Here is a 128,320-nt window from a genome sequence, read left to right as displayed (position 1 = left end):
TTGCTTTGCCGGCTATGGTGAGGAACAAAATTTTGGCATATTGGGATCAAGAAATCCATACGCGCTGTTCTGGTAGACAAAACATTCACAGAGAGTGCCAGTTTGGGGAGAATTTTGGCGTGTTGGTTATGTAGGTTCATTTTTTTGTCGTGAGTAAAATGCTGCTGGAGATGTCATCTCGGTCAACGGTAAGCTCTACCGAGCCATGACTGCGGACTTTTTATCGAGAATTATTGAGGATATAACATTGGACGATATTTGCTTTCAGCAAAATGACTCATCATGTCACCCAACGCAACAAAAATTCGCAAATTTTGGCATACTAAGTTGAACAATCAGGTATTTAACTCTGTTAATAATGCCCGGAGGTGGCCAGACTAGAGATTCAAACCCTTTAAAAATTTTTTCTGAGGTATTATTACATATTCGCGCTATGTAAGTAATGCAGAAGCGGTCCCGATGCTTAAGGGGGGAGCCTGCTTTAGAGGCCTCAAAAAATCGATTTTTTTTTTTTTGCATAAATGTCTTTTCAAACTATCCAAGAATGTGTCCTCAAAATTTCAGAAGCCAATTCAAAATGTTTTCGGAGTTACAGAAGAAATTCTGAGCAAGCGTCGAGCAGGTATACGAGCGGATTTTTTATATACAAAAACTTCGACGCGCGATTTCTTGGTCTTTTATTTTTACGATTTTTCCTAATTGGCGGGAAATATAGGGGAAAAATTGAATGTTCTATCGAAACGAGATAACATTGATTGTATTCGGAATTAAATTCTTTTGTAGTTCAACCTAAAAAACCTTAAGAAAGTTATGATTAACCCACTTATTAACCAATCTAAAGTGAATTTGTTTTTCCAAAAAAATGAATTTCTTTTTTACCTAGCGAAAAATTGTTGAATTTCTCACTTTTTGTTTAATTTTCTTGGTTAACTTGGTTTTCTTGGTTTAAGCTATACTATACTAAAATAAATTTTCTTTCCCGCCGCACGACACACGCACATTCTAGGCGCCTCGGAAAAATGCTTGCACCAGGCATAATATGACATATATTTTAATGAAAAAATTTCAGAAGACTGTTGAAATATATAACAATAAAACCTAAAAGTTTCGTTTCAATCGAATAATTCTTTCCTTCCCAAAAAAAATCCACGAAAAAGTCGATTTTTGAAGCCTCTAAAGCAGGCTCCCACCTTAAATGCATATTGTCTGAACAGTTCGTGAGCCAGTAGCAGAAACTTTCAATGGGTTGGCAGGATACGAAACGGCGAGGTTAGGTCAGGCTCAATGAAATCAAATGCAAAATTATTATAAAGGCATTACATACTGACACGTCTCGGCAGAAAAAATTATCAAAAATCAACAAAAATTTTGAGCGACTTCAAACTTTTACTTTGTTAGACTATAATTTATTGAGCTAAAAAACTGCGTACCTAAATTTGAAAAAAAAAAATTAAAAAAAAAATTGGAATATATTTTTATTTTATTTTATAAAGGTTTACATAACAATAAAATTATTATACAAACTGAAATTTTTTAATTTTGATGAAAAATTGTCAAATTTCTATTAATCGTGTGGAAAGTGTGAAACTGCGAATATTATAGGTTTTGTTATAGAATGAACTATATTTTCATTAAAAATAATTTAAATCAAAAACTAAACAATTAAATAGTGAAAACCTACCAAAATGTGGTGCCTTTATAATAAATTTGAGCGGATTTATATGAAAACTTGAGTTTTCCCCATTTTAATTATTTAAAAAAAAAATATACTTCTATATGTACTACCCTGTATATGCATGTTTTTCATATATTTATGCAAAAATGCTCACAGCTACAACACTAAAAATCTCAAAGCATTTGAGGAATGAGAAATGAGTGGATCACAGAGTGATGCGATCAGGCTTTATGGTGAATAGGAATATCTTTACGTTCCAGCATGTCTTGCCATGCACTTTTGATTTATTCGATTCAAATACTAAATGAAATTTAAATCGTTGGAAAAATTTATAGTTTCATCATTCTAGCAGGGCGCTTTTTCGCGCACGAAGCACTAAATGCATTGCAGGTAAAACAGTGCCCGATGATTTAACTTTCTTCATCCCTTCCAAAGCGTCGTAGGTTAGAGAATTCGTCATTAAGATCAGTGATCACCATATAACGAATGAGAGGTTGCTTATCCAGTCATCCTCCGCAGAGAAAAGCAATCCCTTTGAACGCAGGGAACTACACAGCCTTTGTTTGCAGCGAAATGGCTCACGTTAGTCAGGTTTTCTACTAAGAGAACTACCCGGATATACGGCTGGCCATTCTAACCAGTCACTTTGACAGCATGCACCAAGATTTTAATTTATTTTTTAATGTTTTCTGCTGTTATCTACGATCAAAAAATCGACTAAAAATTGGTTTCTCGGCAGCTAAGATTTGATGCCGCTAGACGCTTGCCGTAACCAATTGAATGCGTGCAGTCCACTGTGGACATGAAACAACGGATGACAGAAGAAATACTTGAGCAGCGAGCCAGTAGGCTGTCCTTGCCAGATAATATAAAATTTAAAAAAATATTTATTTCAGCAAGCATATTTATTTAAACATATTTTGAAAAAAAAAATATAAAAATTTTTTTTCAATTCGACAAAAAATTCCGCCTTTACCTTCTGTACCCCTCATCTCTCGAACTGCTGTTCATATGAAAATGAATCTGACAAAAGAGCTATACTCAATTCACAATGCAATAAATAGTTATTTCGGCGTATTCACTGCGCTGCATAATGGCAAGTTTGTGTGTGACTTATGGAATGTTACGTATACGCACTGGCGGCTCATCTGCGCTCTATAGATGAAGTGAGATAGATAGATGGGCGTGTGCGATTGTGTGGCTGAATTGCATAATTAAAATATCGAAATGAATTAATTCGTAGGGCAAGCAAACACACACGCACACGCACACACCTCTTCACACACACACGTACGAGCGCAGTGCTCGCAGCGAATACAAAGTGAGTTACTATAATCCCCCATTCCCTTTCCCTATGAAATGCCATAGTTCCATGCCGTTTATGCCGTAATTGCCGTTAGCGTAGTTGTTGCTTTTGTTGTCGTATAATTTATTTGCAATTATTATGTTAATTTGCGTAAATGAAATTGTAACTTTGGTTTTACAGGCAAGCAGACAATCATTTGTGCACTTTTTTATGCTTTTTTTGTTTTTGCTTTGGGTTTTTTTTTTTTGGTTTTCGCAGAATATCTACTACCGTGCAACCCACATACCCTCCGTCGGCAATTTGTTGTCTATTTCCCTGGTGCTTGAACCTTTCCCTTCATATACACAAAATTTCTGTATTTGTATGCGTTTGTAATTAAATTGAAAGCTCTTGCCTGTTGACCACTCGCTAGCGTACCTCCCTTCGTGCCCGCTTGACATTCAAAACCCCTACCTCTACGCTCACACAACTTGGTAATCTCTAGTGTGTATTCGCTGCGGTTGACCAGCGTAATACTAGAACTGTGTACACGCAAATGTTGTTGTTGCTGCTGTTGCTGTTGTTGTTTGTGGAACAGTAGTAGCCAAATTTCAATTAACTAAAAACTTGTATGCGTTTACATTGATTTTGTGGTCTGATACAATCAATCATATTATTGCAAATGGGAATGTATGTGTGTGCTTGGGCAGATATTTGGCATACTTTTGGGAGCGGCTTAAATAAATTTCAATATTACGTGGAATTGTGGGCGCACAAAGCATGAAATGGGATGTGTTTATAGGGATTTTTATTTTTATTTTTTTATTTAATGTTTTGTGCTTTAAATAAAATGGAGATTTTTGTGTGTATTGCAAAGCGAATTGGAGGGAAATTAAATTAATTAATTTTAACTAATGGCTATACTGTGTGCGAATTTGTTGTGAATGAAATAGAGCTACGAAAACATGAATTAATATAATATTGAGATGATTTGGTACACTCCGAGACACACTCAGTCGCGTTGAGCCACATGGAGCAATAATGAGTTAAGGTGTTTTAGGGGGCATCTAATTGGAGGTTAAACACATTTCAAGCGATTTTGAGTAATTTTGAATCGCTTTGAGTCGCAATAATCAGCTGGCATATTTGAAAGACACATTGAAATAAAGCTAGGGAGATATCAACCATTGAGACGTTTTAAGACTCTCTGAGCCACTATGAATCGTATGTAGCAATAACCAGCTAAGGTGTTTTGTGCTAACATTGAAACAGAGCTAAAGATATTTCAAACAACTAAGATCCAGGTCGAGTCGCCTAGACTCACTTTGAGCCACACTGGGCCGCATTGAGGCACATGAATATTATTCAGCTAAGATGTTCTAAAGGGACATTCAAATACAGCTTAAGAGATTTCAAACGGCATTGAATAATTTTGAGTCTATTTGAGCCACACTGAAAATATATAAACCACTGAGATGTTCTAAGAGTCTTAGAGCCACTGTAAGCCGCATGGAGTAACGTCTAGGTGTTTTTACTTCTACTTGAGATACTTAGAGCCACACTAAGCCTACGCGTAAATAATCAGCCAAGGTGTTCTAAAGGGGCATTCAATTAGAGCTGAAGTGATCTCAAGCGGCTTTGAATAATTTTGAGTGCATTTGAGACACTTTGAGCTACATTGAGTAATTATAAGATAAATAGTACTGAGCTTAAATAAAGATGGGCGTGATTTTTTAAATTTTATTCTCGTTTTCTATATTTTATTAGATTTATTAGAGATTCAACAAAATTTGAGTGAATTAACGTAGCTTAGATCTCCGGTCGGTGAAGTGGGCTCAAAACGTCCGAAACAATTTTAAATGTATCTGAAACATTCCCTTATAGTAGCATGTTAGCAACAGAGAGAAGCTTCAATAAAATTCGTATCAGTATTTAAATCAGAAAATCCTTTGTTTCCAAACCTTCGAAGTATTTTATTTCGAAGCTTTTTCAGCTATTTTTGATGAAGCTTGAGCGAAATTTTTTGCTTAAAAATCAGATATTTGAGCGATATTTTTTGCTTAAAAATCAGATATTTTTAACTTAGAAAGTTGAACGCTTCATACGCTTCAACGCTATTTGCAAATATTTTACTACTTAGCTGCAATTTTAGAAGTAGAAGAGTCCTTTTCAGCTGCAATGAGCCACTTAAAGGTGCGATGAGCTGATTCGACTCTCATTTTGAAATAAGTTATTAGGGTCTTGGAGACCCAAATTGCAAATATTCTACTATTTAGCTGAAGTTTTAGAACAATGAGTTCTTTTCAGCTGCAATCAGCCACTTAAAAGTGCAATGAGCTGATTTTAGAGTCATTTAGAAATAAGTTATTAGGGTCTTGAAGACCCAATTTGCAAATATTTTACTACTTAGCTGCAATTTTAGAAGCAATGAGTCATTTTCAACTGCAATAAGTCACTTAGAGCTACAATTAACAAATTCAATTCTCATTTAGAAATAAGTTATTAGGGTCTTGAAGACCCAATTTGCAAATATTTTACTATTTAGCTGCAATTTTCGAAGTAGAAGAGTCCTTTTCAGCTGCAATGAGCCACTTAAAGGTGCGATGAGCTGATTCGACTCTCATTTTGAAATAAGTCATTAGGGTCTTGAAGACCCAACTTGCAAATATTTTACTATTTAGCTGCAATTTTCGAAGTAGAAGAGTCCTTTTCAGCTGCCATGAGCCACTTAGAGGTTCAACGAGCTGATTTTACTCCCATTTTGAAATAAGTTATTAGGGTCTTGAAGACCCAATTTACACATATTTTACTATTTAGCAGCAATTTGAGAAGCAATTAGTCCTTTTCAGCTACAATGAGCCACTTAGAGATGCAATGAGCTGCTTTTAATCTCATTTAAAAATAAGCTATTAGGGTCTTGAAGACCCAACTTTCAAATATTTTTTTATTTAGCTGCAATTTTAGAAGCAATGAGTGATTTTTAACTGCAGTAAGTCACTTAGAGCCACCATGAGCTATTTTATTCTCATATATTTCATCAATTAGTCTTTTAAAGTTTAATGCAGTTTATTGCTTTTGTTTTTTTTTTTTTTGAAACTATGGAGATGAAGATCACAAAGGATACCAGTGAGCGTTTTAAGCCCCATTTATGAGCGGGGTAAGCGTGACTTACCCATTACTTATAGGCACTATTTGAGTGACTCACAGGACACTCCTATCAGAGTCAAGGGAATTTGTGCAACCCTACTACACCCTGACTCACTTTGAGCTACATAGAGACACTAGTATAGAAATTAAATAATCGTGCTTTATAAGTCCATTGAAACACTTTCAGCTACAGCAAACTGTACTAACTCTCACTCCAACTTGGCGCTCTAGGAACTGATGTTGATGAAACTGAAGTCAATTGTTTGTTTTTTTGCTTTCTTTGCCCTCAATAGCCTATCTTCATCTATTTTTTTTTTGGTTTAAATTTGCATCTACTGCCCTCATAAACATGCCATAATTAGCAACAACAACGACAACATCGACTACAATGCCAGAATAATCTAATTTGCTTGCAAAATGAAATAATTCACGCCTCTCAGTCAACCATACAGCCATAAGATATGCATATTAATACACACACAAAGACCACACACACACACGCACACGCACACATGCATGTCAGCAAGTTTATTATGACAAACAGTTGAGCGCACTTGTGACAGGCAGCTGACAACTGAAAAGCTGTCTACCTTGAGCTAGAAAGAAAAAAGTGTAAAAATTTGCGCCTTTTAACTCATTAGACTTAGGCAAATAAACACCTACAGAAAGGTGGACGTACACGTGTGCATATGCGCTGGTGTGTGTATATAGGCTGCCACATGCGACACTTGAGTATCGCACAAGTTGCCACAAATTTAAATTTGCCACCTTTTTCTTGTGGGTGGCAAACAAAAAAAAAAAACAAACAGAAATTAAATAAAAAACAGAAAAAAAATCGAGGCAGTCTTTCTTGAGCACTGCCACTTGTGTGTTAATGCATGCGCATGTATGGGTATGCGCATGTATGCATTCACACACTTGCGGCAATTCCTACGCTGCTTTCTTCTGCCATTTCTGCTACCTTTTTCCCGCTGCCTCACTCACCCCTTTGCTGCAGCCGCGTTTGCATTGCTACTTTTATTGCTTCTTATTATCTGTTTGCTTGTCTGCCTTTTGTTGTTGTCTCCTGTCTGTTGGCAACACAAATGCGCTCATCCTCACATATGTGTGAGCATTTAATCCTTTAATCCAAACATTCAAGTTGTTTACTTTATTCTTTCCTCTTTGTACTTTTACTTCGTTATTTCTTTATCTTTTTTTTATCTTTGCGCGCAGATTTTACTCACTCAAGTGTTTGTGCAACATTTCAAGTTTGGTGCCACAGTCACATTCGCAAATGTCTTTGTCGTTGTTTTTGTTGTTGTTGCATGTGGTTTTTTGCATAATTAATGTGGCTGTTGACTTGAAGAGAAGTGGAGAATTCTTATCCCTTCGTTAACATTTTTTTTTTGTTTTCAATTATCTTTTGCTCCTAAGAAAACGGGATCAGCAGGAAATTTAGAAGGTGTCAGAGCGTAGGATTTAATAGTAAAAAACTCCAGGCTTGATTTGTAGTCCATGAAATTCGTTTAAGCTTGTTTTACTCCGAGTTGAGTCTTAGCGCTCAAGATTTAGTTGCTAAAAGCCTCGCTGCGTTAAAAAACTGGCACTAGCACTTAGTGACCATTTTTGGCAATTTGTTTGTTTCTTATTTAATTTTAATAATTTTTAATAAACATTTATTTTATTTTCCTATAAAATTCATGTCAATCAAAGTTTCAATCTTAGCCGAAATTAAAACAAAAAAAAAAAAAAAAAAGTACCATAAAAATTTCAAAATTTTTAGATAAATTTGTTTCTTATTTAATTTTAATAATTTTTAGTAAAATTTTCTTTTATTTTCTTATAAAATGAATATTGATCGAAAAATTTAGCATCTTAGCGCAAAACAAAAAAAAAAATTAGAAAAGTTCCCTAAAATTTCCAAAATTTGTATTTAAGTTCTAGAAAAATTTCAAATATGCAGTTTTGTGATCCATTAAATTTTAGTACAATAAAACGCAAGTTTCAAGTGTTTAAAAAAGGGCGTTGATTTTTAACAATTTTTTTTGTTGCCGATGTTCTGCATTTTCTCGTTCAATAAATACTCGACAACACTTGGCCGATTGAGCTATCTTTAATCAGGATGCGAGGCTGGGGTCATAAAATCACTTCATATAGACAGCAACAGTAACTTTCATAGCTTTGACTCATCAGAAATAATTAGTTTTTATTTACGCTTGAGTAAACTTATATCACCAGGCAGAACTTTAAAGGCAACGTAATAACTTTTGAGACACTTCCAGCCGCTAGGGGGTGCTGAGCTCTCTCTAAAGTAACTTCGGAAGCTAAAAACTCATCAAATAAGAGAAAAATGTTAAATTTAAAAAAATAATTCAATCTAAAGATTAATTTCGAATTTATTTTTAACAAATTCATTGTAGAGATTTTAAGGGGTTATACGCAGTTATGACTTTCAAAAAATCGTTTTTTTATCGCATTTTTGTAATGGACATATATTCAAAAGTATACGCACGAAATTTGAAGTAGATCTAAGCAAAACTTTCGGAGTTATACCTAAATATGTAGAGATGCCTCGGCACGTTTTAAGGTAGGTATTGAAACTTTAAACGTGTTTTTTTTTCAAAACGGCATTTTTCAAGGCGGTGTACACGATATCTCGAAAACGCCTTGTTTGATCGGTCAACCGTTTTAACTCAATCTTTAAAGATACATTTTCTAGTAATTAATCGTTCCTTTTGTAAATCTGATACTTATTTTCCATTTTATAATCAATTTACGGCCAAATTTTAACGTAAAAATCGAAATCATTTCTTTTAAAAGCTGCCATTTTGTGAAAATTCACTATTTTGATTAGCCGAACGATTAATTACTAGATAATCTAATATATTAACAAAATTTGTTTGGTTTTTTGATTTCAGATAATCCAATCCTGAGTTACGATGTACACCGTAAATCGTCTTTTTTTAAAGGAGGTTCCAGAAATCGCCTGCAGCGCGCTCTATAATCAACATTTTCATAAATAAAAAATTTTGTTACGTTCTTGAAGGATGCTTTTATAACCGCCAAAAATTTTCAAATTAAAATATTCTGAAGTTTCTTCAGGATAAATCCTTGACAACCCGTCTTTTATTTGCTTCATAACTGCGTATAACCCCTTAAAAGACTTGAAATAGCTTCGAGCCAAGGCCATAGTTATTGGAGGCCACTATTTTTGTTAACAAAAACATCTAAGTACGACGGTAGCAATTCTGAGACTCCCTTTATTGAAGGTCAACTTTATGGAACTCTTTCTTAAAGACACATTGTTAGAAAAGGCATACGTTCAAAAGTCAATTATGATGCAGGGCATATTGAGTGCGATTGAAACTCTCTGATCTAATTTGAGTTGTTTTGAGCGAGTTAAGGAAGCCGCGTTGAGCCATATTGAGCTCGTTTGAGTTACCAAACGAGCGATGAAAATCATATTGAAACGCGTTGAGCCACTATGAGTTGTTTTGAGTCACTCAAAAGCAGACTAAAATCCTGTTGAGCTACATTGACCGCCATTAAGCCAAAATAAGCTCGTGTTAGTTATCAAAGAATGACTGAAGTCATGTTGAGCCCCGTTAAGTCAAATTGAGCTGTTTTGAGTCACTGAAGGTGGACTAAAACCATGTTGGACCGCACTGGGCCAATTTCAGCTGTTTTGAGTCACTCAAAACCAGACTAAAATCATGTTGAACCACATTGACCCCATCAAGCCAAAATAAGCTCCTTTGAGTTAACAGAGAACGACTGACGTCATGTTGAGCCGCGTTGATCCAATTTGAGCTGTTTCGAGCCACTGAAGGTAGACTAAAATCATGTTGAGCCGCACTGAGCCAATTTCAGCTGTTTTGAGTCACTCAAAAGTAGACTAGAATCATATTGCACCACTTTGACCCCCATCAAGCCAAAATAAGCTCGTTTGAGTTACCAGAGAACGACTGAAGTCATGTTGAGCCGCGTTATGTCAATTTGAGCTGCTTTGAGTCACTGAAGGTAGACTAAAATCAAGTTCAGGCGCGTTAAGCCAATTTGAGCTGTTTTGAGTCACTGAAGGTAGAGTAAAAACCATGTTGAGCCGCGTTGAGCCAATTTGAGCTGTTTTGAGTCACTGAAGGTAGACTAAAAACAATCTTGAGCCGCGTTAAGCCGCGTTGCCACTTTGACCCCCATCAAGCCAAAATAAGCTCGTTTTAGTTATCAAAGAACGACTGAAGTCATGTTCAGGTGCATTAAGCCAATTTGAGCTGTTTTGAGTCCCTCAAAAGCAGACTAAAATCATGTTGAGCCACATTGACCCTCATCAAGCCAAAATAAGCTCGTTTGAGTTACCAGAGAACGACTGAAGTCATGTTGAGCCGCGTTATGTCAATTTGAGCTGTTTTGAGTCACTGAAGGTAGACTAAAATCAAGTTCAGGCGCGTTAAGCCAAATTTGAGCTGTTTTGAGTCACTGAAGGTAGAGTAAAAACCATGTTGAGCCGCGTTGAGCCAATTTGAGCTGTTTTGAGTCACTGAAGGTAGACTAAAAACAATCTTGAGCCGCGTTAAGCCGCGTTGACCCAATGTGAGCTGTTTTGAGCTACTTAAGGTTGACTAAAATCATGTTGAAGCGCGTTAAGCCAATTTGAGCTGCTTTGAGTCACTGAAGGTAGACTGAAAACCATATTGAGCCGCGTTGAGCTACATTGAGCCACGTTGAGACATATCAAGCTGATTTGAGTCCCCAAATGGCGCATAAAACTACCGCAATATATATACCAACCTTTAACGAGTCTGAGTTATTCTAAGTTATTTCGATATCTATACAATACAAAAAAGTTATTTAGGAAGACTTCAAAGTCAGCTAAAGCATCTTTGAGCCACTTGATCTGCTTAGAAATCCTCCAACATCAACTGAACCAGTCTTAAGTCGTTTTACACCAGCAGCGTAAACAAATTAGCCTCTTTTTAAGTTTTGTAGAACCTTCGAAAAGGTTGAATGTATCCACACAATCCTTTAATGTTAGCTCCGTAATAGACTTTGCATCGTTTAGAGTGCATTTGAGTCACAAAAACCCGGCAATTGCAGTAATGAGTAAATGAAAAGACTTACGGTAGATTTTGTAAACTCAAAAGTTACGCAGTTTGAAAACAAACCAAAAAAAAAAAAAAAACAGGTAAATAAGAACTTCAACCGCAAGCGAAACAATGTGGTAAGATAAAAAATACAAAACTCAGCTCTCTAAAAAATGCCAAAGCACTCATAAGGTATTGCTACAAACTTCAGTATATCTACTCATTCCCATGCCGCATAAAGTTTGCTATTCTGCCATAAAATTGTGTCATTATTTTGCCAGGTGAATGCGTTTTGTTGACAAATTCGTTGTGACACATCAATGTGGCAAAAGGTGACGCTGAAGCGAGGTCAGAGGCAGAAACCAGGTGAAAATGTTTTGCCAACGCAACTAAAAGAATTTCCTTTCTTCCACTGCACTCATTCACTCAAGGGTTACACAACAATTTGTGAGCTTGTATGTGTGAAAAACTTTTTGTACAATAAAATTTTCAGCTTGCCAAGAAAAGGTATTAAACAATAACAAAAATAACAATGAAAGTAGTGAAAATTGTGGAAAAAGGTATAAATGAAGGGAAAATTCTACTTTGTTCTACTACTACAAGTACTACTACGAATGGAGAGAGTGTAAGGGGCTGTGTGGGCGAGATTGTGTGTAGGCAAATAAATGAGTGTTACAAAATTAAGCCTACCCAGCTGTCCAACTCCCCTTTGAATTTCTTCATTTTGTAGGCATGCATTGCCCCTCGCGCATAGCAGTGAGAGTGCGAGTGAGAGTGAGAGTCTGGTAGTGAAATGGCGGTTGAAAGACAACAATTATGTGACAAAGCAAGGAGCCGACGACATTGTTTGTAACAGCAAAACTTTTTCAGCTCTTCGCTTGCCAACAAAGACAATTAAGCGACATTTGTTCTCGCATTAGCGGCATGAAAAACAAAAGCAACAAAGAACAATAAAAAAAGAAAAAAAATACCAATGAATGTGGCAACCAAAATGACAGCAAAAGCGGCAAAAGGTGTGACAGTTAATTTTTTTTCTCCCTCCTCCTTGTTTCTATTATGTAACAACAATAACAATAATATATGTGCACAAATGCTCGAATGCAATGCAAGCGAAAATGAAATGAGCATTTGAGCAGCTGAGAAGAGCACTACAGTCATGATTTTTTGTTGCTTTTCACAGCATTGTTGGCAAGTCCCGCTAGTGCCTTGGGAGTGTAAATAGGCAATTCAGTGTGTTCGTATGAATATACGGGGAAAGGCGGCAAGTGTTAGTGACATGATGCTGTAAAGCAATTCATTTTTGTGGCTTATCACTTTGGCTGATTGCGCCCTTCGAAGTGTAATTTATTCTTATTACTTTATAATTTTTACTCGCATTACAATTTAAATATACAGATGTAATTTTATTTTAGAAATATTGCGTGTGTTTAGCGCGTTTTGAGCCTTTATGAGTCTTACAGGTTCACTGGGGACTGGTTTTCTTAGGTCAACTGTCTACAAGTGCAGCTAAAAACGCTTTTAGTATAACATAAATTCTTTAAATGCTGAATATTTTATTAATTTTGAGCTTTGTGAGCCATTAGATGTCATTAGCATAGAGACAAAAAACTTTCAGTGCTGCTTTTATGATATTAGATATCTACAGTCAATTCCTAATAGGAAGTTTTAATTCGCCAAAAAATATTTGAAAGTTTGTTACTTCACTTTGAGCCAATTTGAGGATCTCTTAACGTTTATTACTGGGTAGCTTTAGAACAACCGTTTGAGGATGAGCTCATGTGAGAGGGCGAGACAGCCCAGGATATTTCGTTGTGCGCTGGATTTCGGACTCGCCTCGTAAAAATCCCCCCCCCCCCCCCCCCCCCCCACTGAAAAATAAAGCAAAGCCTCAGTTCGAACGAACTAAGGATTGTGATTTGAGGGCATGCGCCTGGAATGTCCGGTACCTTAATGGGAGAAAGTGCTTCTGGCCGACGGTTTGATGCTCTCGTAAGAGCAAAGGCTGGCATCACTGCCATTCAAGAGATGCAATAAACGGGGCAGGGCAAGAAGAGCATTGAACTCGCGCTCGTCTACAACAACCGCCATGTAAAGGAGCGCGAATTCGGTGTTGGATTTATAGTGGGAGAGAGACTTTGTCGTCAGGTACATACTTTCGTTCCCTACGGTGTACGAGCGAATCGCAATAATCCGCATCAAAGCCAGATTGTTCTACATCTCGCTCATTTGCGCCCACACCCCGATGAAAGAGAAGGACGATGCGACCAAAGATTTCTTCTATGAGCGCCTGGAACGTTCCTATTAGCGCTGTCCACGTCACGACATAAAAATTTTGCTTGGTGACTGTAATATCAGGGTGGGCAAGAAGGGAATTTTTGGTGCTACAGTCGGAAAATTAACGAACAGAGGCTGATCGACTTCGCCGGGGCCTGAAACATGGTAGTTTGCAGCACCAGATTCCAGCATAAAAAATACACCAAGCTACGTGGCTGCCTCCTGATCGAAAAACGCGAAGCCAGATCGATCGTGTTGCGATGGATGGAAGCACGCTTCTAGTGTTTTAGATGTACGTACAAACAGAGGACTCAACAACGACGCGGTGCAGCAAAAAACCATACATCCTACTACGCAAGGAATGTACCAGATCGGAAGGCTGCAATTGCAACAGACGGCCAAAAGATGCGCCAATCGACTTCTCTGCTCTCTGAGAGTACAGCCCACCAATCAGGCATGCAGGAGCATTTATCGTTCTTTACGTACCACCACCGCAGAAGAAATTGGACTTTGGCGAGTCCAAACATTGCGATCTGGCGTAACGCGAGCCGTGGGATTGCTGCCGGAAGTTGAAAAAGGAAGAGAGACGTATTATCCGAAAGAAGAAACGAGAGGCCGAAATACGTGAGTGCGAGGAGCGTAAGATGCTGGCCAACAGGAACAACGCCCAAAAAGTCTACCAGAAAAATCGACGGCTTACAGAAAATTTAAGACCGACACGTTTTCTTGTCAGAACAAAGACGGCGATCTGGTGACTCACATCAAGAACGCACTTAAATTATGGAAAGAATACTTTTTGTGCTTGTTAAATAGTTAAAGCTGCGCATGTCGCAGAGAATGTGAAGATCCCGATAGCCCAATCGTTAACGACGGAACTGGCGTTCCGCTACCCGAGCATGACAAGGTGAGAATAGCGATAACGCGGCTAAAGAACAACAAAGCCGCGTGCGCCGACGGGCTGCCGACTGAGCTATTCAAACAGGGCGGCTTCTGTGCAAAATGTGATCGGAAAGCATTCCTGCCGATTGGAATTTAAGTGAGCTCTACCCAATCCCTAAGAAGCGTGACTCCGAAAATTACCTAAATCTTTTCGAAAATTACCCAAATCATATTTTGCGTCAAATGGAGATCATCTCAGCATGCTTTGAGCAGTTTTGAGTCAAGCTAGGAGCAAATATGTAATCTTTGAACACTTGAAGCAATTTCATATATTTTGAAACATCACAATTTTAGAAATCAAGAAGTACAACGTGGTTTTAAGGACTACTTGAGCGACTTTGAGTCACACTAAGCGCAAGCTCCAGTGCTTTGAGAAGCTCTATGGAGCCGTAAAATACTTTTAAAGTACATTTTTAAGCATCTTCAATACCCATTGAGTTCCTTTTCCGCAATAAATAAAACAAAAATTCAGAAATCTCAATTTTCAGCTTAGTAAAGTCTGCCTCAAAGTGTTCGCTAAAAATAATGAAGACGCAGCTAATTAGGAAGGCTTAGATTCAACCCGCACCGTCACGCCAAACAATGATGATGATGATGAATGAAGGCGCTACCTCTCTCTCACCCAATAATAACTTTGTGTGCTTTGAAAATTAGTTAATTGATTTTTCTTCAATTTTTCGACCTAATCGATGACCGTTTCTTCACCTTTGTGCTCATTTTCATAGGCATAAAATTCATACAATTGTGTGTGTATGTGCCTGCTAGACCTAAAACGGCATCTGCCTCATTATTAATGAACACGTAGACTGTTCTATGAAATGTTCGCACTTGAGCAATTTTGCTCGCCGTCAATTGGCTCATGGCCAGAGAAATGAATTTTTCAAAACTATAATTGCGAGAATGTTTGTATATTAATTTTTTGGCTTCAATAAGTGTCGGCCTCCGCACACACGCGCCATACTTACAGGCCGCAGCAATGTATAGGAACGCACTAACACTCATGCATACGAGCACATGCATACATACATACATTTACATAGTGCCAGATTTTTTGAGAAACTTTGCTAATTTCCCACTCGTAGCAGCCACAAGCTTATTTTGTAGCACAGTTTTGCGTATTTTTAGCAAAAATTGCATAAACAATTTTTCACAGTTGTGGATTTCGCATTCTATTTACTGTTAATTTTGTATGTGAGTGCACACACACACACACAGAAATTTCATCAAATGCACGACGACGAAAAATATTATTATGAAACGCAATAAATTATGAAAATTCTATAGAGGCGTAAATTTTAAGTTGAATAAGAAAAAAATTGAATTTTCAGATTTCAGTATTTCCATTCTTCCCGTTTCATTCTCGTCCGATTTGAGTTTAACGGATTTGTGTCTTAAAAATAAACTTACGTATGCTCTTTTTGAAAATTTGTTTTTGCTTCTGTTATTTGTCCAATTTATTTACGAACACATACCTGCAATGAGAGGATAAATAAGTAGAATTTTCAATTAGTGAGATATATAATATTTGAAAGATAAAAAGCAAATTTTTCAATTAAAAAGATTTGCTTAAATTAATTACGTTGCAATAAAATTTAAATGTTGCATGCTGCGTACGAGCCGTTGGCTATGGCATTCATATAAAGTAAGAAAATTTGTACCTAATTGGCACTTGAGTGCATATTGAGCCACTTTGAGCGGCATTGAGCCAAAAGCAGATTAATTGTGTAGTCAATTAATTCCAAGGAAATACATTTTTTGTTTATTTTATGAGCACTCAAAATAATTAGTTTACCCAGAAGTTACTGATTTCGAAATGGATTTAGCACAAAGGCTTAGTTTTTGACACAGTGATAGCCATTAAGAAATAAGAGTAGAAGAAGCGCACGCGTCTGTTGGTGATCCTCTTCTTTGGTTATGCTAGTGACGAAATTCTGCAAAACTAAAGGATGCATGATGGATGGATGAAAAATATATAGTAATATAGAACATCTTCTTCAAGCTAATATGCTTGAGAAAAGCTCACCAGCTTTCCATCTTGATCCAGCATTTTATAGTATTTGGCACTCACAAATTTTATAGATCACTTAAAGATGCGTTCCAGACCAAAATCGAGGAGAGCTCACAAACCTCCCATCTTCATCCAGCAACTCTTTGTATATGGCACTCACAAATTTTATAGATCACTTGAAGATGTTTTCGAGACCAAAATAGAGAAAAGCCCACAAGCCTCCCATCTTCATCCAGCATTTTTTTAATATTTGGCACTCACAAACTTTATAGATCAATTGAAGATGCGTTCCAGACCAAAATCAAGGCATATAACATGGCTGTGAAGCTGAATCTTTAGAATTGTACTTTACAAAGCATCAAATTCAATTCAGAATAGTCAATTGTGTTTCAGCATACCACAAACTGTGTTTTAGAGTAGTCAAATGTTCGTCCGGAACTGTAAAATGTCCTTCAGAATACCGTGAAATGTGTTTCAGAATAGTAAATTTCACTTCAAAATAGTTAATTCTATTTTAGAAACCGTAAAATGTATTTTAGAATCTGTAAACTGTACTTCAGAAACTGTAAAATGTACTTCAGAATACTCTAAAATATGTTTCAGAATAATCAATTCCACTTCTGAAACTGTAGAATATGCTTTAAAATAGTTAAATGTATTTCAGAAACAGTAAACTGTATTTCAGAGTAGCCAAACGTTCTTCAGAAACAGTAAAATGTACTTAAAAATACAAAATTTGTATTATAGAATAGTCAATTGCACTTCTGAAACTAATAAAATGCACTTAAAAGTAGTAAATTGAATTGCAGAAACCGTAAACTGTTTTTCAGAGTAGTCAAACGTTCTTCAGAAACAGTAAAATGTACTTATAAATACAAAAAATGTATTACAGAATAGTCAATTGTTCTTCAAAAACTGCAAAATGTACTTCAAGGTAGCAAATTGTATTTCAGAAACTGTAAACTGTATTTCAGAGTAGTCAAACGTTCTTCAGAAACTGCAAAATGTATTTCAGGATACTGTAAACTGTGTTTCAGAGCAATCAATTACACATCGTTCATGTTGAAAAGTCTGGAACGAGTGGTGGAGAAACATATTCGAGTGGGGGTATTGCCGAGAAGTCCACTTAGTAGAAATCAACACGCTTACCAGAGTGGAAAATCATGTGAAACAGCCTTACACGATCTTGTTAGCAAGATTGAAGCCGGGCTGGAAGCTGACGAATACACAATGGGCGTGTTCATGGACATTGAGGGGGCTTTTGGTAATGCCACTTTCGGCTCGGTATATTCTTCTGCCGAACGACACGGAGTTAATCAAGCCATTATAAAATGGATATATTCCATGCTCTCTGAGAGGCTGTTAACTGCTGGTGGGAGCAGTGACGAACAAATCACAGTCAGGGCCAAGCAAGGATGTCCCCAAGGGGGTGTTCTTTCTCTCCGGCTGTGGTGCTTCGTCGTAGACTCTCTATTAGTGGATATGCAGGAACTCGGTTTTCACGTCCAAGCATATGCGGACGACGTCTATGCGCTAACATCGGATAAATCCTTAAGGAGGCTTTGCACGAAAGTGCAGAGGATTCTTGACAAAATCGATGACTGGTGCATGAGACAAGATCTTTCCGTTAATTCGAACAAAACAACCATAGTCTTGTTTACGAGAAAACGATATTGGATGGACTCAGTCTTCCAACACTGAAAGGTGTGACACTTGGTCTTTCCAACGAAGTTAAATATCTAGGAGTAATCTTGGATAAGAAGCTGACTTGGGAGACACACGTTTCACTGAATCGTGAATCGTGCGTTGAAGATTTTTCAGCAACGCCGTGGAGCCTTTGGCAAAACTTGGGGTCTGAAACCTGCTGTGGTCCTATGGATATACACAGCACTTATCAGACCAATCATCACTTACGCTTCTGTGGTCTGGTGGCGACGGAGCACGGTTAAGTCCACAATTCGGGAACTATACAGGCTGCAAAGAAGTGTATGTTTATGCATCACGGGTGCCATGAGTGCAACCTCTGGTGATGCCCTAAATGCTATGCTTGATTTGCTCCCCCTGGATCTTAAGATACAACAGGAAGCAATAAAAGCAATGTGTAGACTCCATAAATATGGTTTCTGGCTCGAAGACGGAACTTCGGAACTTTAAATTTGCTATCTAAGCAGTATCCACTGTTTTTGGCACCAAAAAACGACCTGATACCCATAGTTTCATTTGTAAGGAAATTTCAAGTCAGATTTGCGTGAGCAATGGAGCAATCCAGAATGCATGCAGAGAGGTTTGACGGATATTTTCTTTACCGATAGGTTCAAGAATGAAATAGGGCCTGGAGCCGGATCGTACTTAAACGATAGTAATAATTATCTCTATGCTTTGGGAGAAATGGCAACTGTTTTCCAAACAGAAGTTTTTGCCATCCTAAAAGTAGCCGAATGGATAATCGAGAGGAGATGGAGCGGGAAACAGATTGGAGTTTCCAGTGACAGTCAGGCTGCATTGAAAGTCCTGGAGAACGCGAAGCAAACCTCAAAGATTGTTCAAGAATGTAAGAAGAAGCTCAATTCTGTCGCAAGACAAAACACGTCTGTACTTATATGGGTTCCAGGACACTCCGGTGTTCAAGGAAACAAAATTGCCGACGAATTGGCCAACCGTGGATCAGCGGTGCCCCCACAGGGGCCAGAGCCAATAATCGGAATCAGTTCCGCAGGAATCATGAATTGGATCAGCGATTATACAGGCAATCTGTATAAAGAGCGATGGTCCGGACTAGAACGCTGCAGAACTGCAAAGTGTTTTGTGACAAAAACTGTCAAACTTTCTACTAAAACTTAGAAGGAAAGACGTTCGGTTGATGGTCGCCATCATTATAGGACACAACCCATGGGGTCAGCATATGACCCCCATTGGAATTATCGAGGACCCGGTATGCCTGTCATGCTTGGAGGAGGCGGATAGTATTGAGCACTTTCTCTGTGAGAGTTCTGCCTATGCTAGAGCACGGCTACGAGTATTGGGTTCCGATGTCATGAGAATGAGTAATATTCGTTCTGCCTCTATTCTTTCCTATCTCTTTCTCTGATACTTTTCTCCTTCCCTCCTTGACTATCTACCCCCTTTCCAGAGCTTTAAATACAATGGGCTCTTTAGCCTGAGTGTTTTAGGAGCCACCAAATCTCCTGGTGCTCCTTGGCTGGACCTTTTCAAATTTCTAATTTCAATCAATTAGGCTTCAAAGTAGTTAATTGCATTTCAGAAACCGTAAACTGTATTTCAGAAATAATTGATTAATTTTTTTTAATTATTATATACGTATTATTAAATTTAATTATTTAATTTAAATTATGTTGCAACAGTCGCATCTCATAACGAAAAAACAGCTGGATGAATGCCTCTGCTTCAGTTTACAGTTTCTAAAGTACATTTTACGCTTTCTAAAGAAAGAAGTGCAGAAAGTGAGCCTAACCACAAAGTTCCTGGAATTCTAAGAAAAATAGAAAAGGTTCTTTTCAGAGCCAAATTCCCTTCTAAACTCGTCTTTAACATTGAATCATTATTCACCAAATTTAATTAACCATATCTTTTTAATAAATATTAGAAAATTCTTGCCAACTAGCATACTTACATAAGTGTGTATGTAGTAATAAAAAAAAAATTAAAAAAAAAACAGGAGAAGGGAATCACTCACCCACACACATATATATGTGTACATAAATTGCTTCTTCAAACGTTCGGCTCCCAAAGTTCATCGCTCAGAACAGAGAGCTAAATGAAAGTCATGGCATGTGTAGGGGAATATGTACAGTACAAACTTAAGACCTTCCTGTATGAAGCCAAGTGAAGCTCTAAGGTGAAGAGCAGTATTTGTATAGGGAGGTGGGGCGGTACATGCATTTGCTGCTCCTTTCAGAAGATATCATGTTGTGTGCGTAATTGATGAAACGACGGCAGTGAAGTGATGTTATGTGCGTTGAAAAATGTTAACATGGTTTTTAATTAAATTCTTCGAAGTGCGCATTATTCTAAGCGTTTCACTGGCATCTGCAGCAGGAGCAATGGCAGAAGGTAGTCAGTGTTTTTCAAGTTATTAGGATACACTTGCATGTGCTTGTTTTACAAATCGACATACACATTTGTTGATGCACGTCTTTAGCTTCACATGTTAGTTGAAAATACAATTTTAAAGGCGTTGAATTTTTTGAAAAACAAAAAAAAAATACTAAAAACTAATGATTTCTTTAGCATTCCATTTTTTCTCCTTTTGCTGAGTGCAGCTGCCTCTGTGTGTTTGCTTTGTTCAGTATTTGAAGTATTATGTTTTCTCTTATTTTGAGCCATTTTGAGCTACAGCTTAATACGGAGTTATTTTTTCGGACGTCTTTTTGTGAAATTTTTCAAATGTGATGTTGCTCCTTGAGTTTATTTAGCTGATATTTGTTTAATTTTTGTGTCTTCAAACTTAGTTTTCGCTTATTTTAAGCCATTTTGAGCGGAAGTTTAATATGGAATTATTTTTTCGGACAACTTTTCACACAATTATTGAAATGTGACGTGACTCAACGGCTTTATCTTGTTAAGTTCTTGAAGTTTTGAACTTTTTAATTTGCTTTTTAGCTATCTCGAGGCATTTTGAGCTGAAGCTCAACAAATAATTTTTTTTCCCAAAACTTTTGCTCCAATTTTTGCAAATATCAACAATTGAATGTCGCTGTATGAGTTTACTTTCTTCAGTTTTTACTATTTTGCATCTCTAAGCTAGGTTTTGATATATTTTGAGCCATTTTGAGCGGAAGCTCAACAAGAAATTTTTTTTTGAGGAAAGCTTTTCTTACAATTTCTGCAAACGCCAAACGAGGTGGTGTAGCTGTGTGAGTTCACTTTGCTTAGTGCTTAAGGCTTTGGGAATTAAAACTAGGTTTCTACTTATTTTGAGCCGTTTTGAGCCATTTTGGAATTGTTTTGCAGATTTTGTTCAATTTCCTAGTGATTTTAGAGTCCAATTAAAAATCGGTAGAAGCTCTGAATTAGTGTAATTTAAATGTCTTAATTCTAGTATTTTTGCACTTAAATTGAATTTAGGCACGTTGAGCTTAAAATTCTGAGCCGATAGAGTAGTTCGAGCTTCTGCATATGTAGATAGTTTTTTAGTGCTATTTATAGGCATTCTCGTAGTTTTGTTTTTACTGAAGACGCTTCCTCTGAATGTAGCGTCGCAATTGCTTGAAATTTTTAGCATTTCATTTGTCTTTCGAGTTCTGCTGAGCCATTTTGAGCAATTTTGAGCCACTAGTAAAAATTAATTATAAATCTGAAATTATATCGGACAACTTATCGGCTATCCTATCAGCTTAAAATCTTACTTGAGCAATCATTTCTTACGATGTGCGGTCGCTACTTGCACCTACAAAATAAATTGAGGCATTTTGAGCAATTTTGAGCTATTAGCAATGTAAATAATCAACCTGCTGGTAAAGCATTCCAAAGTAATTTAAGTTACAAATACCGCCTCAAATTAAATCAAAAAAGAGCGTTAATTGGCTTAGGCTGCTCTGGGTAATTAACAAAAAAAAGGAAGAAATTAGGCATTCAGTTTAAAGGCAATATTGCGTCGTTTTGCGCCATTTTAAGAACTTTAAAGCAAATTTCAGCCAACGCGGGAATAATTCTTATATGCAGAAGTGCCAAAAGGTTGCCAAGTCTACAAATTTAGAACAAAATACAATACTGAATCATTTGGAGTGCGCGGATGTTGCTTTCGATACTTTATCAAAACTTCTAAAAAGGGGTTCCGAGTCATTTTGAAAAATTTATTGGGCACCTTTTTACAAACATTTCTTCTTCTTACCTCTTGCTTGTTACCTCTAGTAGCCACTACTTTTACCTAAAACCTTATTTTGAGCCATTTTGAGCCACTTTGAGCTCAGCCTAAGGGCTCCGCAAATATTTACAAGCTTTAATAAAAGTACAAATTTGAAATGTTGCCCTACTTAGTACCTTGTTTTATAAATATTTATTCTTCTTACCACCGGCTGCTATTTTTATGAAACTTTTTTACCACTGCTTTTACCTAAAACCTTATTTTGAGCCACTTTGAGCTCAGCCTAAGGGCTCCGCAAATATTTAAAAGCTTTAATAAAAGTACGAATTTGAAATGTTGCCCTACTTGGTACCTTGTTTTATAAAAAATTCTTCTTCTTACCCGCGGCTGCTATTTTTATGAAACTTTTTTACCACTGCTTTAACCTAAAACCTTCTTTTGAGGCACTTTGAGCTCAGCATAAGGATTCTGCAGTGAAGGCAAATATTCAAAAGCTTGTATAAAAGCACAAGTTACAAATTTCCCCTCTGCAAAGTCCCTCGATTTCAGAAATGTATCTGTTTTACTCGCAACTCGGCACTAATCTTCCGGCCAAGAAGCCAAAATCTGATATCAGTGCCTTGGTTGGCAGTCAATCAAACGCCGTTTATGCCCTACTCAATTTTCATTCAAGTATTTGTTTACGCTTTGTGGCACGCATTCATATGTATGTATGTTTGTTCGTATACACAAAAGTATGCCTACATACATACATATGCAGCCACTATCTTCTTTATCGCCTTATTTGCTTGAAATTTGAGCCACTTAATTTAATAATTTTCACATTCTATAAAGCAACAACCCTGAACAACTCGTGCATACACTTTTGAATACACAAACAAAGCAAACAAGCGTTTATTTACAAAACATAAATGTATTTGTGAGGGATGCTAGGCGTACATGCATGACCCTTATGTGGGTGTGCATGGAAGGGCCTCTGTATTGACTTTGTTTTTTATTTGCATGTCGCTTTGCAGCAGCTGTTGCCTCTTACATTCCTTTCGAATTCTCAACTCCTGTTTGTCCTTTAGCTTAGATGTCATCTACTATCATTTAATTGTTTTTTTTTTTTCATGGTCTCTTTAGATTTATTTTTTATGTATGCAAACATGAGTGAGTATGTGTGTGTGTGTGTGTGAATGCATGGAAGGCAAACACTTTAAAAACTCAAATATTTGCTTTATCAAGCATTTGTGTTTGCGATGCAAAGAATGAAATGCACAACGGCAATATAAAGGAAAAATGCAAACAATACAAAAGAAAGGGATTCCTTGGATATATTAAAATTTGCACAAAACGTGCGAAATATGCGGAGAATGAGTGAGAAAGCGAATGAATGGTGAGCGAGATGAATGGTGAATGGTGAAAATTCCAATGAAAATACGTGAAGTAAATGTATTGCCTATTGTTAACTATATATTATATGGTACATTCTATCTATTCCTGACTGATTCGTAGAATTCCAAGTTGGAGCGAAGGCCCAGAATGAATTTCTTCCATTTGGGTATATTTTGCGCCCAGCTATTAATTCTATTCCAGCTAAGGCGCATGACACGGGTTTCTGCCTGCAGTAGTCACTTCTAGTTGTTCACTGATTTTCCTCGCCTAGGCTTGCTCGGGTGTTCCAGCCAATCGCAGCCCTTCTTATATCATTCCTTTACGTGCGCTGCCTTTTTTGTCCAACTACTATCTATTATCTATTATCTGGCATCAGTCATCTGTCATCTATCATCAATTCATCTGCCATCTATTACCTGTTATCTGTCATCTGTCATCTATGATCTATACATTATATATTACCTGTTATCTGTCATCTACCATCTGTCAGTTGTCATCTGTCATCTATTATCTGTCATCTCTCATCTATTATCTATTATCTATTACCTGTTATCTGTCATATGCCATCTGTCATCTATCATCAATTCATCTCCCATCTATTATCTTTCATCTGTCATCTGTCATCCATTATCTATTATCTGTCATCTATTACCTGTTATCTGTCATCTACCATCTATTATATATCATCTATACATTATCTATTACCTGTTATCTGTCATCTACCATCTATTATTTGTTATCTATTATCTATTATCTATTACCTGTTATCTGTCATCTGTCATCTATCATCTATACATTATCTATTACCAGTTATTTGTCATCTGCCATTTGTCATTTGTCATCTATTATCTATTACCTGTTATCTGTCATCTATCATCTATAATCTATACATTATCTATTACCTGTTATCTGTCATCTACCATCTATTATCTATTATCTATCATCTATACATTATCTATTACCTGTTATCTGTCATCTACCATCTATTATCTATTATTTATTATCTATTATCTATTATCTATTACCTGTTATCTGTCATCTGTCATCTATCATCTATACATTATCTATTACCTGTTATCTGTCATCTACCATCTATTATCTATTATTTATTATCTATTATCTATTACCAGATATTTGTCATCTGCCATTTGTCATCTGTCATCTATTATCTATTATCTATTGTCTATTATCTCTCATATATCATCTCTTACCTGATATCTATTGCTTGTTACCCATCAGTTTTCACTGCAAATATCCCTCAACCCATTATTTAACTCAGTTGCGCCTAAACATACACTTTTTGTTACCTTGCTGCACCATTTTTCCATACTTCTTCCAAATCTTACTAAATATGACCGCAATAATTAAACGCTGAATAGCGGGCAAATTCATTTGGTTTATTTTTTTATGCTTATTCGAAATAATCTAACTCGCACACACACACACACACATACAATACCCAGACGTATTTTATGTGGCTCATTTGCGGTGGGTTATCTAAGTAGGTTAGAGACACATCTGCCTTAATGACCACATCCAAGTGGCTTTTATCCGGAGCAGCTTTAACAAACCACCAAAAACAGCGCATGAAACGCAAGGAATGCTAGTCATTTTATAGACGAAGTGGTTCAGGCGGACTTCAAAACATTCGAGCTTTATTATCCTCACAAAAATAGAAAATATTCCAATTCATATTTGAAAAATTATTGCAGGCAATTTCATTTCCTTTTGCTCCTCTCGTAAAATCTGAAAAAAGCAGTAATAGAATAACAGCGAGATAGGCAATGGGCGGATTTGGTGGTCAAGAGCTGCTTGCACTCCAGCTGTGTAATTATGAAGCAAACAATATTTCGGCATTATGAGTTAAATGCCATGATATTCACTACGCATATAATGGGCTGGATGAGAATGAGGATCGAGTTTGCGGCGTTGTGTTTGCCGCGCGCTGTTGCTTGCACTCTGGTGGAAAGCTTAAAACTAATTACAGACTCATAAAACGCCAGGCGGGCCAAGCCACTGAAGTAGTGAGAGGAGAGATGAACCGAAGTGGCGGAGGTTGGAATTGAAATGTATGGATGTGGCTATGGCTATGGTGGAAAAAGTGGGTTGAGGGAAAATTTTAAATTGTCGAAATAGGCAGGATGAAGGATGCTTGGAGTCTAAAATGATGAGCGCAGAAATATAGAACAATTTTGTGAAAAATCGAAAAAACAAATATTGAGAATGGCTGGCGCATAGGCTTTGGCAATTTGAGGACCATAAACAAGGATTATAATTAAAAACAGCATAATTTCATGCATCAGCAAAAATACTTTGCAGCGTCCAAATTTTACGAAACGGAGGTTAAAGTGAGCTACATTTGTGGCCATTGATTCGCTGATGAGGCGAGGCAGTTTGGAGAAACACCAACCTCATCTTAAGTGAATTGTGTGTTTCGTACAGTTTCGTGTACTAAGCAAAGATTCCCCTCGAGCCGTCAGCTTCGATGCCAAGAAATAAGTATTCTTCAAAAAAAAAGTTATACGCAGAAATTTTATTTGTAACTGCCCGCATACAGGCTAAAATTTACAAGTCTCATACACACACAAACATATACATAGATATTTTCTAATACATACAGTTATTTAACATAACAATTTATTATATGTAACAATGCCATATAAATTTACACAGGAATCAAGTTTGGATAAATTTATATCCAACAAAAAAAAAATAAAACAGTTATAACGACGTAATTCTCCATGCGACTGCTCTTTCCACACAAATACACTTCAAATTTTTGCTAGTAGATAGAGAAAAACTACATAAAAAAAAGCTGAATACACACACATACACACATGCGCCAACAATTCTCAATAGCGTCGTATCGCCGACGACTTTAGCATTTGGCTTGACGCTGATGTCGGCGCTGGCGTCGTTGCACCAGCCGCTAGGCTGCCCCATCTTTACTAGAACGTCGCCAAGAAACCCAGACGAAGTTCATTATATAGAATACAACGGCCGCAAATACCACTACGGGGCTATATGCAGTGGGTGGGTTCAACGTGGACGCTCCGCTGGGCTTTGGTGTTGCGGCTCCTGCATCATCTCCCATCTTTTTTTTGTTGTTGCTGCGACTAAACGGCTAAAATTTGCTACTAGAAATTAAAGCTGCTGATTGGGTGTGTCGATCCTCTTCAATAGTTCACAAGCGCGCACACACACTATTTGGTATATTTATTTTTTTTCGTTAAGCAACGCGTATAAGAAATTATACAATTAAATAATTATTAAATTGGAAATGTTGGCGTCTGTGAAAAAACCGAACGAATGTAAAACTTTTACGTCAATAATATCATAGGTTGTGCTGATGAAATGAATTTTTCGTTACACAATTTTCATTGTCTTTTCGCACAGGTGTAAAATGTTGGCACAGTGGATTTACTGTGCCGAGACGGCAAGTGTGCAATTCGACAAAAAAATTTAGTGAAATAAAAGCGTGGCGAGGCAGAAGAAGCTTCAAGCAGGATATAAGTGCGATTGTATGGTATTTAAAAAGAAGTGGGCATTGCAGAGCACTCAGCTGGGTATTGCACTAAGCAGATTTTTTTAAGGATTGGGGGATAAGTAAAAAAGTGACTTCTCCCACCTTCGAAGCGAGCTTACGAAATCGAATTATGGGCCTTCGAAGTTCGAAAAAGCGATTTTAGTAAAAAATGGGTTAAAATTAATGTGTGTAAATAAATAAAAAAAATATATATCGTCGTATTCGCTTATTCCATGTATTTAAATATCATGGCATTTTTTTCGTAAACAAAATTATTACAGCTGCTTTTGGAAAAAGTTCTACGAAAATTTAAAAAGGAATTGGTATTGTTGTAAAGGTGATTTAACGCTCTTTTATTTTATGTGCATAATTATATACTTTGTATATGACAAAAAAAAACAACAAATGTAATGCAAAAAAAAACATTCTTTAATAAAAATGTGTATAGTTTTTATAAAAAATATATTTAACCACAAAAGCAGAAAAAAAATCGTAATGCCACAAAATTTTTTTTTTTTTTATTAAAAATATATTTAATCAAAAAACAAAAAAGATTTATAAAAATTGTAATGCAAATAAAAAAATTTTTAATAAAAAAAATGTATAATTTTTATAAAAAATATATTTAACCAAAAAAACGAAAAAATATTAAAATCGTAATGTTCAAAAAAATTTATTTTTATGAAAAACATAAATATATAACTTTAATTAAAAATAAATTTAATCAAAAAGCAATTTTAAAAAATTGTAATGCAAAAAAAATTTTTTTAATAAAAAAACGTGTATATATACCTCTTATTAAAAACTTATTTAATAAAAAAAAACACAAAATAATTTAATAATAAATTTTAATGCAAAAATCAATTTTTTTGAATAAAAAATATTGTACATATTATATATAATTTTTATTAAACATATATTTAACAAGCCAAAGATTAAAAAAAAAATTTTAATGCCAAGAAAACTTGTTTGTTTAATAAAAAAACAATAAACAACCCATATATAATTTTTATTAAATATATTTAACAAAAAAAATCATTATTTTGCATGTTCATTAAGCCTCTGTTGATGCCTTTGATCCAAACTATTATACTAAAAAAAACGATGAAAACTATTAAACATAATTTTAATGCAAAAAAAAATTCAAAAACTAAACATATAAAATAAAGATATAGTTAGCGAAAAAAAAGATTAAAAAAATTTTAATGCAAAAAAAAATTTTATGCAAAAAAAAATTTGTATGCAAAAAAAACATTTTTTTTAAATAAAAATATTTAACAAAAAATAAATAAAAAATAAAATTTTAATGCAAAATATTGTTTTTTTTATTAAAAACAATACGTATAATTTGTATAAAAAATATATTACTAAACTATTATACCAAACTATATTATTATACTAAATCAAACTATAAAAACTGTTAAACTAGATTTTAATGCAAAAAAAAATTCATAAAATAAATATATAGTTAGCGAAAAAAAAAGATTAAAAACAATTTTAATGCAAAAAAAATTTTAATGCAAAAAAATTTTAATGCAAAAAAAACATTTTTTTAAAATAAAAATATTTAACAAACAATAAATAGAAAATAAAATTTTTATGAAAAATATTTTTTTTTTTTATTAAAAAAATTACGTATAATTTGTATAAAAAATAGTGTACTGCAAACAAAAAAAAAATAATAATAAAAAACAATATACTAATATATATATAATTGCTATAAAAAATATATTTCATAAAAAAAATATTACAAAATCTTTATTTTACATGTTCATTAAACCTTTGTTGATTCCTTTGATCCAAACTATTATACAAAAACCAACTATAAAAACTACATATTAAACTAAATTTTAATGCAAAAGAAACTCATAAAACTTTTACAAAAAATATAGCTAACGAAAAGAACAATAAAAAAAAATTTTTATGCAAAAAGAAATTTGTATGCAAAAAAAATTTTAATGCAAAAAAAAATGTTTTTTTTTTTAAATAAAAAATATATTGTATAGAATTTTTATAAAAACTATATTTAACAGAAAATAAATAAAAAATAAAATTTTAATGCAAAAATAAAAAATAAAATTTAAATGCAAAAATATTTTTTTTTTAAAAAAATACGAATAATTTGTATAAAAAATATATTTAGCACAACAAAAATTGTACTACAAATAAAACAAAAAATTTAATAAAAAGCCAATATATAAAATGACTAACAAAAATATCTTTAATAAAAAAAAATTATAAAACCGTTATTTTATTATACATGTTCATTAAACCTTTGGTACAAATTATTCTACTAATAAAAACTATTAAACTAAATTTTAATGCCACAACAAAAAATTTTTATAATAAAAAAAAGAAGTATTTTATATAGTTTTTTTAAAACATATATTTAACAAAAAAACAAAATTGTAATGCAAAAAAAAAATTTTTTAATAAAAAATAATATAATATATATAAAATTTATAAGAAATATATTTAACAAAAAAAAAAATTATAAAACCGTTATTTTACATGTTCATTGAACCTTTCTTGTTTACTTTCATTCAAAATATTATACTAAAACAAACTACTAAACTAAAATTTTATGCAAATAAATTTTTTTTTTTTTAAACGAAAAAAAAAGTGCATAAGTATCATTTTTATGAAAGTTATTTAACAAAAAAAAAAATGAAGAAAAAAATTGTAGAGCAAAAAAAAATTCTTTTTTCTTAATATAAAAAAAACTATATTATTATTTTTCTAAAAACTACAGCACACGCTCGACAACGTGAACGATCTGAAGCGTGAACACCCCAAAACGTGAACAGACATTTTTGGGCATTGACTACTCTAAAACGTGAACAAACCCAAAACACTCTATAACATGAACAATAAACGTTACAATTATTTGAATGTAGTTTACATTGATCTCAAGTAATTCTGAAATTGGGGAATCCCCTAATTATAAAATAGGCATTTTATTCGTAATTGCATGTAAGGAGTAAAGTATTTTAGTCGCGGTTTTGGTTTTGCAAAGAGTGTTTCGTCTTATGTTTTCTGGTGAAAATGAGTTCTAAAAAACCCGTGTGCTTGACATTAAAACAAAAGGCTAAAATTCTCGGCTTTTTAAAAAGAGGCTCATCTGTCACGATTTTAGCAAAGAAATATAATGTTGCTAAATCAACAATTTGTAACATTAAAGCGAAAAAGCAAGTGATTTTAAAATGCGTAAACAACACGTGTTGTGGACCTGGAAATAGAAAAACACTGCGCTCTTCAGAGTTGCCCAAAATGGAGAGAGCTCTTTATCGTTGGTTTATCCGAATGCGAGATAAAAACTGGCCCGTAAGTGCTCTAATGTTGAAAGAAAAGGCAAAAACACTGCATGCAAAATTTAAAGAAAATGAAGCAAACTTCTTCACTAGTGATGGATGGCTCCAAGGATTCAAGAAGAGGTACGGTATTCGTCTTCTTGAAATATCAGGCAAAAAACTTTCTTCGCAACCTCAGCTAGTGGATCCGTTTAAAGAAAAACTTAAAGCTAAAATGGCTGGATTAGAGTTGGGCAACAATCAGTTATATCATGCTGATGAGTCGGGGTTATTCTGGAGACTTTGTCAGAGAAAACGTACGCGTCAAGTTTGGAGAAGAGAGCCACAGGGGTAAAATGCGAGGAGCAGCGAATCACGTTTTTATGCTGTTCAAACGCCACTGGATCCCACAAGCTTAAGCTTTTGGTAATTGGAAAGGCGAAGAATCCACGCTGCTTTAAGGGGGGAAGCTGGTCTAGAATTTTGAAAAAATCGAAAAATTTTTGTTTGTCTTAAAAGGTGCTTTAGGGTCTTAGAAATAATATACCAAATGAGGGATGCCAGCAAAAATGTCTAAATGCCCAAATTTTTCATTCGACGGCAGTGCCTCGCAGGTATGCCCCGAACGCTACTTACAACTTTAAACGCGTTTTTCTCGAAATCACTTTTTTTAAACTGGCCGAAGACATAACTCGAACAAATCTTTACCGATTCTTACGAAATTTTGACAATACATTCGAAATACCTTTCTCCGGAGACGTACGTAGGATTTTTTATTTATATTACATAGTTTTTTTTTTAATCAACAATTTTATGTCGTTCTTTATAGTGAAAATTGTAACTTTTTGTTCAAACGTGCACCATTTCGCGAAAAAACAAAATATCGAAAAAATCCTACGTACGTCTCTTTCTGTTGTTATATAGAAACTAAAAAAATTTTACTTTTTGATCCAGGACGAAAATTAAGGAGTTTACGTCTTCGGCAATGGACCCACTAGAAAAAAAGGCGCCTTAGGAGAACTGCTGGACAGCGGCCATTTTGAAATTAATTCAGACGAAAAATTTTGTATTTGTACCATGAAAGCTATATTATTAAACCTATTTCACAGATTTTCGATTGATTCCTTTGTTGAGTCAAAATAAATTCATAAAATATGCCCATTTTTTGCGCTCTAGACCAGCTTCCCCCCTTAAAAACTTTCAGTGCCACACCGACTATAAGAGCTCGAAATCCGTCTGGATGACGTCGTTTATTTTCATGCAATGGTTTCATGAGTCATTTGTTCCGCAGGTGAAGAATATTCCTTCCAAGTTTTGTCCGATCTTTTAGGTTAACTGGTTGTTTTTTAAGGTTACATCGTTTTTAAAGGAGAAAGCCTTACCAATTAAAGCTATCAGCCTTATCGACAACGCTCATTCTCACCCAAATGAAGCTGAACTGATATGATAGCTCAGAAGTTCAATTCATCGCATGGAACAGTTCACAACTGGGAAAATGGTTTCCGCATAGACTTTCCGTCGCCCACCTTCAGCACAGAGTGAATGTGTGTTCTCAGCTGCTACAACGGCTTGAAAATGAAAGTTTTTTGAACCGTATCGTTGCTGGTGATGAAAAATGGGTCCTTTACAATAATCATGTTCGCAAACGCCAATGGTTAGATAAAGATGAAACACCAGAACCGACCCCTAGAGATGGCCTTCACCGCAAGAAGATTCTCCTGTCAATTTGGTGGGTATTGTTTACTGTGAACGCCTGGAACCAAACCAGACGATAACTGCCGATTATTATTCCCATCAGCTATCAAACCTGAATGAGGCACTTAACAAAAATCGACCGTCTTTAGTGAATAGACGCAAAGTTTTGTTTCACCCCGACAACGCAAGATCCCATACCGCAAGGCAAATATTAGGCAAGCTGAACGAGCTCAGATGGGAGATATTGCCGCATCCACCATACTCTCCGGATATTGCACCTAGTGATTATCACCTTTTCCGTGGACTTCAATCCTATATGAGTAACAAGAACTACTACTCAAAAGAAGCTATAAAAAGGGATATCGAAGCGTATTTTGGCTCCAAGAACAAAAAATTTTTTGAGCAGGGAATTAAAAATTTGCACATAAAAACATAAAAAATATAAGAGAGGCGTCTAAATTGTACCTGTACTAGGTTTTGTAAACAGCTCAGCAGTTTTGGAGCTATTTACGTTTTTAAAAAGCGTTAAATTGACTTTCGACTCTTCATTACTCCTCCATTTTCATTCGCGGGAAATAAATTTTAGTGCCGCAAGTTTTAGTAATAAGAATGAAATTAGTTAGCGAATCACGTTTTTAACTTTTTTCTAGCGAGATTCTACATATTCTTGACATTCCCCTGCATTTATATATGCAAAGCAATGGAAATTGAGGTACTTTGAGTCATTTGTAGAAATCTATTAGTCACTTTAAGCGGCAGTGAGGCACTCAGAGTGATATTGATTTACATTGAACTCTCTTGAGCTCTCAGGCGAACTTTTTTCTCCATGATGAAATATATCTAAAGAATGCGCTCCGCTTTGCCTTATAACTTTTTTAACTTCCTTAGCCGAGGAGCTTCATGTTGAGCCACTAAAAGCATTTTAATTTGCTCTCAATGATTAATAGAAATAATAGAAATTCGCTTGATAAGTGAAGCCTATTTTCGAGAGTCAGTGAATATACACATATATAAATGTACAAATACATATGCAAAAGTATGCATGTGTGTACGTCAACAGCGTCTGCTGGTGAAAAGTAGAACACTTTAAATAAAACATTGCGACGAATGGTTTGGTTGCAGAGCAAACTACAATTAAAAAGGAATCGGCTCACACACATACACACATACAAACATGCAAAATTTACAAATGCTTGTAAGTAAATGTAAGGAAGGCCGAAAAATTGTGCGAAAAATGCAGTATCACTGGGAATTAATGCGACCTTGTCGCACTTGCGGGTATGCGCTCGGTACACTGAGAAAAACTGAGCAAATGTGACACCAACTGGCGTTATGGTCACTTTGGAACAATGAAGAATGTCCAACATGTCTTGAGGCAAAAATACAGCAAGGCAGCGTGAATTTGATTTTAGCTACTTGAGCATCCAGATAAAAGCAAAATAACTGGCGAATTGTCAGAGAATTGAACGAAAGTGAAGTCTCAATGGCGTTTCAAAAAATTTGGAAATGTTAAAGCTGCAAAATTGAGTTTTCTTTATTTTATTATCTATTTAATGCTTAGAAATCCAACTCCAAACTATTTAAATTGAAATTAAATTGAGTTTATTGCATTCACTAAAATTTGTGTACATTTTGAGCAACTTTGAGCCATTTCATTAATTTAGAATCAATTTCTAAGTATGAGTAAAGTTTTTCAAGTATGTACTATTGAGCGCCTCTCAGAAGTTTATTTTTAAGAAATTGACCACAATTTCTTCACTCGTATTGTTTTATAGATAGCCCAAATCCGAGAAACTCGCACTTGAAAACTTAGGGAAATTTTTTTTTCTGGTTCAATTTCAGTAGATTTTGGGCCACCAGAACCATACAGACGATCTTTCAGCAAACGAAGGCTAGATATGCAGTTATATTTAAAAAGCATAATTTCATTTTTATTAAAAAAATGTTTCAAATAAAAAGATAGAAATCTGCAGCTAGCAAATGCGCGAAATTTATTCGAATCAGTTCTTGGTAAATAAGTTTTGTGCCACTTTGAGCTACTTAACTTAGCTACAATACATGAACCATTTCCTAGCAGCAAACATGTCACTTCACATTCAATAGCTACTTTTCTTTATTTTTATTTGGGTTTTTGTTTTGTTGGAAACTCTAAAGCGCAAACTATCAGCAGTACTTAATTTAGTTTAAAGTTCTTGTGGCACAGTTTTCGCCACTTTGAGCACTTTGAGCCATGGCGTCTATTTAAATGGCTGTTAGAAAATTTCAGCTGAACCTTTTACGGCTCTTGCTTTACTTTTTTATTAAATAACTCTCATGGCTTCAGACACACATCATTCACTTTCAAATTGAGGCACTTTGTTTGCCTGACTTGCCTCTGAGTACATTTTGAGCCGCTTTATCTATTAAAATTGCAGACAGACAAGTTCAGTTCAACATTTTTGAGTCCTTGCCTTACTTTTTGATTAAAAAATTTGTATTGCTTCAGGCACACGGAATTCACTTACAAATGGAACCACTTTAATTTGACTGTCCTGCCTCTGAGTACATTTTGAGCCGTCTTGAGCCATGTTATCTAGTTTAAATTGCAGACAGAGAAATCCAATTCAGCATTTTTGAGGCTTTGTTTTACTTTTTGATTAAAAAATGGTCATTGCTACAGGCTAACTGAATTCACGTTCAACTGGAACCACTTTGATTTGACTGTCCTGCCCCTGAGTACATTTTGAGACAGACAAGTTTAGTTCAGCATTTTTGAGTCCTTGCCTTACTTTTTGATTAAATAACTCTCATGGCTTCAGACGCACTGTATTCACTTTCAAATTGAGGCACTTTCGTGTGCCTGACTTGCTCCTGAGTACATTTTGAGCCACTTTGAGCCGCAACATCTACTTTAAATTAAAATAGACAAGTTCAGTTCAACATTTTTGAGTCCTTTGCCTTACTTTTTGATTAAAAAATGTTTATTGCTTCAGGCACACTAAATTCATATTCAAATGTAACCACTTTATTTTGACTGTCCTGCCCCTGAGTACATTTTGAGCTGCTTTGAGCCCCATTATCTAGTTTAAATTGAAGACAGACACGTTCAGTTCAGCATTTTTGAGGCTTAATTTCACTTTTTGAGTAAAAAATTTGCAAAGAATTTGAAGTATTTTTTGATTAGAAGCATTTTCGTTTGCCTGAGAGATAATAGAAAAAATTTTCTATATAGTAATATTTAAAAATTTTAAAATTTTCGCTTCGATCAAGTGCATTTTGGACCTTTTTAAATCATGGATAGACAAATTTGACTCAATTTTTTGTAATCTATATATATTTATTTTTTGTTTAAATAACTTTCATGGCTTCCGGCACATTGTATTAGCTTTCAAATGTTACCATTTTCATTTTACTGAGTTATATTGGAGTACACTTTGAGCCACTTTGAGCTGTATGATCTCTTTAAAATCACAGATAGACAAATTGGGTTCAACTTTTTATAATCTATATTGCATTTTTAGATTAAATAGCATTCATGGCTGCAGGCATATTGTATTCGCTTTCAAATGTAACCACTTTCATTTGACTGAGCGATCACTGAATACATTTTGAGCCACTTTGAGCACGATTATCTAAACACGGTAGCCATGACTTTGTACTAAAAAAAAAATTGCTCAAATATTCAGAAATCAGAATCAAAGTAGTTTTAAAGTGGGTCTATAAATGAATCTATTTAATTGGATCTTTTTCTCGTATTAGACTATTTTTAGCGCTCATTAAGCCACTTTGAGCAACACTCATATATAATTAATTCCGAATGAACACTTGTTAAGAAATACAAATTTAGCTGCATTGTTTTCGCAAGTTTCGCCTTGTTCTAGTAAATTCACCTAATTTTTTCCGTATCACTCGTATTTACATGCCGCAATAGGCAACTCAGGCCACTAAATTTCAACCCATAAAACAGTTCTAAATGAAAAAATGGGATTAAAAAATGCAAACAAATGCTCATTTGCATACACACACATACAAACATTGCATTTTTTCACTAACACACATACACAATTTGCTACCTATTTAGGTGCATAGCATACATATTCACACACATATACATATACATATTTAGGTGTGCATTATTGCAGACAGCACATACGCCTAGTAGACCACTCGGCCAGCCACTTTGGGGCCACTTACGGTGCAAATAAAGCAGATGAAAGTAAGTAAATGAAAAGTGTAATGGAGGGATAAGTATTCAGGGAGATTGCATAATGACACAAAAGCGAAGCTTAAAAGAGAGACAGAGCAAGAAGTACCATGAACGAGGGTAGAAGGGCAAACAAAGAAAGAGAACGCATACGAGTGTACACAAATGCCAAGTGCACCTACCTACATTCGGTATTTACACACCTGTCCAAGTGAGCTAGTGAGCCACCACAGCCGGTGTGTGAATGTGTAAGTGAATGTGCAACTGATGTTTACACAAAAAGAACGAATTGTATGAAAACGCTTACTGAATAGTTAATTAATAGGATAATACAATTAATTTGTGGGCAATGAATGTCTGCGTTTATTTGAGCGTACAATGAAAGGGGCGAGTATGGGTTTTGTGCGGAATAGTATGCAGGTGGATGTGTATGGGTGTATGGCTTAAAGAGAGACCTAGTGAAATGGCAAAAACGGCTAGAGAAATAGCATTCATTACTCTACCACAGGACACTGAAAGGGAATGATTGGCTGTATATGAGCAACTGCTTAAGAGGAGGAGAAAGCTAGTTTTTCCTAAGCTTTTTTTTACTTATTTCATTATATTGGCCATAATCGCTACCACTTTCAATGGGCAAAGTATTGATTATGCACTTTTTGTAACTACTCATTGCCGACTAGATAGTTTTGAATAGCTTCAATTCTATTTCGTTTCAAAATAATCAATTTTCAATTAATTGAATCAATGTCAATACTTATTGAGCCATTTTGAGCACCACCATCGTCTAAATATTGACATAACCACGATTGGAGTATAGCTGACAAATCCGCTGTTTAAATTTTAAGATAATTTATAGGCAATAAATCAAAATCTGCATTTTTGGCTTTCAATTGTAGTCCATTAAAGGCAATTTGGTCTCACATAAATTCATATTGAGCTACATTGAGCCACAGTATCCGGTAGTTTTAAAGATAAAAAAATTGCGATATATTTAAAAATTTCTTTTTAGTCAATTTTGAGCTTTTAAAAATACTGCAAGTCTATATTGAGCCACTTTGAGCTAAATCATACAATTTGGAGCTTGTTGAGCATTTTATTCATAGTGATAAAAAAAGCAGTATAAAAAAGGAAATATCAGCTAAAAGTGAAGCTGATGTTTTCAAGAGTATTCCACGTCGATATGGAGCCAAGTTATTGAATTCAAGCCGCATCAGGATTTTATATTTATTGAATAAATGTAACGAAAATTTAATCTCAGGTTGTTTTTAATAATCAACTGGCCAAAGTGAGTTTTAAGCTTTCAAAAGCACTTCAAGTCCATAGTGAATCATGTTGAGCCAAACCATCACTTTTCTACTATACACGGAAATTCGTTTAAATTCATAGCGAAAATAATTAAAAACAAACATTTGTGCGCACAGCACCGCCAGCAAATCCAATTTCAAGCTTTCCAGAGCACTCCAAATGCATATTGAGCCACTGTGAGCCAAGTCATTACAACAACTATTCTTGGCTATTCGCTTATAATTTATTGTAACTATAACACTTTAACCATAACCATTTATTTGTGCTCCCATTTCAATGCCTCATTTCAAAGTTAAAATGCCTTGCGCCACTTTGAGCCATTCGCAGCGTACAAACCCCCCGTCACTTACATTACAATATCCCCTTACATTCAATACCGAAAAAAGCTTGGCCGCTAATTTTTCCCATTCAAACGCAGAAAAGCGATTTATCAACAATTGCAATTACGCCAAATAAAGACCATAAAAGTCTGCAACCACAAAAAGGTGATCGAACAAAGCTTTTTAACTTGTTGAAAGCGTTTTGAGCCACTTTGTGCCATTCGAGCCGTTATCGAGAATATTCGTCAAGAGGAAGGTATGAAAAAAATGTGCAGAAAATGCTGAAGCAAATAAGTATAGAAATCGGTACTTTTGACACATTCACCAAAAATTAAAATAGCCATTCTGTGGCGTCTCTGTTATGTAGACGTCTGTTAGCACGACCGAAGGAGCAGGCAAAATAAACAATAAAAAAGTACTGAATTGCTACACCAGGTGCGGCAGAGCCACACAAAATGCCGCCATTTAAGTAGCTCAATTAAGTGAGTTTTACTTGGCTGTGGTCATAATTTTTAAGTACTAAAGGGGAAAAAAGAAACGTTCAAAAACCCTTTACGAGCAACTGCATGAAGGTGTATCCGTGTAAGGCAGGGTATCGTTGCGGGGAAAACTAAAGCTGGTGTTTTTCTTTAGCCGGTTAGAGAGTTGGTAGAGTTGTTAAATTAACGCTACGAAGGCGCAAACAGAAGCCTACTCAGCAAATACAATGGGCTATACAAAAACGAAGGCAAGGCGCGATGGATGCCCTTGCGCCTTGTGGTAGGCAATAAAATTTGTAAGGGATGTTTGCAAGTGACAGTGGAAATAAGGCAAACGCGAGAAAAAGTGAGAAACTTAAATAGGCATCTTTTGTTTTCGATTTGAGGGGGAAATGAATTCAAATTCATAACTACGACATAGTTTATTTACACATTGAATCCATTGTATTTTATTTATAAGTATTTAACTTGGGAATGAGCAGATCGAAAAAATGCCGTTATTATGCAATTATATTAAAAAAATGTTTCTCCGTAACTCTGATAGTTTATTTTCCTACAAAGAAAAAAGAAAGAAATCGGAATTAATTCCGAAAACGTTCGAGACAAAATAAGGAAATACTTAAGACCTACTTTTGAGAGTGCGTAACTAAAGAAAATGATTTTGGCTGAATTTGGAACTACAAGGGTTTTCGGAGTGAAATTTAAGTTTACATATGTTCACACATTGTATATGCCTGCATATAATTTATTTTCCAATTATTTTACAAGCATACCATAAAAACTGTTTATCCAATACTTTTCTAATACTTCTTTTTCGGAGAGCGCTGTTTTCGGAGATCTCTTCGGAGTTGTTTAAAATATATATTATATACTACACCCTTTTTAGCTGTTTGGCCGAGCTCCTCCTCCTCCTATTTGTGGTGTGCGTCTTGATGATGTTGCACAAATAGAGGGATCTACAGTTTCAAACCGACTCCGAACGGTAGATATTTTTATGAGGAATAAAAAATATATTTTTTTCAAAAAGGTTATTCAAAGATATTCGCTAAATTACTTTGTCAAAGTGTCCTATAATTGTTTAAAACTATTTCGGAGAAACTTCCGAAAATGTTCGGAGTTCTTTAAAATTTTTGTTTTTTAAGGTAACTTAAAAATTCATGTTTGATAATTTTTAAATATTAAAATGGCTTAAAAATATTTCGGAGAAAATTTCGAAAATTTTCGGAGTTATTTAAACAATCTTTTTGAAAAAAATTTTAGTTGAAAATACTTGTCTGATGATTTTGAAACATTATAATTATTTACAAATATTTCGGAGTCAAATCCGAAAATTTTCGGAGTTATTTAAACAATCTTTTTGAAAAAAAGTTTAGTTAAAAATACATGCCTGATGATTTTGAAACATTAAAATGGTTTACAAATATTTCTGTGACAATTCCGAAAATTTCGGGGTATTTAAACAATCTTTTTGAAAAAAAGTTTAGTTAAAATTACATGCCTGAGGATTTTAAAACATTACAATTCTTTAAAAATATTTCGGAGATAACTCCGAAATATATCGAAGTCATTTAATACATTTTTTTAATTAAGTAGAAATATACGTTTGATGGTTTTAAAATTTAAGTTTTGCAAATATTGGGAAGAAAACTACAAACATTTTCGGGTGGAACATTGATGTGTTGAAGTTATGAAAATAATATATACATGCTGATTTTCATTTACATATAAGTAAATATGTGAATACAGAATATAGAGCATTCGAACATCTCAGTTTCTTATTAGTGCTGCTAATAAGTGCTTACCCAAAGTAAATTTGGAAGACAGTAAATTTTCGAATTGTTTTCCCCTGTAATTCTACATAGTTTATAAAAAATAAGTTCAAAATAATTCTTAAAAAAGAAGTTCAAAATAATTCTTAAAAAAGAAGTTCAAAATAATTCTTAAAAAAGAAGTTCAAATATAATTCTCAAACAATTATATAAGTGACCAAAAGTGCTAATTTTAACTACGAAAATTTTCGGAGAAAATTTATATAGTGGTATGTGGTTTCCTAAAAGCTCCCTTGAATTTGATGCTGTTTGGCATAATTTCTTTGAAATACATTTTCAAAAATTTAACGCTTGACAAAGTATTCCAGAAACTAAGAAATTTTCGGAGTATTTTTTTTTTAATTTCTACGCATTTTATAAAATAAAAGTTCAAATATAATGCGTCAAATTAATAATTGCGTAACAGAAATATGTTAATTACAACTCCGAAATTTTTCGGAGTGACTTTGTTTACTGATTTGACTCATTTGAAAGATTTTTAAGTCTTAAAATACGTAGTCAGCTAGTGATTTTTGGAAAAAAAATATTTCAAACTGTTTCAAACGATCGAAAATATTTCTAAAAATATTCGAATTTTGATTTTAAAATCAAACAGAAAATTTGCATCTTACGTCACAATTTATAAATTTAATATTGTACATTAAAGTTGGAAAAAAAAACAAGTGTAATCAGTATATGTTCCATATCTTTCAAGTTGATTATGCCTGCCCACTCGCATTTCAACGCTCTACCTCTTCAAATAAATGTTGTCCTTTCAACGGCTAATTTATTAACGCTTTTTATTTTGCATTTTTCGCTAGTTTACTTGCTTTTTTACTTTGAAATGAGGGTGTTGGACTACACCACCCTTCCTTCAGCCACTTAAACTGGTATTTCTTCTATTTTACTTTTTTCTGTATTTTCTTTCTTCTATTTTTAATTTTTGCTATGGGCAGCCGCCCGCTCGTCGCTTTGTAGCATGAAAACCATCACTTTGTTGACTTTTTTACAAGCTTTTACTACATTTCCGGCTCGTAAAAGGCAGCCAATGTTTAGGACAAGTTTCAGTTTACACAAAGGAAAGGCGTTGATATGGAAAATTGCTGGATTGCACCAAGCTATTTTGTTTCGTAATAAAAAGGAAGAAGAAGATGATGCAAAGTTTTTTTCCTTTTTGCTCTGCGAATTCCGATATAATTTACTTAACAAAGGTATGGGATTTGTTGGGATTGAATGGTTTTATAAAGCGCTGCGTAAGTTTTTTTTGATTTCAATTATCGGAATATGAGAGCTTTAAAGCACATTTTGCTAGGATTATAGCACAAAACGACAGACTTAATCTCATTTAATATTTCCAATTGTGGAATTATGGGCAAAAAAGGTTCTTATAAAGTTAAGCTGAGCAATCAATGAATTTAAAAATTGTGCGTTCGAATTTTGCTCTAGAGCTGTGCCAAAGCTTACAAGTTTTAAAAATTAAACTCAGCTTCGCCCTTCAAAAGTTATGTGAGAAAAAGTTGTAGTTGTTGTTCAAAAGCCCAAGCTTTCGTAGAGTATGAATTAAAAGGCAGCTTCAAAGACTACGAGTTCTAAACGAAAAGAAAGAGAAGCTTTAAATTCCAGCTAAGCAATATTTCTAGTTCCTTGTTGAACGATACTTTAAAGGTTTGATCCACACAAGCTCAGGCTTAAGCGTATATTAAGCTTTTTGGCATTTTGTGTGTGTGTATTTTTAACCAAGAATCCTGTAAGAATCAAATTTTTGCCTTCTAAAGGCGATCTCAGAACATAAACCAACAAAATAACAATTGCTAAAGGTTCTAATATCACGGACAACTTTTCAAACGAAGAAACACGACATAGAAATTTCCATTTCATTGAGCTTTTAAAGCTCAGGATGCAACTAAGAAATTCTGAAAGCTTTGCGCTTAAATCACAGCGCCTGAATCACTTTGCCCTTGTAAGCGAAACATTCCATTTTATGCAATAAGCGACATGGAAATTTCCATTTCATTGAGCTTTAAAGCTCATGGTGTAACTAAGAAATTCTGACAGCTTTCCGTTTAGATCATAGCGCCTGAATCACTTTGCCCTTGTAAGCGAAACATTCCGTTTTATGCAATAAGTGACATGGAAATTTCCATTTCATTGCGCTTTTAAAGCTCAGGATGCAACTAAGAAATTCTGAAAGCTTTGCGCTTAGATCACATCCCCTGAATCACTTTGCCCTTGTAAGCGAAACATTCCGTTTTATGCAATAAACGACATGGAAATTTCCATTTCATTGACCTTTTAAAGCTCAGGATGCAACTAAGAAATTCTGAAAGCTTTGCGCTTAGATCACAGCGCCCGAATCACTTTGCTCTTGTAAGCGAAACATTCAGATTTATGCAATAAACGACAGAAATCTCTATTTCATTGCGCTTTAAAGCTCATGGTGGAACTAAGAAATTCTGAAAGCTTTTCGTTTAGATCAAAGCGCTTGAATCACTTTGCCCTTGTATGCGGAATGTTCTCTCTTATGGAATTAGCGCCATTACCAACGCCATTCGAGCTTAATAACGGGTAAGGTACATAGGCTTGATTTGATTTTTGTACAATATATCCTAATCCTTCTTTAGTAGCTTAATCTTTTAAAAATGGCTTCGAAATTCACAAAGCCTACCACAGCTGCAAAATATGAAATGGCATACAAAAATATTTCGTAAAAATTATAACAAATATTTGTATGTATGTGAACAGAACCCTTGAAGCTTTTAAAAGCATATGAGGCTGCACACGAGTAAACATCGCGTATTCATACGTGAATCCTTTCAGCTTCAGCTTACACAGCGCTTGAGAGCTTTTTGCGTATTCTATGAAGAGTTTAAAGCAAAGCGCCGAAAAAGCTCTCTTCAGAGATAATAACTAGACACTAAAAATATAGCATAAAGCATACATAAAATGGCTCAAAATGAAAAGCGAGATCTATAAGTAGCAGCAGAAGTGCCCACAGACGATAAACATATGGAATTGGTAAAAAAAAAGCAAAAGCTCTAAAAGCTTAGAAGCAAAAATGAGCTTACAAGCTAAAATAGGATTATCTTCGATCAGTACGCCTCCGCAGAGCTTAAAAGCTGTAAAGGAAAAAGTTACAAGTAAAGCTAAAGCACACGCGTACGCTTACATGGCTCTTACGGCAGAGAGTGTAAGAGAGAGAGAGAGAGAGAGAGAGCGCGAGAGATATGTAGTAGCACGCATTAAGATACAATGTTTCGGCAAGTAAGCATTATTCTAAGCTTATGTAAATAAAAAATTATAATAACAAAAAAAAAAAAAAAAACACGAACACCAACAAATGCTACTAACCTTAATGCTGTCATAGCAAGCGGTCACCTTTCCATTCTGCACCTCGACATTGGCGGGCGGATGAGCGAATTTGCATTCGGTATCTTGGCGGGAGCATTTATTCCTCTGAAATTCGCGACACACTTCCAATTGGAGCCAACGTGAATCCTTGCCATTCAACAGGCTATTCACATGGACGACAGCTGCCATTTTTGTAGTTGTTGTTTTGTAAGTAAGTGTCTTGTGTGGTTACTTGGAACGGGATATTATTATTGGTAATAAATTTGATTTGAATCTCAATAAATTTTCTTTTAATTAACTTTTCTATTTATATTTGCAGTTTGTTGATTCGGCTTGAGAGGGGTCACACGCGGGATGGGGAGTAAGTATTTGCTATCACAAATTATTATTTTTGCCGCTGGCACTTTTGCAGTTGTAGTTAGCAGGCTTTGCAGCTTAAAGTGCTTGACTTGTTTGCCTCTCTCACCCTCTCGTCGTTTTCTTTCTTTAGCTCTTTGACGCACACGGATTGCGTAGCTGCTTTATAACTGTCACTTGCGGGCTTTGTTGCACTGGCGAGCTTGCACCTCGAACGTTATTTTTCACTCAACGGCAGGTTGGTTGAATCGTTGTTGGCTTTGTTGTTTTCCTCACTTGCTTGTTTCGTTTGAAAAAAGAAAACCCTTTTTTCCCCAATACTTGTCAAAAATTTTCGTTTGTTTTGAAATTATTATTGTTTTTGAAAATTCAAAAATTTTATTCGTATGCAAACAAAGCGAACTACGTTTGACGTTTGACGTTGACACTTGCGGCGCGGTTAACTGGTTGACGTAGCTTTTTGCTATTAGCGTTTGGTGCTCGCTCGTTTGCTACGGCGCTATGACAATGCGAAATAGTCAATGACTAGAATTTTAAAAACACTTTCGACTGATTACCGCTTGTCAGCTGGCTGCTCTCCGTTGCGCTTGCAAGTAGAGTGTTCGCGTTTGTCCGAGCGCTTTACTGGAGTAATTGATCTCTTTTTGGCCTGCTTTTTGCAAGAGTTTCGCAACTTTTGGCGGCGGCTTTCAATTTTAGCAACAAAATGGCAAGCTTTACAATACTAGCGCGCAATAATGCTACTGGCTACTACACATACATATGTACGTATGCATGTATGCGTGGTCTACTATGAGGCGTCAAGGTATCGTTTTGCACAAAATTTGCCAGCGAATTCACCCTAACTGCTGCACGTTATATCCTATATATACTTAAACATGTATGTGTATATGTGTTTGTTTATTGCAGCGGCTATTTGAAGGCGCACAACAATAAATTATCAAAACAATTTTTAAAGAATTTCACACTTTTTGCAGTAAATTATAGCAGCGGGAGCTTTGGGGTTTTAATGATTTCAACTTTTTCGTAACGTTTTTTTTTTTTTTTGTTTTTAATTTTATTTTCTTGTGTATGTACTATGTACGCAAATAGTCTGTAGGTAAATATGCGGATACAAGCCGAGGGTTATAATTTATGTGGATAGGGGAGCGTGCGGCGAACCGGTATGAAGCTGAAAAGCGCGCGTTTATTTGAGCTTTTTATACAATTCCGTTAAATGGCTTACAGTTGTCTGCCGTCCACTGTTGCCGCGCTTTATTTTCACTTTTTTTGTTATATGGCGCTTTCGTCGCCGAGCTTTCACGCACAATTCACAAGCTTTTACAATTTCAACAAATTTTGCTGAAAGTAATTTAATGAAATGTACTGGTTATTTGCGGGTGGTTTGGGGATGTTGTTGCGGGTATAATTATAGAGCGAGAGAGCACTTTTTTTCAAGTTTTGGTTTTGTGAGTGGATTTTGTGTTTATTTGTTTGGTTTTTTGTTTTTGCGCTAAAATTTAATATGCAAATGTTTGTGAGCGAGATAAAGCAAGTTTGAGCATACACGCGCTGTTTTTACATTATCTGAAATGAAATAAAAGAATAGAAATATAAAATTACACACGTGATCGGTAGCCATACAAATGTAGCAGTTAAATACAACAAATTTCATAAAGTAGACTAGTATGTGCGCTGTAGGCTGTAGTTTTAGGAATGTGTGGTAGGATTTTTGTATGCACATATATGGTGTGTATGTATGTAAATTGAGGCTAGAGGATCGAGTACAACCTAGAGGGGATATTTTTATACCAAAATATATCTATGTAGTATAAGAGTATTAAATAATATAGATGAGCAGCGAGATTTTATCCTCTAAGATGCTCAATTCAAAAAGCAAAAAAACAAATGCTACACCGCTAGGCAAATACTAAATATAACCTTTTTGGAGTCGACTCCGAAAATTGTTAAGTGAAATTAGTATACACAATTCGGAGTCGACTCCGAAAGCTGTTAAGTGAAATTCGTAGACACAGTAATTTTGTGTGAATACTTTGTTTTTGCTAATTAAAAAAATTCGGAGTCTTTCCGAAAATGTTCGGAGCTGCAAATATAACGTGGTTTTGTATGCGGTATAGCAAAAAGTGAAAGCAACAATAAAAAATAATAGTTTTTTTTTATTGAATTATTTCGAGTTTTTCCGAAAATTTTCGGACTTCAATGAAAACGTAATTAAGCGCAATATGGAGTACGGAATTACGTTTTTAATATATTAAAATAACATTAAAAAAATTCGGAGCTTTTCCGAAAATTTTTGGAACTACAAATGTAAAGGCGACCGCGGTTTTGTATACGGCATAGCAAAAATTTGAAGCAATTATAAGAAATAATACTTTTTTTTACTTTTACTTTTAGTTTATTTACTTTACTTTATTTGCTTTTACTTTATTGAATTATTCGAAGTCTTTCGAAAAAGTTTCGGATATCAATGACAACGTAATTAAGCGTAATATGGAGTACGGAAATACGTTTTTAATAAAGTAACACTAAAAAATATTCGGAATCTTTGCGAAAAGTTTCGGACATCAATGAAAACGTAATTAAGCGTAATATGGAGTACGGAATATTTGGAGTCTTTCCGAAAAGTTTCGATAATTTTGTGAGAATATTTTGTTTTTGGTCATAAAAAGAAATTCGGAGTCTTTCCGGAAATTTTCGGAACTACAAATATAGCGACGAACGCGGTTTTGTATGCGGCATAGCAAAATTTGAAAGCAACTAAAAAAATAATATTTTTTTTTTACTTTATTGATTGTTCGGAGTTTTTCCGAACATTTTCGGACATCAATGAAAACGTAATTAATCGAAATATGGAGTACAGAATTACGTTTTTAATGGAATAACACTAAAAAAATTCGGAGTCTTTCCGAAAAGTTTCGGATATCAATGAAAACGTATTCAAGCGTAATATGGAGTACGGAATATTCGGAGTCTTTCCGAAAAGTTTCGATAATTTTGTGTGAATACTTTTCGGGAAATTTTCGGAACTACAAATATAACGACGAGCGCGGTTTTGCATGCGGCATAGCAAAATTTGAAAGCAACTAAAAAAATTAATATTTTTTTTTACATTATTGTTTGTTCGGAGTTTTTCCGAACATTTTCGGACATCAATGAGAACGTAATTAAGCGTAATATGGAGTACGCAAATACGTTTTTAATAAACTAACACTAAAAAAATTCGGAGTCTTTCCGAAAAGTTTCGGATACCAATGAAAGATTAATTAAGCTTAAAATAGAGTACGGAATTATCTTTTAAATAAAATAACACTTAAAAATTTTCGGAGTCGACTCCGAATATTTAAGGCAAGTAAAACTGTAATGATTAACGCCAAAATTAATTTCGTCTCACAGTTGCTTTCCAGCTTTGCTATTTGGCATACAAAAATACATTGTTTAAAATTATTTTTTCACTTTATTTCATTATTTGAAGCATTTCCGAAAATTTTCGGATATCAGTGAAAACCCAATTATACTTAGTATAAACTGTGAAAATTATTTTCTTATAATACATACAATATAATTTTTCGGAGTCGGCTCCGAATATTTAACTGTATCGATTTGCGCCAAAACTAATTTGATTTTATAGTTACTTTCAATCTTCGCTATGCTATTTGGCATACACAAATACATTGTTGGTAGCATTGGGGGTAACCAATTTTATGAGTTAAAATTGTTTACGAAAAGAGATTGAAAAGAGATGAATTTTTGGCTAAACGCTAGAAATGTGTACAAAAAAGGGTTTAGAACGCTAAATTTGGTTGTGCCTCACTTCTAATTTTAATTTTGAGACAGTTTACAGATTTAGGTGAGTGGTTTTGACCTTACTTCGACAAAATGTATTTGAAGATATCGAATGCATAAGGATATCAAAATAATTTTGTAGAACATCGCTACCTGTAGGGCGAAACTATTCCAGTATAAAAAATGCAAGTTGACTCAGAAAAATTCGGAATTAGTTTTTAGGATTGTTTTGGCTCTTAAACAGTGCGAAATTATTAATTGCAGACGACTCTAATTCTAATCTTTTCGAAGTAAGTTGCTACAATTTTTAGTAGATATGTGAATTATTCAATAAATTATCTGAAAAGAATTTTAATTTGGTTATAGTGTCAATCCTATTTGTATAGTAAAACTTTTATTATTTATATTCTGTGGAGTTTTGACAAAACCACTTATTAGACGTTGGCAGGTAATTATTTTGGCACCAAAAATCATAATTTTGTACATTTTAATTAACTTCTACTAAGACTGATTGGAGTCTACAGCAATGAGTGATAGTTTAGCGTTTAATAGATAATTAGTCCCATGCCTACTTAGGATACACATTTTGCCAAAAGTCCACAGATATGCGTAGATGTCTGTTAAATGTTGAAGAATGAAAAGCCGAGTAACAAAAAAATTATTTTATATTTCATAAAATTAAAATTTATGTAACCCTAGAATGTTCAAGTGATTCTAGTGAGTTCGGCAGTCAGTAGTTGGGTAATCATATATGAACTCCGCTGTGAGTTAAGAAACCGCTCAGCAGACATTCATGTTCATCACTAGAAAAAAAACTAAGAAAATCATAGTACTACGATACGGACTAGAATTGGACCAAACATTTTTGTTCATCACTAGAAAAAAAAGCTGAAAAAATCATACTAGTACGGTACGGACTAGAATTGGGCCAAACATTCTTGTTCGTCTGTGGAAAAAACTAGAAAGGTCTTACTAGTACGATACAGAGTAGAATTGGCCCAGACATTCTTGTTCATCACTAGAAAAAAAAGCTGAAAAAATCATACTAGTACGATACGGACTAGAATTGGACCGGACATTCTTGTTCGTCTCTGGAAAAAAAAACTGAAAAAATCATACTAGTACGGTACGGACTAGAATTGAACCAGACATTCTTGTTCGTCTCTGGAAAAAAACTAAACAAATCATACTAGTACGATACGGACTAGAATTGGACCAGTTGCAATATGACCAATTAGAGTTTTATACATACGGACTAGAATCGGCCCAGACATTCTAGTTCATCACTAAAAAAACTAAAAAAATCATACTAGTACGATACGGACTAGAATTGGACCAGTTGCCAGATGACCAATTAGAGTTTTATACATAACAAATATTCTTCTATTACTGCACTTATAAAAGAAAATGCTTAAAATTTTATGAATACAGGAAATAAGAGTTAGACGAGTCCATATGCTGATATGTTTCCTCACCCATTATGAACTTGTCCCTCAACTGGCTTATAAGTAATGCTCTTACAGATGCGCCCTAGTTCGTTAAATTTCCCATTCATAGGCTGGCAATTGACATTTCACCATGCTTAAAATTGTTGCTTGCATTGAGAAAAAAAAAGGCGGACCACTTCAGCTGTCAAGCAAAGCTGTCAGATAATTTTACTGGAAGGGACCACAAAAGGAAATTCATTTAATGTAAGTATTCTGTGGAGCTATCATGTCAATCAGAGCACGTGCTACTACGGCTACCTCGTCAAAGAGTTTTCGTTTTATAGCGACAAGCAAAAAATATAATTTCCTTCCATTTCATCGAGGAAGCTGCTAAATATATTAAAGTTTTGATTCCTCCAAACGCCTCTTACATACGTCTTAATCTACGAGTATTTAAAACCAAAATACATATTTTTATCACAGCACAAGCGCCAACAAATACATAAAAAGCACACAAAGTTACATATTTATATAAGTACTGGAAATAATCCATTTCGGAAAAGATTCGCTTCTTCCGCCTTAAGCCCTTTAACCTCAAGCAAAATACGTATTTTAATATATTTAAAATTTTTTTTGTATTACATGGCAACCCAAACCACTTGCAAATGGTCTACATGGATAGCGTTATGAAGCGGTACAAGAAGCACTTTCGAATCCATAAAATGGGCGGGGCGGTAGATATTTACGCATATGCACAAAATGTTTAGCATTTCAAAGCAAATATAATTTGTTCTTTTTGGTGGGGGGGAGGGCGAGGGTAGTAAAAATTCTTTGCAAAAATAACTTACCGCAAAGGTTTCTTGAGAATTTGTCGGCAAGTTGTTGAGATCAGTGCGGGAAATTGAAAACATTGCCACACACTTGCACACACACATGCATGCACATGCGTGAATGTAAGACTGAAAATCGATAAATATGCATGTGAGTTGTATTAAAATTAAAAAAAAACAAAAAACTTCTGAATAAAAATTGATTTATTTACCACAATAAATAATTTATTGTAGTATTACTTTTTGGAATGTAATCAAATTTTCCTGCTTTTTATTTTTTTGCTGAATTTTATGAATGAATGAATTTAATGAAAAAAAAATTACCTATTTCCAAAATTTTTTAATAAATTTGGGGAATTTTATACTTTTGCCTGAATTTTTTTGGTAAATTTTATACATTCGATTTTTTTAGATTTGTTGGTAAATTTTATGCTTTAAAAAATTCTATAAAAGAATTAGTTATTTCCAAAATTTATTAATAATTTTGGGGATTTTTATATTTTTATTTTTCTGCATTTTCCTTTTTTTGCTAACTTTAATGCATTAAAAAATATTATTAAAAGAATATTTATTTTCAAATTGATTAATAGCTTTGGGCATTTTTATATTTTGTCTGCATTTTTAATTTTTTTTTAAATAAAATTAAAAAAATGTATATCCAAAATTAAAAAATTTAGAGTTAATTTTGGGAATTTTTATATTTTTGATTGAGGAATTTGAGGAAATTAAAAAATATTAGAAAAAACATTATTTATTTTCAAAATTTATTAATAATTCATATTTTTGCCTGCATTTTCTATTCTTTGTTAATTTGAGGGAATTAAAATATAGTATAAAAAAAATATTTATTTCAAAAATTTGCAAATAATTTTGGGGATCTTTATATTTCTGTTTTCATTTTTAGTTTTTGCTAATTTGAGGCAATTAAAAAATATTTAAAAAAAAAATATTTATTTCAAAACCTTAATAATAATTTTTTGATAAAATTGAATGAATAAAAAAAATTATATCCAAAATTAAGAAATTCAGAATTTATTTTCAGAATTTTTATAATTTTGCCTGCATTTTCTAGTTTTTGTTAACTTTGACTTAAAAAGTATTATAAAAAAGATAATTTATTTCCAATATTGATTAATAATTGTGGGAACTTTTTTATTTGTGGCTGCATTTTTGTTTTTTGTTTTGCTAATTTTATGAATTCAAAAATTTCTAAAATATTAAAAAAAAAACATGCTTTTAAAAAAGTAAAAAAATTGAGTAATAATTTTTTTCGAAATCGGAGCAAAATTGTTTATATGGTTTTTTGGCTATAACTCGTGGACTAATTGATATTTTTTCAATCTGTAAAAGCCAAATTATTGCTAGAGACCTGTGCAACAATTACAATTTTTGAAAAAATTGATTTCGAAAATTTTTGTGGTACCTATGAAACAATATACTGAAAATCGGCATTTGACTGCAAACTTCGAAGGCCGATTAAAAAAAAATTCGAACTAACATAAAAAAACGGCGCGATACGGGTCTTCTAATTTCGCCTCTATTTTCACCCGCCACTCTCAGAATGGACCTAATTTTTGCTAACCTGAATTTGTTCCACAGAATTATAATTATTAGAATTTTTTTATTTCTGTCTGTATTTTCGTTTTATGAAAAAGCTCCTCATAAAAATATCTGCCGTTCGGAGTCGGCTTGAAACCGTAGGTCCCTCCATTTGTGAACAACATCAAGACGCACACCACAAATAGGAGAAGGAGCTCGGCCAAAAACAGAAGTGTACGCGCCAATTATTTATTTTATTTTTATTTTTTCGTTTTTTTTTTTTGCTAATTTCATGAATTCACAAATTTTAAAAATATTAAAAAAAAAACATATTTTTACAAAAGCAAAAAATTGCGAATTAATTTTATGAATTTATATATTTCTATTCACATCCTTCTCGGCGTTTAAATTCCAGTACAATCTACTACCTGAAGCTATGGAAGCGTAAGCTCCTCGCCATTAAAAAATGTTGACTTAAAGCAGTTAAATTATAAACTATTCTTGACCTTGGCGCATTTGACGCTAAACCCACTCGCTCAGGATCACCTGTCTACAAGAGTGAGACCATTTGAAGAAACTTTCCCAAAGCTTTAATTAGATGTTTCCTTATTGCTGGAAGCGCTAAATTGATTTGAGTTTTTTTGAAATATCTGAAAATATTTTTTTTGTTTTTGCAACTTTTATATTTTCATTATCCTTTTTATATCATAATATTTCTACTTTATTGCTTTCATGTTGTCTTTGCAAAGCAAAACTACCGACATTTCCAGCTTATCGCCAGTAATCTCCCTTTTATTCACACCTCAATTCAGCCATCCATCACTCATTGAGTCCAAATGATTATCGTTGCTATTTACTTCTCTTATCTTGCATATATCTACATATCCACATATACATATATACATATAAGTGTAGGTACACATTTGCACAAAACGCACCCACAAATTGCGGTGTTTACATTATAAGGGAAGGCAAATTTTGAACTGTTCCTCCATGCAGCTGTTACAGTTTTATCTTATCAGCTTCATCTTATCGATCACCAAATATACGAAATATATTTACAAATATAAAATTCCACATGTGTGAGTTCTAAGTAAGCTAATAAAGTAGAAACACCTTGTATGGCAAATAATTATTTTATTTCACACATTTTGAGATGTCGTATTTTCCAGAGGCAGTAAAATTTTGATTGCTAAAGTGGGAAGATTTTAAATTTGTGCAATAAAACAAGTTTTCTCACTTTGAATGACTCCGTCAATTTTAGTAGTTTGTTTTTTCAAAATTGTTAGCTGCACACGTAACCAGTATGGCCTGGGTTCGAGACTCACTGCAGGCATGAGCCACAAAATAATTTTTTCTAATAGCAGTCGCCCAGCGGCAGCCATTGACAAGCCGCCGTGTGCATTTTTGCAATGGAAAAGTTTCTCACAATGGAAAATTTCATTCGAGTAGCAATTTCGACATTTCTCGGCCTCAATAACTTCGCAGCCTGTCATGAACTGTTTGTTCTCTGGTAAACGTATTTCTCGATCGCCAGGAAGAGCTCGAGGCCTTTTAGTGAAGTTACGGCGGTCTCCCTAGTCGATCGGCTGCATAGTTTCCGCTAATGCTTTTCTAACGCCTGGAACGCATAGAAGTGGGATACAAATAATATAGAAAATCACATTTTTCGCGAACTTTATAAAAAAGAGTTTTTTGTTGTTTAAACCTTAGGTGTAATCAAAAAATTTCGCCTCTAGTTAGGCTATGCTTTTTAGTTTCCCCTTGCTTTTGCTTTTTTCTTTTGCCATACCCATAATTTGTCGTCCTCTGATGCTAATTTTTTCAGACTTCATTTTATTTATAACTTTTTTGTTCATTTCTTTTAACACTTGCTCAATTATTTGATTAGCCAAAACATGACAACTGCAAGCAAACCTGTATTTAAGGCAAAGAAATTTGCACAAGAAAAAAAGTTAGTGATTAGCATTTCGACAAAACCTGTTTTATGAAGGGCAGATAATAAAAATACAAAAATGAAATTACGAGAATTTGGTGAAAGAAACAAATTAGCAAAAAATTAGCAAAATTACGCAATTTTGCAACTCTCCTGTTAGGTAAAAGTGAATAAATAAAACTCAATTTAGATTTGCCTTAAAATAAAAGAAATGAATAAACTGATGAGAGTTGAAGAGATGTCGAAAAAACTTGATTTTAGTTTATTAATGCAATATTTGATTAAAACTAGGTTGTGGAAATTTGATAGTAATTTAACACTTTCAATTTTTTAGTTGAATGACATAAAATTATTTGAAAAGATACTTAAAGTCACGATTCAAGAAAGAGCATAATTTTTCTTTTTCTGAAAATAAAATGAATGAGTTTAATACTGCTTCAATGAGATAAAAAAAATTTATAAATTTTGCTGCACCATATTTAGATGAAGAATTCAATTTGCTAAAAATTAAGAATAAATTTTGAAAATTCAAAAAAACGAAACGAAATTTATGAGACATTACTTAAAAACTAAGCGACTTAAGAAAAAAAGTGGTATTACAAAAACAAACAACAACAAAAAATTAACGAAAAGGATGTATTGGAAATTTGGATTTTTGTAATTGGAAAAACTGGGATTTTGTGATACGAAAAATTAAAATTTTAAAGAAAATCTTTTATCTTAAGCCCCGCCTTCATCTTCTACTATTTTTTTCTAATTATTGTGAAGCACCAAAGATGTTAAGAAAACTACAAGAGAATCGCAACAAAACTTCTGTATTTAATACCGAAAAGTTGGTATAAAAATCAAAGAACTGACAAATACTAACGTGAATTAAAAAAAAAAGTCGCATAAAAATTAAAAAATTTTAAAATATTTTCGAGATTCAGTACAAAAAAAATTATAAAAATTAAACAAAAAAAAACCAAAAAAGACGCATAAAAATTAAAAAATTTTAAAATATTTTCGAGATTCAGTACAAAAAAAATCATAAAAATTCAACAAAAAAAAAAAAAAACATCGTAGAAAAGTCAAAAAATTGAAAAAATTTCAACGATAAAAAATGATAAAAAAAACCTCGAATAAAAATCAAACGATTCAAAAATATCAAAGAGATTTGGATAGAAAAAATAATAAAAAATAAGAAAAAGAAAAATCCTATAGAACTCAAAGAATTCATAATTTTTAGCGCAAAAAACTTATAATAACTAAACAAACAAAAATCGTTTAAAAATCAAAAACTTTAAAAATATCAACGAGATTCAAGATAAAAAAAATTATATAAAAATAAAAAAAACAAAAAATCGTATAAAAATCAAAAAATTAAAAATATTTACAAGAATCAGTACAAAAATATATATTATAAAAATTTAAGAAAATCCAAAAACTGAAAAGTATTAACGAGATTCAGTACAAAATAAATTAGAAAAATTAGAAAAAAAAATCGAATAAAAATCAAACAATTCTAAAATATTAAAGATATTTGGCGTACAAACATTTTTTATAAATTAAAAAAAAGAAAAAAAAATTCGTATAAAACTTAAAAAATTCAAAATTATTAACGAACGAAAATTATTATAACTAAATAAAAAAAATGTTTAAAAATCAAAAACTTGAGGAATATCATCGAGATTCAATACAAAAAAAAAAAAAACATTATATAAAAATAAAAAAATAAAAATATTCGTATAAAGATCAAAAAATTAAAAAAATATTAAGATGCAAGATAATTTTATAAAAATTAAAAAAAAACAAACAAAAATCGTATAAAACTCATAAAAATTAAAAAAATTAACGAGATTCAGTACAAAATAAATTAGAAAACTTAAAAAAAACTCGAATAAAAATCTAACAATTCAAAAATATTAAAGAGATTTGGTGCATAAAAAAAATAATAAAAATTAAAAAACGAAAAACCCAATTCGTATAAAACTCACAGAATTCAAAATTATTAACGAAAAAAACGTTATAATAACTAAATAAACAAAAATCGTTTAAAAGTTCTAAAAATAAACAAAAAAAAAAAATTCGTATAAAAATCAAAAAATTTAAAAATAGTGAAGATATTCAGTACAAAAAAAATTATATAAAAATTAAAAAAAAAACCAAAAAATTCGTATAAAAATAAAAATAATGAAAAAATATTAATGGGATTCAGTAGAAAACACTTCTATAAAAATTAAAAAAAAAAATCGTATAAAAGTCAAAAAGCTGAAAAATATTAGCGAGATTCAATACAAAAAAAAAATTTATAAATTAAAAAAAACTCGAATAAAAATCAAACAATTAACAAAAGTTTAAGAGATTTGGTGTACAAAAAAAATTACAAAAATTATAATAACTAAATAAAAAAATCGTTTAAAAATCAAAATCTTCAAAAATATCAACGAGATTCAGTACAAAAAAAAAAAAACAAATTATATAAAAATAAAAAAAAACCAAAAATTTCTTATAAAAATCCAAAAATTGAAAAAATATTTACGGGACTCTGTACAAAATAATTTTATAAAATTTAAACAGAAAAACAAAAATCGTATAAAAGCCGAAAACTTCAAAATATCAACGAGATTCAGTACAAAAAAACAAAAAAACTTATAAAAATTAAAAAAGAAATCGTATAAAAGTCAAAATATTAAAGATAGTGACGAGATGCAATACAAAAAAAATCTATTATAAAAATTTAAGAAAAACCAAATACTGATAAATATTAATAGGATTGAGTACAAAAAAAATTATTAAAATTAAAAACAAATCAAAAGATTGAAAAAATATTAACGAGTTTCAGTGAAAACAAATTTATAAACTAAATAGTGCACAAAAGTCTATCGAAACATTTTTGTGTTGTTTATTTTTTTATCGTATTTTTTTAATCCGACCCATTTTTTTATTTTACTTAACTTTTTAATTTTACAATATTTTTTTCTTATTAAGTAGATATTTATTATTTAAAATACATAAATTTTCACTCTCCTCACTTTCAGAACACAAAAGACCAAAAGTGGCCACTGAGAACCACAAATTCCCTATATTTATTGTTGCACGGATGAACAGCTGCGCGCTCATAAATTATTGCTGTATTTTGTATTGTATTTGTATTTTCCAAACATATTGAGCTTGTGGCGAAAATTCTTTGACAGATCGACTATTCTAATTTTTTTTGATTTAAATGCCTTTATTGTTGTTTTTTTTGTTTTTGTTTTTGAGTGAATAAAGCAAAAATTAGTTTTTTGAAGTTAAGTTAAAAAACCAAAACCAACAAACTTCCTCAGGTTTTGAGACAAATAGTAAATTTCAGAAGCTACAATGAAGTTTGAAGCTCCGAGGATGGAAAACCGGCCCCTTAGATCCCGGTATATTTAAAGAAATGTTGCCAACAAGCGAAGATCCTGGTATATTTAAAGAAATGTTGCCACCAAGCGAAAATACGGGATGCGCGAACGACATGACAACCAAAATTATGGGTGATATAAGAAGAGCCTGGGGGAGCGAGAGTATTCATTCTTGCAGGATAGAATGAATTAAGGCCAGAAGAAGTTTTCAGTGAGCAAGAGGTAGACCTAACTTCCTAGAAGCCAGCGAAACATCAAAAGCTGCGCGACATCAACTCAAGACAGCAATGAAGGAAAGCAAGCGTAAAAACTTCTATGAGCTTCGCGATGAAGCTGAAAACAATACTTGGGGGACAGCATACAAGCTGGTGACCAAGTAGGTGAAGTCCGCTAAGGAATTCATACCAACATGCCCGAAGTTCTTGCATGAAGTGGTAAACACACTTTTACCCAAGCAAAGGAAGTTGGTTTCTTTAAACTCGCAACCAACCGCACATCACTTTCCAAGAATCTTAGCAAACGAGGTTCTTCAAGCTGTGAATATATATTACTCGAAAATAATAAGTCCCTTGGCGCAAACTTTGTCCCTAGCCAGGTACTTAAACTGGCCTTTGCCCTGGCAACATCGAACTTTGTACGCTTATTTCAAATACATGCCGCGCGGAGAGAACATTCCCATCGATATGGAAGCAACAAAGGCTGGTTTTATCGCCCAAACCCGGCAAGCATCCCATGGAACCGTCTAGCTTCAGACCGATTAGCCTACTCGACTCGGCAGGTAAAGTACTGTAGAGAATAATCAACAACCACCGCGAGAACGAGATCGATTGCGCCAGGGAAATATCTGACAACCAGTTTGGTTTTTAGGAAAGGAATGTCCATCGTTGACGCTGTGAATACCGCCAACAAAATTGCATAACAGGCGATAAGTGGTACCCGATGGCTCGAAGGTGCCAAAAAGTACTGCTTAGTAGTAACTTCGGATGTAAAAAATGCATTCAACACCGCAAACTGGGCCAAAATCTTGCATGCACTGGACAAGATCAGAGTATGCCCTTACTGCGCGCAATGATACGAAGTTACTTCGAAGAACGCGTACTGGATTACGACACAGCAGTAGGCAGAAAGAGTTACACGGTTTCATGGGCGGGGTCCCTCAAAGTTCTGTGCTTGGTGAACCACTGCTCTGGAACATCATGCACGATGGTGTTCTGCGCATCAATATACCCAATGGTGACAACATTATCGGGTTTGCCGTAGCTACTCCACAGCAAAGCTGTTGAAAGGGACTCACTGCCCAGTTAATCCCCAGCGAAATGTGAACGAAATCGTAGGTGAAGGTTTCTACAATTGTAACAGAAAGTAATCTGGCACTGCTAATATTTGCATAAGTACGCGTGCGTGATATGCACTTGCCCATAGACAACAACAACAACAACACCAACATGAGGATCCATACAATTTTAACACAAAAATATTGCCTCAGCTCGAATTGCGTCACTCTGACTTGGAAATTTATTGTCTCATTAGTATTGTTGGTGTTGTTGTTATTAATGGCTTTTTTTCTTGCTTTTTTAATAATCCTAAAGACAACACTGTTAGCGTGTGTGTGTGTGTGTGTGTGGGTGTATGAAACTTATTATTTGTTCAAAGAAATGTTAAAATGTATTAACGAGTCAATTCAACTGAACTAAGCGAAAAGCGAAAAAAAAACAAAAACCTAGCAAACTGTAAAAGTTTATGATGAAGAAGAAACCCTGAAGTGAAGACGGCAACAATACTTAAAAGCTGAGAAAAGGAAGAAGCAGCAGCAATAATACTAAGCTGAAACCCACACACGCACGAACATTTCCAAGCTGATGGCTGGTGGAATGACGACGATGACATGACGACATATTGGCGACTGAGCTTCGAGATTTTTGTGATCTTTCTGAGCGACAGTGCACGACGTACGCCTTAATTAGTGCGGTTTCGGGTTGCTGATGATAGTCAGTGCGAAAGTCGAAGACTTATGGAGCCCGAATTGCATTTAAATACAAATAATGGCATATTAAGGGGTTTAATAGGATGTAAGTTTGGGGAAGGACTGCAATAAAGTCTGTGGTCAAGTGTAGATGGGGATAGCTTAAGAAAAATCGCATGAATGAAGGGAAACTGCGATCTAAAAGGTCTTCTGCATACTAATAAAATGCCATAGATTGCTTAAGAAATATTCAGTCTACCTTAAAGGAACTTGGCTGAAAAATTTGTATCTCTTTGGGTGTGCAAATCAACAGCAGTCAAAATTGTTCACTACCTGTCTGACCCATATTGGATAATTATGCAAAATACAATGGGTAAAAGTATTGAATGGCCAACTTTTGTGTGTATTTCTGACACGAAGAAACATTCTTCTCAAAATTTTCACCTGTCCTGCGGAGGCGGTGTAACATTGTATGTAGGTCCCTCCACTTGTGGAACAACTTGAAGGCGCACTCCACGAATTGGCAGCGGCCAAACATCCAATAGTATAAGCTCGAATCCCTCCTTGTCTTCGGGAACAAGCTGACCAACTGGCCTAGCAGTATGCAGCCTCTACCGGCGATATATCCGAATAGCTTCATTTCTCAGAAACCGTCTGTTTACATGCCCAGTACTTAGTCCACCAAGACTTAAACCAATCAGTAATTTTAGATCGAGATGGTGAGCAGCTCTAAAAACATAATGGTTCCAGGAGAGACTAACGCTAATCCTCGTCTTGCTAGAACTTCGACGGGCTCATTGCTTTCGAGTTATAGATATACTTAACACTGCAAAACGTTTTTGTTTGTTTGAGTAGTTCTTAGAAGCTGAAAGGCATTCAAATACACCTCTCTCCAAATCACTGCCGCAAAGGTCTTTCATAACGAAAAGATAATCATAAATGCGCTCCATCAAACCTTTTTCGAGATTTGTGTAGGCGTTGCGCTTGATTGTTAGCACCTCGGATTGAAAATCCCATTGGAAGATGGGCTGGATTTGATTGAACCGAGAGATTTCCTATTAAGTCTTAAACGGTCAAATGAGATACAGCTAATATGGAAATTGAGAGTGGCGAGAGAGAGAGAGAGAGAGAGAGAAATGGTATTTTACACGATGTACTACTCTTAAAATGTCCCTAACTCAACAAGGAGATGGTACGAATAATGGGATAGCGCCTATCCTAGTGCCGTTACTTTGCGCTCAGCGAATTTGACAGTGAGTTACGTGGTTTTCGCACCAGTATAGCCAGATTACCATTTTCGTAACTTGATTTAGCATTTTTTTCTATTATTTAGTCTCGGAGTTTTAGTTCTTTCTTCATGACATTTTTCTAGCCTGTTCTAATTAAAAGTAATGTTTATAATTTTGTAAGATATATATTTTTTAAAAATTAGTACAATAATTCACTCAATTTTATCTAGCATTACTTTTTTTAACATCTGGTCACATTGCCCGCGGTTGCAGTTATTGTTGGTGTTCTTCCACTTTCAGCAGGCAAATCTCTCTCTCGCTACTGCAGTGTTGCCTAGCTTTGGGTATAAAAACGCACTAAAATTCCCATTTAAAGAAAATAAAATGCCAAATTTTTATTGAATTACTCAAAGAAATTTGTATGCGTGACAAAATGTCTTTAAAATGTGCATTTTTTTTTAAATTTATGTTATGGATATATTCAATTTAATTTATGAGTTTTTTTGTTAAGCGAGACTCTTTTGTTAAGGGAACGACTTATTTGCTATATTTCAGGTTATATAACAAAATATGGTACTGCTTTGGTAAAAATGTCGTTATGGTTTTTTCAGTATTTTCTGGTATTTTGTTGCTTAGTTTTATTATGAATTCACCGCTTGATGCCCTATGCCCCACTAAGGTTTGAGGACCGGATGAAACGATTGCCCCTCTATAGTTTTCATTCGCATTCAGTAAACTCAAGCGATTTTTAAAATGTGTCAAAAGCTTGTCAATGTTAAGAAGAGTTGAGAGAGGGGCATTTAATATTCTTGCATTAACTTAAAGGAAGCAACCAATTTAATTTGCGCTTTGAAAATATCAAACTTTATAAGAGTCAACAAATTTGCATTAGCACTAAAATCTTCTCAGAGTGACCTTTTTCAATATTCTTTTGCTTAATAATACAATTTTTTTTTTAACTTACAGTTTCGGTAGCTTTAAATTAAAAACAAAACGAAACAAACACGAAACTTCAAAATGTTTGCATTTTCGGTATAAAAAAGCACTAAATTTATTGTGAAAAGCAAATGGTTGGCAACACTGCACAACTTGGCAAATATGGCATCACGCACTCTCTGATGGGCGCAATCTTCTTTCTATCATACTTGGATGACACGTTCCCAAAACATCTGACCCAAAGCGAGTCAAAATGTAGGATTGAGCCACGTTACCTATCCAATCAGCAAGCATGCGTAACCCTTTACTTCTCACCTTAAGCCCCACTGCCACCCTGTGCGGCTTTTTCAAGTAATGTTTAGTTGTGCCACACGACTTCAGGTTATTTCAATTGTTACTGCGCCTTTTGTGCCTAAGGTCACGGATACACGCAACTATTCCTCTGTAGCCTGGGCCCAGCTCTTGACCTGGAATACCACAGTGTCCAGCTCCCCGCAAACGATAAAACTTTTCTCTTCTTGCGACGCAAATTAGCCCTTCTTACGTTGATGGTTAATTCTTGGGGCGCCGAACAGTGAAAAAAAAAAACCCCAGACATCCATAAGTGGCATAGTGGTGGTTTATTTATGGTTGTTTTGGGAAATCTGTATTCGAAAGTATATTTTCAAATATTTTAAAATTAAGTTCATTCAGTCTTATTGAATTCGTTTACGTAATTCAGCGTTTAGCGGAGGTATTGCCAAATAAAGTGCTTTAGCTCCTTCAGTGATTATCGCAGCGCACAGTTAATAAAGAAAATTTTGATGTTGCATATTTCGAGGAACTACCGACGAACTCTTAGAATAAGAACTATAAGAGATTTATGATATATTGTGTAAAGGGTGGTTGAATTTCAAGCGGCGATGTTGAATGTGAACTACACCAAATCGTCAACGACACCGTTAGACTTTTTTCTTTGGGGTTATTTGAAAGAAAAGATGTACGTCGATAAGCCAGCCACAATTCGAGAGCTGAAGGATGAGATAATTCGGTCCATTAACGGCATAGAACCTCAATTATGCCTCAGCGTCATCAAAAATTTTGACCATCGGATGGAGGTGTGCCGCCGAGGCCGCGGCGGCCATTTGGGCGATATTTTATTCTGTACGTAATTGAACCATACCAATATAATCATAGTAAAGGGAAATGACAATAATTTCCTAAAAAAATTGTATTTTATTCAAAATCAACACCGGCCCTTGAAACTTAACCACCCTTTATTTCTTTTTAGCAAAAGTCGATCATGGAGGTCGTGAAAAAATCTTGAAATTAAAAAAAAAAATTTTTTTTGGAAAATTTGTTTGAATGTAATTGAAGTAAAAAAAAAACGTTCTTAAAAATTAAAAAAAAAAAAAAATTTGTCCACAAAATATTATTGTATGAAAAATTTTTTGTATAAAATTTCTTATATTAATTTTTATTAAAATTACATTAAAAGCACGTACACACACACATTTATATTCTTTTTAATTACCAGTGAATTAAAATTTAAAGTAAAACTAAAACAAATTAAAAATGTTTCAAGTTCAAAAGCCTCCAACTGAACTTGAAAAGCTGAAGGACATATGTGTGCATGTATGTGCATATATACGCATAGCATAAGACACAGGTGTAGGCGCGTATTGTCACGAGCCGCTATAATAGCTAAAAAATATATTTTAGCACTGAAAGTAGCCAGTTAATAGTTTTAAATGCGACATTAAACTGAATCATGCCAAATATAATTTTTATTTTTTTTTTGCTCTCGTACCAAAGTTGGCTTTTACAAACAACTTGAAGAGTTGGTGGACAAGTCCAGTAACTAAAATTAACTAACTTAGCAGAATAATTAATGAAGAAGAGCAAAATCGATATAGAATTGGAATGAAAAAGGAGAGCAGACATGCGAAATGCGTCGAAGGTTTGCTTGTAACATATGTTTTGTTTTTTGTTTTTTTTTTTGGTTTTTTTTTAGTTTTTTTCTGTTTTTTTTTTTAGTTTTCTTTTTTGTTTTTTTTTTTTTTTTTTCTTGTAGAAAAGGTGCCTTTTTGCTTTATTGGAATACCTATTTGGAGTGACAAGTGAAAAAACTTCAATATGTACAATAAGTAAAGATCGTGATTTGGAGATAAATACAAAAAGCCAAACAACAAAAAAATTAAAATAAAAATAAAAATTACAACTTAAATCATTAATCAAGATTTGAGCGCTAGCAGCTGAGCAGACAAACAATTGTAGGCTGCAGAGCCACTTATTCATAGGTATGTACATACATATATATGTAGGCATGTAAATAGAGAACGATGCCGTCATTGGCGCTGCAGAGCATACGAAACAAAGTGAGTAAGTTGAGTGCTCTAAAATAAAACCGCTAGCTAACTGTAAGAATGAAATCATGCAGTCAAAGGCATGTGCGTGAAAACGAGAGAGAGAGAGAAGGAGAGTTGAGTGTGCGATAGGCCCTGTTATGAGCCGCTAAAATGATATTTGATAGTGAGACATCGATAGTGAGAGTGAGCGTGCCTTTGAGAATAAGCACTTAAGTAAATAAACGTTTTTGGTTCTTTTTTTGTTTTTTTTTTTTTGTTTCATTTCAAGCTGTAGTAAAGTTTTTCGTTTTTATTTTTTCAGCTTACTGCATTTGGTGGTAAATGACATAACGTCAAATGAAATCACAACTAAAAACTGGTACCAATCGCAATGGGCAAAACAAAGCCATGCCATAAAAATGTCACATAAAATGATGCTTAGAAGTGGTGACCATAGATGATGAGAAGCAATCGTTGTAGCGGAAGACTGTTGTTGGCAAAAAGCTGTGCATGACAAACATGCAGCTAAAGTTGTCGAGTACACGAAACCAAAAATGGAACTGTCAAAGATGGTAACAGACAAGAATGGAAGATGTTGTCAGTCAGCATGCGACTTTGTGAAGTCACAGAGAGGAAGATGATTATAAATGAAATGAAAAAAGGATAATAATACGAAAATAAGAATAAAGTTATGTAAGACTCAAAGCTAGTAATTGAAATGAAATCCAAACGGCTCGAGGCAAAAGTACAGGGTGGGCCAAATAAGACCTGCTAATGTTAAGCACAAATAACTTTTTTATTTTTTCACATATTTATTTTTCTCTTTTTGTAGGTTATAATTGAATTGTTGGAAATTTATTATGGAACCCTACCGCAAGACCACCAACAACGACTACAATACGCGCTATTCGTTTTACACAATTAGCCACACAAATTGATTTTTTAAATAATGTTTTGATGACGGATGAAGCGCATGTATGTACATTTAAATGATTATGCCAACAAACAAAACTGTAGATTGTGGGGCTCTGAAAATCCAAGGGCAACACACCAACATCAGTTGCACCCATCTAAATGTACTGTTTGGTGCGGTGTTATGGCCACTAAAGTTAACGGTCCATATTTCTTCGAAAATGAGAATGAAACGTAGGAATCGATTTCAGGAGCTTCTTACAGAACATTGATTGAAAGCTTTTTGCTAGGCAAACTATGGACCTGGATGTACGGATTAGTAGGTCTTATTTGGCCTACCCTGTATGAAAAAATATTTAAAAATGAATCCAACGATTAAAATACCAGGGTGGGACACTAAATATCTGTTCGGTCCAAGTGTCGGCCATTGGACACACTACAAATACAAATACCAGGGCTTGCTATTATCATATAAATGAGTAAGCATATTAATATTCCAGCGAAAATCTTTTCGATTTGCACCAACCAACAAAATTCACGTGAAATGTGTAGAAAGAGCAATTCTGCCAAAGAGCGCAGCCATGGGCGCTCTTTTGTCAATCTATTTGATACGCTGAAAATCGTGGACATTAACTCAAAACTACAAAACTAAACATCAAATATTTGTGAACAGTCAAATACAACAACGGTGAATGGCGCATAACATAGAACCACGAACTGGACCAACTAATGACAGGAGAGAACCTTCTTTCCATCGATCTTTTATACTTTCATAGTCGTGGGCATTAAGTGAAAAGAAAAAAACCAAACTCCGAATATTTGAAAAAAAACAAAATATTCGGAACAGTCAAATACAACAACGGTGAAAGGAACCATGAACTGGACTAACTAATAAAAGGCAAGAATGCTATGCGCTTCAACAAAGCCCAAGCATCAGATGGTTTGGTCATATCACGAAAATGGAACCTGCGGGAACTCAACAAAGAATAATTGACGACGACAGCAAAAGGTAGATCAAGTTCAAGGTGAAGATGGAATGACGAACTGGATGAGGACATGAGGAAACTCAAAGAGCACAACTGGAAGGAATCAATCAAAGATCGGGTCATCATCATATTTTGGCTCTACAGCTCTTTGTGAGCTATGGCCTGCTGCACGTGGGACCTCCGTACGTCTCGAACGCTTGCGACTTTTTTCCAGTTCGTTATCCTAAGTTTCTTGATGTCGTCCTCTAGTTCGTCGGCCCATCTTATTCTCGGCCTTCCTCTTGCTCTAGTGTTGAACGCTCTGGCTTCTACGATTTTCTTCTGCGCCCTCGTACCGTCCATTCTCATCTTAACTGCTGCGCTTTGATGAAACCTATAACATTTTCGCCCTCTATCAGTTGATTTAGCTCGTCGTTCCATCTTATCCGCCAGTCGCCGTGATCTTTGATTGCTCCGAAAATTCTTCTGAGTACTTTTCGTTCGAAGGCTTGCAGTTTTGTTTTATCTGCTTCAATTAGCGTCCACGATTCAGCTGCATAGCATAATACTGGTCTAATGATGATTTTATACAGAGTCAATTTGCATTGCCTGTTTAGTAGTTTTGATTCGCAGAGTTTCGCTAACGACGCATACGATCTGTTCGCTGCTAGAATCCTCTCATCGATGGTGAGGCTCATTGAATTGTCTCTACTCAGTTTGAAGCCTAAATAGGAAAAGGATTCAATGATTTCAAAAACAAATTCGCTAATTTTCGGTTTGCCTGATGTTGGTTTATTTTGTCTGGACATCATCATATATTTCGTCTTATCTTCGTTGATTTTAAGACCAATTTTACTAGCATCGGGTACAACGCTGATGGGTACAACGTAAAGCGTGAAAATGAGCAATAATTTTCTCGCCGAGCCTTCCTCTAGTAACTGCCTTCCATTTCTGCCGGCTGACATTTGCGAGGCAAACTGCTTGCTTGCTGTCGAGACTTGCATGGAATGGCCTCCTACTACAAAGGATTTTAAAAAATATAAATAATTGGCGCATATATCGCTTGTTAGGTATTTGTCCGGGCTGCTTCACCGATTTGCGGTGTGCGCTTTGATATTGCCTAGCATTTTATGCCATCCTCGGAAGGTTGATAGTTTCCATGAAAAACTTTTTGTGACAGAGACGCAGGGAAAATTGTGCTATCATGCTGATGTTGCAAGCCCGGAATGAGATCAGGACCAATGGCAAACATACAAACAACGATAGCTGCAGATTTTTGCAATGAACTGGAAGAGAGGGAAACGCTAGAACACCTTCTATGTTCTTGCCTTGTCTTAGTTCGAACCAGATTCAAATGCTTAGGAGCTTTACAATATGATAAGTTAGAATGCCTCTGGGGGGATAGAGCTTCAGAGTTTATTTAGATTCGCAAAAGACGCAGACGTATTACAAGATGTCTACTACAAAGAAACGTAAAGGGTTAGCTCCATCTGGCAACACCAAGGACCAACAGGTCTATGTGATGGCTTTCACCCAGCCAGGTCAACCTAACCTAACCTAATGGAAAAACATGAAAAAATCTTTTACTCTTCTTTGAGATATTTGGAAGCATTTAGGTTAGGTTAGGTTGAAGCGGTTACCCTGTAGCACACACAGGCCCATAGCCTACTCTGATGCCGCATCGGGAACTTGTCCCTACCTCTCATACAGCCGGTGTGTACTTTTCAAAAATTTTAGAAGTTCCGAGATTTCCGCAGAACTGACATCTTTCAATTCATTAAAAAAAAATGTGTACCTAGAATAGTAAGCCTACGTCTGGATAGAGCAGGACAATGGGGCAGGAGGTGCTAGATCGTTTTTTCCTCTTCCTCATCTAGATTGCTTCTGCAGCAGCCATGTGTTTGCACTCCCGTCCTCTGGGCGTGCTTGCCTATTCGGCAGTGCTCCGTTATAACTGAGATCAGTGTGCCGATGCTGTGCTTATTTAGGCTTAACGAAGATTCTGTGCGTTTAGCATTGAGAGTCGGCCACAATTGTCGGGCGATTGGGCAGGTGGTCTCATTGCGCCATCTTTCATTCGCTGATCTTACGATTTCCTGAGAGACAAGAAGCTTACGTATTTGTTCTCCTATTTGTCATTTCTGCTTGAACTTTTAAAACAGCTTAAGTGCAAAGTGGTTCAATTCTCATGAAATGCGTACCTTTAGATTTATCAAATAAGTCCCCGGAATATTTATGTGCGCTAACAACTGAACACAGAATGAACCGATTTTCACAGGGTTTTTGCTTTTTGAAGCTGGGCTCTCCCGAAAGTTTCTTTTCAACACAAATTGCATAAACTAACAAAAGGGATGCGCATCTATAAGCCAAAAGTCACAAAATTAATTTTCCAACTACAACAAATCGAATATGGTTCAACTGTTTGGAGTACTGTTTTTTGCAAAATAACTTTGAAATCCGATTATTAATAAAATTTGGAAAAAGACAATTTTTGAAAAAAAAATTTTGAAAATGAACAATTTTTGAAAAAAAAAAATTAAAAAAAAAAACAATTTTTGGAAAACAAATGTTTGAAAAAAAAAATTTTTTGGAAAAAAAATTGTTGAAAAAAAAAATAAAAAAAAATGTTTGAAAAAAAAAATTTAAAAAAAAAATTTTAAACAAGAAATTTATATATATTTGTGTGTATTTTCACTCAAGTAAGGTCAAATCACATGATCTTGTTAGTAAATTGCTTTTAAAATAATATCCTTAGATCACCACTAAGGACCAATAGGTCTATGTGATGGCTTTCAGCCAGCCAGGTCAACCTAATACGCTTAGATCGTTTCTTATAAAATTTGATCATTTCCAAGTGCAGCTCATTGATGTAACTTTTCGCAGTGCTGTGGCTTCGGTTATAATTCAATTATAAGCAACAGATTTAACAGACGCCACCAAAATAATAAAGCCACTTCTGCCTGTTCGCTTTCTGCCTGCCAACATTGATCCGTACCTCATAAATCCGCACCTATAAGAAGCCTCTGTAGCTTTAATAAAATTTTCGGCACCTTGCTTTGGCGCCTTTTTTAAACTGAAATTATCGCAATAAAACCAGTAACAATAAAGACAAAAACATGTCATGTTTTAATTATCATTAAAGTCAAATAAAAATCAATCGTCTGTGCATACAAAGCATGGGCGACAAACACCCCCACGTCGAGACATTGAACAGATAGGGGTATTCACGCTTTTGAAGCATTTCAATTGACTTTAAATAACCGGCATATGATTTTGACGTGTCTCATGCATACCTACCATATATATGGGTGCATATGTGTATGTTTGTTTGTACACATACCAGTCTGTATAGGTGTATTTTTGAATATATCGCACAATGCGATTGCCATGCGCCAGGGGCTTTTACTTAATCAGCGTGCTTGGCTTTTCTGTTTTATTTTTTTTTTTTTTCTTTTTTCTTTTTCCTCTTCTTTTTTTTTTTTTGTTTTAGTTGTCTACAGTAGGTTTTTAATAATTTTTCTTTATTTTTTTTTATAGTGCATTTCTGTACTCTTGCGCCTTACGTTCCACAGTTTCTATTTGCTTTAATAATTTTTCCTTTGTTTTTTTGTTTTTACTTTCATGAACCTTTTCCGATTATTTTTCGCACTCATATTTTTTATCTAATCAATGGCGGACGCCTTATTACCTGCATGCGCGCATTGCCATCTCCTCTTTGCCCCTCATCGTTTATCAACTACTAATATACTCTTTAAACGCTTAACTCCCACTCTCTTCGGCTGCGCTGGCTCCTCTCCACTCACTTAAAGTAAAAAAAAAAAAAATCCGATTACTGTGAGTGATTTGTTGGTTACACCTTTCACAGCTGAATGCTTTTTAATCTCTCAATTCCCTATCAACCGACAATTGCGCCTATACAACACTCATCTCCACCTCTACACACCTGAGTTACTTAACTCCCTTATTAGCTGCTCCAATTATGCCAAGTTTCTTTGCCATAAAATTAACAAAAAGCATAAAGTACTGAATTATTTTTTGTGTTTTTCCTCATTTCATTGTCGTTTAGGTAACAAAAAGAAATATGCCATTTGGTACAGCCAAATAACAGTTTATCAGTTTTATTATGTTTTTACCAGTAGACATAATTTTTTGAGGGTTTTGGGCATTCCAGATGGTATCAGCGTTTATATGGGTATGCAGGTATTTAAAATTGCAAAGTAATTATTGATTCCTAAAAGCAGTAATTCCTCGTAAACACCATGAGATGGTGTGAATGTTCAACGACACACAAGCTTTGGTATGTATAGAACTCGTTCAAGGTCTTGGGTATGGCGGCGGGTAATTGAATTTAGATAAGAAAACGTAGTCACTTTCTTCAGATTTGTATCAAAATTTGTGCGAGCAAAGTAAATTTTTTATACGAAAGGTCAAAATAGTGAACAATTTTATCAGTAGCTGATTCCAAGCGCATTCCCGCAGTCGAAACTTCTAAAGTGGTCTCAAGTATAAAAAAAAAAAAACTAAAAAACAAAAACCATCAAAGTATTTATGTTTATAGTATTTGCGATGTACTAAATGATGAATAATAGCTCTAATTCTTTCGGAAATTCACGTGATTCGAGACCACTGGATTTCTTTCATTGCGTTTTTTCGCCGATAACCAAACAAACAATTGCTGTATTGAAAAAAACCACTTAATGCGCCATTGATGCGATTTCCCCAAAATAACGATAAAGAAATTTTCTCAGCACTCTTCTGGCAGAGCCACGGATTCTATGGATTCGCAATACTCTTTCCAGTAATTGCGGCTCGCATTTCTAATGGCTTTCTTATATTCTTGAAAAATTACCCGGTAAGCTTGAAAGTTCCTAATTTGATACTCGTAGCTGTCATCAGGGTCTTGCTTCACCAGGGAGGAGAGTATTTTTTGAAAAAGTATATTGGCCACTTTAAAGGCAAACTGAGAGGACGTTTCTAAGTGTTCAACTTGCATGTCCCGTCGCTTGGAAGTGAAATTGAACGACTCAATATAATTATCTTAAAAATCATCTAGAAGGCACATTTAAGGCGCTTCGACTATAAATCTAGACCTCTGGCAGAGTGCTGAAGAAAATGAATTAAAGCCGGTATTGTGTCAAAACGTTATTGAAAAATTCATCAAATGCATCAACATCGCGAGGTGGCCATTATCGAATATTGTTTTCTATACATAACTTCCCTAGCTACCCTTTTTATTATCATAGAGATGTCAGTAATTTCTGCATAAATATTCTATGTTATCAAGTTTCAGAAAAAAGAGTCATTAACTGTACACCCAGAATTTCGGACGTAAAGTTGCGGAAGTCTTTTCAAGATAACTGATCAAGGAATTGCCTGCAGATTCGGCTAAAACTCTTCAACTGTACTATAAATTCTCTGAAGAAGTTCTAATGGAAGCCAGGAAGCAATTAAAGTCCTAGTTTCACTGATGGTCCGCTAAATTAGTTCACAAATACCTGACTTCAATTTTAATTAGTCTGCGAGTGCCTAACTTCAGTTCGATCGAAATGACTTCAACTTGATCGATTTGAATATTCTACTATCAACCTTTCACGAGTACGAAGTTGCAGGGTCATTGTTAAGAATTTAAAGATAGTGTTGAAGAATTTTTTTTTGTATTTTCTGGATAGATTGTCCACACTTAGACAGATCATCCTTCAGCTGGTTGCTCAATGCAAAAAGTGTGAAGAGTATGTAGCTGCGGCTTTCTGTTGACCAAGCAGGGCACGCTTGAGCTCATTTCTGAGTGTAATGGAACTACATAGAGAGAGAGGATTCCATTAGCCTACTGGTTTAGTCTTGGGACACGAATTAAAGCTGCGCGCACCATCATGATTGGTTCACAAAGCGCATTGGGCCATAGCTGAATCGGTAGTGGTCAATGGAGTTTCTAAACCGACAAAGCCGCAATTCTCGTTGGTGATGTGGTATTTAATCGCATACTGAAAAATGGCAATGTACAGCGATGAGCCGCAACATAACTTCCCATCCAACCCCTTTGAGAAATGGAAATTTTTGGAAGAAACAAAGAGGTCTACTCAATGCAGCTTATTTCGAATCTGCTGAAAGAGCCGTGGAAGCCTCTTCATTATAATCTATCTATGACACTTCTACAAGTATCGAAAACCACTTAGTCTGTGAAACTTCTGAATGAGTCAAATATGATATCTGGTGACTCGTCTGACAAAATAGGTCTCGTCAAAATAAGTCTAAGAAGACTCCTTATGATGATTATGGGAGAGATAAAACCCAGCTATCAGTGGGTATGGAGATGCAAACATGATCTGACTCTGGTTCAAAGTCTCCTTATTTTCAAGAATTTTCAAACAGTTGAGTATTTATTTCAAGGAAACCGGCCGCTTCATACTAAGACCCCACCCAAGTAAAAGCATTTCTTATGTCCCTCTTATTGCCATTTTCAATCAACTCTAAGCTTAGTATTCACACCTAATTCTTTTAACATTTTTCTACTGTATAATTTCTGTTGCACACTTTCGACTTCAGCAGTTCAACTCAACCGTTTTCTATCTAGCGACTGAAAACTGGTCAGAACAAAAAAAGTAGACAGACAATCAGTTATAGCAACGCCAATTGTTATCTATGTCGGAAGGTTGAAACTTTTAGTGTTGCAACGCTAATTAGTTTGAAAAGACAACAAAAAAAAAGCTTATAAAAAATACAACGTACGAAAACATTTGCAAAAAGCGGCCAACAGTGATTGAAAAGTCGTGTGAAGTGGGAATATCTATGGCAAAAAAAGTTGTAACCGTTGCGCTTCACAGTAAAGTATGCTGTTTATATGCGAAAATTTCTAGAAATGATAATTGGTAAGGGTGATCAAAAATATTATAAAAAGTAAACGAAAATTTAACTTGAAAGCCACATTGGGTACATTTTTTATAAAGTGTGTAAAATCAATTTGAAAATGTTTCTATGGATCAATGGAATGTAGTAAGTACAATTTTTAGCAAGCATGACATTGCGCGGACATGTCTTGCAAGATGTCACCATACGAAAAAATATTTTTTTCGAATTTAAGAAAATAACACACTTTTCAGCATGCATGACAATGTAAGTACATGTCTTGCAAGATGTCATCGTACGAAAAAACTATTTTTTTAATGAATTAAAGCACACAACACAATTTTCAGCATGCATGACAATGTGAGGACATGTCTTGCAAGAGGTCACCATAGGAAAAAACTTTATTTTTATGTATTTTAACACATACCACAGTTTTCAGCATACATGGCAATGTAAGGACATGTCTTGCAAGATGTCATCGTATGAAAAAAGTATTTTTTTAATGAATTAAAGCACGCGACACAATTTTCAGGATGCATGACATTGCGCGGACATGTCTTGCAAGATGTCACCTTACGAAAAAAACATTTTTTTAATGATTTGAAGCACACGACACAATTTTCAGCATGCATGACATTGCGCGGACATGTCTTGCAAGAGGTCAGCGCACGAAAAGAACTTTTTTTATGAATTGAAGCACATAACAAATTTTTCGACTTGTAAGACAATGTGAGGACATGTCTTGTAAGATGTCAGTAAACAAAAAATTTAGTTTATTTGCACCGCCAATGCTGTCAAAGTAATTTCTGTAATGCTTGACATTTACGGGCATGCATTGGTATTAAAATGAATAGAACAAATGCTTATGGATTTACACAAACCTATTTTACTGGGTTGCCTTTTAAACTATCAACGCTTCTTTGTTTGTACCTTTTAAAGTTTCCAAATTTATTCGTCGTTTTATTTAACGCTATTTTTAGCGCCAATAAAATATTTATTAATATCGAATTAAAATAAACTTTCACTAACTATGTAATCATTTCAATTTATACTCAATACAAGTTAAGCGCGGATATTCATTCAGCTCAAATTTTGTCACATAAGCGCTTTAAACCAGTCACAAAAGCAGCAACAACAACTTAACCGCATACAAATTTATACAAATGGTAAAATGCTAGTAAAACTGCCGTAAAAATGTATAAATTATTAGCGACCCTCAAAACAAGCACACACTGGACGTTGGGAGAGCGGGCAAGTGCACGGGTATGTGTGTGCGTGTGTGTACGGGTGGGTGGATGTCGAAAGTCGCCAGATACGCAAGAGCGCTCGAGGTGATTTTCTAAAGTCAGCAAAGCCGAATCGGGAAAACGAGAGTGGTTTTTTACGAACTTGAATTGTTACAAGTTTTTTTTTAGTTTTAATTTTTTCATAATTTCCAATTAGCTTCATGCTTTTGCTTTCATTAATTTCCATTCTCTGCACCAAACGCGTTGTGACTTTGTTTATCTCACTTTTTCTCAGCACGCCGGTATTTGTTTTTGCCATAAAATGTAACAGTCGCTTAATAAAGTAATCTCTTCTTGAGCAAATGCTTTAATTTCTCTTCGCAGTCACGTTTCATGTGTATGTACTTGTTGTTGTTTTTTTATTTTATTATTATCTTACAACTAATTAACTACGTTGTAGAGCGTCGCTGATATCACTACTTAGTCATGTACTCAAATACGTCATCATCTGCTTGGATGTGTCTCTGTGGCGTATCTGTATGTTTGTGTATGCACATCATTTAACGGTCATAAATAATAACGCTTCGGTGTGGTTACTGTTTATATTTAAATGAATGTGACAACCCATTCAATAACAGTTAAGTGGCATTTTCAATAAATTTTCAAAATAAGTACCTGGGTATGAATAAATTATAGCACATAATTAAAATTTCATTGCGAAACTGTCTTCCAAGTTGTGAAGAAAGCAAAAATAGTTTATTTTTAACAGGAATGCACAATTTCAATTGCAATTCCAGCATGCATGACATATGACGGGCAAGTATTCGGACATGTCATCATTATAAAAATAGCTGGTTTTTCATTGGGAAATGTAAGACAGATAAATTCAAATTCACGTATGTGACCCATTGAAGACCTGTCTTGCATGATGTCATCAAATCGAAAATAGCTCAAATTTGATAGAAACATGTGAAAACTTGACTTTCCGACATGCAAGACACATTGATGACATGTCTTGCAAGGTGTCTTGTATGCGTAAATAGTTCAAATGTTATTAAGAAAATGCAAAAATATGTATATTAGTAATATGCGGCACTTTTCGAAAATGCCTTAGCTACACATTGAACTGCGCTAGAACTAAAATTTTGTTTATACCTACATGCACATTTTTATATGTGCATATGAGTTTGCCGTTAACATACATACATGCATATATGAAAAGAAAATTACTATGTATGAGCGACGTTTTGCAGATCGGACTGAGGTTCTTAAAAGTGGAAAACTGATTTGAAATTGTTACGCCATAAAAACAGACATGTCATTATTACAAAAATAGCTGGTTTTTCATTGGGAAATGTAAAATAGATAAATTCTAAGCGTGTGTGACCAATCGATTACCTATCTTGTATGATGACCCGTTGAAGACCTGTCTTGGATGCTGTCATCAATACGAAAATGACTCAAATTTGATAGAAACATGTGAAAACTTGACTTTCCGACATGCAAGACACATTGATGACATGTCTTGCAAACTGTCTTGTACGCGCAAATAGCTTAATTTTTGCTAGGGAAATATATAAAATGAATACTAGAAATATGCGGCACTTTTTCAACATGCGTTGAATACATTGTACTGCTCTAGAACTACAATTCTTTGTATGCATAGAATGAGTTTGTCTTTATATGAACAGAAGGTCACTATCTACAATATAAGCATTTTTTTGCAGTTTGGACTGAGGCTCTCAAGAGTGAAAATCTGATTTGAAATTGTTAAGCATAATTTAGAACACTGCCCATAGAGAATTGTATACATTTTCTCAAAGTACATGCCTATGTATACAACTACATTTTTATTAATAATATTATTTGTGGTTAGAATGACTTTTGGGGTTTTTCGCGTAACATTCCCAGTATATGTGTGTATGTATGTAGGTAGACGGGAACCACAGCATTAATCACTTACGTATACTTTCATATTCATACACGCATACATGCACATGTATCGAAGCAGTATACAGCGCTGAACAAAGAAATACCGCTCGATTGGTTACCAAGCGAAAAATCTGACATTATAAAATTTTCAAAAATAAATTCCACTCAAAATTTTCGGAAAATTGTGAAATGTGGAGGGAAAAGTTAACTAAGAGAAGCTGTAATTTCGGTGTAAGATCCCCTTCGGTGAAGCTCTGGAGCATGTGGAGCAAATGGCTATTAATTTTTATGCAAAGTGCTTGATGAGTGAAATTAGAAATGCACTCGAAGATCTGCCAATATCTGCTGGGATTTGATTGTTTTTCGAAAACGAAAAGGAATCTTTGTCGTTTTCTGATCGCAGTGGTGATCGCGCAGGAAAGCCACTGCCGGTATGTTAACAATAAAGCATTGCGACTTTTGTGATTGCCGTAAATAGCTAATTAAGGCAGCGAAATTTCCACAACTTCTGTCACTGGAATGTTTCAGAATACCAGGAGCTTGGGTGAACGGCTCGCCCGAGATTTTTTTTTTGATAAAAGAGACTCAAAGTTGAATCAATGTAGCAGACATTTCAAACTAGGAAACTTCATTTGTGGCATATTTATCAAAATACCGGCATTTACTAGTAGAGATATTGTGAAATGAAATGAAAAGGTACATTTAGGAGAACCCCTCAAACAATATGTATGCAATTTTTTTAAAGTCAAGTTCCTGCTAAATAATGACTAACTAAATCCCGCAAAGAACACCGAGATCATTCGATAGTAGAAGTGGCATAATAAATCGAAAAAAGTGCATCCCTAATGCAGATATTAGCTCGACATGTTCAACTTTCCAATGCCAATGTAAAAGCTTAAACTAAAAACTCTTTCAAGATCGATATCAGTTAACAAATAAAAACTAAAGCTGCAAAGCACAAAGATATTAAGAAATTATAAATTATTGTAATATTTGACAAAAAGAAATCGCCTTTCGCTGGCTTCTCTTAAAAATAACACCAACTCTACTACAAATGATCACAAACACACTGACACCTAAATGGGCTGCAATCCATCATTCAGCAGCATTAATTCATAATGAAAAACAAAAAAAAAACAAGAGTATCGAGAAACGCACATTGCCCATTGCGTCAACCAAAATCCCAAAATACAATCAAGAATCCGTTCGTTAGAGAACTTTAGTGCGCTGCGCTGCTTCTTCGAATTACTTAGTTGCTCGCAACCCATCAACGAACGAGAGACATATGGAGAGCATTGAATTGGTAAAGATCTCTATGCATACCGAACCTTCACACATTTGAGAGCCATGCTAACGACAGCAGCATTGTGGGGGCGATCGCAGGTGCACTGGTGAGATGAAGCGCAGACGCTGTGCGGCGACTTACTGCCGGCGCTCATTTGGTTATTATATTCTTTTGCAGCAACAACAATATATGTATGTGCTCCTATTTTTTGTTTTTGTTCTTACTGCTGCTGCTGCTTCTGCTTATGCGTTGTCCTTTTCTGGATGCTGTGCGTGCTCTTTGACGCTGCGCTCAAAACATGAAATGTTTCTATGCTTTTATGTGTACGTGTGTGTGTGTGCGTGTGCAGCAGCAGACAGCCCAAGTAATGTTCAAAGAGTGCTAATGGAAAGAAATAACAACTAAATAATGCAGCTAGTAAGTAACCAACAGCTTTTCTTAAGAAATAAAAAAAAAAAACTAGTATGTATTCGATTTTGGCTTTTCTGCTTCGCTAGCGTCTCCAACAACTCAACCTCCAGCCTAGCAACTAACTCTACACGAGTTTTTCTTTTTCTTTTTTTCATTTGGTTAACATTCTTGTTGTTTTGAGGTTGATTGTTAATTCGTGAGTTCGCTGTTTTTTTTTTTTTTGGTTTTTTTTTTCATCAATGCAATATATTTTGTGTTCTTCTTTGAAAATTTTTGGCTGTTCGCTATACGCCGCTGAGTTTGTGTTTCTGTGGTTGCCTTTGACCCCCTCTGCCTTCACTTCGTATTCTACGTCAATCTTAAATAATCTTAATAACTGGGACTGTTCGGCTTATCTATCACGAAAAAAGCTTATTTTTGGCCTCTACTTGTTGTTGGTTGTTTTCTATTATTATAATTTCAAGTTTACTTTTTGTTGATTACTAAACGCTTTAACGCTTTGAGTTGATTATTTTCTGAGGTTTTATGTTCTTTAGCACACAATTGTTGCTTTTAGTTCTTTTAATTATTATTTTTAATTTTGTTTTGCTATTAAAGTCTCTTGCGTACATTTGTATGGATTTGGACTCATCAATGAATTCATTTACACTAATGGACAATAAAATTGATGTACCCCATTTTGACCAATTTTGGCTGTTTCGCTTAAGCTTATTTAGAGTTTACTACTTTTTTTGATAAAAGTTTAACTCATTGTGCGATAAAAAACATAAAAATAGCTATTTCAAACGCTGTGTATAAATTATGAAAATCCTGCAAAAATTCACAAAAATTTCAAACTTCCAATTGCAGCATTTTTGAATAATTTTTTTAGTATGCAACTTTATAGTCCATTTATTATTGCTCAAGTTGCAAGTGGCTACAAAATACCGTTGCTTTTCTAACATTTTTTTAAGTGGGTGCTAGCCATTTTTTCATCAAAAAATAGTTGAACGTGGAAGAAAATGCGTGACACTCTCAGCAAAAAAATTCTCAAAAATCAACGGTATTTTGTAGCCACTTGTAACTTGCACTTTATTAGCACAAAATTTAATGAGCTATAAAACTGCATACCGAAAATTGTTCTAGATATTCTGATTAAATAGTTTGAAATGTTTTCGAAAATTCACAGATTTTTTTAATTTTTACACAGAGTTTGAGAAAGCAATTTTTATGTTTTTTATCGCATGAAAAATTAAACTTTTATAAAAAAAGTTAAACACAAAATAAAAATTGAGACTATCCACGGATCAAGCCATTTTTGGAAGTCTTCATATGAATGGAACTGCTGGTCAGCTAGACCATGTGCCATCGATCGGAACAGGTGCTAATCGGACGGCGCAATATCAGCAGATTATGGCAGGTGGGGTAGGATTTCCCATTTCAGTGTTTCCAGGTAGGTTTTAACGGGTTTGGTAACATGAGGCCGAGCGTTGTCATAGTTTAGAATCACTTTTTCCGGCTATTGCGGCCGCTTCTCACGCTGTGCTTGGCTCAATCGCACCAATTCAAGTCGATACCGATCCCCAGTGATGGTTTCGCTTGGTTTTAATAGTTCATAAAAAATAACACCAACTTAGTCCCACCAAATACATAGCATAACCTTCGCAGCGTGAATATTCGGCCGAGGTGACGACGTAGAAGCATAACCGGACAGTCGCGATGACTTTCATTTCTTTGGATTGCTGTAATGAATCCATTTTACATCACCCGTCACGATGTGATGAAGAAAACCCTTTCTTTTTTTGCCGCTGAAGCAGATGTTCGAGGCGAAAAAACGACGTTCAACATCCCTTGGTTTTAACTCATAAGGAACCCAAGACCCCTGTTTCTGAATGCTTCCCAGAGCATGCAATCGCTTGGAAATGGATTGGTGGATAACTCCTTATACTGAAGTAAGCTCTTCTTGCATTTGACTCGGATACTCATTGAGCAATGCCTACAATTCAGCGTCTTCGAAGGTTTTTGACCTTCCTTCACGCGGACGGGACGGTCGTCAACATTAAAATCACCGTCTTTGAAGCGACGGCACCAATCTCGGGTCGTTGTTTCACTTAAAGCAGCATCTCCATAAACTTTTTGTAGCTCTCGATGCGCTTCAGCCGTCGTTTTTTTCCGAATGAAAGAGGAAAATCAACACTTCCCGCAACTGACGATTATTTGGCACAAAATCAGATATGTTCACAAAACCAAAAGTATATGATACCAAAACAAAATCACTAAGGTGTCGCATCAGTTTGTTCACCATATGTCTAAGCTTGGTTTATGACGTTTAGGTTATCTTAGAATTGAGTAGCACACACCGCTGGCGGCATCTATTGACAAACAGCGGGAACTTAGTTGCGCACCTAATAATAGGCACTAAATAAACTAAATTAGAATAGCCGGGAAAGGTCAAAATTTCGTACACCCATTATATTGCCCGTGAGTGTACATGCATACATATAAAAAAAATTCACAATGGTTATTATTTGTTTCAGTCACTTCGTCTTCTTCGCGCATTTTAAGCTTTCAAGGTGCACTTTTAATTATATTTTTGCCAATTTTATACAAAATTGTGAGAATTATTTTTCAAATTCGCATTGTTTCAACTTCTCTCACTTCTAAACCGCCTTGCCGCCAGTATTGTTTTTGTTGCTTTGCACTTTTGAGTGTCGCGTCACTACTTGCGCTAATTGTTCTTTGGCATTGTTGTTTTTGTTGTTTATTTATGAAGTCTTTTCATTGACGTTGCTTGTGCTTTATCACAGTTAGTGCATGTTGTTGCTATTGTTAATTATTTGTTTTTTTTTTTTCTGTTTTAAATGGCTTTTTGAAGAAACGACTACTTTGTTGTAGGGACCGCCGCATCCCTTTCCGTACTTGTTTTCGGATACTCAATTCATACTAAATGGTTATCTAGTTTAAGTAACAAGTTTTTTTAGAATTTTTAAGTTATTTTATTTTTAAATAAATGCCACCAAAGTAGTGAACCCGCAAAAAATTGCCAGCGCAGTTCCTGAACCAGTCAGTACTCCAAAATTTGACGGATATTTTCTTTACCAAACAGAAGTTTTGGCTAACCTGAAAGTAGCCGAATGGATAATCGAGAGGAGATGGAGCGGGAAACAGATTGAAGTTTTCAGTGACAGTCAGGCGGCACTGAAGACCCTGGAGAACGCGAAGCAAACCTCAAAGATTGTTCAAGAATGTAATAAGAAGAAGCTTAATTCTGTCGCAAGACAAAACAGGCTTGTACTTATATGAGTTCCGGGACACTCCGGTGTTTAAGGAAACGAAATTGCCGACGAATTGGATCAGCGGTGCCCCCACAGGGGCCAGCGCCAATAATCGGAATCAGTTCCGCAAGAATCATGCATTGGATCAGCGATTATGTAGGTAATCTACATAAAGAGCGATGGTCCGGTCTAGAACGCTGCAAAACTGCAAAGTGTTTTGTCACAAGTCCGAACAGAAAAGTGTCAAACTTTTTACTAAAACTTAGAAGGAAAGACGTTCGGTAGATGGTGGGTATCATTACAGGACACAACACATGGGGTCAGCATATGACCACCATTGGCATCATTGAGGACCCAATTTGTCTGCCGTGCTTGGATGAGGTGGATAGCACCGAGCACTTTCTCTGTGAGTGTCCTGCCTTTGCTAGAGCACGGCTACGAGTATTGGGTTCCGGTGTCATGAGAATGAGTAATATTCGTTCTCTAAAACTGGAGGATATTTACAGATTTGCCGAAGAATCTGGAAAATGTTTACAGGACTAACTATCTCTGTCTCTATTCTTTCCTATCGCTTTCTCTGATACTTTTCTCCTTCCCTCCTTGACTATTTACCCCCTTTCCAGAGCTTTAAATGCAATGGGCTTTTTAGCCTGACTGTTTTAGCAGCCACCAAATCTCCTGGTGCTCCTTGGCTCGACCATTTCAAATTTCAATTTTTCAATTTCAGTATTCCAATCGAAGCTTAGATGTGTGCGTGACTTAGTGTAGTAACAGCTTAATAATTCTTGATATATTTCGGTTCCATAAATGTTCTGCAAGCCTTGTTGAACTGGAAGTTTTTGAACGCCTGTAAACCCGGTTTATTCCGGTAACTTAGAACCGACTAATAATACCGGCTTTAATTTTAGTATTCACCAGCTGATTAAGGCCAACTAAAGAGTTTCTAACTAATCTGTGTGCTGCTTTTTAAAACATCGGAACAGAAACAGCAGTAGTTCTTGTTTTTTCTTCTTCTTCCTCATACTTAAAACATTCTGTATTATTTGAGAAAATATGCGAAATGTCGATCTTTAGGAAATTCGCAAAATTCGCGATTTTTTGGTGGAAATAATCACCTGAATGAGTTGACAATTCAAAGGCTTCAAGACCTGTCGAGGATAGAAATTGGACTGGTAGTCCAAAAACTGAACGTTCAAAGTGTTGCTGAACAAAGTTCATCATTGATAACTCTTCGTTCTGAGCAATAAGGGATTCATGCATCGACTGTGTGGCAACAAATTTTGTTCATGGCGGGCATTTCAATTATGCAAATTTTCACTTGAATTATTAAGAGCTGTACAGACAGCTGTACAGCTTGAATAAAAAAAAAGTGGAACCTAAAATAATCCAGGCAGGCAATGACAAACATCCGAGTGTATTTCTGCCATGGAAAAACTCCTCATAAAAAATATCTGCCGTTCGGAGTCGGCTTGAAACTGTAGGTCCCTCCATTTGTGGAACAACATCAAGACGCACACCAGAAATAGGAGGAGGAGCTCGGCCAAACACCCAAAAAGGGTGTACGCGCCAATTATATATATATTGTATATAAAATAATCCACATTTTTTCTTGTTTTACTTCAAATCAACTTCTAAACGCGTCTTTTGAAAAACCCTTTACGTATCTACTCAAACTCACATCCTAGTAAATTCCATAAGCTTTCTCTTGCACAGGAAGTATACGCACGGTCGTACCTAATCTTTTACGCGTTCACCTGATTCAACTTTTTCGGTATATTTTTGTGGTTCAGTAGAAATCAAATCAATGCTGGCACTCTGCGGAGTTCTCAAGTAGTTTCGTTTTTTGGTAGAAGCATGAAAATTCTTTGAGTTCATCAGCTTCAGTTCGATTGAGGTAAACATAAATCAATGATTTTCTGGCGTTCATCCCGAATACTTAAGCTAATCTTAATTAGGTTCCATTACCACATCTCCGATGTAGGCTCGGAGTATTAGTATTTGAGCAAATAAAAAATTTAATCAATTTTAGCAAGTATGCACCGCAAAGAAGTGTATCACTTTTGTGTTAAGCTCAGGCAGATGGCAATTATGAATCCTCACTGAGTACTTCACTCGCCATTACTGCCGGTGATGTTATGCTGGGTTGGATTTTTCGAATATTTCGCGCTACAATTTATGAGGCAATTTTCGAACATTTTCCATTTAGGCTTAAACCTTTTTTCCTTTTATTTTTTTTAAATAATATATGAGGTGCGAAATTTTTGTCATGCAAATTTTGTAATTTTTCGCGTTAGTTCAAAATATGTGTTAAATGAAAAACAACAACGATTACTGCCGCTGGGCAACGCTCATTAGCACAAATTTTTCTGAAGTTTATGTAGCTACTCTGAAGTTTATGTACTACTACCTCGTAGGAAAGTCTACGACAAACAGGCAAATTAAGTTGGAGCTTCTAAGAGGCGAAAAAGTATTTCGAAATTTTTTTTTTTTTTTCAATTTGAAAAATAAGGAATGGTAAAGCCTTATTATTATTAGGCTACTGCGCACGGCAACCAAACGAGATCTATTGAGCAAAGCCGTTTGAGGTATCCTATATTGTAAGGCTTTTTAAACATTTTAGGCGCTCATTGTTCCGTAATTTATATGGAGTCGCGGCAATACCACTAAGGTGGTGTAGCCGTGATATTCCAGACTACAGTTGGATGTAGAGTAACCCGTTAAAAGTCTTAGTCTACTCTGCTGAGTGAAAGTAGCAAGGTATTCGGGTGCCTGTTTCAAATCTCGCTGTGGTTTCAATACAGTAGAAAAGCAGCTGTATAAAGGCTCTATTCAAATAAGAGAGGAAGGGATAAACTTCACTGGATAAGTCACTAAGCCCGTCATTTAATAGTTTTACTTCGAGTAAAGCTCCCTTTCGCATGTAATAGATTTAAATATCAAATAGTTTAGGCAATTTAGTGTCACTGCCTTGATTACTGTTTCGATTTCCATCACCAGGTAGTTCTATTATCAATATAAGACCTTGAACCAGTAACCAACATTTTTTTACGTATATAATCGGCCGTGAATCAACAGCTAGCTCACTCCATACGCAATGAAATCAATCGAATGCGTTGTTGCCAATTTTCTTACACTTATCACGGAAATATATTTTCCTACTGGGTATAAATAGCATTGAGTGAACACGCATGATGGCCGACAATGGTTGGCGAAAAAATGTTTCAAATTTATTGAGAGCAGTTTTGGGCGGTTATTGGTAGTTATAATTAGACATAATTATACAAAGCGGTTCATTATGTATTTTTTGTTGAAGGGAACTCATTTATATGCCATTGAGTGAATCTGGTAGGGTAATAAGAAATGTGAAAGGCTAATAAGAAATAGGCTGTATTGGGAAATAAATGAGTGAGGAAGACATTTTCTCTATTTCTAATTGAATGAAATTTTCATATCTAATATTAATATTTATATTTAACACAGACAGGTTATAATCTATTTGAAAAACTAATGATTTTTATATATTACTTGCAGTTTTTTTAATACTTTAGTGTGTTTTGATATAACTAACGAACATTTCAGCTATGTAAATCTCACTTTTCTTAAAAAAAGCAAATAATAAAAAATAAAAAAATATGTAAAACAAGCTTAATACAGACTTTTGCCGGAGAACCCCTTTAGTTTGGTCAAATTAATCAGAACTGTATGCTGAAATTTGTTTTCTTTTTCTTTTTACTTCAGTTCTGCCTGCATATGCATTTACAAGTTTTTTCTTTTACCTTTACTTTTACTCTTATTTATACTCATACTATTGTTGTCATATCAATTATTGCCGCTTTGTGCTTCTACTTGTAGTTTCCTCCTGAACTGGCAGCTGCCAACATTTTATTTTCTTTTAACTCAATTAGTTTAGCTAACGAATCGTGGTGAATGAGTTAATAAAACTGGGGCAAAAGTATGCAGCGAAGAAATAACGAAGTGATTAAGGGAAAAAATTGGGGCAAATATTAATGGTTAAAGGTGAAAGGAGTATTGACTTAATGCATACGGCAGTAGGTAAGTGGGGTCAAACAAAAACAAGAAGAAAAAACAGTTAATGACGAACAAATATGTAGCGAAACGGAGAACATGTAAGGGGAAAAAGAGCATGGCTACTGGAGGCAATTGATTGATGTTAGAAAAACGGAAATTTTACAATATAAAAATATTGAAGCACATCCGTCACATAGTGTAGAATATAAAAATCGTTACAATTTTTCATAAAAATAAATTTTTTATTAAATACATTTTTTATTAAAATAAATGCCTTCATTACAATAATTTTTTTAATAAAATTCAAAAAATTGTTTTACTATAATAAATTTTCAACTCAAATAAATTATTTATTAAATTGATTTTTTATTGAAATCAACTTTTTATTAAAATAACTTTTTTATTAAAATAACTTTTTTATTAAAATAAATTTCTATTAAAATAAATTTTTTATCAAAATAAATTTTTTATTAAAATCAACTTCTAATTAAAAAAGTTTTTTATTAAAATAATTGTTTTTATTAAAATAAATTTTTTATGAAAGTAAATAGTTTATTAAAATGTTATTAAAATATATTGTTTATTGAAATAACTTTTTTATTCAAATAAATTTTTTATTAACATAAATTTTTTATTAATATGAAGTTTTTATTAAAATAAATCTTTTATTAAAATAAATTTTTTATTGAAACAAATTTGTTATTGAAATAAATTTGTTATTAAAATAAATAGTTTAGGGTAAAAAATTTTTTATTAAAATCATTATTTATTAAAATAAATTGTTTATTGAAATAAATTTTTATTAAAATAAAATTTTATTAAACAAAAATTTTTTATCAAAATAAACTTTTTACTAAAAAAGTTTTTACTAAAATAAATGTTGTATTAAAATACATTTTTTACAAAAAAATTTTTTATTAAAATATTTTTTTATCAAAATAAATTTTTTATTCAAATCAACTTCTAATTAAAAAAGTTTTTATTAAAATAAATGTTTATTAAAATAAATTGTTTATTAAAATAAATGTTTATTAAAATAAATTGTTTATTGAAATAAATTTTTTATTAAAATAAATTTTTATTAAAACAAATTTTTATTAAAATAAATTGTGTATTAAAATAATTTTTTTATGAAAATAATTGTTTTATTAAAATAATTTTTTTATTAAAATAATTTTTTTTAAATACATTTTTTATTAAAATACATTTTTTGCTAAAATAATTTTTTTTTAATGAAATACATTTTTTATTAAAATAAATTTTGTATTAAAATAAATTTTTTACTAAAATAAATGTTTTATTAAAATAAATTTTTTATTAGAATAAATATTTTATGAAAATAAGTTTTTAAAATTTCATGAGCAACAATCTGAATTTTGCACTGCAGATGTGAGAAATCACAGCAACTGCAAATATAGCCGAAAGTGATTTTCGCTTTAATTCCGTTAGTAACCATTTTCTCTTAACAGGAGGCACTGAAAAATCGCTAAAAAATTTCGAATTTCGAAATAGCTTAGAAGAGATTTTCACGTAAGACCTTGGCACAGGTAAGCAGAACTTTAAGTTTAAGGCACTCAATACGTTACTGATCTTTTGTCATTCAAATATGAACGGCTTTGGTACCAACGCAGAAACATTAAAAAAAAACCGTGTATTTATGTCGACTTCTCTCCCATTCTCAGGGTTCAATTTATTTATTTGAACAGAATTTCAATAACTGGCTATTAACAGAGTCACAAAGGTATGCAGAATGCGACAGTAGATAGAAGTCTAAGCCAACTAGTTGTAAAGCGACTACTTCTGAACTAATTCAAAAGCATTACACTCACTTGGCTCTTCAGAAATGTTTCGAGAGCTAAATGAAACGCTGGCTTAAGTGCGTTGCAGTTGATGAGGAATACTTTGAAGGCGACAATATCACTTTTGAGGAATAAACTTTTTTTCAATTTCCTGAATATGTGCCGGGAATTTTTTTAATCAAGGTTTCAAGGTGAGCAAGGTTGATTTTTCATGTTTAGTTTTTTTCGTTAAGTTTTTATAAAAATATATTGCACAAAATCTTATTATTCCAAGTGCCAAGCTTTGTCTAAAATTACCAAAAATTCAACAAATTTCAAGAAATTATCAACAAAATTGTCAACTTTTTAAACAGACTTTTCAGACTTTCGAACATTTGCTTTATATGGAACAAAATTTTCAACTTAGTACTTGAAGAATTATTAAGTCGCTAACACCTACTCAGCAGAAGAAGAAATCGCTGCCCTCTCTCCACTCCCTCAATCCAAAGAACTTTTTGACCTACCCTCCAAATTTCAATCGATCACTTAGCGAAAACTGCGTGTCTTCCCAGCAAAACAAAGAAAAATATAACCATCCGTCCATTTGTATGTATGTACGCGCCTTAAATAAACAGCAAAATCTAGCACGAAATACAAAAGATTCGCTGCCATATGCACCATGCAATAAATTCCTGAAAAAAAAAATGAACGAAAAAATTGAATTCGCTCAAAAAATACCAAAAATAAAATTCCGAAAAATTACGGAAAAGAAAAGCAAGAATAATTTGAAAACGCGAGGAAAAATTGGAAAATGAAAACTTTTTGAAATGTTCAGACATGTGCGTTTGGGAAGCTGCTAGCTTTGTGTATAGCTGCTTGCCGCTTTTGGGGTGAGCTATAAATAAAAACAGGCGGCTGCCTTGAGTAGCCACAACAACTGCGTTAGGGGCAATGGAGGAGGTGAGAGGGGACGGAAAGACACTGAAGGTGAAGTGGGCTGTACAAATTGTTGTTGGTATAATGAAAATCATATACGCAAAACATAAACATAAGTGTGAAGAAGGATGACGGAAGAAGTGGAGAAAGTTGCACAGATGAGGCTGAAGGTGATCTAGAAAAGTGGAAGATGGGAGAAAATCAGAGACAGAAAAGAAATAGCGACTGAAAAAAGAGTTAGAGTGGCGATGAGATATGCAGAAAGGGGGACTAATGGTAAATAAAAGGCGGCCAGAAGAGATGTAGACAGGGGAAGGAAGACGAATTCAAGCAGATTGAAGAAGATGTGAATGGAGAAATTTGGTGTAGGTGTGAATGAAATAACGCATGAGGGAAGGTAGATAGGTAGGTAGATTTGGCAGCCGCATCGCACATAAGAACTGCGATGCCACTTAGACCACGAAATGGATCCGTTTTCCCGCAAGGGCTGGGCTACATTTCCCCTTCCAGATTGAACCATTCTGAGCTTTAGACAAAGCGTAAAAAGGTTGTTGATCACTTGAGGGAATAAAGAGGTAAATTTGGAAAATGGGAAAAGGAATATTGAATTAAGAAAAGAATGCTGAGGAAGAGCGGAAGACTAAAGACGTAAAAATGAGCTACAAGTGGAAATACTTCGAGGCTATAGCACAGGATATACGGAATGCAGAGATGTGGGCAACATCAGGCGGTTAACCCGCTCTCAACGATTTTAAAGGAATGCGCTGGTTTGCTTACGTCATAGGGGTTGTGACGGCGGTTTGCTTAAAAAAACACTGGCATTGTATTGGCGATATATGAAAAAAGTCAACATAGCCTCCGGTTATGTTACTTCATTGGTGCCTGAACAACGATTGATTGGACGATTGGTGTGTGAATACGTGGGAAATGAGCGGACAGACTTCTGCTGTCGAGTTCACGCTTACGTAGCAGCCCAAGTTACTTTCACATTTTTGCTTCGGATGACCAAACCTGGTAATCTGTCATCCTCAACTATAAGAGGTGCTCCTCGGAACTGAAAAATAGAAAGTGGATACGCGAAGAGAAGAGTCGAGAAGCAATTGAAGAAGAAGAAGCTGCCGAATTTGGGCCAAATTAGAATTGAGTCTGTGATAAAAAAATATTTTCTTATAGAGCAGGAAGAAATTGAAGAAGACTTAGTAAAGGTTAAAGAAAAAATCCCAAAGGCTAAAGAATTATTCCCTTAAAATGAGAAAAGTTACTGAAGTTTTGTGAAATTTTTAAGAGTAGGAAGAAATTGAAGAAGATTTGGCACAGGTTAAAGCAAAATATTGTAGCAAAAAGCTGAAAATCTATTCTTTGAAAGAGACGAAGGTACTGAAGTTTTGGGAGCTTTGTGAAGTGGAGAAGTACAAGAAGTATGTGCGGATTTTTAATGAAAAATAAAAATAAACATATCAAAGTGCAAGAGTATTTATTGTAGGAAAGAAAGCACAGATTGGGTAGAATGGAAATGAGAAAAGCAGGACAGAGTAGCATGAAAAGCAGGCGGAGTCGTTTTCCACGAAAGTTCGATAAATTTTATAAAAAAATTTTTTTAAAATAATATCATAAAAAAACACATAGAAATGCACATACAACTAAATTCTTTTTTCATTGAAAGGAGTTGGACAACTGATATATTGGAACATTTGGAAAATCAGAGAGAAAGACTGGAAGTGAAAGAATTTCTGGACGGCAGGATTCAAGATAAGAAAGCTGAAAATGCATGAGAAGCAGAGCCAGAACTCGATAAATTATATCTGTAGACTTTTGCCGAAGCAATTGAAGTGACGTTAATTGCATTTGCTTTAAAGTTTATTAGAACTGGTTTATTGAAGAAAAAATTTTAATTTTTAATTTTTTTTTATTAAATTTGTATTGAGATGATTGCTCAAGTCTTGGCGCTGAATGCTTAGTTGATCAAAGAGTTGATTCAAAAAGCAAGCAGATTAGTGCCTTACAGCGGAAAAGTGCTAAGTCGACTTAAGTTTTTCTATCAAAAGCGCACAGATATTCCTATGTACCAGAGCCTATTCCAACTATGAGCTTTTGACGAAAAAAAGCTGCCGCAAAAATGTTCCACACTAAATTAGAAAACATCGCTTTATTTTGAAATTTTTTATTTAAATATATTTCCTTCAACACATATACAATTTACACACATGCAGCTGTTGACTAGAAAAACAATAAATATTTTCACAATAATCAAAAATCAAGTACTTTACATGAAGAAGCAGGCAAGATGAAAAATATAGAGCTTTCTGTGACTAGGGTACAAATGATCATACATACATATACTTACGTATATATATACATACGTATACATATACATACGTATACATATACATACGTATACATATATATACTTCTACACACACATATAGATACATTTCCTCATACGCACAGACACACGCATCCGCCGCCAAGTACGTACGTGCATTTTTGGAACGAGCTGCCAACAACGTCGATGCCGCCATTTTACTCCTAAAATTTTCGTAAAATTTTATTTTTAAATTTGCCTAAAGCAAAAGAACAAAAATACGCATATACAAACACGTGTTTATATGTATATCGTATTCGAAAATGCACAAATAGTATTTGCTTAGGCAGCAGGAAAAGCCTGAAACGTAAAAATTCAAATGACTTATAGAGCAGCCGACAGAGGTACCGATTTATGAGGAGATCGCACTTATTGGCCGCCATGAGGTTCTCGACACATGCAAATATGCTTTGTGGAGCATTCCAAGGTAAATGCAACGAGGGAATGTTCGAGAAAGCGAAATTGAAAACTTTGAAAATAAAAATCAATACAGGAAAAATGAAAATATTGATAAGTCATGGCTCTGAATGATGAGTGGATCAAATATTTCATGAAAAGCCTGCAATTTAGTGCTCGATAGAGGAAAACGTTGTGAGTAAGATAATTTACATTTGAGAAGTGCATACAGAAAACAAACACTTGAGTGAATAGAAATTGCTCACTAATTTTTTTTTTGTTATTAGGTACCCCTTCTAAGAGAAAGCGAATGAGGCTAAAGTTCTCTATTGTCTTTTTTTTTTGTGACAGCATAAAATAGTGCTCAAATATTCTTGTGGTTGCTATTGCATCGACAAAATTTGGTCCGGGGTAAATCCCAGTCATTGAGGTAACGTAGGTCCGTTCGGTCATGGAAAGAGCAGACAGTTTTCGCTAACTCCAGGCAGATTTTAAGAAGCCGGTTAGGAAAAAAGTACTAGCAAGAATGAAAAAAATATATAATTTAAAAAATGAAATTCTAATAAATTTTAAAATATAAAAATAATTTTAATTATAAAAAAGCTTTTCAATTCTGAAAAAAAATTTCATTATAAAAAAATTTTATTCTGACAAAATTTTATTTTGAAAAAAATTTTAATGATAAAAAAATTTAGTTCTTAAAAAAATTTTAATTATAAAAAAATTGAATGGTAAAAAAATTTTAATTCTGAAAAATAAGTTTATTACAAAGAAATTTTAATTCTGAAAACAAAATATTCTGAAAAAATTTAATTTTGAAAAAAACTTTAATAATAAGAAAATTTAGTTCTGAAAAAAATTTTAATTATAAACAATTTTAATTCTAAAGAAAAAAAATTATAGTATATTAAAAAAGTATTCATAAAAAAAATTGAATTCTAAAAAATTTTATTCTGAAAAAACTTTATTTTCAAAGAAATTTTAATTACAAAAAAATTTAGTTCTGAAAAAAGTATTGATATTAAAAAAAATATTTAATGGTAAAAAAATTTTATTCTGAAAAAATTTAATTCTGAAAAAAATTTAATTTAAAATGTTTTAGTTCTGAAAAGAAATGTAATGGTAAAAAAATTGAAATTCTGAAAAAAAAAATATTATTAAAAAGAAATTTTAATTCTGAACAAAATTGTATTCATTAAAAAATTTCAATTCTAAAAAAACTTATATAATTATTTATAAAAAAATTTTATTCTCAAAAAATTTATCTGAAAAAAATTGTATTCATTAAAAAATTTCAATTCTAAAAAAACTTATATAATTATAAAAAAATTTTATTCTCAAAAAATTTAATATTGAAAAAAATTTCAATTATAAAAAATTTTAATTATAAAAAAATTCAGTTCTGAAAAAAGTTTTAATTATAAAAAAATTTAATGGTAAAAAATATAATTATAAACAAATTTTAATCTGAAAAAATTTAATTTATATTAAAAAAAAAATTTAATTATAAAAAGACTCTAATTTTAAAAAATTATTTAAATTCTGAAAAAAAAAATTTAATGGTAAAGAAATTGTAATTCTCAAAAAAAAATATTTTATTATATGGAAATTTTAATTCTTAAAAAACTTAATTTTGAAAAAAGTTTTACTTTTAAAAAAATTTTAATAAAAAAAAAAATTAATGGAAAAAAAATTTTATTCTGAAAAAATTTAATTTTGAAAAAGTTTTAATTATAAAAAAACTCTAATTTTAAAAAATTATTTTAGTTCTAAAAAAGAAATTTAATGGTAAAGAAATTGTAATTCTGAAAAAAAAATTTTATTATATGGGAATTTTAATTCTTAAAAAACTTAATTTTGAAAAAAGTTTTACTTATAAAAAAATTTTAATGAAAAAAAAATAATTAATGGTAAAAAAATTTTATTCTGAAAAAATTTTATTTTGGAAAAAGTTTTACTTATAAAAAAGTTTAGTTCTGCAAAAAATTTTAATTATAAAATATTTTAATTCTGAAAAAAACATTTAATGGTAAAAAACTATAATTCTGAAAACAAAATGTATTCATAAAAAAATTCCATTCTAAAAAAAATATAATTATAAAAAAATTTTATTCTCATAAAATTTAATTTTGAAAAAAATTTTAATTATAAAAAAATTTGAATTATAAAAAAAATTAGTTTTCAAAAAAATTATAATTATAAAAAACATTTAATGGTAAAAAATTTTAATTCTAAAAAAAAATTTTATGTTGAAAAAATTTTAATTATAAAAAAATTTAATTCTGAAAAAAAGATTGTTATAAAAAACTTTTATTTCCGAAAAGAATATAATTATAAAATAATTATAATTCTAAAAAAAACCAAAATAATTAAATAAAAAAAATATAAAACTTGGGTTGTTATCTTTACTGTTTTATTTAATTTGAATTTTTAGCTAAAACTAATTTTTTTTCTAATATTAAACTTGACTGGAATTTGAAGGAACTATAAACAGCCTAAACGTGCGACAGGTAAAGTGCTTTTTAGACACATTTTATTATCAAAAAAATTTCAGTTTCAGTTTAAATTTAAAAGTTTATTATTTGCTTTTTATAATCACTTTTTTCGGTTTTTTTCTCTGGGATTTTCTTTTACGTGGTTTGGCATTAACAAATTAAAAATTTAAAACAATTTTTTATAAACATTTTTTTTATTTTTTTTGATATTTCTTTAAATTTAAAATTTAATGTATATTTTTTCTTGATTGAGAATTTTTCTTATAAACATTTTTTTTTTATTTTTTTCCATTTCTTTTAATTTAAAATTTTATGTGTATTTTTTCTTTACTAACAATTTTTTCATAAACATTTGTTTATATATTTTTTGACATTTCTTTAAAGTTAAAATTTAATGTATATTTTTTCTTTATTAAGAATTTTTTTTATAAACATTTTTTTTATATTTTTTCGCTTTTTTTTTAATTTAAAATTTTAGGCATATATTTTCTTTATTATGCATTTTTTTATTAACATTTTTTTTATATCTTTTTACATTTCTTTTAATTTAAAATTTTATGTATATTTTTTCTTCACTAAGAATTTTTTTATAAACATTTGTTTATATATTTTTTGACATTTCTTTAAAGTTAAAATTCAATGTATATTTTTTTTATTAAGAATTTTTTTATAAACACTTTTTTTATATTGTTTTGCATTTCTTTAAATTTAAAACTTTATATATATTTTTTTTACTAAAAATTTTTTTTATAAACATTTTTTTATATTTTTTCGCATTTCTTTAAATTTAAAATTTTAGGCATATATTTTCTTTATTATGCATTTTTTTATTAACATTTTTTTATATCTTTTCGCATTTCTTTTAATTTAAAATTTTATGTATAGTTTTTCTTCACTAAGAATTTTTTTTATAAACATTTGTTTATATATATTATTTTTTGACATTTCTTTAAAGTTAAAATTCAATGTATATTTTTTTTATTAAGAATTTTTTTATAAAAACCTTTTTTATATTGTTTTGCATTTCTTTAAATTTAAAACTTTATATAATATATATTTTTTTTACTAAGAATTTTTTTTTATAAACATTTTTTTATATATTTTTTCGCATTTCTTTAAATTTAAAATTTTAGGCATATATTTTCTTTATTATAAATAAGAACATTTTTTCTTTATTTAATTTGATTGATCTGAGTTTCTTCATGTCCAAGTTAAAATTTTATGATTTTTTTTTTTAATTTCAGTCGTTAAAGCGATTATTTTCGCCCTTTTTTGCAATATTTTTTTGTTTTTTTATTTTTAATTCTCAAAGTTTTATTTAATATATTTCAATTTAATTCTTTGATTTTTTTTAATTCCAGTTTTTTAAGTTGTTATTTTTTAATTTTTTTTTTTTTTTGTTATTTTTGGTTTAATTTAGTTAATGGCTTTCCAATTAAACGTATTTGATATTAGTTTAGTTAGTTTCATCCTATATTTATTATTTTTAAATTTAATATTTTTTTCATTTCAATATGTTTTGAAATATTCTCCCTTCAATATCCGAAATTCAATTTTTTTTGAGGTTTAGTTAATTTGATTTTATATTTAATATTTTTTTTATTTAATAATTTTTAATATTTTCCTTCCTTCAATATCCGAAGCTTTTAACAGCCAAATAATTTGGAGAGAAATTTCAAATATAATTTTAATTAATTTTAATTTCCCAAAGAAAGCCATTTTGACATGGATTACCCCATGCACTTGTTTTGATTTATTTATAACCAAATACATCAATAAATGTGCATATACATATATACATGTACACATGTGTATGTATAAGTAGTTAAGGTGTGTGGTTCACCACAATGCCACACAAAGAAATTTCTAATATACGTGCATTTCCGCACGCAGATATTTTCCGATCTATTCCAGCCTCTCAAGAAGCGAATGCTTTCAACAGAAATGCTCAATATTTTCCAAATAATAAATATTTTATAAACCATATTTTTAGATTTCATAAGCAGGAGTATGGACTTTAAAATTTCTGTGAAGAAAATATTTTTGTGGCTATACAAATACCTATGCGAAAGTCGTTTTATGCATCCGTATGTGTGCATGAAAATATATCCACAACAGCTCATTTTTGTTTCTATTTGTGTTTACAACACCCAACGCTACACACTTCACAGTGAAAAGGTCAAAAATTTTAACCTCACGAGTAACCCTGTGCACAGTTTGTTGTTGTTTTCCTGCATCCCATCGAGCAATTAACTTCAATAAATTGGTTAAACATTCCACTGAGAGGCAAAAATAGTAAAATAAGTAATCAGAGAGCAGTGACAATAAAAAGGGTGGAAAGGGAGGAGAGGGAAGAAGAGCAAGAAAAAGAAGCAGCAGCAGCAGCAGCTATGTTTTGGACGCCAAATGCTTGCAATGAAGAATTTCTCTAGTTTGATATTTGAGTAAGTAATAATTTTTACGGATTTAGTTATTTTTTACAACATTTTTAATTTATTTTCAATTTCTCTTTAGATTTTTTTTTAATTTTATTGTATTTAAATACTTTTTTTGGGCTTTTATCATAATTTTAATCAAATATTTTTGGTATTGAATTTTTATTCTATAATTTTGCAACTTTATTTATAGTATTTTGATGGTTTTTTGTACTTGCTAAATTTGGAAATTGGAAAAATTCATTTAAAAAAATTACTCCTTCATCTATTTTTCCAGCACTCGAGAAAAGAGGTGCAAACCCTATACTAACACATTGGATAAGCCAAATGCTTAATCAGAGGATTATTAAAGCCTCGTTAGGCCAAGCTGAACTTAATGTAACAACAGTAAAGCGATGCCCGCAAGGAGGAGTTCTTTCTCCACTGCATTGGTCCCTACTAGTTGATGACTTGGTGTAGCACCTAAACAATAAGGGATTTATAACCATTGGTTATGCAGATGACATATCTGTTATAATAAAAGGCAGTCATAAAAGGGCACTAACAGACTTAATGCTAAATGCCTTGAACGCAACATGGGAATGGTGTAAAAAGGAGGGGCTGTCGATCAACCCTAACAAAACCACAATTATCCCCTTCTCAAGAAAAAGAAAGTTGGAGTTCCCTATATTGAAAATAAATGAAACAGTGATAGAACTAAAGGAAGAGGTCAAGTATCTAGGTTTAACCTTAGATAAAAAACTCACTTGGGAGTCACATATAAATAACATAACAAGAAAAGCCACGAAATCTTTGTGGACAACCAAACAATTACTAGGGAGATCCTGGAGCCTCAGCCTTAGTATGGCCCTCTGGATATACAAATGGTTAGACCAATCATATTGTATGGGGCACTAGTATGGTGGAGCAAATCTATCCAACAAACAGCGATAACCAAACTGGGAAAAGTACAAAGGCTTGCTTGCCTATGCATCACAGGGGCTATGAGAACTACCCCAACAACTGGCATGGAAGCACTCCTTAATCTCCCACCACTTCATATAGCAATCCAAGAGGAAGCAGCTAGGCAAGTACTCATGCTACACATGAAAGAAAATTTCAAATTAGGCAACCTCACCGGTCACCTAACTATCCTAAATAAAATCAAAAACACCCTAAGCATGGCTCAAGTTTCAGACCACATTGCCCCAACCCTCTGTTCCACAAAAGGATACACAGTTACCTTTCCTGAGAGGAACGAGTGGAAAACAAACCCAAAATGGATGAATGATGATTCACAAAAATGGTACACTGATGGATCAGAAACACCTTACGGTGTAGGAGCAGGAGTAGTGGGGCCCAGAATCCACAAATCATTCACTCTCACCAGGGACACCACCATCTTCCAAGCGGAATTAAACGCAATAATGGAAGCAGCAAACATTATGCAACGTAGAAACCACAAGAGAGTAAAGATTAGAATACTCTCGGACAGCCAATCAGTTCTAAAAGCTTTGGATAGCTACACCTACAACTCAAAACCTCTCTTGGAATGCCACATGGCACTCAATAACCTGGCATACAAAAACAATGTCTCATTAATTTGGGTACCAGGACATGAGGGATATGACGGCAACGAAAAGGCAAACTTTCAAGCCAAAAAAGGGGCAGATGTAAATTTCATCGGATCTAGTCCATGTTTGGATTTAACAAAAACAGCCTAAAACAAAAAGTGAAATACTGGGCCAAGACGCTAATAAATCAGCATTGGAACAACGTAGAGGGTCTTAGATACTCCTAAAAGTTCTTAAGTTTCAATGCTAAAAGAGCTAACATGGCCCTCACGTTAAACACGAAGAGCATTCGCACTCTCACAGGCGCCCTCACGGGTCACTTCACCTGCAACAAACACTTAACTAGCACCAGCACCTGCAGATTTTGCTGCGAAGATGAGGAGTCTATAGAACATCTCATTATCGAATGTCCGGGGTTGACGCATAGAAGGAAAACGTTTTTAAACAAGTTCATGCTTACAGATGAAGACCTTCAATCACTCCCTCAGAAGGAGCTGGTACAATTCATAAGCATACTTAACAGTCAATAGACAGCATAGGGTGCACAATAGATCAATATGGTCGCAGTGCTAAAGGCCCATACCTTAACCCTTTACTACCATTAACCATTATTAACCATTTTTCCAAAGTCTTAAAATTTAATTAATCAGCTTTTTAAAATTTTTTGCGTAGTCTTCATATGGACAAATTTTTTATTTAAAATTTTATAAATATTTTGTTTTCATTTTATTTTTTTTCCTAAGAGATTTGTTTCATATTTTTTGGACATTGGCTTAAATTTTATAAATCTTTTTTTTTTTATAAAAAATGTTTGTTTAAATATGAACGTTTTTCATTTAAAATTTTCATTTTATTCATTTCATGTCTTTTCATACCAGACGTAATCCAAAAAACGTATCTCTATTTGCCACTGGCGTTTTTTAAATTATGCAACAAAAATCACAGAAGCCAGCTCTACCTACATTTCAAAAAAGCAATTAAAAAAACAAAAAACCAGCAACACAACTCCCTTTTTCATTGGCGACTGGCGACTGCCAAATGACCAATTTACATCATAATCCCAGAGTTTCATTTCATTTTTCAACTTCCACGAATAAAAACCAACCGGCTGAATATTCAATTATTTCGCCAAACTGAAAAAAGCGAAATAAATAACAAAAATAACAGCAAGTCAAAGAAGAAACTACTATTCAATAAGAGAAACCCACACACACACACACACACATATGCGAATATAATCGATGTTTTGTTGCCCAAACATTTAAAACTACATTTTATTGAGTATTCCTGCACATGACCAGCGAAAAAAAAGTATGACTTCAAAATGAGATACTAAAAAAAAGTTAATTAAAGTCAAAAAAGCCCAACAAAAAGTCATAAATTAAGGAAAACTGGTTTCAGCTGACACACTTTGATGCTCTTACTTTTTTCACTTTTCATTTCTTAAATACTTCATTTTTGTACCTTTGGGCAACTTAGGCTTCATCTTCTTCGATTTTGAGTAGCAACTAAGTATTGGAGTTCATGGAAAAAGAAAAGCAAAAGCTTCGTGAATTGAAATTAAAAGAAATACCTGAAAAAAGCAAAGAAAGGGCAAGAAAGTGTTGCAAATTGTGGCGTTGCATTTGCCAAGGAAAAAATTGTACCAAATCGAATTGACAGCTGCACAAATAAAGCCAAGCGACAAACATTGGGTTATTAAATGAAGTGAGAAAAAATCAAAAATTAAATTTGTAACGCAGCTGATTGTGAGACAAAAAATGATTGTATAATATGGAGATCACTTGACAAATGCAGGCTGACTCAATTATTGCCATGCACTCGTACTAGAAGTGATTGATGGCAGGGGTATGTTGGAGTTATAGCTCAATTGAATGCATTGGTAATGAGAGGCTAATCACCTACCCGGTCAGAAAGCAAAATAGATTAACGAAACCAACGCCAGACTAAGTCTTGTCGAAACCCTATGCTAGCGAGTGGAGTGAATAAGGGGGGGAAAAATGGCTATTCAGTCATATTAGCGATGGCTGGTAACGTCTTGTGGGACTGATGACGGGCCACTTTCTGTGGCCGAAGCACATGGAAAGGTTGGGCATCTCAGACAGTGTACTCTGCCCAGCTTGTGAAGAGAAGGATGAGACGGCGGACCACTTTCTCTGCGTCTGCCTCGCCTTCGCTCGAATCAGGTTTGAGGTCTTTGGCACTGATGTGTTAAGAAGCTACCATCTTGGCTCCTTGGCACCACAAGATCTACTCAGACTTCTTCGGAGATCGGGTAGATTTAAAGAGATTAAAGAGAGATTTAAAGGAATTCAAGTGTAGTACAATGGACGTAATTAATGTCTGAGTGCTGCACTTGCTAGTTGTCCCGACAAAAAAAAAAAAAAACAAAGAAAAAAAAACGTCTTGTAGCTGGGTTTTTTGGCAATTGATGCGGGCATAGGTTGTCCCTAATACCGATTTCATGCGAGCAATCTAAAAGCTACTAGAACTACGAGCCACTTCTAAAATGGATCGATAGACCTTCAACAGAGTATTGAGAATTTTCTTTTTGACTGGATGTGCTGCTGTCAATCCAAGGGACGTGAAATAAATGAAAATGAAGTTTCAGAAAAATTTTACTTTTTTAACTTCCCTCGAGTTCAGCTCTCACCATGCATTTTGTTACTACCAAATATTCAGGCTGTCACTGCTATAGAATAAGTGCATGTGCCAACTGAAGCTTTGGCGTCTAGAGCCTTCTCTTTCGTAGGCAGTACCACTTGAAAGACAAAAAAAGACGACATCTCTTTAAAATAGTATTACACTGGGTCAGACGGCGGCCACCTCGGACGTTTTGCCGCTTCTGCAGTTTATTTTTGCTTTTACCCCAAAAATTGTCTTCAGAATTTCGCACTTTTGCTGGCGACCAAAAAAATGCTTGCTTGCAGGTATGGACGTGTGTATGTGTTTATGTATGTATGTGTGTAGGTATGTTTAAACACATGTAAGTAAGCATAAAGTCAGCACAAAACAATGAAGAAAAAATAAAAATAAAAAAAGCACTAAAAAATAATTTTGTAAAACAAGCTAATAAAACGCGTGTAACTGTATATAAAAGAATAAAATAAAATTGTGAAGCATTACTATAAACAACCATAAAAGGGAAAGCAAAAGCAAAAAGCCGCAAGTAATCACTTAACGCAAAAGTTTAATAGCTAGACTAAGTGACTGGGCAAATCAGTGGGTTAGTGAGTGAACGCCAGTGCCGAGCCGCTTATTTGTACAAGGAAACGTAGTGACTCAGTCATTTGCGACGCAATCGAAATTAAAAAAAAAAAAAAATATTTACTTTTACGATAAACCAATTTATGTTTTAATAAAGCATGTTTCAATTATTTTGGTAGGGTACAAAAAAACCCCAATAGCTGAAATTTAAGGGGAGGCGGTGGTTTAGAAATTTCAAATAATCGATTTTTTGTTTTTTCGATATTTCGGAAGTATAAGACTTTAAGAATATACTATGAAATTTTCATGCGGAAATTCTTAATATTGTAGCTTCTATAGCTCATTAACTAGATAGAGAGCGGTCCGCGCGCTCCTGTACTTCAAACTTTAAACTCATTTATCTCGGAACGACTTTTTTCGGCCTGGGGTTGTCAACAAAAAAAAAAAAAAAACAAGTAAAAAACTATTCTACCGAATCGTCTGCAATTTTAATATGTAGCGGGACATACATAGCTACAGTCATACTGATGAAAATTTCTTTTGGTTTTTGTGTTTCAGACAAATAAAAGAGCCAAAATGGACAACACCGTCCAGGTTGAATTTTCGAGAGGCACCATTTTTTAAATTATTAAAATAATAAAAAAAAACTTTCATTATTGAAAAAAGTTTATTTTGAAATATATGTATTAAAAACAAAATATTAAAAAAAAAAAAAATTTTGAAAAAAATTTAAAAAAAAATTAAAAAAAATTGTAAAAAAAATTTTTTTTTAAATTAAAAAAAAAATTGTTGGAAAAAATTTAAAAAGTATTTGTTGGAAAAAATTTTAAACAAATTTGTAAAAAAAAATTAAAAAACAATGTTTTGGAACAAATTTAAAAAAAATTTGTTTAAAAAAAATTAAAAAAATGTTTTTTTTTTTTCATTTTTGTATGTAAAAGGAGTTAAATAAAAAGCGTAAAAAATTTAAAAATCCTTTTCATTTTTTTATAAAAAAAACAAATCCTGAAAATACATTAAAATTTTCGAGCTCTACACCACCGGGACCCCTGAATAAAGTCCCCTTAAGCAAAGTTGGTGACATTGAGTTTTTAGCATAAGAATTTTAACATGCATCTTTTTTTAAATAAGTCAAAAATTTCCCGCAAAAATATTGTAGTTCAACATCTTTTAGCGCCAATCTGTTTGCTGTTAATTATTTATCGAAATTGAAGTAAAAGGCGACGATAAAAAGTAGAAGCAAAAACAAAAACGCGTGCGTGCGTCAAACTCCATAAAAAGATAGTGGTTAATTATCATATTTTTATTATTACTCTTTTGTTAGTCCTACAAGCTGTTGCCAGCTCATTTAGCACAAAGAGAATTTACATATTTGAAGCTGGCATTTGATTATATGCAGACAAATCATGAAGGTTGCTGCCGTCACTCGCTTCGGCTTAGCCAAAACATTATTAACTTTGTGCGAGATATACGGACGCATATGTATGTATGTATGTATGTATGTATGTATGTATGTATGCATGTATGTATGGATTGTATTTATACAGACATACTAATTCGTTTAGGCCCATACAAGTAAATATCGCACATATTAATCTTTTGTCAGTAAAATTAGCGGCATGAATTATTTCTTCTTGGCAGGCTATAATTTGCTGTAATATTAACTTAAAATGTTTATTGCCTTTTTAATAGGCATGTTGCTATAAAAATTTCATTTATATTTTATAAATGAATGCAAAGGGCTTCTCATAATCACACAAAAACTGCTGTTTACTGCAAAATAAGCAGAAATAAAGTTCCTATAAAAATTATAGCAAGTCTGGATGCTATTATTTGCAGCTATAAATGCATAAGGCAATGCCAGAGTTCAAAACTAACTAAATTTTAGCTTGCTATAATTTTTATAGCACATCACAATTCTATGAATTTTGCTATAAAAAGGCAGGGAGAGAGATTTACTGAAAAATTTGCTATTATTTGTAGTTATAAATGCATGAGCCATTGTCTGAGTTCAAAAATAATTTAATTCTAGCTTGCTATAATTTTTATAGCACATGCCAATTCTAAGGTTTTTGCTATAAAATGGCAGGAAGAGAGATTTGCTGAAAAATCTTACTTTCCTTAGTGCTATAAATCAACTATAACTCTAAAACTGACTAGAATACAGTAGGTTCTGTTTTTATGCGGCTTTTTTTTATGCGGTTTTGAAATAGTGCGGTTTTTTTTTAAATTACAAAATGCATGTCGACCTATCGGGAATTGTACATATAAACAAGATTCTAAACCAGCTAAGCAAAAACTCATCACAGATTACATCAGAAATGCTAACCCTACAAGTATGGAACCGCCTGCATAACTATCTAGATCAGACGTGTACATCTCCTCAAGTGACGAAAGTGATTTTACGCCAAATCCTAAACGAATGCGCAACATGTGGGTATTGTCTGATTCTATTTCTGACTTAATTTTATTTTTCGATTCTGACGTTTCTCAAATAAAGATATAATTTTCAAAAATACAATATTTTGTTTATGCGATTTTATTTAATTATTTCAGATTCATGCGGTCTATGGAACGTATCTTTAGTTATAATATGGGACTAGTGCCCTTTTTTATGCGATTTTATTACATTATTTCAGATTTATGCGGTTTTAGCATTTGAATGGTATCTATAGTTTTACTATAGAACTAGTAGCTTTTTTTATGCTGTTTTTTTTTATGCTGTTTCTTGCGGAACGTATCTACCGCATAAAAACAGAACCTACTGTACTTTCAATTTGTCCCTCAACTACATGAAATAACTTGCTATAAAATGCCATAAGGTAAGCAATAGCAGCTAATGAGTAAAGATTATAAACTCGCTGCACAAAAGTAAACTGAGAGGCTATAAACTTGAAAAGGATGCAAATATTTTGTTTGCCATAAAAATTATAGCAACACTAAATACAAATATTGTACAAAAAAAATAATAATTATTTGAAAAGATTATAAATTCGAAGTTGCTAACATTAAAGCGACGCTGATGTTGTTATAAAGATTAACTAATATGTAGCCACTAATTTGAGCGAATGAAATTTATGGGAAAAGTAAAATACAAATATTTCATGTTGCAGTAAAAGTTATAGGAGAGAAATTAATTATGTTTGCTTCATTGCGTATTGCCTATTTATAGTAACTATAAAATTATAGCAGACTGGGAAAGTGGCCTAGAAGATCTGTAGTAAGAATTTGTAGTAGAATCTGCAAATAAAACAAAATTACAGTATTTTTAGGTGAAACAAATTTGCGAAATTCCTTTTTTCGAGTAGCTGCAAAAATTATGGCAAAAAAAATTTACTAAAAATACTCAAAACTACTTTCGGAGTCAAGCGTTTAAGAAATAAACGCATAATTGGGTGTGCTATAAAATTATAGCAACGTTTTGAGATGCTATAAAAATTATAGCACATGCGAAAATTGAAGATCGACGGTGCGATAATATTAAAAAAAATTAATAATTGGTAATTTGTAATTCAAAAGTGCTTTAGAGAGCATGAGCAAGTTAAAAATGGGCTCAAAAATTATGGCAAAAAAAAATTTACGAAAAATACTCAGAACTGCTTTAAGAGTCATGCATTTAAGAAATAAACGCATAATTGAGCCTGCCATAAAATTATAGCAACGTTTTGAGATGCTATAAAAATTATAGCACATGCGAAAATTTAAGATCGATGGTGTGATAATACTAAAAAAACTTAATAATTGGTAATGTTTAACTTAAACGAGCTTTAGAGAACACGAGCAAGTTAATATTGGGAGCGCAAGTGCCGCCGCAAAAATTATGGCAAAACAAAATTTGCTAAAAATACCCAAAACTGCTTTAAGAGTCATGCATTTAAGAAATTAACGCATAATTGGGCCTGCCATAAAATTAAAGCAACGTTTTGAGATGCTATAAAAATTATAGAACATGCGAAAATTGAAGATATAAAAAAAAAATTAATAATTTCTAGCTTTAAAGAGCAAGAACAAGCTAAAAATGGGAAGCTGTACTTCAAAGTAGAGGAAGACAAAGTGCAGAAATGTTTAGATATTCATTAAAGATAGATGGGTATAGTTCTTCCGTTTCCTATCAAAACCTCAATGTTTTTAAATTTACATATGTACATGAATTTCATACGCCCGCACAAATACATGAACTCGAGTAGTGTAAAACTGGCCCACTTGAGGCAATTCGCGCTTGATTTGAGTCCCTTCCTATTTGAGTCAGTTTTTGGAAAGTCACGAGTTGCCTAGCGAGCACTATTCAATTCTTAAGATTTTCACTGCTTTTATATAGCGCAGGTATCAAATATGTATATTTATGTATGAATGCATGTGTGCATGTATTTGTGCGTCTAATATTACTTTCATTTGTTTTTTGTTTATACAAAAATTGTCTGACTTCATTTTTCTGCTGTCGGCCTCATGCATGTGAATTAGCTGCTGTTTATAAATATAATATGTTTAAGTATGTATGTATATATGTACATAATTATGCGCATATGTGTGAGAATTTTCCACTTCACCCATTTGTTTACACTATAATTTCGCTCACTCATACCCGCATCCAACCTGAAGGGAAACGAATTTTCGAGCACAGGAACGCAACGAACTCGATCACTTCATATGTAGGTACTCGTTGTACATACATATGTATGTATGTGTGTACTTAAAAGACCAAATATTTACAAATCGAATGTAAACGTAGAGGAAAATGTAAATTCAATACTTTTCATAATTGCTAAACGTCACAGAAATTGCCTAATAATTACGGTCACAAATGGATTGCAGGCACTATTCGTAGGCCTACCGATGTTTTTGATCTTTTTCTGCTTCAATGCTTCAAATATTTGTCTTATCGTTTGCTCCGAAGAAAGAGAAAAAAACATCAACAAAAAAACAAGAAAGAAAGAACGCAGTGCAGAAACCACAAAAGCAGAAAACTTCAAAACAAAAAACAAAAATAACACACGAAACATTTTTCGGTCTGCCTCAATGTAAGCAAAGCAAGGCAGCAAAAAACTCATATGCGTGTTAGCTCACATGTCGATATGTGTACCTACTTATACACACACACACACACACATCCCCATGTGCATATGTAGGTATTTGCTTGCTAGCTCCAGTTCGGCTGAGGCAAAAGCAAAGCTCCGCAAAAACCAAAAAAAAGCTAAAGAAAAATACTAAAACCAACGAGAAAAAAATATGGTACTTATAAAGTAAGGCAAAGGCCCGCATATCTCTGTCAGATACGCGTCGCGTCGGTACACGTTGTATGCTAAACAGGCGGGCGCACAACCAGTCAGTCAGCCAGTGAGGCTGTCTGTCTGCCGCCGTTCATTTCTTGCTCCGCTTTTTATCGTTGCGTGCTACAGCGTCAACGTGTTACGGATTGAGTTTTTGCACGCTCTTTTTTCGCTCCTCCTGCTTCGCTGCCTCTTTCACAGTCTTGCCTGCATTGGCTTCTTCGAATTTGCCCTATTTGTTTTGCGTGCTGCTCCAAGCCACATTTTATGAGATATTTGCATGTGCTAGAAATTCGTCGCACATTTGTGAAAAGAGTTGCAAAGGCTACAAGAAAATAGTTCTGGTGTTCGGCAGCCAGACGTTTTCAGCTTAGTTTGTATACTAAATATGAAGGTGCTGATCGATTGCTGATCGCTTGCTGATGTTTCTCGTAAAATTACGTACAAAAAATAGTTCGATTTTATGAAAATCGGAAATATTCAAAGTCTCTATACTTACATTTAAGGAAATTCTGCAAGGTATTGGAATTGCTAGTTTCACAAAAAAAACAAATGCCTCCGCATCATCATCACCAGCATCTGTAGAATATTCTGGTCGAACACCAGCAGCAACGATGCGCTGTGGAGTTCAACGAATGCGGAGCCCATCCTATGGCAAATCCAACTCAAAAAGTGGCCATGGATAGGCCACACGCTTAAAAAACCATCAAATAACATCACGAGAATGTCACTGGACTGGTAGCCGCAAGTGCGCAGAGGTCGCTGTCGGCCAAAGATCACTTGGCGAAGGTCGATGTTGCGCGAACTAGCAGATGGCGACATTACAAGTAGTAGTAGGAACTTTTTCAAGAGAACAATTAATTAGTAAGAGAATATTTTAAGGTATAATATTTATCAACTGGCCTATGCGAAATTTTTTTTCTATGAAGAAGAAAATGCATAAAATGCATAAAAAAAAATACACGAAACATTTTTCGGTCTGATTTGTAGTTCAAGAACTTCATCAAAGCAATCCATAACTTACCTTTAAAGGCTAGTTCAGAGATCTTTCAGTTTATTCAATGAGAGTAGTGCACTGAAAGGGGGTATTCTAGTGCAGAATTTTGAAAAAATCGAAATATTTTTTTTTTCCTATTTTCAAAGTTTAGACATTTAAGAATATCTCATTAAGAGGATTTTTCAAAATTCCTCTTATTTCATGAGTGATGGTCTTTCTGGGGACAAGACATCGGTTCCAATTCGACCGTTGCTGAAAACTTTAAACGCGTTTTTCTCAAAATAACTTTTTTCGAGCTGGCGGTAAGGATATCTCGAGTTCTAATTAACCGATTTACTTCAAATTTGGGGAGGACGTTCTTTATACATTCCTTCACCGGATGACCCTAGTTTGAAACTATGATATAACTTTCCATTAAGTAGTTAAAAGAAGAAATGGGAATTGCTGAAAAAATATGTAAAAAAATGTTTTTGTTTTCAAACAACCGCCATTCTGTGAAAAACATTTTTTTTCAACTTTTCCAAAGCTCATTCGATAGCGGCATCTATGTATAATAATTAAGAATCCGTTCGGTTTTTATTTTTCAGATCACCAGAAGGGTTGAAATCATGCACGCCAGTACAACCTCTGTTTTTTGGACCCTACTTTGACTGCGCATAATTGGGGCAATTTCAATTTTTTTTTTTTGGGTTAGTTTGCAATGTAATAATTAATAATCAATAAACAATTGATAAAAGAATGGATAGTAAAAAATTTTTTTGCGCTACAAAAACTGGGCAAAATTCATGCCTCTACACTAGAATGCCTCCTTAAGCCAATGCAGACCTAATAAATAAATTATTTGAAATATTTTCATTTATTTTGGATCCACATGGGCTCTTAATCCTATAGAGGTTTGAGATGATGACTGGCTTTGGTGGCTCTGTCAAATCTGCAGTTTATTGCACAATCAAGCTTAGATGGAGCTCAGTTGTAAGATGTGTGTGTGCACAGTAGACAGATCTGGCCTAGAGCGCATGAGAACAGAACCAGGCCACTCATCAATCTCTTCACACCTTCAATGAGGACAGCAGCTAGTAGCACTGCCCAGTGGGAATGCAGCTTATGGACAGGCATAATAAACTACATTCATCGGGAGACTCTGACTACCTTCTCAAACTCCCAACTCCCAAGTGCCGTTGTCAGAGTCCAACCAGCAGGTTGCAGGCGAAGAGCTTTAGCTGCCTTGTGAGACCCGCGTAACTTTGACGGAATTACGAGCTGAATATTGAGGCAGGTAAAACTTCTACTTATCGAGAATCGAGCACAGCATGTGATGGTACATCGCGAGGTACTAACTACCCATTCACACGCCCTTGTAAACCTACTCACCTAACACCCGGTTCACTCTGGACGCAACCTGACGAAGCAGCAGGTTTCCTGGGCACGTACCGTCAGATGAGTTAGACGATGACTTTCGGTGACTACACCGCACTGACAATAACAACAACAACATATAGAAAGCTTGACTTCTGTTACGACTGCAGGAATGAGGAGGAAATGGAGAGTTATGCAAAATTTCTCCGTCACTATTCCGCTTCCGCCAGAATGCGACAGCCCTACAAAAACTCTCACTTCTTTGGATGTTTTACAGACTAAGAAACCGCAGCCATCCACAATTGTGCATTCCTTATTAGAGACGCGAAGTGATTACACTGCATTGACAATTAGCGAGAGGAAACTTAAGTCCAGATAAGTGGTATCACAACGGGCCTCTAGGTCCAAGAGAGCGCCTCTAAAACTTAATGGAGAGTGGCAACCGCCGTAACCTTTTTTAACTTACTCAGTCACTGAGATCAAGCCACTATGAGCGAATCTATGCAGCAGAGGCTGTGAAAATTGGACTTCTCGGATTTGTGTCACCGTGCAAGGCAGCGATAGATATTTGTGCGATGGTATGTCCGGTACATAAAGTCTTACATGAGATTTAAAAAAAAAAAATTTAAAATTTCTTTAATATGTACTTTACCCACAACTTCTTTTGCCCCAACGAAAACGTTTTGCGGCCAACATCATGAAATAATGTCTTAATATTTCTGAGGCGCAGTTCTCCCAGCGATGAATAAGTTTCAAGTGGAATATTCATGGAGAAAAGTGGGTGAAAGAATAGTAGGTAAAAGTATGGAACACCTGGTGCAGTTGACTGGTTGCATTTCATATTCAATCATCTGTGGGTGAAAATTAGGATATTTACAACCAGCCAAGTAAGTTGACGCAAGGCATACGGAGTCTAATCAGGTCCGACTTATTTGGAAAACTAGTCATGCGGAACGACCGCTGAACTAAGAACATACTTTTCATAAAAGTAGTAATATTTTAAGTTAATCTGTAATCTCCATCGCGACGAACGCCAGCAACCTTTCGTCTATTTTTAACGATTATCGTTAAAAAGTTCGTCAGGCATTCGTGTAAAAAAATTCCAATCTAGACGATAACTACGTAACGATCAGCTGTTGTCGTAGCGCGAGACGTTATCGAGGTACACACTACCAACACACGAACGATTCGGCTGGCATAAGAAACGAATGATCGCTTTGAGATATCTGATCAAGGCTGATGGAGGAAGGCGAAGGATGGCTGAATTACTTAATTATTTTTATTACTGAATTAACTAATTATTTGCGACTATCGCTTCAAGCAACCAATGAAATTTAACAGGCGTCCAACACTCTTATGCAGACCTGCTATATCAGCAGGTGTGGCAAAGTAGTGAGAGTCCAGATGCTTAAGTCTCTCCGCGAGTGCAAGACAGCTGTGGAATTGGTGCTGAGATGATTCCACTTCATTCTTCAGGCTGCTGGCGCGTAAACGATGCAAAGCAATGCCAAGTCTCAGAGCACGCCTACCTGGCGGACACTACGCGTTAAGAGAACGCAGAGAATTCGACGGCTGACGGCTGAATTCTAAACGGAAAAGCTCACGCGAACGCCTTTGATCCACGCCACGTTGGCAGCAGGAACGCACGACATTAAACGTTTTACTCTGTACTTTTCCAGCGTTCGCTGAGTTAACGCCGGGCTCACATTTCAATTGACAGGTCTTGCGTATGCGTTCAAATGAATCCCACTCTACTAATAGGTCATTTTACTTGTATACCGAACAGAGAGTTCGGGCAGATCTCCAAGAGAAATGAAGGAAGATGTGTAAGTGAAATACAGAGAAAGATATGCCAGCCGAAATGAAGGGAGACGCGCACGCTTTCCACAATAAGTTACAGTTAATCACACCAAATTATTTCTCAGAAAAGCGCAGGAAAGATGGAGCTCCATTTCTTTATGTGCTATTACGAAAACCCTTTGGCCCCAGTACAATATACGAAGGACTCCTCGCTATTCAATTTCCAAACTTGTAGCTGTGTTTACCGGTCACACAGGACGATCGGCATACACGCGGAAAAGCTAGAGTTACCATTTAACCACCATTGCAGAAGCTTTGGGAACCTTTCCGAGAAGGCGGCGAATGAGCACTTTCTCTATATAAATGTCCGGGTTTGTCAGCTAGACGATTAAGGTCACTGGGTGCTCCCTTTTCCCACAGCCTGGGGCAGCGCGCCAACCTACATCCAATCAATCTTCTCCATTATATCAACAGCTCTGGTTGGCTGCAGATATCTGCCTGTTGGAGGTCTCATAATGGTATCAAAACGGCGCTTTAGTGTTACTTGAGGAGTGCCAGACCGGCACTTCAATCATTTCACCTACGTACCTATACCTACCTACACCAAATCACTGCTCACTTTCTTCTTTCTCCCGCCATTCGTATGCGTAGGTTACACTCAAAAAAGCACTCAAATAATTTTCAAGTTACTGCCCGTCGTCAACGTCAACAACTGACCCACCCAACTAATTGGCCTATAGAGGCAAGAACTTCATAAGTAACTGTTTATAAATAATAATAATGAAAATTATGTAAATGTAAAAATGTCACTGTTGCTGTTGCTGTTGCTATGACAACCACTCGTCGAGTGCGCTTTTTCGCCGGCTACTAAAACAAATTCCACACCTCAAACACTCAAACCAAACAACAAATGCACAAATGCAGAAAGGCAAGCGCACACTCGAGTAACGGTTAATTTCACTAAGGCACTTAAGTGCATGCATTGTATGTATGTGTGTATGTATATATGTATGTATGTATAGTTAGCGCTACTTATTGCATATTTTCATACATTTTTAATTATGCAGTAATTCTAAATATAATTTTTACCTTATTTTCAATGAAAATCAAATGCAAATTTTTCGCAGTTATTTTCAGTGGCTGTCGCTTGCTTGTTGCTTGAATTTATTTTATTTTTTTTTTGTTTTTATTTATATTCACTTTTTTCTTCTACTTTTGCTGGTTGTTGTCGCACGAGAAAAATGAGATCGTCATATGCGCGCACAGGGCAAAAGTTGTAGATGTGAAGTTGGTTGTTGTTGGTTGCTTGGTTGGTTGGTTGACTGGCTGGCTGATTGCGTGTTGTTGTTGTTGTGGGATTTTAATTTCTATTCTTCTTGCTTTTATTTTACTACGTTTTTTTATATTGTATTTGTTGTTTCACAGCGATGACGAACTTGTTCACTTTTCTTGCTTGTTCAGCGCGTTGTAATACGAAAAGGAATAACAACAAACTGCACTACACAATGTGTGTGTGTGTGTGTGGGTGTTTGCTTGCGAGTATATTTATTTACTCGCCGTTTTTTTTCTTTGAAAATAGTAATAATAATAAATACTTTTGCCGCTTATTATTATTATTTTTGCTATTATTTTTACTCTTTGCTGACTTTTGTTTATTTTCCAAGCTTTTTGTTGTTTTGATTTTCTAGCGGGGATTTATTGTATAAATAATTTATTGCATACAAACACATGCACAAATACACATACATACATATAGCTGTGTAATGCACTCACTTCACTTGCTTGCTGGAATTTCACTTCTTCTTCTTCTTATTTTTCTTCTGGCGCTGTTTAATAAGTCGTTCTATTACTTGCTTCGTCGTTTCGCACTTTTACTTTTGTTTCCCGGATTGAGTGCTGGTTTGAAACTATTTAACCTCGGCTTTATTTTTTTTATTTCTATCAAAATTAGGTTTTCCAGATTATTGTAATTTTTTTTTTGTTTTTGTATATTCACGAAATATATTTTCACTGCAGTAATCAGAGTTGGAACTGTAAAATGATGCGGATGGTGGAATAAAAATTTATATTTATTTTTTAGAATTCATATTTTTTTTTGTTTTATTATTATGAAAATTATTATTAAATTACGGACTTGAGCTCAATTTTTCAAAATAATATTTTTTATAGGGAACAAAAAAATTTAAAAAATTATTTTCCCTTAATTTGAGTTGAAAGTTATACAGTTTAGAGCTGAAGACAGATTACACATACAGTGGCCGGCCAACAGAAGTCTATGTACATACTCCCCTCCCTTTCGTTGTTTACAAAGTACAAAAACTTTGCTTAAAAATGTGTTTATGCAATTTAATTTGAAATATTTTTCTATTCGACTTAAGGGGTTATACGCAGTTATGACTTTCAAAAAAATCGATTTTTTATTGCATTTTTGTAATGGACATATATTCAAAAGTATACGCACGAAATTTGAAGTAGATCTAAGCAATACTTTCGGAGTTATACCTAAATATGTAGAGATGCCTCGGCACGTTTTAAGGTAGGTATTGAAACTTTAAACGTGTTTTTTTTTTGAAAACGGCATTTTTCAAGTCGGTGTACACGATATCTCGAAAACGGCTTGTTTGATCGGTCAACCGTTTTAACTCAATCTTTAAAGATACATTTTCTAGTAATTAATCGTTCCTTTTGTAAATCTGATACTTATTTTCCATTTTATAATCAATTTACGGCCAAATTTTAACGTAAAAATCGAAATCATTTCTTTTAAAAGCTGCCATTTTGTGAAAATTCACTATTTTGATTAGCCGAACGATTAATTACTAGATAATCTAATATATTAACAAAATTTGTTTGGTTTTTTGATTTCAGATAATCCAATCCTGAGTTACGATGTACACCGTAAATCGTCTTTTTTTAAAGGAGGTTCCAGAAATCGCCTGCAGCGCGTTCTATAATCAACATTTTCATAAATAAAAAATTTTGTTACGTTCCTGAAGGAAAAGCATCCATAACCGCCAAAAATTTTCAAATTAAAATATTCTGAAGTTTCTTCAGGATAAATCCTTGACAACCCGTCTTTTATTTGCTTCATAACTGCGTATAACCCCTTAACTAAAACAAATCCATTCTTTAACATGAAACAGCACAGTTATGCTAAAAAAACGTAAAAATAGCGTTGACAAAAGTGTGCATACAGAACCGGTTTCCTAGCTTGTACTCTGACACCCTATGTTTTGATAACGGTAAAATACCGTTTGTCGTTTTCTTTCCTTTTCTTATGTTTGTTTGCTCATGTTGATTTTAGTTGCAATTTGAATACTTAAGCATCTACAATGGCTCCTCGAAAAGAAATATCAGTTGACGTTAGAAATTTAGTTATTCAGACAGGAAAGAAAAAAAAACCTATGGCGAAATTTCAAAAATCTTAAACTTAGGTCGTGCAGCAGTCCAGAGCATTGTAAAAAACTTTAAAAATAGTGATCCCACCGAAAATAAGCCGCGCAGTGGCCGCCCAAGCAAACTATCTCGCAGAGACGTCAGCTTGATTCTAAAAGAAGTGCACAAAAACACAAAAGTTTCTGCTCCGAAATTGGCCGAGGATATAGCAAGCTCATCCAACAAGTGTGTTCATCCAAGAACAATTCAAAGAGCTGTGAACAAAAACGGCTTTCATAGCAGAACAGAACGAAAAAAGCCTTTTATTTCTTGCTTCAGGTTAGGTCTTTCAACAGGATAACGATCCAAAGCACACAGCACACATTGTGAAGGATTGGCTGCTTTACCATGCTCCAAGACAATTAAATGCACCGCCTCAATCAAAGCTCAGATTTGAATATTATTGAACATGTCTGGGAAATTTTAGATCGAAAAATTAGAAGAAATCGGATTTGAAGCGCTTCAGTAGGTACTCAAAGAACGACTAATAGAACTAGAATAGACTAGAAGCTTGGAACAAAATTAGTCTCTAACAAATTTAGTCACCTCGATGCCACGGCGGCTTCAAGCTGTAATTGATGCTAATGGTGGACCAACTAAATACTAAGAAGCAATATTACTTAGAGTTAAGTGAAGTTTTTCACACTGGAGTAAGATATTTGTGTACTGTATGTAGAGTTTTGTCAACGTTGGTATTCGTTTTTTTTTTTTTGTTTTTGCTATAGCTTTGCTATTCTATGTTAATGCATGGATTTTTTTAAGTTTATAATGTTTAGAAAAAGCTTTCAAATAAAACCGTGTAAACACATTTTTCAGTAAAGTTTTTGAACTTTCAATCCAGTGGAATTGGGGGGTGTATGTAGACTTTTGTCGGTCACTGTACATTAACATAAAAATAGTAGCTCCGATTTACATGCACTAAATATGGATACCTGCATTCATAAACATTTTTTTTCTTGTTTACTCCCCTCGGCAGCATAGGGGGCCTCAACAAGACTCAGTCTTGCGTTAGTTTCTTTAATCTGGATTTTTTTTTTTTAATAAATATATGATTACATAATGCATGAAAAATGTATATGTATGTACAAATTTATTTATATGCAATATAAGCAAATGCATTTTTAAAAATAAAATTTTCCAAATTGTGTTTTTTTCTAATTAGAAAATCTCTTCAAAAAATAGTTGAAAAAAGCATGCAATTACAGTTTTGTCGATACTTTCTCCTCGTTTCTTTAAAATTTATAAGCCAGCCAATCAAAACAGTTCACTAAAGCTCATCTAAACTCGAAACAAATTTTCTATAAACAGTACCAAGTTATGAAAGTACATTCTGTCAAAAAAATATCGGGAATTGTGCATTTAAAAAGCGCGCGCGTTACCCATACTAGTATGGCAACATTTTTTTGCTGGCATATTTGTACAACTGTCCTCTATAGTGTCGCAGAGTGGGAGCGAGATCTGTCAATTAACTTATTTTTGGCGTTTAAATATATCAGTCAACCGCAGGTGTGCTCTGCGACTTCATCCATCATCAATTGGGCTAGAGACGCGTGGCGGCTCGACTCATTCCAAGAGAGTTGAATTTCTTTCAAAAAATTCAACAGAAGCAAGTGAATTCGGGGCCAACGTTTATCCAGCGCATCATTACAGGTGATGAGACGTGGGCATATGAGTTTGATATGCCAACCAGTCAACAGGCGGCTGAATGGCGCTATCCACATGAGGCGAAACCCAGAAAACCACGTCATAGTCGTTCAAAAGTGAAAGTCATGCTACTCGTTTGCTTTACTTATCAACAGTGTTGTGCACTCGAAATTCATGCCAAATGATTCATATTATTTTGAAGTTATGCGACGTTTGAGCGAGAATGTGCATAGGAAAAGGTCCGATTTGTGGAAGGAAAACTCATGAATTTTGCACCATGATAACGCACCGCCTCACAAGGCTCATATTGCGAACACTTTTTTGTCCAAAAACTCGACAAATATCATCCAACAACCGCTGTATTCATGCCTTTTCCCAAAACTTAAATTGCCACCCCGCGAACGCCGCTTTGAGTTAATTGAGTGGCCATTAAGGAGAATTCACTGAGGGAGCTGAAGAAGACCTCTTCTAACGCGTTTCAAAGGTGCTTTGGTGACTGGATTAATCGTTGGCGCATGTGGGCATTGCTTCGAATTGAGCCTATTTTGAAGGTGACAAAATAAATTTTGATGATTAAACAATTATTTTGCGTTTTATTGAACAATTACCGGTACTTTTTTGACAGAATGTATATACTTTGAAACTACTTTCCTAATGATAGTGTCGTAAATCCTGACCGGCAATCAATTTTGCTTGTCTTAAATACTTTTAAGGCCTTTTGATATCGATAATAATAATTGACAAAAAAAAGTAATAAAAACAAAAATAGAAACAGAAATAATAATAATGACAATAATAATAAAAATAATAGCAAAATTAATAAAAAAAAAATTATGAAAATAAAAAAAAAATTTGAATCGAAAAAAAAAATTATTAAAAAAATACATTAAATTGACAAAAAAAAATATGAAAATAAAACGAAAAAATTTAATTGAAAAAAAATTATGAAAAAAATATATTAAATTGACAAAAAAAATTTTAAAATAAAAAAAAAAATTTTTAACTGAAACAAAAATTTTATTAACACAAAAATTTATTAAATTGACAAAAAAACAAATTATGCAAGCAAAAAAGAAAAAAATTTAATTAAAAAGAAGTATTAAAAAAATACTAAAAAAAATATATTAAATTGACAAAAAAAAAGAATTATGAAAATAAAAAAAAAAGTTTAATTGAAAAAAAATATATATTAAATTGACAAAAAACAAGAATTATGAAAATTAAAAAAAGAGTTTAATTGAAAAAAATATATATTAAATTGACAAAAAAATAATAATGAAAATAAAAAAAAATTAATTGAAAAAAGAAAAAAATTATTAAACAAAATAATAAAACATTAAGTTCATGAAATTGACCAAAAAAAAAAAAAATAATAATGCATTGAAAAAGAAGTAAAGAAAACTTTTCTAAATATTATTTTTTTAATTGAATTTGAAAAAAGATTTTAAAGAACATTTTTTTGCGTACAAAAAATACACTAGAATTTGTGCTTTTCAATTAATATTTCGTGAAATATTTTTGAAACAAAAATTTTTACAAAATTTTTAACTAAAAAAAAAAAGTTTATTAAAAAAAAGCTATATTAAATAGAAAAAAAAAATAATTATGCAAATAAAAAAAATTTTTATTAAAAAAAAGTATTAAAAAAAATAGTAAAAAAATATATTAAATTGACAAAAAAAATTGATAATTGACAAATAAAATTATTAAAAAAAATATAAGTATCTAATTGACAAAAAAAAAAGAATTATGAAAATAAAAAAAAATGTTTAATTAAAAAAAAAGTATTAAAAAAATACATTAAATTGACAAAAAAAAAATTATGAAAATACAAAAAAAATTTTTAATTGAAAAAAAAAATTATTAAACAAAATAGTAAAAAAAAAATTTATGAAAGTAACCAAAAAAAAAAAAATGATGAAAATGAAAAAAAATAATTGAATTGAAAAAAAAGTAAAGGAAACCTAGCTAAATATTATTTTTCAATTGAATTTGAAAAAAGATTTTAAAGAACATTATTTTGCCTACAAAAAATACACTAGAATTTGTGCTTTTCAAATAATTTTTAGTTAATGAAATATTTTTGAAACAAAAATGTTTAAATAAACCAAAAAAAATTCTTTGTTTTAGTCTGCAAAAGTGCTTTATAACTCGTAACCGCAGCTCTAAACATTGAGACTAGCTTCAGACACAGACGTAGCTCCATGCCCAAGTGAAGTGTGCTTATACTTAACTGTCAAACTCATATTACGCGGAAGTTTCCATTCAAAGTACCGTACAAGCTGGATTTACGTAAATCTGTCGCCAATCTGTTTGGACGACTCAGTACAAGTGAAATTCTGAAGGTGTTTGAAGATAAACTAATCTCCGGTGCGACTATTTTTCGTGTTTTGAAAGATTGCCGGAATGGAAAAGAACCGGAAAATAAGGGTACACCGCGTCGCCCACCAAAAGTAAGTGCCGCAACAACGAAAACACTGCAGTCAAGTGCCAATCAATACGCAAATTAGCACAAAAACTTGGCATTTCAAAGTCTGGCGTTAACAAGATTTTGAAGAAAAACAATGTAATTCATCGTAAACGTAAGCGAGCACCAAATATACAGCGAAACAACTCGAAAAAATACCAATTTGCTGCCGTGCACCTCATCGTGAACACTTTGCGAATGAAAAATTCATAATTTTGTTTGATGAATCGTACTTCACATTTTCTCATCATGAATTGCGTGGCAACGACGGTTTTTACACTGACAACATCGAAACAACACCAAACGAGCTTAAATATGCCAGCAAAACAAAATTTGAGCTGAAGGTGCTAGTGTGGGTGGCCATTTCTTCGAAGGGTGTTTCGGAACCAATGATTCGCAAAAACAAAGCCAAAGCCAAAGCGATCAATGCTGACGTTTATATCGGTCAATACTTGCCAAAGCAGAAGAAATGCATCGCTAAATATCACAATAGCGACGTAATCATGTTTTGGCCAGACCTTGCAAGCTATCTTTATGCAAAAAAAAAACCATTGGATTGGTTAACTGAGCAAAAAATACCATTTGTGCCAAAAAAGCAAAATCCTCCAAGCGTGCCACAGGCACGTCCAATACAAAATTTCTGGGCAGTTCTCAAGCGGATGATGTACGAAAGGGCTGCGAGGCACGAAATGAGCAACAGTTGATCAATCGAATCAAGCGAAAGTTGAAAGAAATCGATATAAAGCAACGTCCAAAACTTAAATCGGGACATTCGTTCTACTCTACGAAAAATCGAAGGCAATGGTCCATTAAGTGTAATCTAAGTGTGTTTTTGATATGTAAACAAACGACTGAAGTAAGTCTCAATGTTTAGTGGACATATGGTAATATTTTCAATTACACAAAAAAAAAAAAAAAAAAATTCTATACTTGGTATTCTTTAAATTCATCTATTTACTGCGCCACCAGTTAAAATTTTCATAATTTTCAGCTTTCCGTTTATTTAAATTTTTAAATTAGTCAAAAAAAAAAAAAAAGAAATCTAATCAAATATTTTATAAATTTATAAATTTTTAATATATTTATAGATACTTTATGAAGTTTACACTTCGACATAATGGTCTTTTGTGGGCGAAAAATTTAATAAAAAATTTATAAATTTATATACATTTTATTTTATTGTACTATTATTTATTTCATTTTTTATATACATTTTTCTTAAAAATATCAGCAAAACGAATATAAGGATTAATAAGAGAAATACAAGAAAAAAATTTGTTTACTTTATTTTTTTTGTTTTTTACTTTTTATTTTTTATTTGGCTGCTAATTAATTTTTTTTTACAGCCATTTCTTCAATTATTGTTTTAGAATTGTATGATTAGATTAGATTAGATTTGTGGGGGGTTGAACAAGTCCAAGCACTCAGTCTGTAGACCATTGAACTACACCCGGATAGATATCAGTAGAAATAATAGAGATAGGAAAGTTAAAAGGTGAATGGTACAAACGGATAAATTAGTGTGAGTTCACTCTTCCACAAATCTCTTGGATTAATTGATGAATTTTAAGAGATCCGGAAGAGGAAGAGCATGAACTTTGTCCATACTCAATGTATCGCAATCCAATATCCTAAGTCTGATACTGGAAAATGCAGAACAGCTACAGAGAAAATGCTCTGCAGTGTCGTCATTCTCAAGACAGGATAGGCATATCGGGCTGTCTACGACCCCCGTGGTAGCCATATGTTGACCATAGACCCTGCCCTGCCCTTTGATTACACCCACCAGTACTCTTAGGTCCTTCCTGCTGAGTTTTAGGAGAAAGTTCGCTAGTTTCCTGTTTGGTTTTTTCACAAAGCACTTGCCAACTCTGCACGAGTTCAAATCAGAGCAACGTCCTCTATGGATAGACCTCATGAAGTCGTCAATCCATAGTTGAATCGATGCGGAATTGACACCTAGAAAGGGTTCAGGGCCTAGTGGCATACTTGCAGATACCTCATTTGCCAATTTATCAGCTAACTCGTTCCCTGCAATACCACAATGTCCAGGCACCCAAATAAGACTAAGTTTGTTGTGTTTTGCAACACTGTTCAGTTTTGTCTTACATTCACTGACTAACTTCGAAGAGCAGCGTGGGTTAGCAAGGGCTTTCAGTTTACAATTGTAAACTACAATATTTTTCGTAGCGTTTTAGGTATTAAGTAATGCCAGTGCTTAATTTTCTTCAACTTTGATTTAATTTATTTGAAGTGATTATGCCAAAATTTTAATTTTTTTAGTTTAGCTTTTTTTAATCAAAATTTTAAGCTATTTGATATTAAAATTGCCAAGCCTAAAATACAATTTTTGTAGCACTTTTACATATCACAGCTGAGTTCAGTCACTTTATGATTTTTTTTTCTCAAATTGCTTTTTGAATTAATTTAATTTTTCTTTAGTCTTTATATTTCATTTCACTCGTAATGGAAATTTTTCAATTAGCTAAGTTTTTTCATAATTTTTTTTAATGATTTACACAAAATTTTGTTTCGCAAGTTGTGAGCTTCTAAACCTTTATGCAAATTCAAATTGGCCTTAGGCTTTATAAAATAATAAATAAATTTAGGCTTCTAAATATTTATTCAAATTGGACTGTTTGGATTGCTATAAGAAATTTAAAGCTTCCTAATTAATATACTTATTTTGTATAGTGTAGAATATTTTTAATAACGAAAAAAAAAAAAAATATCTTCTAAAAATTTATGCTGGCCACCAGTTTGTTTACACGTAAGCGTATTTGTACTATTATTTTACATTTGTAAATAAATAAATAAATGTTTATAAAAATTCGCTAGGAAAAATAAAAAATTGTGTAGGCAGGCATTCATAATTTTTACAAAATTTTAAGAGTAACTGCATACGAATCACAGTTGACTGCCGGGTTAGTGCCTCTACTATTTGTGCTTGGACCTGTGCTCAGTGCTGTTGTTTGTGTAGTTACTGGTCTGGCTTTCGCTCCGGCACAGTACTGACACTCGGAGCTGCCAATATGACACGCTTAGACCTGTCGTAGGCCCATTGTGCTACGACTGGACCTTTTTCCTCACACTATGGAATCCCTTTTGAGCCACCCTGTGGCTTTTGTAAACGAACTTAATTTCGTTAGTTTAAAATGCGCTTATTCCGCTAGATCTGTTAAAAATTACCTGTATGGGTGTCTATTTCATATATGGAATTTTTTTAGGAAATTTTCAAATTAAATATATTTATATAAACCTCAGTAACCGAGCTGATAATTTGAAAATTTGTATAATTGTCAGTATTTTGCTTTTTACTAAAGTTTAAGAACGCTGAATAAAAATTAGATTAATTTTGATATTTCTAATGGTTTCAAGCGGAAATTTTTAAATAAAAAAATTTAAAAAAAAGTACACATCTAATGTTTGTTTTAACAATTAAATACGTTTCAATATTTTATGTTATCTCAATGCACTAATTTGGTAAATTTCTAAATTAGAGATTCTATAAATCGAAATTATTTTATTTTGTGTGATTTTTAAAAGCGAGTAGAATCTAACGATTTCAAAGCTAGAATGTAAATAGGATTCACTAATTTATGTATGTAATATTAGTAAATTTATAAGCTTAATAAATTCAAAGCAATTTTAATTTCAAAATAAATCATTTTTTAAACACAAAATTTATTATAAAGGCTGGTAAAATTTCAAGGGCCGATGTTGAATCTGAACCACACCTAAACATCAACGGCACTGTTGGACTTCTTTCTTTGGGGTTATTTGAAAGAAAAAATGCACGTCGATAAGCCACCAGCAATTCAAGAGCTAAAGGATGAGACAATTCGGCAGATTAACGGCAAAGAACCTCAATTATGCCTCAGCGTCATCGAAAATTTGGACCATCGGACGGAGGTGTGCCGCCGAGGTCGCGGCGGTTATTTGGCCGATACTTTGCTCTATGCGTAATTGAACTATACCAATATTATCATAATAAAGGGAAATGACAACAATTTCTTAGAAAAATTGTATTTTACTCAAAATCAACACCGGCCCTTGAAACTTAACCACCCTTTATAATTAAGAAATTTCTTGAATATTTTAATATATAAAAATCAAAACTCAGCCTTTAATTATTATATATTTAAAGAAAGGCATTTAAAAGAATTTAAGAATAAAAAAATTTAAAATTTTCTATTTTTAATTATCAAACAAAAAATAAAAATTAAAAAAAAAGAAATATTTTATAATTAAAAATAAAAGAGTATTTTATAATTAAAGAATTTATAATTAAAAATAATAAAAAAAATTATAATTCAACAATTTAAAATTAAAAATAAAAAAAAAAAAAAATATTTTAATTAAAAATATTTTTTTTTTATAATTAAAGAATTTACAATTAAAAATAAAAAAATGTTTTATAGTTAAAGAATTTATAATTAAAAATTAAAAAAAAATGTATAATTAAAGAATTTATAATTAAAAATTAAAAGAAAAAAATTATATATTAATTAAAGAATAAAAAAAATTTATAATAAAATAATTAAAAATAAAAAAAAATATTTTATAATTAGAGAATTTATAATTAAAAATTAAAAAAAATTATAATTAAAGAATTTATAATTAAAAATTCAAAATAAAAAAAATATTCTATAATTAAAAATAAAAAAATACTTTATAATTAAAGATTTTAGAATTAAAAATTAAAAGAAAAATTATAATTAAAGAATTTATAATTAGAACTTAAAAAATATTTTATAATTAAAGAATTTATAATTAAAACTTAAAAAAAAATTCTATAATTAAAGAATTTATAATTATAAATAAAAAAAATTTTATAATTAAAAATTAAAAAAAAAAAAAAATTTATAATAGGAAAATGTATAATTAAATTTTTCTGTTTTGCTACTAAAAGGTGCTATATTTAAAGAAAAAAATGGAGTGCTAACAGCCGGCGCCTTTGTGAAAATTTTTACTAAATGTCTTAGTAGAAATGCAGTTTCGTTATTTATTTTCCTTATTTATTATAATTAATTTAATTTGTATTTATTCCAACTAAGTAGAATTTTAATAAATAGTAAATAATAAAATTATAATTAATTAAATTTTTATTTATTCCAACTAAGTAGAATTTTTATAAATAGCAAATAATACTGCAGCTGCCAGTGTTACCGGCTTTGATTTTATTTTCTTTATTTGACTCATTTGCCTGCTTAGGTCCTATGCTTTTTCAAGGCCTATTCAATTTTTATATCCACAAAAAGTTAAGTTTTTTAGGAACTTTTTTAAAAACTAAACACAATTTATATGACTTTTTTATAAAAAAAAAAAATGTTCGCCACTTTTATAAATAGTCATTTTCAACACAAAAAACAAGTCACCTTGCATTAAAAAACTAAAAACAGCAATGAGCAAACATTTTTTTGGTTTTCATTACCGTTATACCTTTAAAGAATTTTGTTGCGTCCGGCTTAGCCGGTTCTTAAATTTGATTTCTTTATTGTTGCGTGGAGCGCTATGAAAAAGCGAAAGTTTTTAGTTGTTTTTGGTTTTCTTTCACACAGAACAAATAGTTAAACACCTTTTAATAAGGATTTAAAAATATATATTTTTTTTTTTTTCGAACAATAACAAGATTTTCAACACAAAAATTCAACTTTTTCACAATTAAAGCGGAAATTGCGTCATTGGAATATGAAACGCGCGCGAATTTCTCAACTTCACTTTTGGTTTGTTTTATTCACTTACTTATTTCTTGCCTTTTTGTATTATTTATTTTACGCTTCAAACACACGGCGGCATGAAATTTCGTTTTATTTACTTTAAACGCTTCGAGCGGCTATCCAGCCAGTTCACTTCGCGAAGCAGCAATTTTCAGCAGAAATTTCGTTGGATTTTTTGTTTTTGTGCAACACCAGCTGGCGCGTTGAAGCAACTTTTTTCCGCTTATCTAGCTGTGTATTTTTCCTACTACTATTGGCTGAATATTTTCGAAATGAACGATTAAACGCGGTGGGGACTGGGGAAACACGTTTTGCTGGCGCTAATAGTAGAAGCGTTAAAATATAAATACTTTTTTTTCTGGTTGGAAATTGAATTTTTCCTTTGTTGGTTGGATTTTTTTTTTTTCTTCACAAAATATTCACACGACGAGAACGCAACAAATATACGCAAAAAGCTGTGCAGTGCTCGGCGCCTGTTCACAGACTGAATTCATGTGCGGCAGCAGCGCGGCGGATTGGGTAGCAGCAGGCAAGGAAATCAGTCGACAAGCAAGCAAGCAAGCAGCAGACAGTTAAAGTGCTGAGCAAACTCGCTCACAACACTCTCAGGCAGCAGCAAAAGAGTGGCGCAACTATGGCTGTGGCTGCAGCGGATAAGCAGAGCAACGTACAGCCAACCAGCCAGTAGTGAACGTTAGTAGTAGGGTAGCGTGACAGCGCAGTTGGCGCATGCAGCGATGACAGCATAGGCAAAAGAAATGCAGTCGGCAAGTTGACGAAGACGCCGGCAATGTGAGGAGCCGACCAGTTAGTCGGTCTCAGCTAGCCAGCCAACAACGAGTCCAAACTAGACAGCCAGCAGGCAAACAGCTAGCAAACGGCAGCACAGCATAGTCAGCCGACTAGCCAACGAACCAGCGAAGCAAGGAATCGACAAGCAAGCAAAAGAGCTGCAAAACATAGCTGACACACACACAAACACGCACACACCATCGAGTTCTTTAAAGCCCTCACTAGAGCATAAAGCCCATCATCATGTGCCCTCACCAACAAAATAAGAAAACATGCAGGCAATCGAACTAAGCAACTTGTCCAATAAACCTGAAAAGAGAGACATGCACACATACACGCAGACACATAAACTTCAGCTCCGTTAGCGTCGCTGTCGACGTCTGCGCCTTTTTCTTCGTCTTCTTTCGCTTCGCCAAAGACACGAAATAACCAAGTAGAGCACGCGAGTATCTACAAGATACACGCCATGTATAGCATAGATGGTTATTTGGTTCGATGCATGGCTGCTTGGTTGATTGGTTGGATGGATGGATAAATATGAGTGTATGGAAATATATGTAAAAGGAGAGCGAGAGCGAGAGAGAGAGAGAGAATGTGAGAGTATAATTGGTTTGTTGGTAATGCCAGATAACCAATTTCGTTTGCTGGTACGAAGGCGAGTTCGCTGGTTGGGTTTGCTCGTTGTGTGGTGCGTTTGAATTGTGCGCTCAATACAGGGCACGAGGAAGCTGACTTCACTTCATCGCAATGCTAATACAATGAGCCAGCAATCAGCTGTGCGATGGTATGAGTGGGGGGGGTTAGAGAGACATATTCTATGTTTGTAGTAAAAATGTAAGCGTGTGAGAAGGTGGGCATAATATGGAGCACCTCAGAGTGAACAGGAAATTCGCTGGGGCTCTCATATTTAGTTCGTAGACTTTGCGATTGATGTTTATTTTTATAGTTACGAGTGAGTCACAATTCTGTGTTTTTTTTTTTGCTTACGTTTGAAGCAAAAACGTGTGAGTAACTGAAGTTGTTTCGGTTTTACGCTCAACTAGTAATCTTTGAACATTTTTGGAAAAACGAGAAACAGAGAGAAATAGAGAGGGAGAGAGAGAGAGAGAGAAAAACCAAAGCGAAACCGTAATTCACCAACGGTAATGTAGTGAATGAGGTAAGAAACAGTAAATTTCTAACTGTAATCTAATTAGATTTTTTAAATGAAGAGGATTTTTATGATGCACATTTTTATGAAAAAATCATATCAAAAATTTATTAAAAATTAAGTTAGACTAGTAACTTAGGAAAAATGTATCGTAACGGGCAGTGCTTCACAGTACAAAGGAAATGCACTGTTGCTGCTTATGGCAATAAACTGGCTTATCTTAGACCCCAGTGAACACTTTTCGACTCCATTTGCAATTCTCTGACTTCTTGAAGCTCCAAAAAGTAAATGAAAGGAATACAAATTTCCCTACTGATAAGCGTCTAAAGTGTGCAAAGTGCGTCCACTTGCAAATAGCTTACTGAGATATGCTTCAAATACCCATCGACTCATTTATGAATACGTACACACATATGCATGTATGGAGGCAAGCGTTAGGCGCCTGCAGTGCTGCAGTCAGTCAGTTTGAACGTTATTGGGTAACTCACCTTTGAGTCATTGCTTAATTTGTTTACTTAAATTCCTTTTCTTCTTCCTTAAAACTACATTCATTGCTTTACTCGCTACTATTTAACAAGCTTAACATATTCTCTCAACCAATCGCTCTCACTTTTGACATTTACATGAATGCCTTCGCTTTAATTACAGGATATCCTGCTGCCTTCAGAGCGAACATATCGCACCCTAAATACAAAAGGGTCACAACTCAAAATGTACTTCTGCTCAAATATGAACGAGACGTTATCAATAAAACGGTCCGCGGATGGCATATGGCAAAAATAAATTTTTTGTTTTTTGGTAGGACTGTTATAAGCTTACATGGCAAATTTCAGCGTGATATGTCACATAGTTTGTTTTCTGTGCTACTGTAAACAAGTCAAGCTCGAGTGTGGAAAATTTTGAGTTGTGCCCCTTTTGTATTTAGGGTGCGATATGCTACCCAATAAACTTCGAAACACCAAAAAGCAACGAGTCGCAACTGCTTAAGCCACGAATCACAACTAATGGCACTGTTAAGTTGTGCCAGGGTTTCTTTACAGTGAGCGAATCACTCTTTTTGTATGGCTAAGAGAGCCAGTTAAAATTTGAGATTAGAGCTACTTTGCTGAAGGTATTAAAGTAATAAACACCTCAAAGCGATTGCAGCGAAAGCAGCGACACACTTGAATGCTATATCGAAATGGAATAAGTATCTTGGCCATTCGGCTGTAATGAACAGGAACACTGTTATCTCTTCCGACATAGACTATCATGTAAGTCTTCCATCACCACCCTTGCTATTCTCCTGTTCACTCCCAACTAGGGAAGAATGGAAGACAAATCTAACCGAAATCAATGGCCCTCTGACTATATATACAGATGGTTCAAAACAAGACGGTAAAGTGGGATTTGGAATCTTTTCCAATTCCCCTCACATCAATCTATCATTTAGATTACCCGACTACTGTAGTGTATTCCAAGCGGAAGTATGCGCTATCTGGTATGCTGCGAAAACTGTCTTTGAAAAGAGAATATCACTAGAGGATATCCGCGTTTTCACTGACAGTCAAGCGGCCGTTCGAGCACTCAGCTCCTCTTATAACCACTCAGATGTGGTTCGATCCTGTCTCTCATCTCTTAACGAGATAAGTGTTCAGAATTCTGTCCAAGTTATCTGGATACCGGGTCACAGTGGATTCGAAGGTAACTCCAAAGCTGATGAGCTCGCGAGAGCTGGAGCTGCGCAATCAAATGTTAGTAACTTACCCACAATCCACATTCCGCTCTCAACATGTAAATTACTCATTGATCGAGAATTTCACAGCATTGCTGATCGGAGGTGGCGAGTGGAAACTACTTGCGTTACGACCAGACAAATCTGGCCATCCTGCAATCTGAAATAGACAAAACCCCTTATAAGTCTTTCGAAACACGAACTAAGGCATATAATATCTCTTATCACCGGCCACTGCCTTTTGGGCACTCACGCACGTCGGCTCGGGGTTCCTCAAAACGACCTATGCAGATACTGCGAGGACGAAGATGAGAAAGTATCGAGCAGGCATTTGCTGTGCAGTTGTCCCGGCCTAGCCAGAAGTCGACTCGCTCTTCTAGGCTCTCCAGCAATTGACAATCTTTCAGTACTCTCGGACCTCAAAATCGAATCTCTCATCAAATTCTCGAAACGAATTAATATCTTTGACCCAAATCTATAATAAAAATCTCGGTTAGGTGGAGAAATCATATAACTTAATGAGCTCTAGGGCAACACAACGGACCCAATTTGCGGTCTATGTAAAATTGTACAACTGTTGTTGTTTTTTGTTTTTTTGTTTTGGTCGTTTTGTCAGGACAACTAGCAAGTGCAGCACTCTGACATTAAGTAAGTCCATTGTACTACACTTGGATTCCCTTTTAATTTTCTTCAAATCTACCCGATCTCCTAAGAAATCTGAGCAAATCTTGTGGTGCCAAGGAGCCAAGGTGGTATCTTCTTAACACATCAGTGCCAAAGACCTCAAACCTGATTCGAGCGAAGGCGGGGCAGACACACAGGAAGTGGTCCGCCGTCTCATCCTCCTCTTCACAAGCTGGGCAGAGTACACTGTCTGAGATACCCAACCTTTCCATGTGCTTTGCCCACAGAAAGTGGCCCGTCATCAGTCCAACCAGCCGTCCGCACTTCCCTCTGCTTAGGTTATGTTAGCCTGGTTGGTAATAAACCACGCATAGACCTTTTCGTCCCTAGCGATACCGATGACAGAAGGGTTTGCGACAGTCGGTCGGACAGGTAACATCAGTTTAGTCCATCTGCAGCCTCTCTCAGCCTGCCAAGCTCGCTTGTGGGTGGTACTCGTAGTTACCCATTTGCTAACCGTAGCTGTGATGGCCGCAGAAGGGAGTGGCGAAAGGCCAAAGAAGTTGGAGGCCAAAGAAGTCAGAGGTCTCGTTACCCGCGATACCCACGTGTCCCGGGACCCGTGTTAGCATCAGGCTATTATGTGTACCGGACTTGACTACCCCTGATGAGGTTGGGGGCCTGTCTAAGGCCATAACCGCAGCTTGGCTGTAGCTGCAGACACATATAGATCTGGCACTCCATCGGTTTTGCACAACAAAGTTCATCGCTTCTTGAACTGCATACACCTCCGCTTGAAACACAGATGCATGCATTCTAAGAGCAAAGTGCAGTTTTGTTCCGCTGGATTCCACGTAGACCCCAGAGCCATGCTCGGCCCTGGAGCCATCCGTAAAAATGCGAGAACAGTGTTTGCCGGACGCTTTTTCTGAGTTTGACCACAACTGAACCTCTGGCAGCACTACACTGTATCTCTTTTCAAGTACGACTCTTGATGGCATGGAGTCAAGGGGCATGTAGAGAATCGTTGGATCGACATCCATGTCTTCCCTGTTTTCCAATACCAGACAGGGGCCGTACCAGTTCCCATTGTGTTTCACCCTGCAGATGGCCTTCAAGGCCTCTCCTTGGATGAAAGCATCAAGTGGTGGCAAACCAATCAGAGCATCTAATGCCGGGCCTAAAGTAATCGGAAAAGCTTCGGTGCAACAGATGGCCACAGTGCGTTGTAGTCTCGATAAGGTCCTCCTGACTGCCGCGAGTGAGAGTACACACATCCAGACCACTGAAGCATAAGTGATTACCGTAGGAGCTTATTATCGAGGATTACTTCCAGATATTTAATTTCCTTGGATAGATGGATTGTGACTCCTTTTAGCTTAGGCAGAACGAGTCCATCAAGCCTCCTCTTTCTGGTGATTTGTCTTGGCGGGATTTGCCGATAGCCCATCCGCACAGCACCAAGTGTCAATCAGATCCAGAGTTTTCTGCACTTTCCTGCAGATGTTCATAAGCGAAGGGCGTGTTACCAAACAAGCAACATCGTCCGCTTATGCTTGTGCGTAGATTCCCTAATTATTTAAGGTGGTGAGCAGAGGATCGATTACCATGCATCAGAGCAATGGAGGCAGCACACCGCCTTGGGGGCAGCCTCCATTACCCCTGTTTACAACTGTTTGCTCCACAAATATCAAAGAGGACATATAATAATTTACCGACTAGGAATTATTCACTACTGTAATCTGGGCGAAACTTTTCAAATATCCTTTTTTCATATTTGTATGCACACAGATCGATCAGTTTGGACAATGCTTTTTATTTTTTAAATGCTCATGATTTTTTACAATATTTGCAAAAACATATCTCATTGACGCACAAAATTCATATACATAAATCAAATTTTTAAATTTTATACAAAATTTTTTAAATTTTATACAAAAAATTTGAAAAATTCTTTCAAAATTTTCATCCCAATTACTTGGTTTTTAACTAAAATTTCTAGAAAATGTTCACAATATAAGTTCCGATGGGTAAGTACCTCTTTGGATTGCCTTTGAAATTTGCAGCAAATACTTTTGATCTCCTGACTCTACT

At 34.0% G+C, this 128,320-nt stretch overlaps 1 protein-coding gene across 3 annotated transcripts; it reads right to left on the bottom strand.

The window, feature by feature from the left end:
• Nucleotides 1-15,800: 15,800 nt before the first annotated feature.
• On the bottom strand, nt 15,801-122,443 carry LOC128868434 (protein muscleblind-like). Of its 3 annotated transcripts, XM_054110521.1 has the most exons (5): nt 121,669-122,443; nt 109,770-110,711; nt 49,962-50,072; nt 43,547-45,469; nt 15,801-15,855 (listed from the first exon to the last, which is right to left on the bottom strand). In XM_054110521.1, the coding sequence occupies exons 4-5, from the start codon at nt 43,733-43,735 to the stop codon at nt 15,838-15,840; spliced, it is 207 nt and encodes a 68-aa protein (XP_053966496.1). In that variant the 5' UTR covers nt 43,736-45,469; nt 49,962-50,072; nt 109,770-110,711; nt 121,669-122,443; the 3' UTR covers nt 15,801-15,837. The 3 variants fall into 3 exon arrangements, 2 of the variants coding, with proteins under 2 accessions (XP_053966496.1, XP_053966495.1); XM_054110520.1 differs by lacking the exon at nt 49,962-50,072; XR_008455114.1 differs by lacking the exons at nt 15,801-15,855; nt 49,962-50,072 and having other exon boundaries at nt 45,402-45,469; nt 121,661-122,442.
• Between the last annotated feature and the right edge of the window lie 5,877 nt (nt 122,444-128,320).

The sequence above is a fragment of the Anastrepha ludens genome, chromosome 6, assembly GCF_028408465.1.
Source record: "Anastrepha ludens isolate Willacy chromosome 6, idAnaLude1.1, whole genome shotgun sequence".
In the NCBI taxonomy this organism is placed as follows: domain Eukaryota; kingdom Metazoa; phylum Arthropoda; class Insecta; order Diptera; family Tephritidae; genus Anastrepha; species Anastrepha ludens.
This window is presented reverse-complemented; position numbering and strand designations above follow the sequence as displayed.

Excerpts from the sequence above, each read along its gene's own strand:
- LOC128868434 (XM_054110521.1), bottom strand. The coding sequence starts at position 43,735 with ATGGCAGCTGTCGTCCATGTGAATAGCCTGTTGAATGGCAAGGATTCA.